This window comes from Coregonus lavaretus (assembly GCF_964263955.1).
Source record: "Coregonus lavaretus genome assembly, chromosome: 8".
Lineage (NCBI taxonomy): Eukaryota > Metazoa > Chordata > Actinopteri > Salmoniformes > Salmonidae > Coregonus > Coregonus lavaretus.
The window spans coordinates 1,850,944-1,993,107 of NC_139995.1; the positions used below are offsets into that span (position 1 = coordinate 1,850,944).

At 44.6% G+C, this 142,164-nt stretch overlaps 2 protein-coding genes across 2 annotated transcripts; both read left to right on the top strand.

The window, feature by feature from the left end:
• Nucleotides 1-54,891: 54,891 nt before the first annotated feature.
• LOC311134191 (matrilin-4-like) lies at nucleotides 54,892-96,941 on the top strand (the record flags this gene model as incomplete). Its single annotated transcript, XM_084167802.1, has 12 exons — nucleotides 54,892-54,961; nucleotides 55,219-55,394; nucleotides 55,723-56,113; nucleotides 56,533-56,655; nucleotides 58,648-58,770; nucleotides 73,261-73,383; nucleotides 90,192-90,314; nucleotides 91,153-91,275; nucleotides 92,490-92,894; nucleotides 93,159-93,311; nucleotides 93,688-93,792; nucleotides 96,883-96,941. 12 exons carry the CDS (start codon nucleotides 54,892-54,894, stop codon nucleotides 96,939-96,941), a joined length of 1,974 nt encoding a protein of 657 aa, XP_084023928.1.
• Nucleotides 96,942-133,379: 36,438 nt separating this feature from the next.
• On the top strand, nucleotides 133,380-134,339 carry or90a1 (odorant receptor, family 90, subfamily A, member 1; the record flags this gene model as incomplete). The annotated part of the gene is made up of 1 exon (XM_084166836.1): nucleotides 133,380-134,339. One exon carries the CDS (start codon nucleotides 133,380-133,382, stop codon nucleotides 134,337-134,339), a length of 960 nt encoding a protein of 319 aa, XP_084022962.1.
• Nucleotides 134,340-142,164: the final 7,825 nt, after the last annotated feature.

Here is a 142,164-nt window from a genome sequence, read left to right on the forward strand (position 1 = left end):
AAATGTGTTTGGCAGATGCCTTTATCTAGCCTCTGATGGCCTAGCCAATGGCTGACTAGCTAGATTTATCTCCCCAGAGACCAGCAAAGACAAATCCTGATTCGAACTTTTTTTCTCTTCAGCGTTAACCCTTTCCTTTCCAACAAAAGCTGAAGAGATTAAATCAGAACATAATTGAAAATAATATTATTATTATAAATCCTTAGCCCTTCTCTGAAGGCGTAGAAGGCCCATTGTTCCCCACTGTGTTTGGGTTAGTAATAAGTGGTTCTATTTTCCCTCAGCATGCATTATTTTACTGTTCTGAATGTCTAAAGAATCCATATGTTGTTCTGAAATATGAACACAGAAATACTAGACATTTTGAACTCTTATTATGGTGGTGATTTGACAAAACTACAATCATGGTCTTGAATTCGACTCACATTTTTCTGGTCTCGGTCTTGACTCATTCTCTGACCCCTTGTCCCCCTCCCGGTCTTGGTCTTGACTCGGTCTCACCCCCCCTCCAGTCTTGGTCTTGACTCGGACTCGATTTGCTCCAGTATTGTTTTTGAATTTGTCTCGCTTTAGGTGGTCTCGACCACACAACACTGTGATCAATATATGTGGATGATTTCATTCCTGTGCTGTTTGTAAATACCCTGGTAGGTTGACTGATAACCTGAACCAGGTTGCAGGTACTGGTTACAGTTTGAAGCTTTTACTTGAGTGGGAAGCTTGATGAAAGCCAGTCAATATTTAGGTCACCCAGAAAATATACCGCTCTGTTGATATCACATGCATTATCAAGCATTTCATACGCATTATCCAGATACTGACGGTTAGCACTTGGTGGTCTACAGCAGCTTCCTACAAGAATGGGCTTTAGGTGAGGCAGATGAATCTGTAGCCATATTACTTCAACAGTATTTGACATGAGATCCTCTCTAAGCTTTACTGGAATGTGGCTCTGAATATTCTGTAGACCGCAACACCACCCCTGATTGCATTTCTGTCTTTTCTGTAGACGTTATAACCAGGGATGAAAGTAAGGCGGTATGGTCCGGTAAGGCGTCCCGGCAAAATAAATAGTGGGGGTACGCCTTACTGGTAAAACGTGAGCCTATCACAATTAATACAACATGCTCAAAAAACAATTGGCTATTACACCATTATTTAACATTACTGCTTACTGCTTGTCAGCCGCATGAAAAATTAGCGAAATGACTGGAAACACTCCAAATTGCGTTGTGGTTTGAGGAGATCACTTACATTTTGCCGAGACACCCGTGGACAAGGCGGAGATGAGTGGCTGAGACCGAGGCACACGTGGACAACAGTGGATGCATTAATTCAGGCTACAAGTGTAGGCATAATGACAATCGCAGAATGTCATTACAATACACGTAGGTGTTTTGTAACAAATGTCTCTTTCCATTCATCAAATTGTGGTTGCACAGTGCACTGTTGGGGTTTGGATGCTGAAATTATTTTGTGAGTGGACGATGGTGCGTGGGTAGCCTACAGGATTACCTTTGTTAAGTGATTGTTTGACAATCAGATGAAAACATCATGACTGGTTGTGTTTATGCCACATTAAAAAGCATAAGGCTTGGGGAAGCTAAGCTTTCACCAAATTAAATTGAATTAAATTGCCAAAATTATATAGCCTACCTAATTAGCTTACGCCTGTTAATACATAAATAAATAACATCATTCAAAATAGGCTAGTACGCCAGAAAGCATGATTTGGCCACAGAGGATCATTAGCTTAAAAAAAAGAAAAGCTGTGGATAGTTTTAAATCGCTTAGCCTACAGTCGGAAGGGCCCGCAATTTGGGCAGTGCAAATACCAAATAGATGATTGTTGAGTTGCGACTGTCAGAGAAAAGCAGAGAGACCCAGCCAGTATAGGATCGACAGAGGCATTCAGGGGAGTTAGAGGGACATAAATTAGGTTACTTACATTATGACTTACAATGCTCCTGGGACAATGTACATTTGCTGCAGCAATACGACAACTCAGTGACACGATGGTAGGGGTTATCTGAGCAGGGCTTGGGTCGATGATAAGTCATTGTCTCAATGCAGCCTTGAGATGTGTGGACAGAGTCCAGGAGCTAAGATGATTTGGATAGACTCCGTCATTTCTGTAGAGCATCTTCTGTAGAGCGTCTTGTGTAGGAGAAAATGGCGCCGACAGAGAGGGCTGCCTTGCTTCTAGCTCTTTCTTATGTTATTAGCCCAGAAAATTGTTTTTGTTATTACATACAACCGGGAAGAACTATTGGATATCAGTGCGGCGGTAACTTACCAGCACTACCAGCATTACGACCAGGATTACGACTTTCCCGAATCGGATCCTTTGTTCGCACCCCCCAGGGCAATTGAACTGATTCCAGAGGCCGACCCAAAACAACGCCGGAGGAGTGGTACTCGGAGCGGTCTTCTAGTCCGACTTAGGAGTCGTGCACACCACCCACTGCTTCCGAGTATATTACTCGCTAATGTTCAGTCTCTGGATAATAAAGTTGATGAGCTCAGGGCGAGGGTTCCTTTCCAGAGAGACATCAGGGATTGTAATATACTCTGTTTCACGGAAACATGGCTCTCTCGGGATATACTGTCCGAGTCGGTCCAGCCAGTTGGGTTCTCAGTTGATCGCGCAGACAGGAATAAATATCTCTCCGGGAAGCAGAAGGGCGGAGGTGTATGTTTTATGAGCTCTGGATAAGAGCGTCTGCTAAATGACTAAAAATAAATAAATAAAATAATGATTAACGACTCATGGTGTAATTGTGATAACATACAGTGACTCAAGTCCTTTTGTTCACCCGACCTAGAATACCTCACAATCAAATGCCGACAGTATTATCTCCTGAGATAATTTTATTCGGTTATAGTCACAGCCTTGTACAGTGAGGGAAAAAAGTATTTGATCCCCTGCTGATTTTGTACGTTTGCCCACTGACAAAGAAATGATCAGTCTATAATTTTAATGGTAGGTTTATGTGAACAGTGAGAGACAGAATAACAACAAAAAAATCCAGAAAAACGCATGTCAAAAATGTTATAAATTCATTTGCATTTTAATGAGGGAAATAAGTATTTGTCCCCCTCTCAATCAGAAAGATTTCTGGCTCCCAGGTGTCTTTTATACAGGTAACGAGCTGAGATTAGGAGCACACTCTTAAAGGGAGTGCTCCTAATCTCAGCTTGTTACCTGTATAAAAGACACTTGTCCACAGAAGCAATCAATCAATCAGATTCCAAACTCTCCACCATGGCCAAGACCAAAGAGCTCTCCAAGGATGTCAGGGACAAGATTGTAGACCTACACAAGGCTGGAATGGGCTACAAGACCATCGCCAAGCAGCTTGGTGAGAAGGTGACAACAGTTGGTGCGGTTATTCGAAAATAGAAGAAACACAAAATAACTGTCAATCTCCCTTGGCCTGGGGCTCCTTGCAAGATCTCACCTCGTGGAGTTGCAATGATCATGAGAATGGTGAGGAATCAGCCCAGAACCACGCGGGAGGATCTTGTCAATGATCTCAAGGCAGCTGGGACCATAGTCACCAAGAAAACAATTGGTAACACACTACGCCGTGAAGGACTGAAATCCTGCAGCGCCCGCAAGGTCCCCCTGCTCAAGAAAGCACATATACAGGCCCATCTGAAGTTTGCCAATGAACATTTTAATGATTCAGAGGAGAACTGGATGAAAGTGTTGTGGTCAGATGAGACCAAAATCGAGCTCTTAGGCATCAACTCAACTCGCCGTGTTTGGAGGAGGAGGAATGCTGCCTATGACCCCAAGAACACCATCCCCACCGTCAAAAATAGAGGTGGAAACATTATGCTTTGGGGGTGTTTTTCTGCTAAGGGGACAGGACAACTTCACCGCATCAAAGGGACGATGGACGGCGCCATGTACCATCAAATCTTGGGTGAGAACCTCCTTCCCTCAGCCAGGGCATTGAAAATGGTTTGTGGATGGGTATTCCAGCATGACAATGACCCAAAACACATGGCCAAGGCAACAAAGGAGTGGCTCAAGAAGAAGCATATTAAGGTCCTGGAGTGGCATAGCCACTCTCCAGACCTTAATCCCATAGAAAATCTGTGGAGGGAGCTGAAGGTTCGAGTTGCCAAACGTCCGGCTCGAAACCTTAATGACTTGGAGAAGATCTGCAAAGAGGAGTGGGACAAAATCCCTTCTGAGATGTGTGCAAACCTGGTGGCCAACTACAAGAAACGTCTGAGCTCTGTGATTGCCAACAAGGGTTTTGCCACCAAGTACTAAGTCATGTTTTGCAGAGGGGTCAAATACTTATTTCCCTCATTAAAATGCAAATAAATTTATAACATTTTTGACATGCGATTTTCTGGATTTTTTTGTTGTTATTCTGTCTCTCACTGTTCAAATAAACCTACCATTAAAATTATAGACTGATCATGTCTTTGTCAGTGGGCAAACGTACAAAATCAGCAGGGGATCAAATACTTTTTTCCCTCACTGTATATCCCCCCTCAAGCCGACACCACGATGGCCCTCAAAGAACCTCACTGAACTTTATGCAAACTGGAGACCACATATCCTGAGGTTGCATTTATTGTAGCTGGGGATTTTAACAAAGCAAATTTGAGGAAAAGGTTGCCGAAGTTCTATCAACACATCGACTGTAGTACTCGCGCTGCTAAAACACTCGACCACTGCTACTCCAACTTCTGGGATGCAAACAAGGCCCTCCCCCGCCCTCCTTTTGGCAAATCTGACCATGACTCAATTTTGCTCCTCCCTTCCTATAGGCAGAAACTCAAACAGGAAGTACCCGTGCTAAGGACTATTCAACGCTGGTCTGACCAATCGGAATCCACGCTTCAAGATTGTTTTGATCACGCTGACTGGGATATGTTCCGGGTAGCTTCAGAGAATAATATTGACGTGTATACTGATACGGTGACTGAGTTTATCAGGAAGTGTATAGGAGATGTTGTACCCACTGTGACTATTAAAACCTACCCTAACCAGAAACCGTGGATAGATGGCAGCATTCGCTCAAAACTGAAAGCGCGAACCACCACATTTAACCATTGCAAGGTGACTGGGAATATGGCAGAATACAAACAGCGTAGTTATTCCCTCTGCAAGGCAATTAAACAGGCAAAACGTCAGTATAGGGACAAAGTGGAGTCACAATTCAACGGCTCAGACACGAGACGTATGTGGCAGGGTCTACAGACAATCACAGACTACAAAAGGAAAACCAGCCACGTCGCGGACACTGACGTCTTGCTTCCGGACTAGCTAAACACCTTCTTCGCCCCCTTTGAGGATAATACAGTTCCACCGGCGCAGCCCGCTACCAAGGACTGTGGGCTTTCCTTCTCCGTGGCTGACTTGAGTAAGACATTTAAGCATGTTATCCCTCGCAAGGCTGCTGGCCCAGAAGGCATCCCTAGCCGCGTCCTCAGAGCATGTGCAGACCAGCTGGCTGGTGTTTTTACGGACATATTCAATCTCTCCCTATCCCAGTCTGCTGTCCCCACATGCTTCAAGATGGCCACCATTGTCCCTGTACCCAAGTAAGCAAAGGTAAGTGAACTAAATGACTATCGCCCCGTAGCACTCACTTCTGTCATCATGAAGTGCTTTGAGAGACTAGTCAACGACCATATCACCTCTACCTTACCTGCCACCCTAGACCCACTACAATTTCCTTACTGCCCCAATAGATCCACAGACGATGCAATCGCCATCACACTGCACATTGCTATATCCCATCTGGACAAGAGGAATACCTTTGTAAGAATGCTGTTCATTGACTATAGCTCAGCATTCAACACCATAGTACCCTCCAAGCTCATCATTAAGCTCGAGGCCCTGGGTCTGAAACCCGCCCTGTGCAACTGGGTCCTGGACTTCCTGACGGGCCGCCCCCAGGTGGTGAAGGTAGGAAACAACACCTCCACTTCGCTGATCCTCAACACTGGGGCCCCACAAGGGTGCGTGCTCAGCCCCCTCCTGTACTCCCTATTCACCCATGACTGCGTGGCCAAGCACGCCTCCAACTCAATCATCAAGTTTGCAGATGACACAACAGTAGTAAGCTGGATTACCAACAATGATGAGACAGCCTACAGGGAGGAGGTGAGGGCTCTGGGTGTGTGGTGCCAGGAAAATAACCTCTCACTCAATGTCAACAAAACAAAGGAGATGATCGTGGACTTCAGGAAACAGCAGAGGGAACACCCCCCTATCCACATCGACGGGAACACAGTGGAGAAGGTGGAAAGCTTCAAGTTTCTCGGCGTACACATCACTGACAAACTGAAATGGTCCACCCACACAGACAGTGTGGTGAAGAAGGCGCAACAGTGCCTCTTCAACCTCAGGAGGCTGAAGAAATTTGTCTTGGCACCTAAAACCTTCACAAACTTTTACAGATGCACAATTGAGTGCATCCTGTCGGGTTGTATCACCGCCTGGTACGGCAACTGCACCGCCCGCAACCGCAGGGTTCTCCAGAGATTGTGGTGTGGCCTGTCCAATGCATCACCGGGGGCAAACTACCAGCCCTCCAGGACACCTACAGCACCCGATGTCACAGAAAGGCCAAAAAAATAATCAAGGACAACAACCACCCGAGCCACTGCCTGTTCACCCCACTATCATCCAGAAGGCGAGGTCAGTACAGGTGCATCAAAGCTGGGACCGAGAGACTGATAAACAGCTTCTATCTCAAGGCCATCAGACTGTTAAATAGCCTTCACTAGCACATTAGAGGCTGCTGCCTATATACAGTGGGGAGAACAAGTATTTGATACACTGCCGATTTTGCAGGTCTGTAATTTTTATCATAGTTACACTTCAACTGTGAGAGACGGAATCTAAAACAAAAATCCAGAAGATCACATTATATGATTTTTAAGTAATTAATTTGCATTTTATTGAATGACATAAGTATTTGATACATCAGAAAAGCAGAACTTAATATTTGGTACAGAAACATTTGTTTGCAATTACAGAGATCATACGTTTCCTGTAGGTCTTGACCAGGTTTGCACACACTGCAGCAGGGATTTTGGCCCACTCCCCCATACAGACCTTCTCCAGATCCTTCAGGTTTCGGGGCTGTCGCTGGGCAATACAGACTTTCAGCTCCCTCCAAAGATTTTCTATTGGGTTCAGGTCTGGAGACTGGCTAGGCCACTCCAGGACCTTGAGATGCTTCTTATGGAGCCACTCCTTAGTTGCCCTGGCTGTGTGTTTTGGGTCATTGTCATGCTGGAAGACCCAACCACGACCCATGTTCAATGCTCTTACTGAGGGAAGGAGATTGTTGGCCAAGATCTCGCGATACATGGCCCCATCCATCCTCCCCTCAATACGGTGCAGTCGTCCTGTCCCCTTTGCAGAAAAGCATCCCCAAAGAATGATGTTTCCACCTCCATGCTTCACGGTTGGGATGGTGTTCTTGGGGTTGTACTCATCCTTCTTCTTCCTCCAAACACGGCGAGTGGAGTTTAGACCAAGAAGCTATATTTTTGTCTCATCAGACCACATGACCTTCTCCCATTCCTCCTCTGGATCATCCAGATGGTCATTGGCAAACTTCAGACGGGCCTGGACATGCGCTGGCTTGAGCAGGGGGACCTTGCGTGCGCTGCAGGATTTTGATCCATGACGGCGTAGTGTGTTACTAATGGTTTTCTTTGAGACTGTGGTCCCAGCTCTCTTCAGGTCATTGACCAGGTCCTGCCGTGTAGTTCTGGGATGATCCCTCACCTTCCTCATGATCATTGATGCCCCACAAGGTGAGATCTTGCATGGAGCCCCAGACCGAGGGTGATTGACCGTCATCTTGAACTTCTTCCATTTTCTAATAATTGCGCCAACAGTTGTTGCCTTCTCACCAAGCTGCTTGCCTATTGTCCTGTAGCCCATCCCAGCCTTGTGTAGGTCTACAATTTTATCCCTGATGTCCTTACACAGCTCTCTGGTCTTGGCCATTGTGGAGAGGTTGGAGTCTGTTTGATTGAGTGTGTGGACAGGTGTCTTTTATACAGGTAACGAGTTCAAACAGGTGCAGTTAATACAGGTAATGAGTGGAGAACAGGAGGGCTTCTCAAAGAAAAACGAACAGGTCTGTGAGAGCCGGAATTCTTACTGGTTGGTAGGTGATCAAATACTTATGTCATGCAATAAAATGCAAATTAATTACTTAAAAATCATACAATGTGATTTTCTGGATTTTTGTTTTAGATTCCGTCTCTCACAGTTGAAGTGTACCTATGATAAAAATTACAGACCTCTACATGCTTTGTAAGTAGGATAACCTGCAAAATCGGCAGTGTATCAAATACTTGTTCTCCCCACTAGATTAGAAATCACTGGCCACTTTAATAAATGGAACACTACTTACTTTAAAAATGTTTACATATCTTGCATTACTAATCTCATATGTATATACTGTATTCTATACTATTCTACTGTATCTTAGTCCATGCCTCTCTGACATTGCTCGTCCATATATTTATTGATATATTCTTAATTCCACTGCTTTACTTAGATTTGTGTGTATTAGGTATATGTTGTGAAATTGTTAGATATTACTTGTTAGATATTACTGCACTGTCGGAGCTAGAAACACAAGCATTTCGCTACACCCGCAATAACATCTGATAAACACGTGATTCCAGCACTGCCTCCTGCCTTAGTTGGGAAGCCGCTGACGCTGGGCCTGCTCTCCTCCCTGGCCCTGGACACGGTATCCCTCATGGCCCACCCCCCCGGCAACTGACTTGTTACAGTGGCCTTACTCCGACAGGCCACCCACATGGACACCTTAAGCCCTCTGTCCGCTTGCTATTTCTGACCTCCAGCTGATGGAGTGGCTGCATGTGGTGGCCACACGGGGTGGCTGGAATCGCCACTACTGACATTCCGGCAGGGATTTTTAAACATTTTACAAATATGCTGCACTTATTTAGGGGTGGCTGTTACACAATTCCCCTGCTGAGGGTGTTACAAGATGCTATATCACTGTGTTGTGTGCACATTGGTTTATTTGCTGTCAGAAGGCGTGCTGTCTGGCCGTCACTCATCCTCACCCTTTCTCCCCCTCACGAGAGATCGATATCTCCTCCAGCTCGTGGCTTCAGCCAATCGGACAAAAACCATGTGACTCACCCCGTGCATGCTCTAATTGGTATAGAATTTCCCAGAACTGTACCATTAGGCCTATGCCTCGAACGAAACAGAGAGTCAATGAGAGTTACCTGTTGCGGGCCAGGACTGAAATCCTATCACTTTTTTTGTGCATTTGCACACAAAAAAAAACATATTGTCATCTTTTTACTTTCTTTGCTTTCAGGCCCATGGGGAAGGGGGTCATATGGGAGGGTTTTCTCTGGTCACAGGGAGGGGTGGTGGGAAGGTGGATGTAAAATAAATAAATAAATAAATTAATCTGTTTTGGATTGAATCCGGGCCTTAATCTCCATGGGTTCTCCAGGAAGCATTGGCAAATATATAATATGCTTTTAAGCACTTCATTGAAAAAATCATGAATCCAGCCTCATTTCCATGGCAGTGGAAGATAATGTTTCTCTCACAAATTGCCCGCAGCCTTCGTACAAAGAGCATATTGTGGATTACAATGTTCTACGAACACTGAGATTGCGGTGGTGAGGATATTTGCAGAACCTTTTGGCCAGACCCTAACATATGATGTATCTGTGTTTTGGGTGAGGATTTAGGGTGGTGATGACGTCAGCACTAACGCTTGGGCTCGGTCACATGACCTAAAACCTCAGGGACACCTGATGCTGCAGTGGAACATTCCGCACACCCCAAGGGGGATGAAGAATTGGCCAGCTGAGCCAAGCAATTCCAATGGCTTTCAAGCAACTTGTGCTCCAGTGTGGACCTTGGGTCCTATCCATAGGATAAATTAAAGAATATGTTTTGTGGAGGATGAAAATGTATCTTCATCTGAAATACTGTACCTCCTTTTTACATGAGAATGTTGGACAGGTGGAAGTTAAAGACTAATGTGTTCACCTGAATACCTGTGAAAGTCACAAAATGGCTAGTTTAAAATGGGGATCAAGCATATGGGACTACATAGCTATCGTATGGCCAAGCCCCATGGGAAAATGTCCTCCAAATGTACATTTCAGAAATGTTTCATTACAAACCAAGCTCTTACAGCCTTCCCATGTACCACCTGGAGTTCATGTGGTAAGATTAATTAGAGCGGAAGTGTTAAATAAGACTGGGGCCTCTCCAAGTACACATTGGCGGGCTTGTAACCCTCAGGAGCAGACTACGTTCACCTGGAGGTGGCCATAAAACGTAGTATATATAAAGTAGGCAATACAAACTAAAGTATTCCAGAGAGCCATTAACCCTGTAACACTGGTAACTACAACACAATTATACAGTTATTAGTAACTTGAAACAACATGTTTGCACTGGGCATTTTTTGTGTCCTCCTTTGTAAGGACACAGCACTGGTCTGGTTGAGGCAATGCATTTACTTGATTATGGATCAAGAACAATTCATTGTACGACATAATTCTGAGGGATGAGAGGGTGTTTCAGACATAATAATGCACTATAGCTGTATTTTAGAATTTTTGCGCCAGGAGAGTTCAACCAATGATGTCATTGGTTGATTGAGCCTGCGTTCTGATCGAAAAATGAATGGAGTCATGTTTTGTAGAAATTATTGTGGCCTTTGTGTTTCGCCGATTGCACAATCACACTAGCAGCGAGTAGTGGTCCTCTGTAGCTCAGCTGGTAGAGCACGGCGCTTGTAATGCCAAGGTAGTGGGTTTGATCCCCGGGACCACCCATCCACAAAAAATTTATGCACGCATGACTGTAAGTCGCTTTGGATAAAAGTGTCTGCTAAATGGCATTATATTATTATAGATATAGTTGTCCTTGTACAATAGAGACATTGGACTTGTCTCAACGATGTTCCTATCTGCCAGGACATTGCAGGTTATCTAGGTTGACACATTTTCCCTGGATGTGTAAAGACCACATTCTGACAGAGCCATACTTCCTTGTTCCCACTCTCGAAGGCAGGCTTTTCAAATCAGGTGCGGTACTAGTTTACAGGTTCACAGGAGCTATGTTACCGTGCATTGTCTATCTGAGATTGCTACATAATTAGCTACAATGGCTGCTTCTGATGATTCCTCTTTCCAAGAAGAGCTGGACGACAAAACATATTTTTATGTTCTTTGACATACAGCCATATTTATTTGAGCTGGAAAACACTGAAGAGGAGTTGAGATGGCGAGAAAAATAATTGCGAGACCAGCAAGCTGCGGCGACAGCCTAGACCAGCTGGACCAGGAATCAGGAGGGTAAATGACAAAAGAGTAAGTTGTTTTGCTGTCGGTAGCTAGCTAGCTCTCTTTTTACATGAGGCAGTGTTGTTCAGTACAGTACAATTTGGTGATCAATTCGGCCTTAATGGGGCTTGCTAGTACCACGACCAGCCTAGCTAGCTGTGTTTGCTATACCTAAAATATACTGGAGTCTAACGTTATAGCTAGCTAGCTAACTGTCCTACCTAGCTAGCTAACTATCCTAGCTAGCCTCAGTGTCTCTCATTAGGAGTAAAACTGTTTTGGTGATGATTGCGGAGAGTAACGGGATGAATTTGGCTTGATGACTCATATAAGTCTTGGAGTAACTATAGCTGTGTGTTGTAGCTAGCTAGCTAGCTAACGTGTGTCTGTGAGATGTCTCATATTCTACACCATGCTGCTACAGTAGAAATACAGACAGTAAACAATGATTGCCCATTAATGTGTAATAGCTTTTTTAGGTTTTCTCTCGCAGACAATACTGCTTGGATACAAAGAAGTTGATGACTCAAGAGGAGATGTGAAATGTCCCATAACAACAATCTCCCCTTGTATCAAAGTGACTCCAAACACCTCACTGCACTACCCAAACACACCATATGCAAGTATTCCCTTTGTAGAATTGTAGTATTTATTATAAGCGTTAGTAGTATATTTTTCTCCTACTGTTTAAAGTATATGTTATACATTGCCATAACTGTTCCTGCATACTGCTGTGTAAACTCACCTCGGTCTCCAGAGCAAATAAACGTACTTGCTATGTTGACAGACTAATCTACTGTTTTATTAAAATATGTTTACTTGCCAACAAATTAAGGTTGAATTGATAAACTAACTCCCTGCATAATTTCTTTTAGCAGTAAGACTGAAGCTAGTTTATCCAAATACATTTAATGAATATCACAATGAAGCTGAAGTCAACACTTTTTGGATTTCTGATGCAGCTGGAATCATTTAGTCACTAAGAAATCTACACTATGTGGACACCTGCTCGTCAAAAACATCTCATTCCAAAATCATGGGCATTAATATGGAGTTGGTCCCCCCTTTGCTGCTATAACAGCCTCCACTCTTCTGGGAAGGCTTTCCAATAGATGTTGGAACAGTGCTGTTGGGACTTGCTTCCATTCAGCAACAAGAGCATTAGTGAAGTTGGGCACTGATGTTGGGCGATTAGGCCTGGCTCGCAGTCAGCGTTCCAATTCATCAAAGCGAGGTTAGGGCTCTGTGCAGGCCAGTCAAGTTCTTCCACACCGATTTCAACAAACCATTTCTGTATGGACCTCACTTTGTGCACGGGGGCATTGTCATGCTGAAACCGGCAAGGGTCATCCCCAAACTGTTACCACAAATTTGGAAGCACAGAATCGTCTAGAATGTCATCGTATGCTGTAGCGTTAAGATTTCCCTTCAATGGAACTAAAGGGCCTAACCTGAACCAATAAAAAAAACAGCCCCAGACCATTATTCCTCCTCCACCAAACTTTACAGTTGGCACTATGCATTTGGGCAGGTAGCTATCTCTTGGCATCCGCAAAAAACCCAGATTCGTCCATCGGACTGCCGATGGTGAGGTATGATTCATCACTCCACAGAACGCGTTTCCACTGCTCCAGAGCCCAATGGCTGCGAGCTTTACACCACTCCAGCCGACGTTTGGCATTGGCGATTTTAGGCTTGTGTGCGGCTGCTCGGCCATGGACCATTTCATGAAGCTCCCGACGAACAGTTATTGTGCTGACGTTGCTTCCAGAGGCAGTTTGGAACTCAGTAGTGAGTGTTGCAACCGAGGACAGACAATTTTTACGCGCTACGCGCTTCAGCCCTCAGTGATCCCATTCTGTGAGCTTGTGTGGCCTACCACTTCTCTGCTGAGCCGTTGTTGCTCCTAGACGTTTCCACTTCACAATAACAGCACATACAGTTGACCGGGGCAGTTCTAGCAGGGCAGAAATTTGACGAATTGACTTGTTTGAAAGGTGGCATCCTATGACGGTGTCACGTTGAAAGTCACTGAGCTCTTCAGTAAGGCCATTCTACTGCCAATGTTTGTCTATGGAGATTGCATGGCTGTGTGCTCGATTTTATTCACCTGTCAGCAACGGGTGTGGCTGAAATAGCCGAATCCACTAATTTGAAGGGGTGTCCACATACCTTTGTATATATAGTGTATGTACTAGTATGATAGGAATCTAATGGAATTCATCATCCAATTTGACACATTGTTGGCTTCCTCTCTTTTTAAAATAAACTGGACCTCTATTGAATCCATGTATTATATGATTGCTTTGTTAATAACAGAACTTAGATGGGCTTAGATGGTGTTATGTATGGAGGAGGCCCCTGAATAAGATTGACTTCCTGTCAGAGAAAGCCAAGGTATCTTCTTCCCATCATAGAGAACTCCTGGCTGGTCCTGAGCTACTATAACTAATGGGACCTGTTCACCCCTCAAAGCTACAGACACTGAGAGCTTCACTGGGGTAGCGGCCTACAGCAAGGCGGTGGGCTCACGCTATTTCATCTCCCTCCAAACCCCTGAGCTGAACCAAACCGTAAGCAAACACAAGACGTGGTGGAGAGCACTCTAGAGTTTAAATAGGAAAATATACAGGCCTCTTGAAAAAAGAAAACGCTCAGCAATTTGCCTCAACTAAAACATGTATAGGTGTACAATCAGTGGAGGCTGCTAAGGGGAGGATGGCTCATAATAATGGCTGGAACGGAGTTAATTGAATGGATTTTATACCATTCTACTCATTCCACTCCAGCCATTACCCCAATTAAGGTGCCACCAACCTCCTGTGTACAATGTAGGTATATGTTACTCTAAACCATCATCAATTTTGGAGTACGTAAAAGGGTATGTAAAAGTGAATTTCCATGAGGGGTTGTCAAAAAATAATCCCATCCTACTATACAGTGCCTTCGGAAAGTATTCAGACCCCTTGACTTTTTCTACATTTTGTTACGTTACACTCTTATTCTAAAATTGATGAAATAGTTTTTTTTCCCCCTCATCAATCTACACACAATACCCCATAATGACAAAGCAAACACAGGTTTTTTTAAATAAAAAAAACGGAAATATACATTTACATAAGTATCCCAACAGCATGTTGCTGCTACCACCAAGTTTCACCGTAGGGATGGTGCCAGGTTTCCTCCAGACGTGACGCTTGGCATTCAGGCCAAAGAGTTCAATCTTGGTTTCATCAGACCAGATAATCTTGTTTCTCATGGTCTGAGAGTCTTTAGGTGCCTTTTGGCAAACTCCAAGTGGGCTGTCATGTGCATTGTACTGAGGAGTGGCTTCCGTCTGGCCACTCTACCATAAAGGCCTGATTGGTAGAGTACTGCAGAGATGGTTGTCCTTCCGGAATTTTTTGGTAACCTTACCCAGATCTGTGCCTAGACACAATTCCTGTCTCAGAGCTCTATGGACAATTCCTTCGACCTCGTGGTTTTTGCTCTGACATGAGCTCAATTTCGAGTCTCAGAGCAAATGGTCTGAATACTTCTGTAAAGAAGGTATTTCTGTTTATTTTTTATTTTTAATACATTTGCAATAATGTCTAAAAACCTGTTTTTGCTTTGTCATTATGGGGTATTGTGTGTAGATTGCTGAGGAAAAAAAAAAAAAATCCATTTCAGAATAAGGCTGTAACGTAACAAAATGTGGAAAAAGTCAAGGGGTCTGAACACTTTCCGAAGGCACTGTATATACATGGATAAAGCAATAATAACAACAGAAATCTGCTGTGCAGCAAACCATATAACATCTACTCAGACTTGTTGCGAGAAGGAAAAACAGTAATACATGATTATTTTTCCCAATTTTGAAATACAGTGTAATTAAGACTAAAACATGAAAAGATTACTGATCTGCAGCTATCAAGGCCTCCAGTGTAATGGTACCACTGCGGTGGTATCTGATTGTTGTGTGTGTGTGTCTGTGTGTGTGTGTGTGTTTACCATGGGGGGCAGGACCACCGAGGAGTCGGTGCAGACCAGCTGAACCACACAGCCATAGCAGATGAAGCCCTCACATACCGTGAACTCCCCCGGATCAGCATGCTGCTCTTCCACACACGCACGCACGCATGCACACACACATACAAATCTTAAGTCAAAACATAATGTCAGTAGTAGCAGTAGGATGAAAACATGAAGAACAGATGAGTCCTCAATGGCGCCTGAGGGGATGGCCGCCATTTTGCTCCTGACCAATTGTGCTATGTTGTGGTTTATTGCTCGGTTTGTTTCTTCTGTAATTATTGTTTCCACCATTGTTTCCTATGACATCAGAACAGCGATTACTCACCTCGAACTGGACGAGGATTTTTTCTGTAATGAGTCGGACGCGAAGGATATACTGCTCTTCCCAGACCAGGCCCAAATCCCCGTCATTCATTTGAAGAGGAGACGCCGTTACAGGGGTCAAAGAGCTGGATGCTTGGCGAGACTGCATTGGTGAGTGGATAATCACGCCTTTACCCTCCATTCTACTGGCGAACGTGCAACCACTGGAGAATAAACTGGATGAGCTCCATTCGAGACTATCCTATCAACGGGATATGTTTCATCGAGTCTTGGCTGAACAAGAACATTGATAAAATACAGTTAGCTGGGTTTTCCATTCATTGGCAAGACAGAACAGCAGCATCCGGTAAGACCTGGGATGTTGGTGTGTCTCTTTCGTCAACAACAGCTGGTGCGTGATCTCTAATATTAAGGAAGTCTCGAGGTTTTGCTTGCCTTAGTTAGAGTACCTCATGATAAGCTGACCACACTATTTACGAATAAAGTTTTCATCTATATTTTTCGTAGCTGTCTATTTACCACCACAAACTGATGCTTGCAATAAGACCGCACTCAACAAGCTGTATAAGGCCATAAGCAAACAAGAAAATGCTCATCCAGAGGTGGCACTCCTAGTGGCCGGGTACTTTAATGCAGGAAAACTGAAATCCGTTTGACCTACTTATTAACAGCATGTCACATGTTCAACTAGAGGAAATAAAACTCCAGATCACCTTTACTCCACACACAGAGACTCATCCAAAGCTCTCCCTCACTCTCCATTTGGCAAATCTGACCATAACTCTATCTTCCTGATTCCTGCTTACAAGCAAAACTCAAACAAGAAGTATCAGTGACCCGCTCAATAGGGAAGTGGTTCGATGAAGCGGATGCTAAACTACAGGACTGTTTCGCTAGCACAGACTGGAACATATTCCGGGATGCATCCGATGGTATTGAGGAGTATACCATATCAGTCACTAGCTTCATTAATAAGAGCATCGACGATGTCGTCCCCACAGTGACCGTACGTGCATATCCCAACCAGATCCATGGATTACAGGCAACATCCGCACTGAGCTAAAGGCTTGCCGCTTTCAAGGAGCGGGACACTAATCCGGTCGCTTGTAAGAAATCCTGCTACGTCCTCCAACGAACCATCAAACAGATGCTCTTGTCCAGAGCGACTTACAGGAGCAATTAGGTTTAAGTGCCTTGCTCAAAGGCACATCGACAGATTTTTCACCTAGTCGGCTCAGGGATTTGAACCAGCAACCCTTTGGTTTCTGACACAACGTGCCGCCCTACTACACCGGCTCTGATTCCCGTCGGATGTGGCAGGGCTTGCAAACTATCACGGTTTACAAAAGGAGCATGCGCTGACCAGCTGGCAAGTGTCTTCACTGACATTTTCAACCTCTACCTGACCCAGTCTGTAATACCTACTGTTTAAAGTAGACCACTATAGTCCCTGTGCCCAAGAATACCAAGATAACCTGCCTAAAAGACTACTGCCCTGTAGCACTCACATCTGTAGCCATGAAATGCCTTGAAAGGTTTGTCATGGCTCACATCAACACCATCATCCTGGAAACCCTAGACCCATTCCAATTTCCATACCGCCCCAACAGAACCACAGATGATGCAATCTCTATTGCACTCCACACTGCCGTTTCCCACCTGGACAAAACAAACACCTACGTGAGAATGCTGTTCATTGACTACAGCTCATCGTTCAACACCATAGTGCCCTCCAAGCTCATCACTAAGCTAAGGACCCTGGGACGGAACACCTCTCTCTGCAACTGCATCCTGGACTTCCTGACGGGCCGCCCCCAGGTGGTGAGGTTAGGCAACAACACATCCGCCACACTGACCCTCAACACGGGGGCCCCTCAGAGGTGCGTACTTATTCCCCTCCTGTACTCCCCGTTCACTGAATTGGCACGCACGACTTCAACACCATCATTAAGTTTGCCGACAACACAACAGTGGTAGGCCTGATCACAGACGTTGCTGAGACAGCATATAGGGAGGAGGTAAGAGACCTGGCAGTGTGGTGACAGGACAACAACCTCTCCCTCAACGTGAGTAGGACAAAGGAGCTGGTCGTGGACTACAGGAAAAGGAGGACCGAGTATGTCCCCATTCACATCAACAGGGCTGCAGTGGAGTGGGTTGAGAGCTGCAAGTTCCTTGGTGTCCACATCAATAATGACCTATCACATTAACACAGTCGTGAAGAGTGCCCATCAGCAGGCTGAAAAGATTTAGCATGGGACCTCAGATCCTCAAAGTTCTACAGCTGCACCATTGAGAGCATCCGGACTGGTCGTATCACCGCTTGGTATTGCAACTGCTCGGCGTCCGACCGCAAGGCGCTACAGATGGTAGTGCGTACGGCCCAGTACATCACTGGGGCTGAGCTTCCTGCCATCCAGGACCTCTATACCAGGCGGTGTCAGAGGAAGGCCCTAAAAATTGTCAAGGACTCCAGCCACCCAAGTCATAGACTGTTCTCGCCAAGTCTGGAACCAAAAGACTCCTTAACAGCTTCTACCCCCAAGCCATAAGACTGCTGAACAGTTAATTAAATGGCTACCCAGACTATTTGCCTTGACCCCCTTATTTTATTATTATTTATTATCATTCCTTGCACTGACTCTCTTGCACAGGCTCAATGTACACTCACTGGACACTAACCACACACACACACACACACACACACACACACGCACACACAAAACACACACACACACACACACACACACATGCATACTGACGGCACACGCACACACACACATATTCAAATTCCTTCACAGTCCTCACATACACTGCGGCTACACTCTGTTTATTATCTATGCATAGACACTTTACCCCTACCTACATGTACATATTACCTCAATTATCTCGACTAACCATACCCCTGCACATTGACTCGGTTCCGGTATCCCTAGTACAGTGAGGGAAAAAAGTATTTGATCCCCTGCTGATTTTGTACGTTTGCCCACTGACAAAGACATGATCAGTCTATAATTTTAATGGTAGGTTTATTTGAACAGTGAGAGACAGAATAACAACAACAAAAAAACAGAAAAACACATGTAAAAAATGTTATAAATTGATTTGCATTTTAATGAGGGAAATACGACCCCTCTGCAAAACATGACTAAGTACTTGGTGGCAAAACCCTTGTTGGCAATCACAGAGGTCAGACGTTTCTTGTAGTTGGCCACCAGGTTTGCACACATCTCAGGAGGGATTTTGTCCCACTCCTCTTTGCAGATCTTCTCCAAGTCATTAAGGTTTCGAGCCTGACGTTTGGCAACTCGACCCTTCAGCTCCCTCCACAGATTTTCTATGGGATAAAGGTCTGGAGACTGGCTAGGCCACTCCAGGACCTTAATGTGCTTCTTCTTGAGCCACTCCTTTGTTGCCTTGGCCGTGTGTTTTGGGTCATTGTCATGCTGGAATACCCATCCATGACCCATTTTCAATGCCCTGGCTGAGGGAAGGAGGTTCTCACCCAAGATTTGACAGTACATGGCCCCGTCCATCGTCCCTTTGATGCGGTGAAGTTGTCCTGTCCCCTTAGCAGAAAAACACCCCCAAAGCATAATGTTTCCACCTCCATGTTTGACGGTGGGGGATGGTGTTCTTGGGGTCATAGGCAGCATTCCTCCTCCTCCAAACACGGCAAGTTGAGTTGATGCCAAAGAGCTCGATTTTGGTCTGATCTGACCACAACACTTTCACCCAGTTCTCCTCTGAATCATTCAGATGTTCTTGGCAAACTTCAGACGGGCATGTATATGTGCTTTCTTGAGCAGGGGGACCTTGCGGGCGCTGCAGGATTTCAGTCCTTCACGGTGTAGTGTGTTACCAATTGTTTTCTTGGTGACTATGGTCCCAGCTGCCTTGAGATCATTGACAAGATCCTCCCGTGTAGTTCTCAACTGATTCCTCACCGTTATCATGATCATTGCAACTCCACGAGGTGAGAACTTGCATGGAGCCCCAGGCCGAGGGAGATTGACAGTTCTTTTGTGTTTCTTCCATTTGCGAATAATCGCACCAACTGTTGTCACCTTCTCACCAAGCTGCTTGGCGATGGTTTTGTAGCCCATTCCAGCCTTGTGTAGGTCTACAATCTTGTCCCTGACATCCTTGGAGAGCTCGTTGGTCTTGGTGGAGAGTTTGGAATCTGATTGATTGATTGATTCTGTGGACAGGTGTCTTTTATACAGGTAACAAGCTGAGATTAGGAGCACTCCCTTTAAGAGTGTGCTCCTAATCTCAGCTCGTTACCTCTATAAAAGACACCTGGGAGCCATAAATCTTTCTGATTGAGAGGGGGTCAAATACTTATTTCCCTCATTAAAATGCAAATCAATTTATAACATTTTTGACATGCGTTTTTCTGGATTTTTGTTTTGTTATTCTGTCTCTCACTGTTCAAATAAACCTACCATTAAGATTATAGACTGATCATTTCTTTGTCAGTGGCAAACTTACAAAATCAGCAAGGGATCAAATACTTTTTTCCCTCACTGTATTTACTTCTTCCTTTCATAAGGGCTCTGCCAAGTTATTCTGCCCACAGCAGTAAAAAGAGAGTGAGTGTGCAGATGGATGGAGGACTGAGAGACAGCAGTTCAGACAATGGTTGAGATAGTGATTCATACCTAGAGTGACTGTAAACACGGCCCACTGTCTGGCACTGGCTACAAAGGCCCTTCCTTCTACGGCCAGGTAACGTGTGCTGACCATTTAGGACTGCAAGCAGTTGAACAGGGCCACCCTCGAAACCACAGAAATACACACTGCAAATGGACACACACTCGCGCAAACATACAGACGCACACACACATAAACACGCAGACAGATGTGGTCCTCTGTAGCTCAGCTGGTAGAGCACGGCGCTTGTAACGCCAAGGTAGTGGGTTCGATCCCTGGGACCACCCATACACAAAAATGTATGCACGCATGACTGTAAGTCGCTTTGGATAAAAGCGTCTGCTAAATGGCATATTATTATTATTATTATTATTATTATTATTATATTATTATAGTACAGATGACCGACGCAGCATGACACATTTGATTTGATTTGTTTTGACGCAGCATAATAAACACTTTTCACTTCACATTGTACCCACCTCAAATACACCACATGTAAGCCCACAAATAAGCATACACCCTTCTTACTAGTGATTGACGCAGCATGAGAAACGCAGGTTTGTTTTACTTTCACACACAGTGCGCCGTGGCGCATTCTCCCACGGCAACATGAGAAATTCAAAGTCACCCCACTTGTGATCTCAGCCTCTCTGGCGCCTCTCCTTTTTATCTTACAAGGAACAGGAGCTTACGTCAACACAACTGGACTCGTAGTGTGTGCTCCTGGATCATAAGGTCAAATATCTGGACTAACTAGGAGTGGCAACCTGTAGCAGGTTACCGTTTTACGTCATGAATCTTGATCTGGAGGCAGCTCTGCAGAGTGGTCATTAATTGGCACAGCCACAAAGTCATAACATCTGATTTTAAACCTAAACCCTAACCTTAACCACACCGCTATCCCTAATTTTAAATTAAGACCAAAAAGCCCCCCCAAAAATAATGATTTTATTTCAATATAGCCAATTTTGACTTTGCAGTTGGGCTATCTAAGGGGAAATTGCTCAGTTCTGCCTCCAGGACAAGACTCGTGACAATAAACGTCAACCTGCCAACTTGGCTTGGAGATCACTTTCATCAGCTTACTGCTCATGCAGAGGAAGACCTTGAGGAACAGGCGAAAGTGCTTCCTTTTGTCTGTGTCGGAGATGTACAGGGACTTGGCACAGGCAAACATCTGTAAAAATATTTATTAAAACGGTCAGGAATGCCTCGGACACTGTGTTTGCTCTGTCAACAGTCTTCTGTAATAAAATGTTTTAAGACCTTGTCTGGGTCAATATAGCGGTCAGTCTTGAGGTCGGTCTGGAAACACAGGAGGCCATGTTTTTGTCATAAAACGGGAGACCCTTTTCACCTTGATCTCTTTTTATTTCGATTCCACCTCTCACCCAGGCATCAGGTTGGTCCTCGAAGGTTGACGGTGTCTGCATGGGCGACACTGGAGCTGTCCAGGCCCACATAACCACAGAGTCTGTAGCAGGAGTCCACTGCACCAGCGGCTGGGTAAGATTACAGAGCTTGTCAGATCATGTAGTATAGGTAAATAAATGCCAAATGTGTGGGGGAACATGCATTCTCAGTCTCACCCTTCAAAAGGACTTGTTTCAGTTTCCATCCTGAGCTACTGATGTAAACACAAGGAGGAGGGCAGAACAACCTATTGTATGTGGATACACAACGTTCCTTCATACTAAAAGCAACTGCAATCTGGCTAAGGCTAGTTTGCTGACAACCTAACCCACTAAACTCCCCGCATGTGTCATGATGACAGGACCGTGTTAAATCCTTTGTCATGCATTGCCATGAGTTGCTATGACTTATTACCCCATTTGTCATGTTCACGACAGTATCAAATCAACGTTTATTGGTCGCATACACAGATTAGCATATTTTATTGCAGGTGCAGCGAAATGCTTGTGTTTCTAGCTCCAACAGTGCAGTAATACCTAGCAATAAAAAAACAAGACACACATAATTCAGAAAAGAAACAACAACAGTTATATAGGATGAGCCATGACTAGAATACAGTATATACAGTACATTCGGAAAGTATTCAGACCCCTTTGACTTTTTCCACATTTTGTTACGTTAAAGCCTTATTCTAAAATGGATTAAATTGGGGGTTTTCCCCACCAATCTACACACAATACACCATAATGACAAAGCAAACACAGGTTTTTTTAATTTAAAAAATATTAATGAAATATCACATTTACATAAGTATTCCGACCCTTTACTCAGTACTTTGTTGAAGCACCATTGGCAGCGATTACAGCCTTGAGTCTTCTTGGGTATGACGCTACAAGCTTGGCACACCTGTATTTGGGGAGTTTCTCCCATTCTTCTCTGCAGATCCTCTCAAGCTCTGTCAGATTGGATGGGGAGCGTCGCTGCACAGCTATTTTCAGGTCTCTCCAGAGATGTTCGATTGGGTTCAAGTCCGGGCTCTGGCTGGGCCACTCAAGGACATTCAGAGACTTGTCCTGAAGCCACTCCTGCGATGTCTTGGCTGTGTGCTTAGGGTCATTGTCCTGTTGGAAGGGGAACCTTCGCCCCCAGTCTGAGGTCCTGAGCACTCTAGAGGATCTCTCTGTACTTTTCTCCGTTCATCTTTCCCTCGATCCTGACTAGTCTCCCAGTCCCTGTCGCTGAAAAACATCCCCACAGCATGATGCTGCCACCACCATGCTTCACCATAGGGATGGTGCCAGAGGAACTCTGGAGCTCTGTCAGAGTGAGCATCAGGTTCTTGGTCACCTCCCTGACCAAGGCCCTTCTCCCCCGATTGCTCAGTTTGGCCGGGCGGCCAGCTCTAGGAAGAGTCTTAGTGGTTCCAAACTTCTTCTATTTAAGAATGATGGAGGCCACTGTGTTCTTGGGGACCTTCAATGCTGCAGCAATTGTTTTTTACCCTTCCCCATATCTGTGCCTCGACAGAATCCTGTCTCGGAGCTCTACGGACAATTCCTTCGACCTCATGGCTTGGTATTTGCTCTGACATGCACTGTCAACTGTGTGACCTTATATAGACAGGTGTGTGCCTTTCCAAATCATGTCCAATCAATTGAATTTACCAAAATGTGGAAAAAGTCAAGGGCTCTGAATACTTTCCAAATGCGCTGTACATATAGTGAGTGAAAAAGTATGTAAACATAATTAGGTGACCAGTGTTCAATGACTCTCTAAGGTACAGAACAGTGACTAAGGTTCAGTATAATGTAGACTATATAGGCTGTATGATGGAGGTTGGGTAAAGTTCTTCAACCAGGCAATAGGTCACAGACAGAGCTAGATGAGAGATGTGAGACATTTGGAGGATGTTTAACCGGTGGGGGCCTTTGCATGGAGTATTTGTACAGACTGTTCAGGGTGAAACTGCAGATACTGTCTCACTGACTACCTGCTGACTCTTGGCAGTGGAGAGAAACCTTGGTACGGTCTGCTGAATGAATGGAACTCAATTCAAAAAGAGACAAACTCTCCATTGTTTATTTTCTGTTAGAAGAGTTATGGAAATGGTTGACACTTCCAATGTAGGCTACTACTCAGAATTCAAGATTCTAATAATTTAAACAGCTTTAAAATTCCATGATTGATTTAGGTGAACTTATTTTTGTCTATTTTTTCATATAAAAATAAAACAACAAATTAGCTCACCATTAGGAAAACTTTTTTTTCTTGATCGCCATTGCATGGAAGTGTGACTTTGGCATGCCTTCACTCTGAGTAATTCTGAACCCACAATGATATAAGCATATTCCCAAAGGATGAGTGATCCATTAATACAGGTACCTGCCAATGCAAGGAGGTTATAATACAGTGGGGAAAAAAGTATTTAGTCAGCCACCAATTGTGCAAGTTCTCCCACTTAAAAAGATGAGAGAGGCCTGTAATTTTCATCATAGGTACACGTCAACTATGACAGACAAAATGAGGAAAAGAAATCCAGAAAATCACATTGTAGGATTTTTAATGAATTTATTTGCAAATTATGGTGGAAAATAAGTATTTGGTCAATAACAAAAGTTTCTCAATACTTTGTTATATGCCCTTTGTTGGCAATGACACAGGTCAAACGTTTTCTGTAAGTCTTCACAAGGTTTTCACACACTGTTGCTGGTATTTTGGCCCATTCCTCCATGCAGATCTCCTCTAGAGCAGTGATGTTTTGGGGCTGTCGCTGGGCAACACAGACTTTCAACTCCCTCCAAATATTTTCTATGGGGTTGAGATCTGGAGACTGGCTAGGCCACTCCAGGACCTTGAAATGCTTCTTACGAAGCCACTCCTTCGTTGCCTGGGCGGTGTGTTTGGGATCATTGTCATGCTGAAAGGCCCAGCCACGTTTCATCTTCAATGCCCTTGCTGATGGAAGGAGGTTTTCACTCAAAATCTCACGATACATGGCCCCATTCATTCTTTCCTTTACACGGATCAGTCGTCCTGGTCCCTTTGCAGAAAAACAGCCCCAAAGCATGATGTTTCCACCCCCATGCTTCACAGTAGGTATGGTGTTCTTTGGATGCAACTCAGCATTCTTTGTCCTCCAAACACGACGAGTTGAGTTTTTACCAAAAAGTTCTATTTTGGTTTCATCTGACCATATGACATTCTCCCAATCCTCTTCTGGATCATCCAAATGCACTCTAGCAAACTTCAGACGGGCCTGGACATGTACTGGCTTAAGCAGGGGGACACGTCTGGCACTGCAGGATTTGAGTCCCTGGCGGCGTAGTGTGTTACTGATGGTAGGCTTTGTTACTTTGGACCCAGCTCTCTGCAGGTCATTCACTAGGTCCCCCCGTGTGGTTCTGGATTTTTGCTCACCGTTCTTGTGATCATTTTCCACCATAATTTGCAAATAAATTCATTAAAAATCCTACAATGTTATTTTCTGGAATTTTTTTTCTCAATTTGTCTGTCATAGTTGACGTGTACCTATGATGAAAATTACAGGCCTCTCTCATCTTTTTAAGTGGGAGAACTTGCACAATTGGTGGCTGACTAAATACTTTTTTCCCCCACTGTACATACAACAAAATGCCTAAGATAGTTTCCACTATGATTTTAGGTGTGCAGACAGGTAGGAGAGAACATTTGTGTTTTAATTCCTGACCAATGCCGTGGCAGGAAACCACTTCTCCACTACACTACGACATTGTTTCCCAACTCCAGTCCTCGAGTACGCCCCGGACAAAAACACCTGATTCAACTTGACAAGGGATTGATGATTAGTTGACAAGTTGAATCAGCTGTGCTTGCCCGGGGCCACAACAAAAATATGTAATGTTGGGGGTAGTCGAGGACCGGAGTTGGGAAACAGTAAAATATCTCTCTTTCTCGTGCACATGCACACACACACACATTTTATCCTCTTCCTAGCAGACATAATTGCATTCCTTTTGCTAAACAGTCCATAGAGTGATGGTGCATTTTATAAACAGAAACCCTCTGTCATTCCTTCCCTTCATTTTCTGAGCAAATTACTGTGTGCTGTCAGAGTTTGGTTGAATTGAATTGCTAATTTGCTATGTGAGGCTTATTTGATTGAATAGAAGTTTCGTAATGTTTAAGTTGTTACGAATGTACTGATATAAGTGGATGCACGTGGCATCCCGGCAACTTTTAGAAACATTTTGTTATATCGAAGTTGTGGCTGTTGTTCACATGGTAGAATGTTTGCGCCTCCTCCCGCCTGCCTTCCACCTTTGCTGACATTTATTTCCATTGTTAGAGTGGTCAGTCGAGTATCTTGTCAGTATATAGATAATCTTTGCCGTAACTAAATGGCACCACTCAGCTTTCTGAACAAAGACAACCACATTAAATGTTGAGAGAGAGAGAGAGAGAGAGAGAGAGAGAGAGAGAGAGAGAGAGAGAGAGAGAGAGAGAGAGAGAGAGAGAGAGAGAGAGAGAGAGAGAGAGAGAGAGAGAGAGAGAGAGGGAGGAAATAAACCAAGCAGATTACTGTTCTGAAGACGGAGGACCCATAATTGGCACTGGCACACTCTTGCTGTGGCTGTTGTGCATAGGGCCTGAGTAAAAGAGTTCCTGTGAAGGGCCTTCTCGTAATTTCTCAGAGGTCAAACTACACACAACCAAAGACAATGTGAGAAAATTCCAAGACGAGTGCTTGGATACCAGATCAGGGCCCGGTTTCCCAAAAGCATCTTGAGGCTAAATTAATCGTTAGAACCTTCATAAGAGCATCGTTAAATCTCCAAAGCTGTCATCAAGGCAAAGGGTGGCAAATTTGAAGAATCTCAAATATAAAATATATTTTTATTTAACACTTTTTTTTGTTACTACATGATTCCATATGTGTTATTTCATAGTTTTGATGTCTTCACTATTATTCTACAATGTAGAAAAACCCTTGAATGAGTAGGTGTGTCCATACTTTTGACTGGTAGTGTAGGTAACTTAATTTATGTCCCTGTAACTGCCCTGAATGCCTCTGCTGATCATACAGCTAGTGTGTGCAGTAATCATGTGCCTAAGAACCAGATTTAGACTGTTCGATTAGAGAGGATCTCATGTTAAATACTGTTGAAGTAATATGGCTACAGGTTCATCTACCTCACCTAAAGCCCATTCTGGTGGGAAGCTGCTATAGACCACCAAGTGCTAACAGTCAGTATCTGGATAACATCTGTGAAATGCTTGATAATGTATGTGATATCAATAGAGAGTTATACTTTCTGGGCGATTTAAATATTGACTGGCTTCAAACTGTAACCAGTGCCTGCAACCTGGTTCAGGTTATCAGTTAACCTACCAGGATAGTTACAAACAGTACATGAATGAAATCATCAACATGTATTGATCATATCTTTACTAACGCTACAGAGATTTGTTTGGAAGCAGTATCCAAATCCATTGAATGTAGTGATCACAATATAGTAGCCATATCTAGGAAAACTAAAGTTCCAAAGGCTGTGTCTAATATTGTGTATAAGATGTCATACAATATGTTTTGTAGTGATTCCTATGTTGTTGATGTAAAGAATATACTGTATGTTGGTCCGTGGTGTGTAATGAGGAGCAAACAGACTCTGCACTTGACACATTTATGAAATTGCTTATTCCAGTTACTAATAAGCATGCACCCATTAAGAAAATGACTATAAAAACTGTTAAATCCCCGTGGTTTGATGAGGAATTTAAAAATTGTGTGGTTGAGAGGGATGAGGCAAAAGGAATGACAAATAAGTCTGGCTGCACAACCATTGGCAAACGTTTTGCTAATTGAGAAATCATGTGACTAAACTGAATAAAAAGAAGAAGAAGAAACTAAACTATGAAACAAAGATAAATTACATAAAGAATGATAGTAAAAAGCTTTGGAGCACCTTACATTTTGGGAAAAAAGGCACACTCAGCTGCATCATCATTTGAATCAGATGGCTCATTCATCACAAAACCAACTGATACTGCCAACTACTTTAATTATTTTTTCATTGGCAAGATTAGCAAATTTAGGCATGACATGCCAGCAACAATTGCTGACACTACACATCCAAGTATATCTGACCAAATTATGAAAGACAAGCATTGTAATTTTGAATTCCGTAAAGTGAGTGTGGAAGAGGTGAAACAATTATTGTCTATAAACAATGACAAGCCACCGGGGTCTGACAACTTGGATGGAAAATTACTGAGGATAAAAGCGAACGATATTGCCACTCCTATTGTCACGGTTTCGGCCGAGACTGCTCCTCCTCCTGGTTCGGGCAGGCTTCGGCGAGCGCTGTCCCCGGAGTACTAGCTGCCACCGCTCTTTGTTTCGTCAGTCGATTGCTTTTGTCTGTCTGTATCACCTGTGGCCATTTGTGTGTTGATTGCGTGCCCTATAAGTTCCTTGTTTTGTGTTAGTATTATTGTGTGTTGTTTTCACTGTCATGTTTTTCGGAGCTACGTGTTTGCACTCTGTTTGTTTTATGTTTAGTGTTTACGCGTGTTTGCGTAATTCTCCCTCGCCTCTTGTTTTGTCGAGGTCGTGTTATTTTTGGTCAGTTGACTTTGGATTATTAAAGTCTGTTGGACTTAACCTCTGTGTCCTGCACCTGACTCCTCCACCACATCCACATCGGTTCCCTTCTGACAGAACAACACACCAACATGGAGTCAGCAGGAACAGCGGCGGCACCCGAATCCCTGGAATACCGGATCAATTACCAGGACACCATGATCCGGCAACTCGGGGCCGCCATGGAGGATGTGTCCAACACTCTGCGCCGGTTGGTGAATAGAGAGGTGCCCACGCACTCTCACAACATCCCATCACCAACGGCCAGTCCTCCTCTCTCAGCACCGGAACCCAGTGGCATTCGGCTCTCGCTCCCGAGGGCATATGACGGTTCTGCAGCCGGGTGTCAGGGATTTCTCCTGCAGGTGGAGCTTTACCTGGCCACCATACACCCGGCGCCCTCGGGATACGAGAGCGTCTCCGCCCTCATCTCCTGTCTATCCGGCAAGGCGTTGGAGTGGGCCAACGCCGAATGGAGGGGAATAGACGCCGCAACCATCACCTACGCGGAGAGCGTCTGTTCCACCTCCGACAGGAGAAGAGGAGCGCACAGGAGTTCGCACTGGAGTTCCGGACACTAGCAGCGGATGCGGGGTGGAATGAGAGGGCCCTCATCGACCACTACCGGTGTAGCCTACGAGAGGACGTTCGTCGTGAACTAGCCTGCAGGGACACCAACCTGTCGTTCGACCAGTTGGTGGACATTTCCATCCGTCTAGACACCCTGCTGGCTACCCGCGGACGTCCCGAGTGGGGGTCGTCCATTCCGCCCTCCAGCACCTCCGAGCCGATTCCCATGGAGCTCGGGGGTGCTGGCGCTAGAGAGAGGAGGAGAGGTAACCCGAGGGGGGCCATCCCCTGCACCACCTGTGGTCGTGGAGGACACACCGCGGCCAGGTGCTGGGGAGGGTCTCCTGGGAGAGGTGACAACAGGCCACGCACTGGGGAGTCATTTCAGGTGAGCAGGCGCCCCACTTACCCAGAGCTTTCTGTTGGTCACATGAGTATTCCTGTGAAATTTCCACAGGTGGCACCTCATTCCCAGCATAAGGCGCTAGTAGATTCAGGCGCAGCTGGGAACTTTATTGATCGGGCATTTTGTTGTAGGTTAGGAATCCCCCTTCGGCCGGTAGAAGCTCAATTTCCTGTCCACGCATTAGACAGCCGGCCGTTGGGGTCGGGTCTGATCAGGGAAGTCACAGCACCACTGACGATGACGACGCAGGGGGGTCATGAGGAGATCATTCAGTTTTATCTGATTGACTCTCCTGCGTACCCCGTGGTGTTGGGCCTTCCCTGGTTAAGCACCCATGATCCTACCATAGCGTGGCAACAGAGAGCTCTTATGGAGTGGTCTGCCCAGTGTGTAGGGAGATGTTTAGGTGTTTCCGTAGGGGCGACCTCGGTAGAGAGTCCGAACCAAGTGCCCGCACTGCGCATTCCCCCTGAGTATGAGGATTTAGCACTTGTGTTTAGCAAATCGAGGGCAACACGGCTACCTCCTCATAGACAGGGGGACTGTGCGATAAATCTCCAAACAGGAGCGGCTCTGCCACGGAGTCATGTGTATCCCCTGTCTCAAGAGGAGACAGCGGCTATGGAGACTTACATAGCCGAGTCCTTGGCACAGGGATACATACGGTCCTCTACTTCCCCGGTCTCCTCGAGTTTCTTCTTTGTGAAGAAGAAGGACGGGGGATTGCGCCCGTGTATTGATTACCGGAGTCTCAATCAGATCACAGTTAAATACAGTTACCCACTTCCACTGATTGTGACGATGACGGAGTCATTACGCGGAGCGCGGTTCTTCACAAAGTTGGATCTCAGGAGCGCTTACAATCTGGTGTGCATTAGGGAGGGGGATGAATGGAAAACAGCATTTAGTACCACCTCGGGTCATTACGAGTATCTCGTCATGCCATACGGGTTAATGAATGCTCCTTCAGTCTTCCAATCCTTTGTTGACGAGATTTTCCGGGACATGCATGGGCAGGGTGTAGTAGTTTACATCGACGACATCCTAGTGTATTCTTCTACACGAGCCGAGCATGTAGCCCAGGTGCGCCGAGTGTTGAGAAGACTGTTGGAGCATGACCTGTATGTCAAGGCAGAGAAATGCCTGTTCTTCCAGGAGTCCGTCTCCTTTTTGGGTTATCGGTTGTCTGCGTCTGGCGTGGAGATAGAGGTAGACCGGGTATCGGCCGTGCGTAATTGGCAAACTCCAACCACTGTAAAAGAGGTGCAGCAGTTCTTGGGTTTTGCTAATTACTACCGGAGGTTTATTCGGGGTTTTGGACAGGTTGCAGCTCCCATTACGTCCCTGCTAAAGGGGGGTCCGGTTCGTTTGCAGTGGTCGGCTGAGGCGGACAGGGCATTTGTCAAACTAAAGAACCTGTTCACCTCGGCCCCGGTGCTGGCGCATCTGGATCCCTCTTTACCCTTCCAAGTAGAGGTAGACGCTTCCGAGACCGGTATTGGGACAGTTCTGTCACAACGGTCCGGCACGCCACCTAAACTCCGCCCCTGTGCGTTCTACTCTAAGAAGCTCAGCTCGGCGGAGCGTAATTATGATGTTGGGGACAGGGAGCTGTTAGCCGTAGTCCAGGCCCTAAAGGTGTGGAGGCATTGGCTTGAGGGGGCTCAACACCCTTTCCTCATTCTGACTGATCACCGTAACCTGGAGTACATCCGGGCAGCTAGGAGATTGAACCCTCGTCAGGCTAGGTGGAACATGTTCCTAACCCGGTTCGTTTTTAAGATCACATACATCCCTGGGTCCCAGAATGGTAAGGCAGACGCCCTGTCCCGGCGGTATGACACAGAGGAGAGGTCCAACGAGCCTACTTCCATATTGCCGGAGTCTTGTTTGGTGGCTCCGGTGGTATGGGAGGTCGATGCGGAAATCGAGTGGGCACTGCGTACCGACCCTACTCCCCCCGAGTGTCCTGTGGGGCGGACGTACGTTCCGCTCGAGATTCGTGATCGACTGATTTATTGGGCTCATACATCACCCTCCTCTGGACATCCAGGTATTGGCCGGACCGTGCACTGTCTTAGCATGAAATACTGGTGGCCAACGTTAGCCAGGGATGTGAGGGTTTATGTCTCCTCCTGCTCGGTGTGTGCCCAGTGTAAGGCGCCTAGACATTTGCCCAGGGGTAAGCTACACCCCCTGCCCGTTCCACAACGACCATGGTCCCACCTATCGGTGGATTTCGTAACCGATCTCCCCCCCTCCCAGGGGAATACCACCATTTTGGTCGTTGTGGATCGGTTTTCTAAGGCCTGTCGTCTCCTTCCCATGCCGGGTCTCCCTACTGCCCTACAAACCGCTGAGGCCCTATTTACCCATGTGTTCCGGCACTATGGGGTCCCCGAGGATATAGTGTCTGACCGAGGTCCCCAGTTCACCTCCAGAGTTTGGGGGGCGTTCATGGAACGGTTGGGGGTCTCGGTAAGCCTTACCTCGGGGTACCACCCAGAGAGCAATGGGCAGGTGGAACGTGTCAACCAGGATGTGGGTAGGTTTTTGAGGTCCTATTGCCGGGACCGGCCGGAGGAGTGGTCTAGGTTCATCCCCTGGGCAGAGATGGCCCAGAACTCTCTCCGCCACTCCTCCACCAATTTAACACCTTTCCAGTGTGTTTTAGGCTATCAGCCGGTCCTGGCACCATGGCACGAGAGCCAGATCGAGGCTCCTGCGGTGGACGAGTGGATTCGGCGCTCGGAGGAGACGTGGGACGCTGCCCATGTCCATCTGCAGCGTGCCATCCGTCAACAAAAGGCGAGCGCCGACCGCCACCGCAGTGAGGGACCGGTGTACGCACCGGGAGATCGAGTCTGGCTCTCGACTCGAAACCTGCCCCTCCGCCTGCCCTGCCGGAAGCTGGGTCGGCGGTTTGTGGGGCCCTTCAAAGTCCTGAGAAGATTGAACGAGGTGTGTTACAGGTTACAACTGCCTATAGAGTATAAAAATATTAACCCCTCGTTCCATGTGTCTCTTCTCAGGCCGGTGGTAGCTGGCCCACTCCAAGAAGATAGGATAGGAGAGACCCCTCCGCCCCCTTTGGACATCGAGGGGTCCCCGGCGTACCGGGTCCGGACCATCTTGGACTCGAGGCGCCGGATGAGTGGTCTCCAGTATCTCGTGGAGTGGGAGGGGTACGGTCCGGAGGAACGGTGCTGGGTACCCAGGAGGGACATCCTCGATCCATCCCTCCTGACTGAGTTTCACCATGGGCATCCCACGCGCCCGGGTCCGCGTCCTCCTGGCCGTCCCCGAGGCCGGGGTCGGCGCACGGCTGGAGCCGCGCGTCAAGGGGGGGGTACTGTCACGGTTTCGGCCGAGACTGCTCCTCCTCCTGGTTCGGGCAGGCTTCGGCGAGCGCCGTCCCCGGAGTACTAGCTGCCACCGCTCTTTGTTTCGTCAGTCGATTGCTTTTGTCTGTCTGTATCACCTGTGGCCATTTGTGTGTTGATTGCGTGCCCTATAAGTTCCTTGTTTTGTGTTAGTATTATTGTGTGTTGTTTTCACTGTCATGTTTTTCGGAGCTACGTGTTTGCACTCTGTTTGTTTTATGTTTAGTGTTTACGCGTGTTTGCGTAATTCTCCCTCGCCTCTTGTTTTGTCGAGGTCGTGTTATTTTTGGTCAGTTGACTTTGGATTATTAAAGTCTGTTGGACTTAACCTCTGTGTCCTGCACCTGACTCCTCCACCACATCCACATCGGTTCCCTTCTGACACCTATTTACCATTTTTTCAATTTAAGCCTACTAGAATGTGTGTGCCCCAGGCTTGGAGGGAAGCAAAAGTCATTCCGCTACCTAAGAATAGTAAAGCCCCCTTTACTGGCTCAAATAGCTGACCAATCAGCCTGTTACCAACCCTTAGCAATCTATTTGTGTTTGACCAGATACAATGTTATTTTACAGAAAACAAATTGACAACAAACTTTCAGCATGCTTATAGAGAAGGACATTCAACAAGCACAGCACTTACACAAATGACTGATGATTGGCTGAGAGAAGTTGATGATAAAAAGATTGTGGGGGCTGTTTTGTTAGACTTCAGTGCGGCTTTTGACATTATCGGTCATAGTCTGCTGCTGGAAAAATGTATGTGTTATAGCTTTACTCCCCCTGCTATATTGTGGATAAAGAGTTGCTGTCTAACAGAACACAAAGGGTGTTCTTTAATGGATGCCTCTCCAACATAATCCAGGTATAATCAGGAATTCCCCAGGGCAGCTGTCTAGGCCCATTACATTTTTCAATCTTTACTAATGACATGACACTGGCTTTGAGTAAAGCCAGAGTGTCTATGTATGCGGATGACTCAACACTATACATGTCAGCTACTACAGCGACTGAAATTACTGCAACACTTAACAAAGAGTTGCAGTTAGTTTCAGAGTGGGTGGCAAGGAATGAGTTAGTCCTAAATATTTCAAAAACTAAAAGCATTGTATTTGGGACTAATACCATAAACATAAATAGTGTGGATATTGAGCAAGTTGATGTGAATAAACTGCTTGGAGTAACCCTGGATCGTAAACTGTCATGGTCAAAATATATTGCTACAACAGTAGCTAAGATGTGGAGAAGTATGTCCACAATAAAGCGCTGCTCTACCTTCTAAACAGCACTATCACCAAGGCAGGTCCTACAGGCCCTAGTTTTGTCACACCTGGACTACTGTTCAGTCATTTGGTCAGGTGCCACAAAAAAGGACTTAGGAAAATTGCAATTGGCTCAGAACAGGGCAGCACGGCTGGCCCTTGGATGTACACAGAGAGCTAATACTAATAATATGCATGTCAATCTCTCCTGGCTCAAAGTGGAGGAGAGATTGACTTCATCACTACTTGTATTTATGAGAGGTATTGACATGTTGAATGCACCGAGCTGTCTGTTTGAACTAATGGCGCACAGCTCAGACACCCATGCCACCAGTGGTCTCTTCACAGTCCCCAAGTGCAGAACAGACTATGGGAGGCGCACAGTACTAGATAGAGCCATGACTACATGGAACTCTATTCCACATCAAGTAACTGAGGCAAGTAGTAAAATTAGATTTAAAAAACAGGTAAAAAAACACCTTATGGAACAGCAGGGACTGTGAAGCAACACAAACATAGGCACAGACACATGCATACACACACGATAACATACGCACTATACACACTTACGTACACATGGATTTTGTACTGTAGATATGTGGTAGTGGTGGCGTAGGGGCCTGAGGGCACACAGTGTGTTGTTAAATCTGTGAATGTATTGAAATGTTTTAAAAATTGTATGAACTGCCTTAATTTTGCTGGACCCCAGGAAGAGTAGCTGCTGCCTTGGCAGCAGTTAATGGGAATCCCTAATAAATACAAACAAAGTACTGAGTAAAGGGTCTGAATACTTATGTAAATGTGATATTTCCGTTTTTTATTTTTAATACATTTGCAAACATTTCTAAAAACCTGTTTTTGCTTTGTCATTATGGGATATTGTGTGTAGATTGATGAGGGGAAAAAACATGTAATCAATTTTAGAATAATGCTGTAACGTAACAACATTTGGAAAAAGTCAAGGGGTCTGTATTATTAAATGATGCTGATGTTCAAGATAACACTACTTTATATTCGTTGATAACTAATATTGAAAGGTGATATGATGCAATCTAAGTAGATTAGAAGGCTACTTCATCCTAATTTAAGATAAATGCATTGGATACAAAACAAATACTGGCATGTGATAAAGGATAACATGTCCAATATAATTATATAAATCCATATCAGACAGGAATATATATATTTAATGAAATGAATACAGCATTGTAATATTATTGATGTCTTTCTCTTTCCTTGTAGGGGATTAGACAGATTAACTACAGTCACCAAATGCCGAGCCTCAAAACTAGAAGCATGTGGAGACATCAACACATGTCATTTTGAACATTTTTATTGGTTTTCCTGTATCTGTGCATCAGTCCTTAAAACAAAATAAGTAATACCCAAGTGAGGGACATCTCAAGGAGATTAACCTCTAACATTCATAAACTTGTTCAGTACCTAAGGGCAAATGTAGTCATGATAGCGACCGTTTTTTATAAATACACAGGACAGGAGTTTACAGGTCTTTATTCCAGCCCTTAACTAGGGCCGGGACGATACCAGTATCGTGATACTTGTTAGTATCGTGGCAAGGAAACAAAACATGAAGCGGATTTAACTTATTTAGGAAAACAGCCCTAATGTTGTCATCCAGTCACATTTGTTTATTTTTCAAGCTAGATCACACAATATTTTACATACAGCAGGTTTTTAAAGGACCAAAGAGTTGGTCTGCTTCCTGATTTCTTTTTTCCCATAGAAAAAATATTGTGATACTGGTATCATCACAGCCCTAACCTTCACTAACACCCCTAATTCAACTAATTGTGGCCTAATTTCAAGACTTGCACACAGTGCAATCCCCTGGGACATGAATCACATCTGTATTTTAGAATGAGCTTCATAAGTTACAATGTCCTGACAAATTTGCATGATAAACAATAACATGGGTGAATCTATTTCTATCTAACATTGTGATGTTGCAAAGACCTGAATAATATCCTGGGATATGGTGATTATCCTGGTGACTGGGAGGTTCATAACAAGTTCTTTACATCTGCAGGGTCAAGTTGTTTACAGTAAGAGTAGAATAACGTAGCCTCTAATTTTAACTACTAACACCAACCCCAATGGTGCAGCACAATAGGGGAAGGGAAAGTGGAAATAGAAAGTTAGATAACGTTAGCTAGGTAAACAGACACTGCATGCAACTAGCTAGAAAACAAGACTCAACAGAATGCACAAATAACTTGGCTGGCTAGCAAGACTAGATTGAACATTACACAGCTGGCTGCATTTCCTTAGTTTTTCATCTGATGTTGTTAAAATGTCTTACTTCCAAATGAGTCGGGCAGGACTGTTTTCTCCTGCCAAGCCAATGCAATGGAGTGAAACACGATCTGGTACCCACTTTAGTCCCTGAAGAAAAATGGGATTTTTTTTTTACTACATGTCTTTAGCTGGCTAGCAAGTTCACCAATTCCTGATTTAAAAACTGTCCGGGTCTTCACAATTGACACATTGCTGAATCTACGGTTAGTTAGTTTAGTTGTTCATCTCTTAACAGCCGATAAGCAGGATGAGATCGCCTACTAGCTAGCTTTCACTTCCGATGTGTTAGCTAGCTAGCTAGCGCAACGGGCTGATATACACCAGTTACTCAACATTTGAATTCATATGAAAGTAATTTGTTGAGCATTTTAACATAATATGTTTAATAAATTAATGTTATACTTACATTTTGCTACGTCTTTCCTTATTCTTATGGGAAACGTTAAACCAAGTGGGGACTGTCCTCCATTAAGTTTAATATTTTTAACATTTTCGCTATGCCACAAGGTGTTATGGGATAGCCTCCCTGGCGATACATGGGATTGGGGCATGCCAATTTTGACGTCCTGCCTAGAAATTCTGCCTCAAAAGGCAGCATCCTTATTATTGCCTGCTGATGTCTCGTTAAACCATCCATACGTGCTAAATTTACACGCACAGCTGATCTCAATTGCAACTATTATTGGTCACCTCATTACCGCTCCCTAAAAGATGCTTGCAACCAAAGTCTTTCAAGATATGTTCGATGTCTGGTTGGTATTGCATCGTAAGAACTTAGTCCTTTTTGAACAAACTAAGCCAAGAGTGATTTATCTATTTGACAAGCATTCCGGACAATATAAATAAAGTACTTCCTTGTTTACCACGCAAATCTACTGTGGCAATTTGCTCGACACTTTGAATGTTGGTGTAGCCTACTGACTTATTATTTTATTTGTTTCCTATTAATGTTATCCAAAAGTGTCTGGTATGGTCATTTCTTATGAAGATCGGGGGTAAAATAACCCTGGACTGTCCATGTTTGAAATGTGTAACTAAATCAATCAAACCCATATCAACACAGTAGGCCTATATGTGCATGCTGAATGTAGTCGCCCGAACCGCTAGCCCACCCCAGGTGACTGTTGAGATACATTTTGAGTTCATTCATAACCTTAAGATACACTAGACACTTGTATGTCATAGCTTAGTGGAGACCAATATCTATCTTGTCTTGATGCATCAGGAAAATTCTCTGTGGCAAAAGAGTGATCAAGTTAAGATCCGACATCTGTATCAGTATCGACACATGCCTCAACAATGCACTTAGCGAACGTTCTCTCTGCATGGTGTTTTGGGAAATGCATGTTACATCTTCGGCCGTTGTAGGAAAGATGCATCGTTAAAACACTCAGAAGCCCAAGTTCCATTGCTAACAGGAAACCGGGCCCAGTATAATAAAAACACACAGGACAACAACTGTCCATCACTGGCAAACCCATAGGCTAAACATATTATAGCAATACAATACAAGCTTATGTACAGTACAGTTTTCCCACTGACTTTACGTTTAAGTTCAGTTTTATTTGCTCATCTCATTGAATCGTCTCACAATAACTTCTTACAACTGTTATTTTCCCCATTATATAGACTTTAACCTCTTAAGGATCGGACCCTTTTTTTTCAATTTTCACCTAAAATGACATACCCTGCCTGTAGCTCAGAACTGCCTGTAGCTCAGGATCTGAAGCAAGGATATGCATATTCTTGATACCATTTGAAAGGAAACACTTTGAAGTTTGTGGAAATGTGAAATTAATGTAGGAGAATATAACACATTAGATCTGGTAAAAGATAATACAAACCATCTTTGAAATGCAAGAGAAAGGCCACAACATAATATTGCAGTTTAGGCGCAATTTAGACTTGTGTGTGCAAAGTCTCAGATTGATCCAGTGAAGCATTGCAATACTGGACTATTTTGTATCAAGTCTGCCCAAATGCGCCGAATTGGTCAATTGATACATTTTCAAGTACATAACTATAGAGAACATACAAAAATTATATGGTAATACAAAATGTACATTTACACACTCTCAGGAATGATGGATCATTAGCTTATACACTAACTTTCACACATCTAGATGGCCGGGCAGGGTGGATGTTGAGCCAGAGACAGCAAGGGTTCAAACTGTAGAACACAGTTCCTACATTTGAATATAAAAATTGATTTTATCAAACAAAACAATGCTACATTTTATCTCTGGGACCCTCAGGATGACAAATCAGAGCAAGATTACTGAATGTAAGTACATTATTTACCTTCAGAGGTGAATGTATCAAACCAGTTGCCGTGATACGTTTTTTTGTTGTTGTCCACTCTCCTCAAACAATAGCATGGTATTTTTTCACTGTAATATCTACTGTAAATTGGACAGTGCAGTTCGATTAACAAGAATTTAAGCTTTCTGCCCATTTAAGACATTTCTATGTCCTGGAAAGTTTGCTGTTACTTACAACAGTCATGCTAATCACATTAGCGCACGTTAGCTCAACCGTCACGTGTACGGGACACTGATCCCGTAGAGGTTAAGAGGTGAGTGGGGCTCTATGTTCAGAGAATGTCTTGTCCAGATCACTGAGCTCTTATTTGACCCTGGGTTCACAGTTGACTTGAGCTGTCTGCCTAAACACCAGGGTGCCAGGAGTTTAAATTAGACTTTCTCCTAGAGGTCACGGTGTCAGGAGCACAGACCTACTGGTTTTTCACACCATGCAGAAGGCATGAAGTAAACAAAATGCACTCCAACAGTTACGAAACTATGCCAAAACTAGGCAAAAATTACTGTTATTGTTGTCATTGGTAAGTTGTTGTTACAGTATTTCCATTGGCCATTAAGAAAAGCACAGTGGGTAAATTAAATTAAATAGTTTTATCAAACTTTATATAGTCATCTCAATAAGTTTGAATTTATTGTATTCTACACAAAAGGTGCAAGAGCATCCCAGTCCTGGCTTGTGTCCCTCCTGTGCCTTCCCAGCTGTTCCTATTTCAAAGGGGGGTTGTCACGATTCAGACAGACGACCAGAGGACCACAATTGCGTCACACCAGAAAGTTTATTAAACTTAAGGGAAAAGGGAAGTAGGGAGTGAATGAAGGCTCCAGGGGTAACAGGGATCCCGTCCAATGTGCTGGGTCTGTGCCCCCCCCAGTGGCAGCGATGCGTCCTATGAAGCCGGTGGTGGGTGGTCCAGAAGTCCTGGGGGGGGGGGAGACACAGACACAACAGGGCGGAATGAAACAAGGCAGCAGTACAGTTCAAGGGAAATCCAAAATACGTAGTAGCAAGGCAGAAGGCTGGTCAGAGTTACCGGGATTGAAGAGTAGTCAGGAGTCGTAATGGCAGAAGCAGGTCTGGATCTCCTGAGGCAGAAGAGTATCCAAAAAAACAGGCAGGTCCGGGGTCACAGAACCAGGGTGAGCCAGAAGCGCGAGCAAACAGGTTCCGGGTGTGAGCTTTGCAGACGATCTGACACCGGAGAGCTGAAAGACAGGGCCTTAAATACTGGGAGAGGTAGTGGGTAATGCAGCGCAGCTGGCAGAGTAATTAGAGCAGAGCAGAGCAGGGACAGGTGGAGCTAGTTAGGCTGAGTAGAGAGAGTGGTGAGCAGAGTGGAAGAAAATTAAGGTGGTAACCCGGTGGAGTGAGAGGCCCATGACAGAACCCCCCCCCCAAGGGACGGCCCCAGAAGTCCCAAGAGCAACACCACGCCGGGCGGGAGGAGGGGAGCCGGAGGAGGGCTAGAACTCCTCCGAACGGTCCGAGTGAACGTCCTCATCCTCGGAGGAAGCCGGAGGGCCGTGGTCGGGAGATGGGACAGGTCCCGAGACAGGATCAGGCACAGGACAGGAAGCCGAGCGGGCAGGACGGTTAGGGACCCCTCTGGGGCGGCCCCTACGGATTGCAGGTTGATCAGGATGCCGTTGGTGGAAAGCGGTGATGAGAGTCCTATCCACAATCCGACTAGCTGGCACCCAGGTCCTTTCCTCAGGTCCATAGCCCTCCCAGTCAATGAGGTACTGGAGACCCCTACCCCTCCGTCTGGACCGAAGCAGGCGGCGGACGGTGTAAACCAGACCACCATCGACGAGCCGTGGAGGAGGAGGACCAGGCGCAGCAGGGACCAGCGGACTCTCATGGATGGGCTTAATCTTAGACACATGGAAAGTGGGGTGCACCCTCAGGGAATTAGGCAGTTGGAGCCGGACAGCAGTTGGGCTAATCACTCTTATGATAGGGAATGGGCCAATGAACCGAGGTGCCAGCTTCTGCGACTCCACCCTGAGTGGCAGGTTCTTCGATGACAACCACACCCTTTGACCAACATGGTAGGTGGGAGCAGGAATTCTCCGACGGTTGGCCCCGGTAGTGTAGCTGGCAACGGATCTGAGGAGTGTGGCTCGGGCTTGTGACCAGGTGCGGCGACATCGACGGGCAAAAGCAAGTGCAGATGGGCAAGTAACCTCCTCTTCCTGGCTGGCAAATAGAGGAGGCTGGTATCCATAAACACATTGGAAAGGGGACATACCGATGGCAGAGCAGGTCAGAGAATTGTGTGCGTACTCCACCCATGTCAATTGCTGCGACCAGGAGTGGGGGTTGCGTGAAGTCATGCATCGCAGTGCCTTCTCGAGCTCCTGATTAGCCCGCTCTGACTGCCCATTGGATTGGGGATGGAATCCGGAAGTCAGACTGACTGTGGCTCCCAGCAGGTGACAGAACTCCTTCCAAAAAGCGGAGGAGAATTGTGGACCACGGTCAGAAACTACATCCTTTGGCAGTCCGTGGATCCGGAAGACGTGTTCCAGGACCACCTGGGCGGTCTCCTTGGCGGTTGGGAGCTTGGGGAGGGGAATGAAGTGTGCCATCTTGCTGAAACGGTCAACGATGGTGAGAATGACGGTCATGCCACTTGAAGGGGGCAGCCCCGTGACAAAGTCAAGGGCGATGTGAGACCAGGGACGTCTGGGCACAGGCAGGGGCTGCAGCAATCCGGCTGGGGGCTGGCAGGACGACTTGTGTTGGTTGCAGATGGGGCAGGCTTGGACGAATTCCCGTACATCCTTCCTCAGAGAGGGCCACCAGAACCTCTGGGCGAGCAGGTTGTAAGTGCGGGTGGAGCCAGGGTGACAAGCTAGGCGGGAGTCATGTCCCCACTGAACGACCTGGGACCTCAGGTCTTCGGGGACAAAAAGGCGGTCAGCTGGGCAAGTGCTGGGACCTGGCTGGTTACGGAGAGCCTCCAGCACCTGTTCCTCAACAGCCCAGGTCAGAGCTGCAACGATGCAGGGACTTGGCAGAATCGACACAGGGTCCTTGGAGGGGGTGTCATCCTTCTGGAATTGACGGGAGAGGGCGTCTGGCTTGGTGTTGCGTGATCCAGGCCGGTATGACAGAGTGAAATTAAACCTGGTGAAGAACAGGGCCCAGCGGGACTGCCTGGAGTTCAACCGTTTGGCCGTGCGGATGTACTCCAAGTTCTTATGATCGGTCCAAACGAGAAATGGAATGGTGGACCCCTCCAGCCAGTGACGCCACTCCTCCAAGGCAAGCTTCACAGCCAGCAGCTCACGGTTCCCTATGTCGTAATTGCACTCAGAGGGGGACAACCGACGTGAGAAAAAGGCACAGGGATGGAGCTTCCTATCCTCCGCAGCCCACTGAGAAATCACAGCACCAACTCCCACATCCGAGGCGTCCACCTCCACAATGAATTGCCGGTCCACATCAGGCATCTGGAGGATGGGAGCGGAGGTGAACCTCACCTTGAGGGTACTGAAGGCTTTGTCGGCTGCTGGGGTCCAGGTGAAGGGTTGCTTGGTGCTGGTTAGAGCAGTGAGAGGGGCAGCAACGGTACTGTAGTTCCGGATAAACTTCCTATAGAAGTTAGCAAACCCCAGAAACTGTTGCAGCTTCTTTCTGTTCTCCGGAACTGGCCATGAAGTGACTGCTGATACTTTGGCAGGATCCATTTGGATACTTCCCTCTGCCACTATGTACCCCAGGAAGGCCACTGTCTTGACGTGAAACTCACATTTCTCTGCCTTGGCGTAGAGGGAATTCTCCAGAAGACGATGAAGGACTTGCTGGACATGGCGGGTGTGTTCAGACAGGTTTCTGGAGTAGATTAAGATGTCATCCAGGTAAACGAAGACAAACTTGTTTAACATGTCCCGCAGTACATCATTCACTAGAGCCTGGAACACAGCAGGAGCATTGGTGAGGCCAAAAGGCATAACCAGATACTCGTAGTGGCCTGTTGGTGTATTGAATGCGGTTTTCCATTCATCTCCCTCCCGGATCCGCACTAGGTGGTAAGCGTTTCTGAGATCCAACTTGGTAAAAACAGTGGCTCCCTGGAGCAACTCAAAAGCAGAGGTGAGCAGAGGCAGAGGGTAACGGTTTTTCACTGTGATGTCGTTGAGTCCCCTGTAGTCGATGCAGGGGCGAAGAGATCCGTCCTTCTTCCCCACAAAGAAGAAGCCAGCACCAGCAGGAGATGAAGATGAACGGATTAATCCTGCGGACAGAGAGCCATTGATGTAGTCCTCCATGGACTTTCTTTCAGGAGCAGACAACGAATAAAGACGACCCTTTGGAGGAGCTGTTCCAGGGAGGAGGTCGATGGCACAGTCGTACGGTCGGTGAGGGGGCAGAGATGTGGCTCTTGCTTTGTTAAACACCTCTCTGAGACCATGGTAGCATTCTGGGACATTGGAGAGGTCAGGAGCGGAGTTAGTAGGTACTGGCCGAGGGGGTAGTGCGGCAGCAAGCAGGCAGGTTCGGTGGCAGTCCTCTCCCCACTCCCTGATCACCCCGGTCACCCAGTCGAGCTGAGGGTTGTGCCGGCGGAGCCATGGGTAACCCAGGATGAGGGGTTGGCCTGGAGAGGGGAGCAGGTGAAACTGGATAGTTTCTTGATGGTTTCCGGACAGACCCATCGAGACCGGGGCCGTGACATGAGTGACCGATCCGAGTAAGTGTCCGTCCAGTGCCCGGGCAGGAATAGGAGGTGTCAAACGGAGGTTCTCCAGTCCCAGTTGGCGTGCCAGCTTGATGTCCATTATGTTGGCTTCGGCGCCAGAATCCACCAGAGCAGCCAGGGTGTGAGTTGAGTCAGAGAGGCGGAGGTGAACTTGCAGCAGGGGTTTGCGGTCGGAGGACTGGATGGTCATTGAACTCAACCGGACTCCCCCTATGCCCGGTGAGCTTCGGCCCTTTAAAGGGCAGGTTACCACACGATGTCCATCACCTCCACAATAGAGGCAGAGGTTTGAGGTGAAGCGGCGCTGGCGCTCTGCAGGAGTGAGAGAGGCTCGCCCAATCTCCATAGGCTCAGACTGATCAAGCTGACCTGGGTGAGTGGCAGTAGATGACAGGAGCCCAGTCGGATCTCTCCGAATGCCGGTAGTAGGTGGACCTTGGCGCCCCCTCTCACGACGACGGGTCTGTATCCTTCTGTCGATCCTGACAGTCAGTGCGATGGCTTCATCAAGAGTGGAAGGCAGTTCATGGGAGACCAACTCGTCCTTGATATAGTCAGCCAAACTATGGAAGAACGCGTCCACCAACGATGGTGTGTTCCAAGAACTTCGTCTAGCCAGGGTTCGGAAGTCGATGGAATGGTCTGCGACTGTACGTCTGCCTTGTCGGATACTGAACAGTTCACGAGACGCCTCTGCGGTGGGTGAATCCAGGTCAAACACCTTCAGCATCTCCTCAGCAAACAGGTCGAAGGTTGCACATGCGGGGGTTTGACGTTCGAACTCTGCTGTTCCCCAGAGTCGAGCTCGGCCCGTCAGGTGAGTGATGGCATACCCAACTTTAGCCCCCTCCGTGGCGAAGGTCCTTGGCTGCAAGGAGAACTGAAGTCGGCAGCTAGTCAGGAATGGCCGGACCTGGGTTGAATCGCCGTTGAACCGCTCGGGGTTTCCAATCTTGGGTTCCGGAGCAGCGGCTGCAATGACCGGGGCAGGTAACTCGGGGGCAGGGCTGGTGGGCAGACTGGCTGGGGTAAGGTTGGTGAGGAGTTGAATGATCATGGCGAGTTGTTGTTGCTGCTGCTGGAACTGCTGCTCATGCTCATCGGTTTCCATGTCGGGGAAAGTGTGCGCTGAGTCCATAATGGTCAGATCGTACTGTCACGATTCAGACAGACGACCAGAGGACCACAATTGCGTCACACCAGAAAGTTTATTAAACTTAAGGGAAAAGGGAAGTAGGGAGTGAATGAAGGCTCCAGGGGTAACAGGGATCCCGTCCAATGTGCTGGGTCTGTGCCCCCCCCAGTGGCAGCGATGCGTCCTATGAAGCCGGTGGTGGGTGGTCCAGAAGTCCTGGGGGGGGGGGAGACACAGACACAACAGGGCGGAATGAAACAAGGCAGCAGTACAGTTCAAGGGAAATCCAAAATACGTAGTAGCAAGGCAGAAGGCTGGTCAGAGTTACCGGGATTGAAGAGTAGTCAGGAGTCGTAATGGCAGAAGCAGGTCTGGATCTCCTGAGGCAGAAGAGTATCCAAAAAAACAGGCAGGTCCGGGGTCACAGAACCAGGGTGAGCCAGAAGCGCGAGCAAACAGGTTCCGGGTGTGAGCTTTGCAGACGATCTGACACCGGAGAGCTGAAAGACAGGGCCTTAAATACTGGGAGAGGTAGTGGGTAATGCAGCGCAGCTGGCAGAGTAATTAGAGCAGAGCAGAGCAGGGACAGGTGGAGCTAGTTAGGCTGAGTAGAGAGAGTGGTGAGCAGAGTGGAAGAAAATTAAGGTGGTAACCCGGTGGAGTGAGAGGCCCATGACAGGGGTGGGGTCTACACTTTCACTGTCATTGCCTGTATTTTAATACCTACATGAGTCTCCGCTCCTTCATTCCATGACAGACTACCAGTTGAGAAGAGGCTAAATCCTCACCGGAACACTCATTCCTCCCAGCTTGGTGATTTTGGAGAATCTTGGATACCATTGCTTTTGCTTGGACATTTTGTGAGTCACAGCAGGCGTTTTGTGTGTGTTAAAGTTGCATTTACAGCAGTAGCCTACCTGTTCCATTCCAACGGCCCGAGGTTCCATCCTACCCAGCGGCGTCCCCAGGTGAGTGAGCGAATCCCCGGGTGGGTACAGGTGAGTGGCATCCATGGAATTCGTTATCTGCAGTGATGCTGAAAATGTAATGGAGAGAGCATGTTTGTTTTATTCATCAGAATTCACTGACTGCATATCTATAGACCAGTGTAAGTGCGTTTTGTTTTACTACTCTATAGGCAAATCAATATTTTGGTCAACCAGGCAACATGACCCAGTAAGGAAATGCCTTTCTGATCCTTCATTAGCTGCGCTATGGGATTTTCGTTTCTGATGTTACCATCATATGGTATAATAAGAGTTGCCAATATGAGGTGTAGTTACATTTCAGTCATTTAGCAGACGCTCTTATCCAGAGCGACTTACAGTTAGAGAGTGCATACACTTTTTCATACTGGCCCCCCGTGGGAATCAAACCCACAACCCTGGCATTGCAAGCACCATGCTCTACCAACTGAGCTACAGAGGAGGTTAATTTATATCCACCTATACTGCTCAGTCATATCATATCAAAACTTGGTATGCACGACTGTGCAGTCACGGTACCCTACACTTTGAGAAAAACATTTTTTAAAGTAAAACTGTGACAATTATTATTACAACTTGTTAGTATTAGTGTTAGACAAGTACATTACTGTAGTAGAAATTGCTGCAGCAGTTGCTGGTAGCCTATCTGTTTGTGCTGGACTAGATAATGATGATGGTTATCTTTTAAAAGTTTCTTGGGATAGGATGGAATTAGTCAAATCTATATTTGCCAACCTGTGTTTATTATGCTCATTGTTTGATGAAATGCTATTATTAAATTGCAGTTTAAAAAGTATAGCTTAAACAAAACTTGGCTTACTCTATCATTTAGTACAATTCATTACTTAGAAACTATCATCAAACAGGATAATATCCAACAAACCCACATCTCCCAGTTAAATTGTATATAATGATAATTGCAGTTAGTTCTAGATTATTTTTCTTCTTCTTTACAACCTGGTTATCAATGCAACGTTGTGTATTGTAGAGTGAGAGGGTGTGGAGGGTGCTAACTGGCTGTATGTGTGGGTGCACAGTGGAGCCACAGCCTGGAGGTGAAGAAGCAGGAGAAACTGCTAACAGTATCAAAGTCCACATCTGCTTCCAATTGAGAAGGAACAAGAAGCTGCTGTGTCTTAATCTGAATATGTGCTCAAGCTGTCACTCAACTCACTTCCAGCCACAGAGCCAGCCACAACTGCTCTCTTCTCTTCACTCACTCTGAATGTGTGTCGCTCACTCTCCCTCTCTCTTCCTTCCTCTCTCTTCCTCTCTCTCTCCCCCTTCCTCTATCTCTCCCCCTTCCTCTCCCACCTCTTTCTCCCCTCTTGTAGAATTTACTTAACTTGGTGGAACTTGATGTGGACCAGATTCATTCATGTAGAAATGAACTGACCAAATTTTGTTTCGTCAAAGAGTTTGTCTTTTTGGATGTAGAGCTCATTAGAACAATACCCAGTATTCTTTGCAACTGCACCTTAAAAACTGTGAAATCTTATGTTTCACCGAGTCATGGCTGAACGACGACATGGATAACATACAGCTGGAGGGCTATACGCTGCATCGGCAAGATAGAATAGCTGCCTCCGGTAAGACAAGGGGTGGCGGTCTGTGTATATTTGTAAACAACAGCTTGTGCACAAAATCTAATATTAAGGAAGCCTCAAGGTTTTGCTCGCCTGAGGTAGAGTATCTCATGATACGCTGTAGACCACACTATTTACCAAGATAGTTTTCATCTATATTTTTCGTAGCTGTCTATTTACCACCACAAACCGATGCTGGCACTAAGACCACACTCAATGAGCTGTATAAGGCCATAAGCAAACAGGAAAACGCTCATCCAGAGGGGGCCCTCCTAGTGGCTGGGGACTTTAATGCAGGGAAACTTAAATCCGTTTTACCTAATTTCTACCAACATGTTAAATGTGCAACCAGAAGAAAAAAAAAAACTCTAGACCAGCTTTACTCCACACACAGAGACGCGTACAAAGCTCTCCCTCGCCCTCCATTTGGCAAATCTGACCATAACTCTATCCTCCTGATTCCTGCTTACAAGAAAACTAAAACAGGAAGCACCAGTGACTCAGTCAATAAAGAAGTGGTCAGATGACGCAGATGCTAAACTACACAACTGTTTTGCTAGCACAGAATGGAATATGTTCAAGGATTCTTCCGATGGCATTGAGGAGTACACCACATCAGTCACTGGTTTCATCAATAAGTGCATCGATGACGTCTTCCCCACAGTGACCGTATGTACATACCCCAACCAGAAGCCATGGATTACAGGCAACATCCACACTGAGCTAAAGTGTAGTGCCGCTTTCAAGGACTCTAACCCGGACGCTTATAAGAAATCCCGTTATGCCCTCCGACGAACTATCAAACAGGCAAAGCGTCAATACAGGACTAAGATAGAATCGTACTACATCGGCTTTGATGCTCGTCGGATGCGGCAGGGCTTGCAAACTATTACAGACAACAATGGAAAGCACAGCTGTGCGCTGCCCAGTGACACGAGCCTACCAGAAGAGTAAATAACTACTAAATTACTTCTATGCTCACTTTGAGACAAGCAACACTGAAGCATGCATGACAGCATCAGCTGTTCCGGATGACTATGTGATCACGCTCTCCATAGCCGATGTGAGTAAGACCTTTAAACAGGTCAACATTCACAAGGCCGCAGAGCCAGACAGACTTTTAAAGATTTTTAAGTTCTTATTTACAATGACGGCCTACAGCAGCCAAACCCGGACGACGCTGGGCCAATTGTGCGCAGCCCTATGGGACTCCCAATCACGGCCGTTTGTGATACAGCCTGGAATCAAACCAGGGGGTCTGTATTGACGCCTCAAGCACTGAGATGCAGTGCCTTAGACCGTTGCGCCACTCGGGAGCCCAGGTCGTGTACTCCGAGCATGCGCTGACCAACTGGCATGTGTCTTCACTGACATTTTCAACCTGTTCCTGACTGAGTCTGTAATACCAACATGTTTCAAGCAGACCACCATAGTCCCTGTGCCCAAGAACACTAAGGTAACCTGCAGCCATGATGTGCTTTGAAAGGCTGGTCATGGCTCACATCAACTCCATTATCCCAGAAACCCTAGACCCACTCCAATTTGCATACCGCCCCAACAGATCCACAGATGATGCAATCTCTATTGCACTCCACACTGCCCTTTCCAACCTGGACAAAAGGAACACCTACGTGAGAATGCTATTCATTGACTACAGCTCAGCGTTCAACACCATAGTGCCCTCAAAGCTCATCACTAAGCTAAGGACCCTGGGACTAAACACCTCCCTCTGCAACTGGATCCTGGACTTCCTGACGGGCCGCCCCCACAGGTGGTAAGGGTAGGTAACAACACATTTGCCACACTGATCCTCAACACGTGGGCCCCTAAGGTGTGTTTGCTTAGTCCCCTACTGTTCACCCATGACTGAATGGCCAGGCACGACTCCAAAACCATCATTAAGTTTGCAGACGGCACAACAGTGGTAGGCCTGATCACCGACAACGATGAGACAGCCTATAAGGAGGAGGTCAGAGACCTGGCCATGTGGTGCCAGGATAACAACCTCTCCCTCAACGTGATCAAGATAAAGGAGATGATTATGGACTACAGGAAAAAGAAGAGGACCGAGCACGCCCCCATTCTCATCGACGGGGCTGTAGTGGAGCAGGTTGAGAGCTTCAAGTTTCTTGGTGTCCACATCACCAACAAACTATCATGGTCCAAACACACCAAGAGAGTCGTGAATAGGGCACGACAAAGCCTAGTCCCCCTCAGGAGACTGAAAAGATTTTGCATGGGTCCTCAGATCCTCAAAAGGTTCTACAGCTGTACCATAGAGAGCATCCTGACTGGTTACATCACTGCCTGGTATGGCAACTGCTTGGCCTCCGACCGCAAAGCATTACAGAGGGTAGTTCGTACGGCCCAGTACATCACTGGGGCCAAGCTTCCTGCCATCCAGGACCTCTATACCAGGCGGTGTCAGAGGAAGGCCCTAAAAATGGTCAAAGACTCCAGCCACCCTAGTCATAGACTGTTCTCTCTGCTACTGTACGGCAAGCAGTACCGGAGCGCCAAGTCTTGGTCCAAAAGGCTTATTAACAGATTCTACCCACAAGCCATAAGACTCCTGAACAGCTAATCAAATAGCTACCCGGACTATTTGCATTGCAACCCCCCCACCCCACCCCACCCCCTCTTTTACGCTGCTGCTACTCTCTGTTTATTATCTATGCATAGTCAATTTAACTCTACCTACATGTGCATATTACCTAAATTCCCTCGACTAACCTGTGCCCCCACACATTGACTCTGTACCGGTACCCTCTGTATATAGCCTCACTACTGTTATTTTACTGCTGCTCTTTAATTATTTGTTATTTTAATTTTTTACAAATCAATTTTTTACTTAACAAATATTTTTCCTTAAAACTGCATTGTTGGTTAAGGGCTTGTAAGTAAGCATTTCACTCTAAGGTCTACACTGATTGTATTCGGCGCATGTGACAAATAAGATTTTATTTGATTTATGGGGGAGGGGAATGGGCAGGGCAAATGCAATTTGTGTAGTATAGTATACTATATAGTACAGTTCTACAGTATACTACAACATTATATAGTAAGCACTACACGATCAAGGGATAATACAGTGTGTAATATAGTTTTCTACAGTATACTACAAAATTCTATAGTACGTACTACACATGATCAAGGGATACTAGAGTGTATAGCATACTACAATTTACTACATAATACTATAGAATGCTATAGGAAGCACTATAGTATTTTTTTTAATAAACAGTAGTATTTTGTTATGTGGGGCAGATGGGAGCATAAAGCTCCCTACTGAAATCTTCACCATACCATCCATTGTTAATTGGAAATAAAACTTTGAATGTAAAGAAGTGCTTCATTTAGTAGCTAGGACTAACAAAACTCAAAGAGCTAGAACTGACACAATTGATTCATTTGGGAGGTACTTGAGTTTAAACATGATTACCTGAATACCTGAATACATTTTGTCAATCTGACATAATAATTTATCATTATTATTTCTCAATTTAATAGTGTTTCAATAACACAATTAAATTAAGATCTGTATTAATAATTTAATGTAAAAATAACCTGTTTCTAATTAACTGTAACTGTTGTCTAAAATTGAATTAAGTAGATCCAAATACTTTTTTTGTGTGTAAATCCTTCTAGAAAGGACCACTATTTTGCATGTCACAAAAAGATTTCATGTGTGCCAATGTCAACACTACATCCTTCCTTCTTCGTTTTCTTTCCCCAAGTGTCCTATTCATTGCATTATTACTGCTCTAGTATTTAACATCAAATATGATTAAATAAATGATATATGCTATTCACAACAAATACCATCACATAATATAGAATTCCACCACCCATATAGGCATAGTATTAGTCCATTCAGTGAGGTGGAATAGTAAAGTGCACTACATTTTTTTCTTAATGCCTAATTATATGTTGTGCTGGAGAGTAGGGGGCCAGGGAGTATGGGTGCTGCTGTGTTGGTGAGGTTGTAGTGGGTGTAGTGTATGTGAGTGGAGTGGAGCGGAGCGTGCCCAATTTGACTGGAGCGCGGAGAGAGATTCCCAAAGACTGGAGCGCCGGCTTTCTCGCCCGCTCCTATTTCGCTCCAGTAGCACTCCAAGTAGGCCTACTTCACGAGCTCAGGGCATGCCATCATGCATGTGTAGTCTACTTGTGTGCTGCTATAGCCCCTTGCTTTAGCTACTGTCATGGAGCTCGTTAAATACAGTGCATTCGGAAAGTATTCAGACCCCTTGAAATGTTCCATGACAGTAGCTAAAGCAAGGGGCTAAAGCAGCACACAAATTGATTAAATCGTTTTTTTCTCATAAATCTACACACAATACCCCATACTGACAAAGCAAAAACAGGTTTTTAGAAATTGTAGCAAATATATATATATATGCAAAAAAATAAAAATGATACCACATTTACATAAGTATTCAGACCCTTTACTCAGTACTTTCTTGAAGGACCTTTGGCAGTGATTACAGCCTTGAGTCTTCTTGGGTATGAAGCTACAAGATTGGCACACCGAGTTTCTCCCATTCTTCTCTACAGATCCTCTCAAGCTCTGTCAGGTTGGATGGGGAGCGTCGCTGCACAGCTTTTACAGGTCTCTCCAGAGATGTTCAGTCGGGTTGAAGTCCGGGCTCTGGCTGGGCCACTCAAGAACATTCAGAGACTTGTCCCGAAGCCACTCCTGTGTTGTCTTGGCTGTGTGCTTAGGGTCGTTGTCCTGTTGGAAGGTGAACCTTCGCCCCAGTCTGAGGTCCTGAGCACTCTGGAGCAGGTTTTCATCAAGGATTTCTCTGTACTTTGCTCCGTTCATCTTTCCCTCAATCCTAACTAGTCTCCCAGACCCTGCTGCTGAAAAACATCCCCACAGCATGATGCTGCCACCACCATGCTTCACCGTAAGGATGGTGCCAGGTTTCCTCCAGACGTGACGCTTGACATTCAGGCCAAAGAGTTCAATCTTGGTTTCATCAGACCAGAGAATCTTGAGTCCTTTGGGTGCCTTTTGGCAAACTCCAAGCGGGCTGTCATGTGCCTTTTAATGAGGAGTGGCTTCCGTCTGGCCACTCTATCATAAAGGCCTGATTGGTAGAGTGCTGCAGAGATGGTTGTCCTTCTGGAAGGTTATCCCATCTCCACAGAGGAACTCTGGAGCAATGTCAGAGTTACCATTGGGTTCTTGGTCACCTCCCTGACCAAGGCCCTTCTTCCCCGATTGCTCAGTTTGGCCGGGCGGCAAGCTCTAGGAAGAGTCTTGGTGGTTCCAAACTTCTTCCATTTAAGAATGATGGAGGCCACTGTGTTCTTGGGGACCTTCAATGCTGCAGACATTTTTTGGTACCCTTCCCCAGATCTGTGCCTCGACACAGTCTTGTCTCGGAGCTCTATGGACAATTCCTTCGACCTCATGGCTTGGTTTTTGCTCTGACATACACTGTCAACTGTGGGACCTTATACAGACAGGTGTGTGCCTTTTCAAATCATGTCCAATCAATTGAATTTACCACAGGTGGACTCCAATCAAGTTGTAGAAACATCTGAAGGATGATCAATGGAAACAGGATGCACCTGAGCTCAATTTCGAGTCTCATAGCAAAGGGTCTGAATACTTATGTAAATAAGTGTATCTGTTTTTTATGTTTAATACAGTTGCAAAACATTTTACAAACCTGTGTTTGCTTTGTAATTATGGGGTATTGTGTGTAGATTGATGAGGATTTCTATTGATTTGATCAATTTTAGAATAAGGCTGTAACGTAACAAAATTTGAAAAAAGGGAAGGGGTCTGAATACTTTCCGAATGAACTGTGTTTTCATGAAGAAGCTGATAAAACACAGATGTGCTTAAGATAAGGACCAAGAGCAAGAGAGGGAGTGCGGTGATGTAGTGTCCACAACTAAAGAATCATTGTGGAATCTGAAAAGTACAACGTGCACATGCTAAAAGAAATGAACAAGGTGGGTAGATAACTAATTGTTTCATTGTAGCAAAGTATTTATGAACTAAAAATCAGATCTCTTAAACATTTAGTTTATTTTTGTTCTATTGTCTATACAATAGGCCATCATTGATTTTGGCACAATAGTCCTGGCATATTCTCACGTTCAAAGAGCTTTCCATTTTGATTGGGTTATTTTGCCTAAAAACCTTTAGGCCTACCTATAATACAATATATTTTAAAAAACTGCATCTCTGCCCAGCCTGACAAGAGTGGCCAATGGGGTGTTTAGCATCCCCAGTGGCTCTGCAAGTGTGGAGAGGATATTCTCCGCTGCTGGCCTGTTCTCCAGGCACCATGAGCCTGAAGCCACAGACTGGCCAAACTTTTAAAAAATGAATTCAAAAGGCACTAATAAGTAATTTTTCGTTTAATTTGTATTGCATTCTAAGTAAGTCACAGCTTATATTTGCAATGTATAGACTATAATGATTTAATACAACTAAATGTTGTTTAAATGCTGAGCCCTTTATGTCCCTACCAGACTATTGTGTCGCACTCGCAAATGCTTCACAATGTATTTCTATGTAGGCTATAGCCTTGAAATAATATAGCCTAAATAATTCATTTTAGTTCCTTCTTAGGGTCCCTGTCTGGCTCCTGACCTATTTAGAGTGTTTATATGCTGTTTAATATGACATGTAGCCTTTTTGAAATGATCATTCCCCTTTTCATGTTTATTCAAATACTTTTCATAAAAATCATATGGTTTGGTTTCAATACTTCAAAACCAAATGGTAGGTCCAGGTAGTCACAAAAATGGGTGTTGGTTAAATTGTGGTTTTAATGAATGGAGAGAATTTGGAGCAGCAGTTTTTTTTCCCTGCGAGTGCCGAGCAGTTTTTAGCGGAGCGGAAAGTACGTGGAGCGCCAGAGCACACACTGCTCCATGAGTGATGAGCGGGATTTCCAACAGCTCCTCCGCTCACATACTCTGGTAGTGGGGCACACTGAGGCTTCTTTGTACTTGCACACACACATGCACAGGGTTACAGCAGGAAGCTTCTGAAACACACGTCTAGAGTTAGTTCTGCACTGGGTCTGAGAGGAGACCAAGTGAGACTGATCAAGACCACAATGCATAAGGGTTTCTCTGAGCTCTTTGCAAGGGCCTGATCTATCTTTCTCATCACACTTAGTTCTGTCTGTATCCCTCTTTTCTTTATTCCATCGCTCTCTTGCTATCTATGAAATTAGTCTGTGGGATTTCACATACGTCTTCATATCAGAAGGCTGATGTCAATTGGCATCAGTTTAATGGTTCACTAAAACAGCTGCCAAGTAGGCATAGCACACTCCACAGTTGTTGTCTTTGATGTGGTATCGGTCTACTCTCTCTGAGGAAGTTGCTTCCATTGGGCATTCACAAATTGACCAAAATGAGGCCAATGAATGACCACAACCACTTTCCAAGGTACGGTTATCTAAGTGATAACGATAAACCTCACCAGGACCCCTCTCTCAGGACCCAAGAAGAGAAGTGCTTTTTGTAATGCCCATTTCGCATAAACATGACCCAGACATTGTTATTTTCCAGCGATTACTCCTGTGCAGCGTTTGAACCCTTGCCTGCGGTGATGTGAAGGATTAGTCCTGTGTGCAGCTGTCTATTAGGATAGGACTGACTCCTGTATACCTCCGCCATCTGTTTGGCGTCAAGGGTTTTTATGGCAGATCTGGGCAGGAATGTGCTGGTGGTAAAGTACCCGTAGATGTCTCTGACATGTTTTGTTCTGTGTTCTCTCGTTGCAGTGCAGTGTGAAGCCTGCCTAAACCCAGCTCTTACCCAGCCCTGAGAGGTCCGGCTCCCAGCCTGAACATGAGACAGCTGTGTGTCTGTGTGTCTGTCCTGCTATCCTTGGCCCTGGCTGTGGCTAGGCCAAAAGCAGGTTAGCCAAATCCAACTGTGAAGTAATAAAATGACCATGAATGCATTACAGTTTGGCACACGTTCAATTGCTTCTTGCCTCATAATTTTTTCTTAGATTCAATCAGAATGAGAACCGGCATTGCGAGGAAGTTAATGAAATGAATACAAAATGACTGTTTACTTGTACGTAGATAATGTCATATTCATGTAGCTTGTGATGAACTTGCAGCTAATTTTCAACTCTGGCTTCATACATTCTCACATCGCCCAATCCAGCACCGGAGCAGAAGTGCAAGTCCGGTCCAGTGGACCTGGTGTTCGTTATTGACAGCTCTCGCAGTGTGCGACCCCACGAGTTCGAGACCATGCGCAAGTTCATGATCGACATCATCCACACACTGGACGTGGGGGCGAACGCCACCCGGGTGGGCGTGGTGCAGTACTCCAGCCAGGTCCACAACCTCGTATCATATTCTTAATTGATCTGTGTTTTTACACCTTAGCGAAGAACTACGCTTGGAAAGGGAAGATAGTTCTTGGCATGTATTTCTTATCTTGTCTTCCATTTTCAATCGCAGTCTTGTAGCTCCACAAACAAAGTCTAGAGAACTATAGCTAAAGGCTAAAAGCTTTTGCGATGCACATGTTTTTTTCCTAGGGTTTAACTAAACAGTTTTTTCCACTGGTAAAGACTCAGTTGTACCTAAATAGAGATAGTTAGACATGCAAACCCTGCACATGAAGAGGTGACTGAATCTTTGCATGCTTCTATGACTCTAGGTCCAGAACGAATTCTCTCTCAAGACCCACGCCAAGCTGCAGGGCATGGTGAAAGGCATCAATGAGATCATCCCCTTGGCGCAGGGCACCATGACGGGCCTGGCCATCAAGTACGTCATGAACCATGCCTTCACGGCACCTGAGGGTGACAGACCCAAGGTGCCCAATGTGGCTGTCATTGTAACGGACGGGCGGCCCCAGGACCGCGTGGCGGAAGTGGCGGCCGAGGCTCGGGACAAGGGCATTGAGATCTACACGGTAGGCGTGGCCCGGGCGGATATGACCTCGCTGCGCGCCATGGCATCGCCGCCCTTCGAGGATCATGTCTTCCTGGTGGAGTCCTTTGACCTGATACACCAGTTTGGCCTGCAGTTCCAGGACAAGCTCTGCGGTGGGTTGGGTTGATATGCAATATTATTGAATTATCATCAAATGTGTGTTCAGCGATATACGCGATTTACGCAATTATCAAGATACCACTCAGTTTCAATAGTATTGAGAAAATCGCACTTTACAGTTGCTGAAGTGTCAAGGTCACCAGTGTTCACAAAGGTATGTATTCGTACCTGAGACTTTTAAAGCTTGTAAAATGTTAATTTATCCTCATAAACTCAACTCATTTTCAGCTCTCGCTATAAGTTACATCCTTGGCAGCACAATATCAAGCATTTGATTATAATTAACATGCATCACTAGCTTTAGGGAACTTGATAATCTTTCAAAACAGTATGAGCAAATCCTTGATATTTCCTAATGCCAATGTTAGAGTGATTAAAGGTAGATTTTTTTGCTCAATTGCTGGGGTTCCAGGGATGGATCTATGCCTGGAGTCTGAGCATGACTGCGAGCACCTCTGTGAGAGCTCCCCTGGTTCTTTCCACTGCCTGTGTCTACCAGGGTACACTCTCAACAAGGATGGCAAGACCTGCACAGGTAGGCTGTCCATTGGGCTAGACATGAGCCAACGTAATAGTTACAAAATAAATAATGAACGATATATAATGTCAGTCAAGTGCATGCATAACTGTAGTGTATACAATTTCATCACAGCACTTGGATTTAACAGTAACTGGGCCTGGTTCTTGCATACAGTACCAGTCAAAAGTTTGGCCACACCTACTCATTCAAGAGTTTCACTTTATTTTCACTATTTTCTACATTGTAGAATAATAGTGAAGACATCAAAACTATGAAATAACACATATGGAATCATGTAGTAACAAAAAAGTGTTAAACTAGATTCTTCAAATCAGCCACCCTATGCCTTGATGACAGCTTTGCACACTTTTGGCATTCTCTCAACCAGCTTCATGAGGAATGCTTTTCCAACAGTTTTGAAGGAGTTCCCACATATGCTGAGCACTTGTTGGCTGCTATTCCTTCACTCTGTGGTCCAACTCATCCCAAACTATCTCAATTGGGTTGAGGTCGGGTGATTGTGGAGGCAAGGTCATCTGATGCAGCACTCCATCACTCTCCTTCTTGGTCAAATAGCCCTTACACAGCTTGGAGGTGTGTTTTGGGTCATTGTTCTGTTGAAAAACAAATGATAGTCCCACTAAGCGCAAACCAGAAGGGATGGCTTATCGCTGCAGAATGCTGTGGTAGCCATGCTGGTTAAGTGTGCCATGATTTCTAAATACATTACCGACAATGTCACCAACAAAGCACCCCCACACTATCACACCTCCTCTTCCATGCTTCACGGTGGGAACCACACATGCAGAGATCATCTGTTCACCTACTCTGCGTCTCACGAAGACAAATTTGGACTCATCAGACCAAAGGACAGATTTCCACCAGTCTATGTCCAATGCTCGTGTTTCTTGGCCCAAGCAAGTCTCTTCTTCTTATTGGTGTCCTTTAGTAGTGGTTTCTTTGCAGCAATTCAAACATGAAGGCCTGATTCACACAGTCTCCTCTGAACAGTTGATGTTGAGATGTGTCTGTTACTTGAACTCTGTGAAGCATTTATTTGGGCTGCAATCTGAGGTGCAGTTAACTCTACTGAACTTTTCCTCTGCAGCAGAGGTAACTCTGGGTCTTCCTTTCCTGTGGTTGTCCTCATGAGAGCCAGCTTCATCATAGCGCTTGAAGGTTTTTGCGACTGCACAAGTTCTTGAACATTTCCGGATTGACTGACCTTTCATGTCTTAAAGGAATGATGGACTGTCATTTCTCTTTGCTTATTTGAGCTGTTCTTGCCATAATATGGACTTGGTCTTTTACCAAATAGGGCTATCTTCTGTATACCACCCCTACCTTGTCACAACACAACTGATTGGCTCAAACGCATTAAGAAGGAAAGAAATTACACAAATTAACTTTTAACAAGGCACACCTGTTAATTTAAGTGCATTCCAGGTGACTACCTCATGAAGCTGGTTGAGAGAATGCCAAGAGTGTGCAAAGCTGTCATCAAGACAAAGGGTGGCTACTTTGAAGATTCTCAAAAATAAAATATATTTTGATTTGTTTAACACTTTTTTGGTTACTACATGATTCCATATGTGTTATTTCATAGATTTAATGTCTTCACTATTATTCTACAATGTAGAAAATAGTAAAAATAAAGAGAAACCCTTGAATGAGTCGGTGTGTCCAAACATTTGACTGGTACTGTATATCAATGGGACACTTGTGAGAAAGTTTTAACTGTGAGCATGTAGCCTAGGGGCTCTATTCAATATGCATTGCGGCATTTCAGCTTTACAGCGTGATTGAAATTTAAAGGCAATGTTCCATCTTAAGCAGAGACTGCATTCACGGTAAACACTGCATATGTCGGCTCAATCGGAAACTATCATTACATTTCTATCACAGATTCTTTAACACTTCAGATTGAATAGAGCCTTATGTCAAATTAGGATCCAGCAGTTACAGACTTAGCAGCAACTGTGATTTTTGTCTCTTTGTATGATACAGCCATAGACCTGTGTGCTGAGGGGAAGCATGACTGTGAGCAGATCTGTATCCCCTCCCCTGGAGCCTTCACCTGCGGCTGCAACACTGGCTACACCCTCGATGACGACAAGAAGACCTGCACAAGTTAGTGAGGCCATCATCAGGCCAAACAATATAATGCAATAAAAGAAACATGGTTAGCATAATCCATCCAAACCCATAGACCAGTGGTCACCAACCTTTTCTGAGTCAAGATCACTTTTTGAGTCAAATTGCAAGCCGAGATCTACCGCTCAGATTTTTTTCAAACATTACTTAAAAAACTTAACCCTATGCAACATTAACCAATTAAAAACAGTTATGTAGCAATGAGGTTTGTGTTGTGCAGTAAGCTATAGGCCCAATACATTATCACTGCATATTGGCTATGCCTGAATTACCCTGCTAATGTTGTTCTTCTCAGACCATTTAGAAATTATATTAAAACATTTTAGGTATATGAATTAGGTATATGATCACACAGGTAATAGATCATTAGTTGTATTACTTCTGAGGCACAGCTGAGTGTGCATAATAATTCATTTGTAGGAACACTTTGCTATACTCATTCATTGGAGTTTTCCAGCATTGAATTTGGCCTTACTGCTATTAGCCCATAGAAACGCATTGAATAACAGCTTCTTACATGGATAAACAGATAGTCCCCATGTATTGAACCACTTATTTTAGGTACTAAAAGAACATATGGAAACTTCTACCTTCTTGAATGCCAACAGGTCACTGCGCAATAGCGAGCAGTAGAATAATAATGAAGACATCAAAACTATGAAATAACACACATGGAATCATGTAGTAACCAAAAAAGTGTTAAACAAATCAAAATATATTTTATATTTGAAATTCTTCAAATAGCCACCCTTTGCCTTGATGACAGCTTTGCACACTCTTGGCATTCTCTCAACCCGCTTCATGAGGTAGTCACATGGAATGAATTTCAATTAACAGGTGTGCCTTGTTAAAAGTTAATTTGTGGAATTTCTTTCTTTCTTAATGCGTTTGAGCCAATCAGTTGTGTTGTGACAAGGTAGGTGTGGTATACAGAAGATAGTCCTATTTGGTAAAAGACCAAGTCCATATTATCGCAAGAACAGCTCAAATAAGCAAAGAGAAACGACAGTCCATCATTACTTTAAGACATGAAAGGTCAGTCAATGCGGAAATTTCAAGAACTTTGAACGTTTCTTCAAGTGCAGTTGCAAAAACCATCAAGCGCTATGATGAAACTGGCTCTCATGAGGACCGCCACAGGAAAGGAAGCCCCAGAGTTACCTCTGCTGCAGAGCATAAGTTCATTAGAGTTACCAGTCTCAGAGATTGCAGCCCAAATAAATGCTTCTCAGAGTTCAAGTAACAGACACATCTCAACATCAACTGTTGTCTTCACTATTATTCTACAATGTAGAAAATAGTAAAAATAAAGAAAAACCCTTGAATGAGTAGGTGTGTCCAAACTTTTGACTGGTACTGTACTTCCATAAAAAACAATTCACTGGTACCCGGCTACCTTCAGACTCGTCTTGTAGGCGTCATAGAGCAAAACAACCGACACGTACGTGTTCGTGAGAGACTCACCTTTCCACCATATTAGTGTGTAGCCCAAACGGTTTAGACGCTACAGACGCTTTCGTTAGAAGACCGATTTTCGGGATGTCTCATGGTCTGACAAACATTGCTCTAGCGCTGACATCTTTCACCGCAGATGCAGAAGGGCTACACTGGCGGATGTGGTGGATTGAGACGCAGCCCATGCAAAATACCAGATACTGTATCTCTAGCTTAAACTGACAGATTTTTATGGGGAGTTTTTTATTATGCTAATTAGATTTCCATGGGGCCATCGACTCTAGGGAGTTTTAAACATGAACTTACTCATAAAACTCATGCAGACACAATGATCTGAGCTATCTGATTGGCCAGCGGTAGGCCTATAGGTGCACTTGATTTGTTCTCTGGGCCTGCCGGGTAGGTGGAGTTCTACCTTCATACACATGAAATGGTTCAAAATGGGAACACATTGCTTTCCCCGTGCAAGGGCTGCTGAATCAAGTGCACCTACCGCCAACAAAGCGAAACAAATACATTTTTGTTTAACGCAAAGGGTTTTACCTAGCACCAAAAAGGTTCCCCTATAGGGACAAACCGATGAACCCTACATGGTTCTACTTAGCACCTTTTTTTCTGAGAGTGTACTTCAACTGTGAAACCCCATCTGATCCAAAAATATAAGCTTGATTTACACTATTGTTTGTAAAGAATGTAATAATAGCCTCAAAACATGGTTAAAACTTGAATTTTGATCTCATGGATGGTCAGTCCTTACATCCATAGCTCTGTCAATTAATTATATTTCTCCATCCTTCAGCTGTTTACCAAAACAAGTAGCAGGGCGACAACTTTGTTTTTGTTTGATCTGCAGATTGCCCATTTAACCCCTCCCCCCCAGTTACTACATAATGTGTTACAAAGTATCTATAACCGTATGTGTGTGACATAATCACCAATGTCAAATGTGACATAACATGTGCTTTATAAAGGGTGACATGTTATGCTGAAGGATGGCACACGCTCTAAAGTGAAGTCGTGTTAGTCACATTACACCTAATCTCATTCCCAGACACTTCCACCCAAATGCGCGGAAGGTCTGGTGGACGAACGCATCAATCTTGGCCTTCATTAGATAGGGTTAGGTTTACAATAAAATGTTAAGAAGAGAAATTGTGGAAATGGGCAGGGTTCAGCCATAATTAATACTTTGTGGCTGTGTTAACTCGTGATGACCAGGGGGAATGTTTTTGCTATCAAAGGACATAGCCTGATGACAAATACTTTACTCAGTAGTCACTCCCATAACATTCTGTGGTCACTCCCACTAAGGCCAACTTTGAATGGTTGATATCCCAGGCTTATGTGTGCTGTGTGCACAATAGCCTGGGGACAGCGTTACACCAAGAAACACTTACCTTGATGAAAGCCTCCAACATAAGGAAATTGAAAGTGGCTTTCTTCTGGAACCAAGTTACATGTTTTTCAGTACACAAATATGCAGCCAACAATATAACGAACCATACCATGCGGTGCTGGGCCGTCAGGTCTTTGACACATTCACCCACTCCCCCGCTCAAAGATCAGCCACAAAATGTTGCCACCATTGTAACAGGTTGTAATCAAGCCCTGGTCTCCTGTAGATCATGAGAACCTTCATAAATCAGCAGAACATTAATAACCTATTAATTGACACTTTATGTAGTGTCCTGTAATACTTTGTTTGAAGTGAGACACCTTCGGTCAATCATAACACATCCATAAAGACTCTATATTGCATGACGCTGAACTTACTTTAAAGTTCGACCACTTTGGTAATTTATAACACATACATAAATGCCTTGTATCATTTAAAGCTGTACTTACTATAAAGTCAGACACCTTTGGTCATTCATAACACATACATAAAGGCTTACTTGATGTAAATACAAATGTATTAACACTTAGGGAATTATCACTAACAGCTAAAACAAATAACATTTAAACCATACATTTCCTTTTATTTTTAAATGTTTTAAACAATACAAAAATACATTACGTTTCAAGAAGTCCAGCAATACATTTACATTGAACATTACACGGGGTTGTGAATAGTGTACATTTTCCCTGAGCTGGATCCAACCCTAAAAGTAACAGCAAAGAAAGTTAGCAGGTCTGTAAGGAAATGCCTTGTCACACCATCTGGATAAGGTCATTTCTGTGCTGCGCCAGAAATATTCTAAATGGGGAGATGAAGAACCTCCATTCGATTCGTATTATTATTTTCATCATTCATTTACAAATTTCATGGCGTGACTATGAGACGTGGCTGTATAAAGTGCATTCGGAAAGTATTCAGACCCCTTGACTTTTTCCAAAAGCCTTATTCTGAAATGGATTAAATAAATGTTTTTCCTCATCAATCTACAAACAATACCCCATAATGACAAAGCGAAAACAGGTTTTGAGAATTTTTGCAAATGTCTTAAAAATAAAAAAACAGAAACACTTTATTTACATAAGTATTCAGACCCTTTGCTATGAGAATCGAAACAGAGCTCAGGTGCATCCTTTTTCCATTTATCATCCTTGAGATGTTTCTACAACTTGATTGGAGTCCACCTGTGTAAATTCAATTGATTGGACATGATTTGGAAAGGCACACACCTGTCTATATAAGGTCCCACAGTTGACAGTGCATGTCAGAGCAAAAACCAAGCCATGATGTCGAAGGAATTGTCCGTAGAGCTCCGAGACAGGACTGTGTTGAGGCACAGATCTGGGGAAGTGTACCAAAAAATGTCTGCAGCATTGAAGGTGCCCAAGAACACAGTGGCTTCCATCATACTTAAATGGAAGAAGTTTGGAGCCACCAAGACTCTTCCTAGAGCTGGCCGCACGCCCAAACTGATCAATCGGGGGAGAAAGGCCTTGGTCAGGGAGGTGACCAAGAACCCAATGGTTACTCTGACAGAGCTCCAGCGTTCCTCTGTGGTGATCAGAAAACCTTCGAGAAGGAAAACCATCTCTGCAGCACTCCACCAATCCGGCCTTTATGATAGAGTGGCCAGAGGAAAGCCACTCCTCATTAAAAGGCACACGACAGCCCGCTTGGAGTTTGCCAAAAGGCACCTAAAGGACTGTCAGACCATGAGAAACAAGATTATCTGGTCTGATGAAACCAACATTGAACTCTTTGGCCTGAATGCCAAGCGTCACGTCTGGAGGAAACCTGGCACAATCCCTACGGTGAAGCATGGTGGTGGCAGCATCATGCTGTGGGGATGTTTTTCAGCGGCAGGGACTGGGAGACTAGTCAGGATCGAGGGAAAGATGAACGGAGCAAAGAACAGAGAGATCCTTGATGAAAACCTGCTCCAGAGCGCTCAGTACCTCAGACTGGGGCGAAGGTTCACCTTCCAACAGGAAAACAGCCCTAAGCACACAGCCAAGACAACGCAGGAGTGGCTTCGGGACAAGTCTCTTGAATGTCCTTAAATGGCCCAGCCAGAGCCCGAACTTGAACCCGATTGAACATCTTTGGAGAGACCTGAAAATAGCTGTGCAGTGACACTCCCCATCCAACCTGACAGAGCTTGAGAGGGGCTGCAGAGAAGAATGGGAGAAACTCCCCAAATACAGTTGTACCAAGCTTGTAGTGTCATACCCAAGAAGATTTGAGGCTACAATCGCTGCCAAAGATGTTTCAACAAAGTACTGAGTAAAGGGTCTGAATACTTATGTAAATGTGATATTTCCGGTGGTTTTTTAATGTATGTTTGCAAAAAATTCAAAAATACGTTTTTTTGCTTGTCATTACGGGGTATGGTGTGTAGATTGATGAGGATACATGTTTTAGAGTAATATAACATAATACACTACATGACCAAAAGTATGTGGACCCGTGCTCGTCGAACATCTCATTACAAAATCATGGGCATATATATGGAGTTGGTCCCCCCTTTGCTGCTATAACAGCCTCCACTTTTCTGGGAAGGCTTTCCACTAGAAGTTGGAACATTGTTGCGGGGACTTGCTTCCATTCAGCCACAAGAGCATTAGTGAGGTTGGGCACTGATGTTGGGCGATTAGCCCTGGCTCGCAGTCGGCGTTCCAATTCATTCCAAAGGTGTTCGATGGGGTTGAGGTCAGGACTCTGTGCAGGCCAGTCAAGTTCTTCCACACCAATCTCGACAAACCATTTCTGTATGGACCTCGCTTTGTGCACTGGGGCATTGTCATGCTGAAACAGGATATGGCTTTCCCCAAACTAATGCCACAAAGTTGAAAGCACAGAATCGTCTAGAATGCTGTAGCGTTAAGATTTCCCTTCATTGGAACTAAGGGGCCTAGCCTGAACCATGAAAAACAGTCCCAGATCATTATTCCTCCTCCATCAAACTTTACAGTTGCCACTACGCCAAATCCAGATTCATTCGTCGGATTACCTGATGGTGAGGTATGATTTATCACTCCAGAGAACGTGTTTTCACTGTTCCAGAGTCCAATGGCGGCGTGCTTTACGCCACTCCAGCCGACGATTGGCATTGAGCATGGTGAACCCATTTCATGAAGCTCCCGACGAACAGTTCTTGTGCTGACCTGGCTTCCAGAGGCAGTTTGGAATTCGGCGACAAACGATTTTTACTCTGTACGCGCTTCAGCTCTCACCGGTTCCGTTCTGTGAGCTTGTGTGACCTATTACTTTGCGGCTGAACAGTTGGTGCTCCAAGACGTTTCCACTTCACAATAACAGCACTTACATTTGATCGGGCAGCTCTAGAAGGGCAGAAAGTTGACGAACTGACTTGTTGGAAAGGTGGCATCCTATGAATGTGCCAGGTTTGTATTTGTATTTATTATGGATCCCCATTAGCTGCTACCAAGGCAGCAGCTACTCTTCCTGGGGTCCAGCAAAATTAAGGCAGTTATACATTTAAAAAACATTACAATACATTCATAACAGATTTCACAACATATTAAGTGTGTGCCCTCAGGCCTCTACTCTACTACCACATATCAAGAACACAAAATCCATGTGTACATGTGTGTATAGTTTGTATGTTATCGTGTGTTTGTATGCATGTGTCTATGTTTGTGTTGCTTCACAGTCCCCGCTGTTCCATAAGGTGTATTTTTATCTGTTTTTTTAAATCTAATTTTACTGCTGGCATGAGTTACTTGATGTGGAATAGAGTTCCATGTAGTCATGGCTCTATGTAGTACTGTGCGCCTCCCATAGTCTGTTCTTTACTTGGGGACTGTGAAGAGACCTCTGGCGGCATGTCTTGTGGGGTATGCATGGGTGTCCGAGCTGTGTGCCCGTAGTGCAAACAGACAGCTCAGTTCATTCAACATGTCAATACAAATATAAGTAGTGATGAAGTCAATCTCTCCTCCACTTTGAGCCAGGAGAGATTGACATGCATATTATTAATGTTGGCTCTCTGTGTACATCCAAGGGCCAGCTGTGCTTCCCTGTTCTGAGCCAATTGCAATTTTCCTAAGTCCCTCTTTGTGGCACCTGATCACATGACTGAACAGTAGTCCAGGTGTGACAAAACTAGGGCCTGTAGGACTTGCCTTGTTGATAGTGCTGTTAAGAATGCAGAGCAGCGCTGTATTATAGACAGACTTCTCCCCATCCTAGCTACTGTTGTATCAATATATTTTAACTATGACAGTTTACAATCCAGGGTTACTCCAAGCAATTTAGTCTCCTCAACTTGCTCAATTTCCACATTGTTCATTACAAGATTTAGTTGAAGTTTAGGGTTTAGTAAATGATTTGTCCCAAAATACAATGCTTTTAGTTTTTGAAATATTTAGGACTAACTTATTCCTTGCAACCCATTCTGAAACTAACTGCAGCTCTTTGTTAAGTGTTGCTGTCATTTCAGTCACTGTGGTAGCTGACGTGTACAATGTTGAGTTGTCCGAATACATAGACACACTGGCTTTACTCAAAGCCAGTGGCATGTCGTTAGTAAAGATTGAAAAAAGTAAGGGGCCTAGACAGCTGCGATGGGGAATTCCTGGATTTAGTTGGAGAGGCTTCCATTAAAGAACACCCTTTGTGTTCTGTTAGACAGGTAACTCTTTATCCACAATATAGCAGGGGGTGTAAAGCTATAACACATACGTTTTTTCAGCAGCAGACTATGATCGATAATGTCAAAAGCTGCATCAATTTCTCTCAGCCAATCATCAGTCATTTGTGCAAGTGCTGTGCTTGTTGAATGTCCTTCCGTATAAGCGTGCTGAAAGTCTGTTGTCAATTTGTTTACTGTAAAATAGCATTGTATCTGGTCAAACACCTTTTTTTAAAGTTTAAAAAGGGTTGGTAACAGGCTGATTGGTCGGCTATTTTAGCCAGTAAAGGTGGCTTTACTATTCTTAGGTAGCGGAATGACTTTTGTTTCCCTCCAGGCCTGAAGGTACACACTTTCTAGTAGGCTTAAATTGAAGATATGGCAAACAGGACTGGCAATATTGTCCGCTATTATCCTTAGTAATTTTCCATCCAAGTTGTCAGACCCCGGTGGCTTGTCATTGTTGATCAACAATAATAATATTTTCACCTCTTCAACACTTACTTTACGGAATTCAAAATTACAATGCTTGTCTTTCATAATTTGGTCAGATATACTTGGATGCGTAGTGTCAGCGTTTTTTGATGGCATGTCATGCCTAAGTTTGCTAATCTTGCCAATGAAAAGAACATTCAAGTAGTTGGCAATATCAATGGGTTTTGTGATGAATGAGCCATCTGATTCAATGAATGATGGAGCGGAGTTTGCCTTTTTGCCCAAAATTTCATTTAAGGTGCTCCAAACCTTTTTACTATCATTCTTTATGTCAGTTATCTTTGTTTCATAGCGTAGTTTCTTCTTCTTTTTATTCAGTTTAGTCACATGATTTCCCAATTTGCAGTACGTTTGCCAATCGGTTGTACAGCCAGACCTATTTGCCATCTCTTTTGCCTCATCCCTCTCAACCATACCATTTTTCAATTCCTCATCAATCCACCGGGATTTAACAGTTTTTACAGTCATTTTCTTAATGGGTGCATGCTTATTAGTAACTGGGATAAGCAATTTCATAAATGTGTCAAGTGCAGCGTCTTGTTGCTCGTCATTACACACCACAGACCAACAAATATTCTTCACATCAACATAGGAATCAAAACAGAACCTCTTGTATGACCTCTTATACACAATATTAGGCCCAGCCTTTGGAACTTTGGTTTCCCTAAAAATGGCTACTATATTGTGATCATTACATTCGATGGATTTGGATACTGCTTTCAAACAAATTTCTGCAGCATTAGCAAAGATATGATCAATACATGTTGGTGATTTCATTCCTGTGCTGTTTGTAACTACCCTGGTAGGTTGATTGATAACCTGAACCAGGTTGCAGGCACTAGTTACAGTTTGAAGCTTTCTCTGGGCAGCCTGATGAAAGCCAGTCAATATTTATATCGCCCAGAAAGTATACCTCTCTATTGATATCACATATATTATCAAGCATTTCACACGTTATTCAGATACTGACTGTTAGCACTTGGTGGTCTATAGCAGCTTCCCACCAGAATGGGCTTTAGGTTAGGCAGGTGAACCTGTAGCCATATTACTTCAACAGTATTTAATATGAGATCCTCTCTAAGCTTTACAGGAATGTGGATCTGAATATAGACCGCAACACCGCCCCCATTGGCATTTCTGTATTTTCTGTAAAATGTTATAACCTTGTGTTGCTACCACTGTATCATCATATGTAATATCTAAGTGAGTTTCAGAGATTGTCAGAATATGGATGTCATCTGTTACTAGCAAATTATTGATTTCATGAACCTTGTTTCTTAAGCTACATATGTTAACGTGGACTATTTTTTACACTTTTCTGGGATGCTTGATTCTTCTTCTTGCTTTACTGGGAAGCTTAGCAGAGCTAGACATACTCGGGTAATTTTTATTAGTGCAGGGTGAGCTGCACACAGTGGACTTCCTACTAGGGCACACCACCTTAGTGCTAACAGTATTACTCTGGTTCATAGGCATATGGGCCCTGTGTAGCTCAGTTGGTAGAGCATAGTGCTTGCAACAGCAGGGTTGTGGGTTTGATTCCCACGGGGGGCCAGTATGAAAAAATAAATAAATATGTATGCACTCACTAACTGTAAGTCGCTCTGGATAAGAATGTCTGCTACATGACTAAAATGTAAAAAATATGATTATTTCATACAATAGCTGTAGGATCAGCAGAGGCATTCCGGGCAGTTAGAGGGACATAAATTAGGTTATTTACATTGTGTCTTCCAACGCCCCTAGGATAATGTACATTTGCTGAATCATTTTGACAACTCAGCGAAGCAATGGTAGGGATTAAATGAGTATACGCAAGTGTTGTCTGCTAAATTAAGAAATTGTCTCAACACAGACTTATAATACTGTGAAAGGATCCAGGAACCCAAATGATTTGGGTAAATCCCATCCTCATAATACAAGCTTTGTTTCCAGAAGGTATCAAAATTGTCAATAAATGTTACACCCACAGAGCTGCAATAGTCTTGTAGCCAGTTATGGAGGGCTAAAGGTCTGCTGAACCGTTCAATGCCACGATTTAGGGAGGGCAGAGGGCCAGATATTATGGGGCGTTTGTTGGTGTCAAGTAGAGACCCAATCAGTTCTTTAAAATCCATCTTCAGCTGTTCTGAGTTGCCCTTCATAATGTAATTTGACCCCACATGAACCATGACAGTATCAGGCCCCGGTGACTGACTCACAGCCTTGGGAAGCAACCTGGCGATATCCTGATCTTTTGCCCCTGGATAACACAATGTCTTTGCCCCAGGTACAGATATATGCCTCACCATCGAACTCTCTATCACAATCAGCGAAATGATCCGGCCTCTGCCGTGTCTCGAAGCAGATTGCAATGCCAGAGCCACAGAACTCACCTGAGAAGTGGGCTGCTGAGACGCCGGCTGCGTGCAGGCCACAACCGCCAAAGGGACAGAGCTCTGATCCAGAGAGCACGGCCCAGCGGAGGGGGGCCACGGTGGTCCAGGCTGTGCCCAGGCAGTTGATTGACTAGGACAGGGAGAGGTAACTGGAGGGTCATCCACAGCCATGGAGGGAACACCCAAGCCCCCGACAGAGGACAGCTGGTACAGGGGTTCAAAGCGATTTGAAGGTCTTAAGTCCGGACGCGGGACACCTGGAGTTGAACAGTGAGCAGCCATTTTCTGGTTCAAGATAGTAGAGGGGTGCAGTTGTGGAAATTGTTCATAGTCCAGGAAGGTCCCATTTTGATCCTCTTGGATGTTTTGATAGGAAGCATTTGAAGATGTCGATATTCTCATATAATCCTTATTCAGTTCAAGGCGCTTGGTCAAATTTTTTATTTCTTCATGAAGAGTAATAATCCTTTCTTTAGCTGCATCAAGTTCAATACATTTTTTCATACACACATTTTTCATACACAAATTTTCATACACAACAACGAACATGTCACATATTATACATTTAATAGCTCGCGAGTCCCCAGCAGATTCAAATGTGTTTTGACTGCAGCACGCCGACAGTCTAAGGGATCAAACTTTTCCCAGCTCCACCGGGGACTTAGATGCTCCCTCCATGGCCGTGGATGCCCCCACCAGCTCCCCGCACAACTGTGTTGTTGTCTGTCCCTCGTTGAATGTGAGAGCGAGAGAGAAGCGCAGGGGGGCGGGTGATGTCTGGCGCGGTTATCAGTGGCAGGTCGCCGGCTGTTCCTTTCTACGCACCAGCCCGGCTGCATGTTTGTGTTCAGTGTAGCCTCTCAGAGCTGTGTCAGGTGTGTTCCCAGTGTCTGTAGTCGTGGGGGATACAAAACATACAATTACAGTATTTACTGGCCAACAATTGGAGTCACACTCATATGCTGGAAATTAGCAATTTCCTTTAGTCGTTTTATAGAGAGCGTTGTATGAGTTGAGCTTTTCGTAGCCTGGCTCAGTTGTTGGTATCCAGGTAATAAAGCTGGGTGAAAAAGTTGAATGAAAAAAGTTGCGCGAGGATAAAACGGAAGTTTGTAAATGTGTTAAATGCAGAGTTTTGATTAAACAGTTATTAAAAGTAAAAAACGATCAGCACGATAACACGGAAGTGCTGAAAGTCACTTAGCTCTTCAGTAAGGCCATTCTACTGCCAATGTTTGTCTATTGAGATTGCATGGCTGTGTGCTCTATTTTAAACACCTGTCATCTACGGATGTGGCTGAACTAGCCTAATTTGAAGGGGTGTCCACATACTTTTGTATATATGGTGTATATACAATTTAGCAGACGCTTTTATCCAAAGTGACTTACAGTCATGCGTGTATAGAATTTTACATATGGGTGGTCCCGGCAATCAAACCCACTATCCTGGCTTTGCAATGCTCTACCAAGATGCATGACAAGGTTATAAAGGCTTTGTGAAGCCTCAATTTGATATGATTTATATAGCCTTTACTAAGCAGTGCTTATGCCACCCTTTATAAAGCACAGGTTTATGTCACATTTGTGATAGGTGATAGTCACACAGTTATGCCACATTTATGAACCGTTTATAGTGCATGACATACAGTTGTAGATGATTTGTCACACATTTATGTAGTGTTAATAAAGGCTTAATGAATGCTTTATAAGCTGCACGTCATTTAAAGCGGGACCCTTAAGTCTATAGGAACAATTGCTTTAAGGTATGAATTATGGGACTTGCTTGGCCAGGATATGAGAAATATGCATGTCTATGATAAACTGCATTGTAAGCTCTATCTTAATGACCCCTTTGAGTTTTCATATTTCTGCATGAGAACAAGGGTGAGGAAATAGTTTTTAAAAAACAGTAAAATCCACTGTAAGTATACTGTACTTCCACTCAAAAACATGATTCATTCATTTCCTCACCCTTGTTTTCATGCAGAAATATGAAAATTCAAAGGGGTCATTAAGATAGAGCTTACAAAGCAGCTTATCATTGATATGCATATTTCTCATATCCTGGCCAAGCAAGTTCCATAATACATACCTTAAAGCAATATTTCCTATAGACTTCAGGGTCCCGCTTTAAATGACATGCAGCTAATAAAGCCTTCATAAAGCCTTCATTAACACTACATAAATGTGTGACAAATACTATCAAGAGCATTATTGAATTACTATTTAATATTATGCATTATAACTTCATATAATTTCTATAAGCATATAATTTGCTTGCATTTTACCTTCTTCAGTGATCAACTACTGTTCATTTGGGAATCACAGCTGTCAGCATGAGTGTGTGGGTGTACTCAATGGCTATTTCTGCCGCTGTGCTGTGGGATACACGCTCCAGGAGGATGGCAAGACCTGCCAGAGTAAGTTTCTACACACTTTAAAGGTCCAATGCAGACGTTTTTATCTCAATATGAAATCATTTCTGGGTAACAATTAAGTACAGTACCTTACTGAGATTGTTTTCAATTAAAATGGTTAAAAATAAACAAAAATAGCTTCTTAGCAAAGAGCAATTTCTCAAGAAAGAATTTAGCTAGGACTGCGTGGGAGTGGTCTGAGTGGGGAGGGGAAAACTGAAAACTAGCTGGTATTGGCAGAGAGGTTTGGAACTCTCTTATTTGTCTATTAGCTAATTTACTGCCAGGTGATGTCACCAGGCAGGCCAAACCTCCATCCAACCAAACAAGGCTGAAATTTCAGGCGGTCTTACACTAAAAGGGCATTATCATCAATTTCACAGTATTATTCCAACCTCATATTGTGGAAATATATATAAAGCACAGGAAAATCACGTTTTTGACTGCACTGGGCCTTTAAGAGGCTTGAATCTTCATAAAGCCAAAGGTCCGCTTCAGCGGAAACGGACAAATAGAAACAACTATTTAAGCCAAATACTGAAGTCTATGTAAGATTAATTGACCAAAAACTTTTTTTTACACGAGTCTACACATAGCCATTTGGGTGTACAGCTATTTTACATGGGGAAAATAATTACTCTAATTTGGATGTAAAAAGTGGTGACCATTATCTGTGTGTACTGTTACAGGTAGTCCATACATCTTAATGTGCCGTATGTTCTGAACCAACACTAGATTAATAAACACTAGCTTAATAAGTGGTATGACCTACAGTAGTTACTCCTCTCTACTTAAAAACAAACAAATGAAAAAGCTCTCCAGCTAAACCTTTGTTATCCAATTCACTTTCATTGAGTTTTCTAACTTAATAAATTCCACTGGACTCAACTGGATATGGTCACTTACCTAAGAATACTCAAGAAGGTCTCAAGATCAAACTACTCTTTGACAGATAGGTCCCATGAAGTGAAACCTTATATTTTCCCCAGGCCACATCCATGGATGACTATACCGCCAAACGTAATATCAAAGCCTTTATTCATTTATTACATCATCATACATCTGCCAAAAAAAGTGTATTGGTTATTCCTCCAATTGGTCCATCACATGCACGCATGCATACGCACAGAAATGTATGCAAGTATCTCCAACACTTTTGTACTGTTCTGGACGTTATTTATTTGTGCCAGACGTGTCTACAATTATGTGCTATACACATCTACACATCATTGGTAATACAATAACTCACATGGAAAACAGTCAGAAAGTACATTAGACAGACTGACGGAATATTTTTCTCAGCTGATCCTCAAATCTGCATAACGTTCAAGATGGTTGGGATGATCTGCCATTAGTAGTAAGCTGGACTGCCAGTATAAAGTAAATGGGTCACTTCACCTAAGGTGCACATGCATAATACATGATTACTAGTTATAAGTATGTATGAGCTCATACTGTTTTACTGTCAACGCAATTTGGCAATTTTTCACCACGACTCAAAATATTTTACCTCAGGATCATTATGGAATGATAAGACATTTTAAGACTGTCATAACTGCTTACAATAACTGCATGATAATGCATAATATGTGTGTGCCTTAGTGAAGTGTAATCTGTACATGAAACCACAGCAATGCAGTAATCAGTGTCTCTGTTTTCTATGATACACAGTGATGGACCTGTGTGCTGAGGGGAAGCATGACTGTGAGCAGATCTGTATTGCCTCGCCAGGCGTCTTCACCTGCAACTGCAATGCTGGCTACACTCTCAACAACGACAAGAAGACATGCACAAGTTAGTGAGGCCAAATAGTTGAATGGATTTAGCTAGGAGCAGATTTATCCAACAGCTTATTTAAGCCGGCTGCTTGGTAAGGTTTGCGGTGATCATTGCGAGCACAACAAATCTACATACTGTTCCATATTGATCAAGCCCGAAACCCGCCTTTAAAATATGAATAGTGAAAATCTGTGCTAAAATGTCAATCAATCAATCAAAATTATTGGTAACGATTAACTTTGACTATACAGTGAGGGAAAAAAGTATTTGATCCCCTGCTGATTTTGTACGTTTGCCCACTGACAAAGACATGATCAGTCTATCATTTTAATGGTAGGTTTATTTGAACAGTGAGAGACAGAATAACAACAAAAAATCCAGAAAAACGCATGTCAAAAATGTGGGAAAATAAGTATTTGACCCCCTCTCAATCAGAAAGATTTCTGGCTCCCAGGTGTCTTTTATACAGGCAACGAGCTGAGATTAGGAGCACACTCTTAAAGGGAGTGCTCCTAATCTCAGCTTGTTACCTGTATAAAAGACACCTGTCCACAGAAGCAATTAATCAATCAGATTCCAAACTCTCCACCATGGCCAAGACCAAAGAGCTCTCCAAGGATGTCAGGGACAAGATTGTAGACCTACACAAGGCTGGAATGTGCTACAAGACCATCGCCAAGCAGCTTGGTGAGAAGGTGACAACAGTTGGTGCGATTATTCGCAAATGGAAGAAACACAAAAGACTGTCAATCTCCCTCGGCCTGGGGCTCCATGCAAGATCTCTCCTCGTGGAGTTGCAATGATCATGAAAACGGTGAGGAATCAGCCCAGAACTACACAGGAGGATCTTGTCAATGATCTCAAGGCAGCTGGGACCATAGTCACCAAGAAAACAATTGGTAACACACTACGCCGTGAAGGACTGAAATCCTGAAGCCCGCAAGGTCCCCCTGCTCAAGAAAGCACATATACAGGGCCGTCTGAAGTTTGCCAATGAACATCTGAATGATTCAGAGGAGAACTGGGTGAAAGTGTTGTGGTCAGATGAGACCAAAATCGAGCTCTTTGGCATCAACTCAACTCGCCGTGTTTGGAGGAGGAGGAATGCTGCCTATGACCCCAAGAACATCATCCCCACCGTCAAACATGGAGGTGGAAACATTATGCTTTGGGGGTGTTTTCTGCTAAGGGGACAGGACAACTTCACCGTATCAAAAGGACGATGGACGGGGCCATGTACCGTTAAATCTTGGGTGAGAACCTCCTTCCCTCAGCCAGGGCATTGAAAATGGGTCGTGGGTGGGTATTCCAGCATGACCCAAAACACACGGCCAAGGCAACAAAGGAGTGGCTCAAGAAGAAGCACATTAAGGTCCTGGAGTGGCCTAGCCAGTCTCCAGACCTTAATCCCATAGAAAATCTGTGGAGGGAGCTGAAGGTTCGAGTTGCCAAACGTCAGGCTCGAAACCTTAATGACTTGGAGAAGATCTGCAAAGAGGAGTGGGACAAAATCCCTCCTGAGATGTGTGCAAACCTGGTGGCCAACTTCAAGAAACGTCTGACCTCTGTGATGGCCAACAAGGGTTTTTCCACCAAGTACTAAGTCATGTTTTGCAGAGGGGTCAAATACTTATTTCCCTCATTTAAATGCAAATCAATTTATAACATCCTAATCTCAGCTCGTTACCTGTATAAAAGACACCTGGAAGCCAGAAATCTTTCTGATTGAGAGGGGGTCAAATACTTATTTCCCTCATTAAAAAGCAAATCAATTTATAACATTTTTAACATGCGTTTTTCTGAAATGTTTTGTTGTTATTCTGTCTCTCACTGTTCAAATAAACCTACCATTAAAATTATAGACTGATCATGTCTTTGTCAGTGGGCAAACGTACAAAATCAGCAGGGGGTTAAATACTTTTTTCCCTCACTGTACCCAATACACACAAATCTAAGTAAAGTAATGGAATTAAGAATATATTAATACAAATATGGACGAGCAATGTCAGAGAGGCATAGACTAAGATACAGTAGAATAGTATAGAATACAGTATATACATCTGAGATGAGTAATGCAAGATATGTAAACATTATGTCATGACGTGACTTGCATTAATGTGATGACTGTTATTTATCGAATCAACTAACTATGTTTAATTGTCACTCGATTAAATGAATCATGTAACAATTAACTCATTTGGAATTTGGGGCACCACGGAAGAAGTTGTTTAATGAGTTACCATCTCCCGAATTAAACTCTTAGAAGATATATACAGTGGGGAAAAAAAGTATTTAGTCAGCCACCAATTGTGCAAGTTCTCCCACTTAAAAAGATGAGAGAGGCCTGTAATTTTCATCATAGGTACACGTCAACTATGACAGACAAAATGAGAAAAATTGAACTCGGCGTGTCTTCGATTGGAGTGTTCGTTAGATAGATACTTCAGATGTACCAACGGTTGTCTGAGAGGGATTGTCCTTCCCAACTCGTGTCTTTAGTGAAAGTTCTAGACAACTTTGCATGTACAGCTGCAGACTGATGTGATAAGGTCTAGTGTGTGTTCTTCTTCTCATGTAGAGATCGAGAGTTTCAAAGTTTCTAAATTTCAAATGTATGGAATACCGTCTCACGTTTTCTGGTCTGTTGAGTGTCAACCATTTGTAAAATCCAGCTCCCGCTGCACATCGACTGGTCTTTCTCATTCAAAGTTCTAACCATTCTAAACGTGCAGTCGCCACGCTGACATTTTCTGGTCTTTCTGGTCTAACCATTTTAAGCCGTGTAGCCACAGCTCCACGCTTCCTGGTCTAATGTTAATGTTCTAACCATTCTATACGTGCAGTCGCCACTCTCCCGTTTTCTGGTCTAAAGGTTTATTTATTTTTCAAGGCTTTTTATGCCCTCTGGGTAAAAGGGACATTCCATTATGATCACACAATCTCTGATGTCACTCGGGGCGTGGCTAGTCACTGTGCATAGTTGATATGAAAAACTATTATCTAATTAGAAGACTAAATTCACATTCCTATCTTCACCAAAATACTCTCATACTTAATCATATATTTTATACAACATTTAGATGTAAAGTTGATAGATAGAATATGTACACTTTCCGAATTACAATTATTTATTGATACCATCCTTAATGACATCACAAAATAATAAACAATATGACATGATTATTCTTTAGAGCCCCACTGACCATTACAAACATTTGGTGGTTAGGAATAATGTTCCAATGTCCAATATTTTGACGTTGGAGTTTTTAGGCGGCAAGAGTCTCTCTGTAACAAAGAGATTTCTTTCTTTCCATACTAGATACCAAAAGGTGTCCTTTTCTGCAAACTATTTATGACCGGCTGTTAAGTCATAAAACCGGCCCAACCCCCTTCTCCTCTCCTGTGGGAGAGAGGGGAGGTCTGGCTATCTTTGATCCTCACCAAGGAGAGAGTCATGACAGTTATTAAAGTGACTAGTGTTCCATTTATTAATGTGGCCAGTGATTTCTAATCTATGTATATAGGCATCAGCCTCTAATGTACTAGTGAAGGCTATTTAACAGTCTGATGGCCTTGAGATGGAAGCTGTTTTTCAGTCTCTCGGTCCCAGCTTTGATGCACCTGTACTGACCTTGCCTTCTGGATGATAGCGGGGTGAACAGGCAGTGGCTCGGTTGGTTGTTGTCCTTGATGATCTTTTTGGCCTTCCTGTGACATTGGGTGCTGTAGGTGTCCTGGAGGGCTAGTAGTTTGCCCCCGGTGATGCGTTGGGCAGACCGCAACACACTCTGGAGAGCCCTGTGGTTGCGGGCGGTGCAGTTGCCGTACCAGGCAGTGATACAGCCCGACAGGATGCTCTCAATTGTGCGTCTGTAAAAGTTTGTAAGGGTTTTAGGTGCCAAGACAAATTTCTTCACCACACTGTTTGTGTGGGTGGACCATTTCAGTTTGTCAGTGATGTGTACGCCGAGGAACTTGAAGCTTTCCACCTTCTCCACTGCGGTCCCGTCGATGTGGATAGGGGTGTGCTCCCTCTGCTGTTTCCTGAAGTCCACGATCATCTCCTTTGTTTTGTTGACGTTGAGTGAGAGGGTATTTTCCTGGCACCACACTCTCAGAGCCCTCACCTCCTCCCTGTAGGCTGTCTCATCATTGTTGGTAATCAAGCCTACTACTGTTGTGTTGGCTGCAAACTTGATGATTGAGTTGGAGACGTGCTTGGCCACGCAGTCATGGGTGAACAGGGAGTACAGGATGGGGTTGAGCACGCACTCTTGTGGGGCCCCAGTGTTGAGAATCCGCGAAGTGGAGGAGTGGTTTCCTACCTACCACCTGGGGGCAGTGGTTCACAGGGCGAGGTTCAGACCCAGGGCCTCGAGCTTAATGATGAGCTTGGAGGGTACTATGGTGTTGAATGCTGAGCTAAGCATTCTTACATAGGTATTCCACTAGTACAGATGGGATAGGGCGGTGTGGTGGCGATTGCATCGTCTGTGGATCTATTGGGGTGGTAAGAAAATTGAAGTGGTTCTAGGGTGGCAGGTAAGGTAGAGGTGATATGATCCTTGACTAGTCTCTCAAAGCACTTCATGATGACAGAAGTGAGTGCTACGGGCAATAGTCATTTAGTTCAGTTATTTTTCAAAATGTACTAAAACATTTCATCCCTTTTGGCATAATCACTAACTGGCAGAAGCACCATAATGATGACACTATGCTGTCATTGTAATGTTGCATCTATTAAGATAACTAAATATGAGCTCTTGCATAGCATTTGATGAATGTATTCAACCTAGGGTCCGTGGCCCCGTAGGGGTCTGCCGAGGTACTGCATGTGGTCCACGAAAATATATATAATTATTTGTTTCACTTAAAAAACATATATATTTTCGTGGACCACCTGCAGTACCTCGGCAGAACCCTAAGGGGCCACGGAAAAAAAAAAACCCCGGAAATATCACATATACCTAAGTATTCAGACCGTTTACTCAGTACTTTGTTGAAGCACCTTTGGCAGCGATTACAGCCTTGAGTCTTCTGGGGTATGACGCTACAAACTTGGCACACCTGTATTTGGGGAGTTTCTCCCATTCTCTGCAGATCCTCTCAAGCTCTGTCAGGTTGGATGGGGAGCGTCGCTGCACAGCTATTTTCAGGTCTCTCCAGAGATGTTAGATCGGGTTCTAGTCCGGGCTCTGGCTGGGCCACTCAAGGACATTCAGAGACTTGTCCCGAAGCCACTTCTGCGTTGTCTTGGCTGTGGGCTTAGGGTCGTTGTGCTGTTGGAAGGTGTACCTTCGCCCCAGTCTGAGGTCCTGAGCGCTCTGGAGCAGGTTTTCATCAAGGATCTCTCTGTACTGTGCTCCGTTCATCTTTCTCTCGCTCCTGACTAGTCTCCTCGTTCCTGCCGCTGAAAAACATCCCCACAGCATGTTGCTGCCACCACCATGCTTCACCGTAGGGATGGTATTGGCCAGGTGATGAGCGGTGCCTGGTTTCCTCCAGACATGACGCTTGGCATTCAGTTTAATCTTGGTTTCATCAGACCAGAGAATCTTGTTTCTCATGGTCTGAGAGTCCTTTAGGTGCCTTTTGGCAAACTCCAAGCGGGCTGTCATGTGCCTTTTACTAAGGAGTGGCTTCCGTCTGGCCACTCTACCATAAAGGCCTGATGGGTGGAGTGCTGCAGAGATGGTTGTCCTTCTGGAAGTTTCTCCCATTCCCACATAGGAACTCTGGAACTCTGTCAGAGGCTCTTCTCCCCCGATTGCTCAGTTTGGCCGAGCGGCCAGCTCTAGGAAGAGTCTTGGTGGTACTAAACTTCTTCCATTTAAGATTGACGGAGGCCACTGTGTTCTCGGGGATCTTCAATGCAACAGAAATGTTGGGGTACCCTTTCCCAGATCTGTGCCTCAACATAATCCTGTCTCAGAGTTCTACGGACAATTCCTTCAACCTCATGGCTTGGTTACTTATGTAAATAAGGTATTTCTGTTTTTGTTTTTAATAAATTTGCAAAAATGTCAAAAAAACTGTTTTCGCTTTGTCATTATGGGGTATTGTGTGTAGATTGATGAGGGAAAAAATGAATTTAATCCATTTTAGAATAAGGCTGTAACGTAACAAAATGTGGAAAAAGTGAAGGGGTCTGAATACTTTCCAAATGCCCTAATCACAGTCAACACACATCTATTTTGTAACAACAAGATCATGGAATGAAATAGAATAAATGTGAAAATTATATTTCCCCCCCAAATTTTTTTAGAAGTGCATATAGGCCAACCTGATGATATGTGGCTGCTGTGTTAAACAATGAATGGCTTTTTCTCGAATTCATTGATGATCAGATACTTCAGTTGTAACTGGTTCTGTTGCGATACATTTTTACAGTTGATAGACAACTTTAGCACTGTTCCAAACTTAGACTATCCTCCTTTTTAACAATAGCCTGTATAGAAATCAATCAATTTCCGGTTCTGCAGCATGCCCGCATTCGTTGTCATGCTCTGTTGTGGTATTACAAAATATTATACTTGTCTCCAGTCATGTAAAATGACGTAGAATTGCATTAAATGCATTTATAAAATAAATGTTTTTCTTGGACCGCAAATAAGATGATAGATTCATACAGTGCTTTTATTATAATTGATATATTTTCACCATAGGAAATGTAATCCCCATTTGCAAGGGTGGAATTGTCAATGTGTATTTTTCGCCTGGTGTTGTCTTGACGGTAGATGGCTGGTGGAGGATATGTGTCTTTTTATGTTTAGGCCCTGATGTAGGAGCTTGTATACGGTGGAGACTTTGCTATTTACCTCAATCTATTGAGGTTAAAGAGTCTGCTGTTGTGTACATCATTTGGACTCCCTGATGCAAATGTTGGCCTGTGAAGTTGATGGCTAGCCTGGCTTACACCAGACCACATGGTACTGTGTACCGACTGTCAACTGTTGATATGTTAACAATAGTTTTAGTGATACGTTTTGAGTGATTGCACTGATTGGTTATCACCAACTTTTTTTCTTTGGGTGTTGAAACCTCTCAGTGTTTGTATTTGAAAAACAAGGCCCCCCTTGCTTGTGTTGGTGTAAGTATTTTCCTGGTGGTGTACAGAAAGGAGAGGGCTCTGTATTTCCCACAAATATGTCTTTTAAAAGATGGTAATGAGAGTGTCCCTGAGTGTGGAGATGTTCTTCTTGTGCCAGATCTTCAACAGCAGAGCATATACACTACATGACCAAAAGTATGTGGACACCTGCTAGTTGAACATCTCATTCCAAAATCATGGGCTCCACTCTTCTGGGAAGGCTTTCCACTAGATGTTGGAACATTGATGCAGGGACTTATTTCCATTCAGCCACAGGAGCATTAGTGAGGTTGGGCGCTGATGTTGGGCGATTATGCCTGGCTCGCAGTCGGCGTTCCAATTCAACCCAAAGGTGTTCGATGGGTTTGAGGTCAGGGCTCTGTGCAGGCCAGTCAAGTTCTTCCACACCGATCTCGACAAGCCATTTCTGTATGGACCTCGCTTTGTGCACGGGGGCATTATCATGCTGAAACAGGAAAAGGCCTTCCCCAAACTGTTGCCACAAAGTTGGAAGCACAGAATCGTCTAGAATGTCATTATATGCTGTAGCGTTAATATTTCCCTTCTGGGAACTAAGGGGCCTATCCCGAACCATGAAAAACAACCCCAGACCATTATTCCTCCTCCACCAAACTTTGCAGTTGGCACTATGCATTCGGGCAGGTAGCGTTCTCCTGGCATCCGCCAAAACGAGATTCGTCCATCGGACTTCCAGATGGTGAAGCGTGATTCACGACTCCAGCCAACACTTGGCATTGCGCATGGTGATCTTAGGCTTGTGTGCGGCTTCTTGGCCATGGAAACCTATTTCATGAAACAGTTCTGACGTTGCTTCCAAGGCAGTTTGGAACTCGGTAGTGAGTGTTGCAACCGAGGACAGACGATTTTGCTTTTATTGACAATTACATTCAGTTTATGCAAAGAGTCAATATTTGCAGTGTTGACCCTTCTTTTTCAAGACCTCTGCAATCTGCCCTGGCATGCTGTCAATTAACTTCTGGGCCACATCCTGACTGATGGCAGCCCATTTTTTGCATAATCAAGGCTTGGAGTTTGTCCGAATTTGTATTTGTTTGTCCACCCGCCTCTTGAGGATCAACCACAAGTTCTCAATGGGATTAAGGTCTGGGGAGTTTCCTGGCCATGGACCCAAAATGTCGATGTTTTGTTCCCCAAGCCACTTAGTTATCACTTTTGCCTTATGGCAAGGTGCTCCATCATGCTGGAAAAGGCATTGGTCGTCACCAAACTGTTCTTGGATGGTTGGGAGAAGTTGCTCTCTGAGGATGTGTTGGTACCATTCTTTATTCATGGCTGTGTTCTTAGGCAAAATTGTGAGTGAGCCCACTCCCTTGGCTGAGAAGCAACCCCACACATGAATGGTCTCAGGATGCTTTACTGTTGGCATGACACAGGACTGATTTTAGTGCTCACCTTGTCTTCTCCGGACAAGGTGTTTTCCGGATGCCCCAAACAATCGGAAAGGGGAGAAATCAGAGAAAATGACTTTACCCCAGTCCTCAGCAGTCCAATCCCTGTACCTTTTGCAGACTATCAGTCTGTCCCTGATGTTTTTCCTGGAGAGAAGTGGCTTCTTTGTTGCCCTTCTTGACACCAGGCTATCCTCCAAAAGTCTTCGCCTCACTGTGCGTGCAGATGCACTCACACCTGCCTGCTGCCATTCCTGAGCAAGCTCTGCACTGGTGGTGCCCCGATCCCGCAGCTGAATCAACTTTAGGAGACGGTCCTGGCGCTTGCTGGACTTTCTTGGGCACCCTGACGCCTTCTTCACAACAATTGAACCTCTCTCCTTGAAGTTCTTGATGATCCGATAAATAGTTGATTTAGGTGCAATCTTACTAGCAGCAATATCCTTGCCTGTGAAGCCCTTTTTGTGCAAAGCAATGATGACGGCACGTGTTTCCTTGCAGGTAACTATGGTTAACAGAGGAAGAACAATGATTTCAAGCACTACCCTCCTTTTAAAGCTTCCAGTCTGTTATTCTAACTCAATCTGTTAAGCTATGGTTAAACCCAGCACTCAGAGAAACAAAACACGACTAAGGGAGTGGAAGAAACAAAAATTATTTTAATAAAAGTTCAATTTGTCTTAGTCCAAAAACAACTGAAGAAAAGGAACAGAGTGGGCTAGTCGGCTCCGGAGGAAGGAGAGGCTGAGGCAGGCAGGCAGGCAGGAAGGCAGGCATGTCTGAACTGAAGACAAAACAAACGACAGGTTAAGGAGAGTAAAGAGCCAGGCTGAAGACAAAGACAATTTAACTCTACTGGTGAGCCAAGTTACCGCTCAAGTAAGAACAACGATCTGGCGCCGGTGGAGAGCCATGCCCAGGAATTAGTAGTGCAGGTTGATGAGAGAATAGGATGCAGCTGCGTAGGCAGGAATCACTGGAAACAAACCGCAGCTGCACAGGAGAGGCAGATCCTGAGCACGCCCCCCGATCCACTCCAGACACACACCGGCAGACGCACCAACATAATGGGGACAAACACACATACAGATACAACAGACAAAGAGGGGACAAAACAAGGAGGAAGGGAAACAGAAAAGGGAGAGACAAGCTGCCCACATAACAGTACCCCCCCCCTCAATGGTCGCCACCTGGCGACCCACCAGGCCTGTCAGGGTTGTCGTGATGGAAGTCCGTGATCAGCTGAGGATCCAACACAAAACGCTTAGGGACCCAAGACCTCTCCTCAGGTCCATAACCTTCCCAATCGACTAGGTATTGGAGACCCCTACCCCGCCTCCGAGAGTCCAGGAGCCTACTGACGGTGTAGGCCGGATGGTCGTCAATGAGGCGAACAGGTGGAGGTGGATCTGCCGGCGGACACAAAAGGCTGGAGGACACAGGTTTCAGTTGGGAGACGTGGAAAGTAGGGTGTATCTTCATGGCTGAAGGCAACTTCAAACGAACCGCAGCGGGGTTAACGATGGACTCCACCACAAACGGACCCAGGTACCGAGCAGACAGCTTGCGTGATTTGGTACGAAGAGGTACGTTCTTTGATGACAGCCAAACTTCTTGACCAGGATGAAACACAGGTGCGGGAGTCCTGCTCCTATCCGCTGTCGTCTTGTTCCTGTCGGTGGTCCGAAGCAACGCTTCCCGAGCGTCGCTCCACACTCTGGCAGCGGCGGAGGTTCTCCTGAACCGAAGGAACAGCCAATTCCTTCTCCTGAGCAGGAAACAGAGGGGGTTGATAACCCATGGTTACTTCGAAGGGTGAAAGGCCGGTGGCAGAGGTGGTGAGGGAGTTGTGGGCGTACTCTATCCAAGGCAGATGTTTGGCCCAGGATGATGGATGTTGAGCAGCCACACAACGAAGGGTTGCTTCGAGGTCTTGATTGGCTCTTTCTGTTTGACCGTTGGTCTGGGGATGAAACCCTGAGGACAGACTAACGGAAGCACCCAAAGCAGAACAGAAAACCTTCCAAACACGGGAAGTAAACTGTGGGCCTCTATCAGATACGATGTCCACAGGTATTCCATGGGGACGGAATACATGTTGGACTAGGAGGTCCGCTGTCTCACTGGCAGACGGTAATTTTGGTAATGCTATATAGTGAACAGATTTAGAGAATCTGTCCACAATGGTAAGTATAGTATCATTACCTTCAGACTTGGGTAGGCCGGTGACAAAATCCATGGCTATGTGGGACCAGGGACGGCTGGGAACTGGGAGGGGTAGCAGCAGCCCCGAAGGGGACTGATGGGAGGCTTTGCCCCAAGCACAGGTTGAACAGGCTGCCACAAAAGCCCGAACGTCAGTTTCCATTGAAGGCCACCAAAAATATCTCTTAAGCAGCGTCAACGTGCGTCTCATCCCAGGGTGACCAGCAAAACGGGAGGTGTGAATCCACTGCAACACCTGAGACCGGACCGTCTCGGGAACAAAGAGTAGGTTGGGAGGTCCATCACCCGGTCCCGGGTCCGTGGCAAGTGCAGTCTTCACAAGAGACTCGATCTCCCACTGTACTGCCGCCACGACGCATGAGGAAGGTAGGACTGCCTCAGGCTCGCTGGTCTCCGAAGGGTCAGCAAACTGGCGGGACAAAGCATCTGGTTTAACATTTCTTGACCCCGGTCTGTATGTTAGAATAAAGTTAAACCTACTAAAAAACAGGGCCCATCTGGCTTGGCGTGAGTTGAGTCTCTTAGTGGCTTGGATGTAAGCCAAGTTTTTGTGGTCTGTCCAGACCACAAACAGCAGTTCAGCTCCATCCAGCCAGTGCCGCCATTCTTCCAGTGCTAGCTTGACCGCCAGCAGTTCCCGGTTTCCAACGTCGTAATTCCGTTCTGTGGGTGACAATTTCTTGGAAAAAAAAGCACAGGGGTGAAGCTTTTGGTCAGTGGGGGAGCGCTGGGAGAGGACTGCTCCCACACCTGAATCAGACGCGTCCACCTCCACAATAAACTGCAGAGAGGTATTGGGGTGTATCAACACGGGGGAGGTGGAAAACAGTTCCTTCAAAACCCCTACCGCCTGCTCCGCCTCAGGGGACCACAGAAAAGGGACTTTTGGGGATGTGAGTCTAGTAAGGGGTGCCACCACTTTACTAAAACCCTTAATGAATCTACGGTAGAAGTTAGCAAAGCCCAAAAATCATTGAAGTTGCTTACGGGTGGTGGGTGTGGGCCATTCCGTCACTGCCCGGATCTTCTCGGGGTCCGCCTTCACCTGCCCGCTCTCAATGATGAAACCAAGGAACGATGTAGACTGTTTGTGGAACTCACACTTTTCTGCTTTGATGTACAGCTTATTCTCCAAGAGCCGTTGAAGGACTTGACGGACGTGTGACTCATGCTCCTCGGGTGACTTGGAAAAAACAAGAATATCATCCAGGTATACAAAGACAAAACGGTTCAAAAAATCCCTAAGAACATCGTTCACCATGGCTTGGAATACAGCAGGGGCGTTTGAGAGCTCAAAGAGCATGACCAAATACTCAAAATGCCCCAGTGGAGTGTTGAAAGCGGTTTTCCACTCATCTCCCTTTCGGATTCTGACAAGGTGATAAGCGTTCCTGAGGTCGAGCTTGGAGAAAACTGTGGCGCCATGCAGAGGTTCAAAAGCTGAGTTGATGAGTGGAAGGGGATACTTGTTTTTAACAGTTATGTTGTTTAAACCCCTGAAATCGATACAGGGGCGTAATGACTTGTCTTTCTTTTCAACTAAAAAGAAACCTGCACCCAAAGGAGACGACGAGGGACGGATTATGCCCGAGAATCACCAATATACTGCTCCATTGCCTCTCTTTCCGGTCGGGACAGATTGTATAAGCGACTAGAGGGCAAGGGAGCACCAGGAAGCAGTTCAATAGGGCAATCATAAGGCCTATGTGGTGGTAGAGACAGAGCCTTGTCCTTACTGAAAACCTCAGCTAAGTCATGGTATTCTTTGGGGACAGATGACAGATCGGGAGGAGCTGAGGGATGAGTTGGGTTACACTTAGTGGGGGGAACCGCTGACCTAAGGCACTCTGAATGGCAGTTAGTGCTCCAACTGAGAATGGTGTGACGTGTCCAATCAATTTGTGGGTTGTGAAGAGCCAACCAGGAGAAGCCAAGGATTAGGGGGGTAGCTGAGCCAGACATAACTCTTAACTGAATGCTTTCACAATGATTGCCAGAAATCACTAGGGAAACGGGGGTGGTTTGATGAGTTATCTCCGCGAGGAGGCGCCCATCAAGGGCTGTGACTCGAATGGGGGTAGGTAGTGGCTCCACGGGGATACGAGCTTGTGTAACGAACTGGTGGCTAATAAAGTTGTCTTCTGCACCTGAGTCTATGAGAGCTGAGAGTGGCAGGGAATGACTCTGGAAACGTAAGGTTACAGGTACTTGTAATCGGGGAATGATGGGTTCAGGATCTAACTCTGGGCTCGCAAGTAGACCCACCGTTACGAGCGAGCCTTGTCTTTTGGTCGCTTAGGGCATGTAGCCAGAATGTGTGTGGCGTCTCCACAGTACAGGCATTCACCCGCCTGGAGGCGCCGTTGCCGCTCTGCTGGAGGTAGTCGAGCTCGACCCACTTGCATTGGTTCCTCCTCTGTGCTCGGGATGGGATCAGGAACAAGAAGCTGCCGGCTCCGGGGAGTCGAGACTCGAGTGGTTGAAGGCTGGGGAACTCGTCCTCCTAGATGTGGCCGACCGCCTCTCTCCCGATGCCTCTCCCGCAACCGGTTGTCTAGCTTAATGGACAGGGAAACGAGAGAATGTAAATCATGTGGCTCGTCACGAGCAGCCAGTTCATCCTTAATGGCTTCATTCAAACCGTTTAGAAATGCTCCTTGAAGTGCCACATTGTTCCACTTGGAGTCCGCTGCCAAAGTCCAGAACTCAATAGAGTACTCAGCCACACTGTTAGAACCCTGCCTCAAATTAAAAAGTATCTTGGAGGAATTACCCACATGGACAGGATGGTCAAAAACAGTCTTCAATTTAGCAGAAAAATCAGCAAAATTCAATCCAGTCAAAGTTTGATTTGAGCACACAGCCTCAGGCCAAACCAGAGCTCTCCCTCTTAACAGCCCCAGAACATAATGTACCTTAGAGGAATCAGTAGAAAACGACAGTGGTCTCTGCCGAAAAATCAAGTCACACTGAAGCAAAAATCCCCGGCACTTGTCCAATTCTCCATTGAACGGTTCAGGCGACGTGACAGGGGGTTCCCGATGGAACGAAGCCTGCATAATGTCAGAGGAAACAACTTGGGGTGCAGCAAACTGGGGGTCAGAGAGAGATGGAGAACTGATAACAGACAATTTAGAGACTTGTGTTGTTAACTGAGTCACCTGGTTCAGTAGTTGATGATTATTTTCCAAAAGAGTCCGAATCAATTGGTCATGCTGTCCTAGCAACGTTCCTTGAGCCTGGATAGCTTGTTGGAAGCTGTCTTTGTTTGCCCCGTGCTGTTTCTCTGTTGGGTCCAGGGCCAGATCGTTCTGTTAAGCTTTGGTTAAACCCAGCACTCAGAGAAACAAACCACGACTAAGGGAGTGGAAGAAACAAAAATTATTTTAATAAAAGTTCAATTTGTCTTAGTCCAAAAACAACTGAAGAAAAGGAACAGAGTGGGCTAGTCGGCTCCGGAGGAAGGAGAGGCTGAGGCAGGCAGGCAGGCAGGCAGGCAGGCAGGCAGGTTGGGAGGTATGTCTGAACTGAAGACAAAACAAACGACAGGTTAAGGAGAGTAAAGAGCCAGGCTGAAGACAAAGACAATTTAACTCTACTGGTGAGCCAAGTTACCGCTCAAGTAAGAACAACGATCTGGCGCCGGTGGAGAGCCATGCCCAGGAATTAGTAGTGCAGGTTGATGAGAGAATAGGATGCAGCTGCGTAGGCAGGAATCACTGGAAACAACCCGCAGCTGCACAGGAGAGGCAGATCCTGAGCACGCCCCCCGATCCACTCCAGACACACACCGGCAGACGCACCAACATAATGGGGACAAACACACATACAGATACAACAGACAAAGAGGGGACAAAACAAGGAGGAAGGGAAACAGAAAAGGGAGAGACAAGCTGCCCACATAACACAATCAGCATGAGTGATCTCCAGCCTTGTCCTCGTCAACACTCTCATCTGTGTTAATGAGAGAATCACTGACATGATGGCAGATGGTCTTTTTGTGGCAGGGCTGAAATGCAGTGGAAATGTTTTTTGGGGATTAAGTTCATTTTCATGGCAAAGAGGGACTTTGCTATTAATTGCAATTCATCTGATCACTCTTCATAACATTCTGGAGTATATGCAAATTGCCATCATCAAAACTGAGGCAGCAGACTTTGTGAAAATTTGTATTTGTGTCATTCTCAAAACTTTTGACCACGACCTGTCAGCAACGGGTGTGGCTGAAATAGCCGAATCCACTAATTTGAAGGGGTGTCCACATACTTTTGTATATATAGTGTAGCTACCTCAATCATTATTTTAAATCATTTTGGTGACTTCACAGCAATTGATAGCTGGCTAGCTAGCAGGCTCAGCAAAATAAAAATGCCCCTATATACAGCCACGTCTCATAGTCATGAGATTTGTAAATGAAAGAGGAATATAATAATACCAATCGAATAGAGTTTCTCCATCTCCCCATTCAGAGTATTTGTGGCGCAGCACAGAAATGCCCTTATCCAGATTGTGTGACAAAGGCATTTCCTAACAGACCTGCTACCTCAAGCAGACAGAGACGCAAGAACAATTCGTCTGCCAGCTCAGGGACAATTTCATAAACGGGAGACATTAGAGATGCGAAAAAACATGGTTGTGTTTTGTTCTACCTCGGGTAGAGGTATCTAGACTAAGAGTCAAAAGTTTATATTAAGTCTAAAATGACCACATGGTTGCTTTTGCGCCCATCATTTCCCTTGCTGTTGTTGTGCTTTGAAAATCATGTCTGTTTTCCCTCTGGATGGGAGAAAACCACACTGCGATTATGGGATTTCTTCTGACAGGAGTAGGAGTCGGTTGGCCAGCATGCAGGTAAGTAATTTCCTGGTGGTATTTAGGAGGGAAATGCCTTTGTATTTCCCACAAATCTGCCTCCTACCCCATTTTAAAGATCAGGGTGTCCCTGAATGGTTTGATTCATTCTGAAAGTTGCGATATTCAGTTCTACAACCCATGGTAATGTTGGAAGATCAGTGTACATAGAATTATAATATGGAGAATAGTGTACAGTATAGGCTATACAGTACCATCGTCTATTGTCTCCATCGGGTTCAAACTGTTACGGCTTGGTCTGCGCTCTGCTCCATAACGATTGAATAAGCCTACATGTCATTTTTTAAATAATATCAACTGTTACTAATGATCCTTTGCAACAACCACATGGCCATGAGAGCGTTTACAGAGGAAGCAAATAAAGGTAAACAAAACAATGTAATTAGTTCTCTCCACCGGGATTAGATTGATTCATCATCCTTCAGCAGCTTTTTCAGGATATTTTGTATTAGTTTTTCTGACAGAAGAGTGTATTGCATTTGGTTAGGAGAAGAACTACATTTTAGTTGGTATTGCCGGTACCTTGCTTTTCAATTGTGCCTCTTCAATGGTTGTGGTCCCAGCCAAACCCTATGAATTCCTGGTTAATCAGCTGGTTTACCTTTTCAGAAGAAGGTGTAGCTGCCTTTGTCTTCCTTCAGTTGCCCTTCATCTGCCAGTTGGGTTTTGGCGAGGGCAGCACTGTGAATCCAATATCTTCTCAGTTCTCTTGGAATGATCGCAGTTCATCTCTCAGGTTGATCACTGTTCACATTGTTCATCAGAGTTTGAACGTTCCACGCTCCAAAATGAAAATGTTTGGTTTCTGAAGAAGAGGTGATCCTACTGGCAACTCCAATGGCATGGAGCCCGTGACGATTGAGGACCTCTCGCTACTGCAGTCTTCCTCCACCTTTACAACCATTGTGACCATTCTCTTCTGCCTGCTCTGCAGTTAAGGTCTTTGTTGGATCACACTTTGCCTGTAACCTCTGACCTTACCGCCACGGGTGAGCCCCTACCAGGAGCTTAAGCTCCAGACAGCATCTCAGCAACTCGACCACGGCAAGGTGGTGATCCCTGGTGACCCTGGGTCATTATGGGATGATACTAAGACATTATAAGAATGTGATACATGATTATAATGACTGCAGGATAATGCATTATACGTCTTAGTGAAGTGTAACCTGGACATGAGTGTCTCTGTTTTTTTTTCTGTCACACAGTGACAGACCTGTGTGCTGAGGGGAAGCATGACTGTGAGCAGATCTGCATCGCTTCCCCAGGCGCCTTCACCTGTGACTGCAACATTGGATTCACCCTCAACGCTGGCAAAAAGACCTGCACACGTTAGTGAGGCCATCATCAGACCAAACAGTAGAATGCATAGGGGTAGATGTATACAACAGCGTATTTGAGGTGGCTGCTGGGTGAGATTTGTGGTGAACATTGCGAGCTCAACAAATCTACATACTATTCTGTATTTATCAAGCTTGAGATCCGCCATTAAAATACATATTTTCTGTCCTTATTACTTGCACACAACAGGATTTTGTTGAAATTTCTGATCAGACCTGAGTTCAAATAGTATGTGTTTTCTTTCTTAGATTTTTAGCGTTTGATTGAGCCTGCCAGGAGTGCCAGTTTGCACCTTTGGGACTATGTCATTGGTTGAAGTGCTCCAAGTAAGCTCAATCAAAAGCAGCCAAAGTATTCAAAACAATACAAATACTATTTGAACCCAGGTCTGTTTCTTATATAAACATATGTGCTGTTGGTCACAATCAAAAAACATTAAGTTGCCTTTAAGCCATGTAGTTCATCTTTAACTACATTGGTAACAGAATGCAATTACTGGCTAGCTTGTGCTACCAGCTTATCCGAACAAAAGTTAGCATTTAGCAAATATTTTTCTACACCCGAAAATGACAACTTCTAAATGTTATGCAGCGGAAACAGCCAAACCTATCAAAATCGGATTTTAGTTGCCGCATTGTAAGCCTCTTCGAAATTTGATAAATGTGCACTTTGTTAGTATGAGCTTTTTTGAATGGTTGCCAATGACAGTGTCCTTGTGCTATCCCCCACGGCGTTCCATTGATCCCGGACATAACCTACGACACTACACACTTCTCATCCACTGCCCCTCAGTTTGTCAGTCTCTCCATGTGTGTTTGTTGTCCACAGATCTTGACCTGTGTAACACAGTGGAGCATGGCTGTGAGCACCAGTGTGTCAGTACCCCAGGATCCTACTACTGCATCTGCCCTGAGGCACAGCTACTGGCGGAGGATGGAAAAGGCTGTGGAAGTAAGCATACTTCACACACCCACTGAGTACAATAATGAATACCCTCTACAACTCCTGTGGTTCACCAGGATGCAATGGCTCTATACAACTACTACTATTCAGTTGTCCCTCTGTAGTATCTAGAATATCATATCTAATGTGCTCTAGGACTAGAACTGGAATTACATAACCTACAAATAAAACCTCTTCCTAAATAAAATATTTAGCCAGGTAAGTCATTGAGAATTATACTTTTTTTACAATAAGTACCTGGTAACATGCATAATAACTGCACATCCCACAGTGTATTATTTAAAAACAAATACCAAATGTGTTTTGTTTTTTTGTTCGGTAGGTTATAGGTACATTATCCATTACCTGCAGGCTACCACTCAAAAGAAGAAGAAAAACTAAGAAATATATACAGAGTTTAATTAATAATATATTCAGTATAAACAGGAAAATAAAATCAAAAAGAAGTGGGCCTCCACCCCCAACCTCCCATCTCATTCTCCCAACCCCGCCCAGCCAACATGTCACCATCCCAGATAATGTATTTATAAATCCCATCATTGGGTGGTTCGGTAGTTGGGTTTCCCAAGGGACTCCATAGGCCAGCATAGCTGACCTATTTTGTAAATATATAAACGATTATTTGACTGATAATGTGTATGTATCTTTCAAATCTTGGAATGTTCTCAAACCATTACTGTCCATGATATTGGCAAGGGTACTGATTCCACATTTGGACTATTGGGGGGATGCAAAAGACTGCCCTCCAGATCACAAGGCATTATTGTGAAATAGGGAGCATGGGCATACCGTTTTGCGCCAATAGAAATTGTGTGAGCAATAATAGGACCGAAGCGATGTTTACATTGTTTAAGGGATATATCAGTGAAGACCACCTCTTCCAGGGCAATAGGAGACAACATATTTCTCTCTATACTCAGCCAGGGGGTGGAAGAATCATGTCTAAACTAATTTAGGATTGGGCGAAATGCTAGCGCCTAGAAATACAATTTATAGTTTGGTACGAATAGTCCTCCTACGTCTTTCCTTATATACATTTTCAAAAGCTTTTTCTTCATCGAGAGATAATACAGCCCAAGGAGCTGTTGTTTCTGATGAATCCCACAGTGTTTTATGAAATACCTACAATCCTTGCATGGTAAATGCAACAAGGGCATGTTACTGTATGAAAAGTGCCCTGATTCCCCCCATGTCCCACCCAGCCTGCAGATCAGCCAACATCGACCTGGTCCTCCTCATCGACGGCTCCAAGAGTGTGCGTCCCCAGAACTTTGAGCTGGTCAAGCAGTTTGTCAACCAGGTGGTGGACTCCCTGGACGTGTCGGCGCATGGGACACGAGTGGGCCTAGTGCAATACTCCAGTCGCGTGCGCACCGAGTTCGCCCTCAACATGTACCAGACGGCGGATGACATCAAGAAGGCGGTGATGAACGTGGAGTACATGGAGAAGGGCACCATGACGGGCCTGGCTCTCAAGCACATGGTGGAGAACAGCTTCTCAGAGGCCGAGGGCGCCCGCAAGAACGTCCCTCGCGTGGGCCTGGTCTTCACTGATGGCCGCTCTCAGGACGACATCACCGAGTGGGCCAAGAAAGCCAAAGAAGCAGGTAGGTGACACAGGGGCTGTAATATTTATTTGCCTGATTTATTATAAAGCTCCTGCAGTAATGTTTACATAGGACCAAGAGTGTTAAGATGAGATTATCGTTCTATAATGAGAAGTCATATAAGATGGTTTTGAAATGTAAAAGCCTACTACTTACTACTTTGGTGTGTGGCTAGCTCTTTCAACAAAACAATGCTTGCAATCAAATACAATTCAGGACTTCATCCACCACTTTAGTGAGATACTGCATTGTCCTGTGTGCCAGGTATCACGATGTATGCTGTTGGCGTTGGGAAGGCCGTGGAGGATGAGCTGCGCGAGATTGCCTCGGAACCACTAGACAAGCACTTCTTTTATACCACTGACTTCACTTTCATCAACCAGATAGCAGAGAACCTCAAGCTCAACATCTGTGCAGGTACTCTATTCTATGATCAAAGCAAATCACAACCAGTCAGAATTTGTTATTTTAGAGCACCATCTAGAGTCAGGCAAAGATAATAGAGAGGATAAGGTTAAATACTTTTTACACAATAGACACCTCCTTACATTTCTTAATTTGGAGAGCTTATGAAAGTGATAGAATTAAATAGAAATGTTTTTTTTTCACTGTGTGTGTGTGGTTTCGTGTGGCTCAGTTGGTAGAGCATGGCGCTTGCAACGCCAGGGTTGTGGGTTCAATTCCCATGTGGGACCAGTATGGAAAAAGTATGAAAATGTATGCACTCACTACTGTAAGTCGCTCTGGATAAGAGTGTCTGCTAAATGACTTAAATGTGAATGTGTGTTTTCAGAGGAGAGCCAGGGAGAGATTGAGGTAAAAAACCCATGTGCCTGTGAGAGTCTGGTTGAGTTCCAGCAAGCCACAATGACCAATCTGGAGCAGCTGACAACGAAACATATCCTTTTATACACAGTTCCTGTTCATTTAATGTGAACTTTGTAGCTTGTCCTTTACCTGTTGTAGCATGATGAATTATGTACACACTCGCAGCTGAGGCAAAACTAACACACACCCAAATATTGTTCATTTACACTAGTCAGGGTGCCTGTTCCTCTAGTCTATTTCTTTGATTTTGCACTTGCCAAAATCTTCCCCCCACAAAGCCAGAAAATTGCCCTGAACATAAAATCAACCAGTGTTTGTTATCTCTGGTAAAATGATTGTTTAGCTCTCTGGACAATATTAAACATGATTGGACATCAAAGGGCATAAAGAATACTCAAAACAATCATCAATCTATACGTTAATGTCCAGTTTCCTGGACACAGATTAAGCTTAGTCCTGGATGAAAATGTTATTTCAATGGAGATTCTTCATTCAGCTATTTAGTCCAGGACTAGGCTTAAACTGTGTCCGGGAATTGGCCCAAAATGAAAAGAAAGATTTGGTTAAATTCATCTGTATACAGTACATTTGTGTTGGATTCTGATCACTTTCATTAACGGTAAAAGGTAACATTCATGACCATGTCTGTTCTGTTCTTCATGGGAAACTATCACTTTTAACTCAAGCATAACATACCAAATCTTTCACTAGCCCCCAATTCATCACTGTGGAAAATGGATCAATGTCTACTCAAGGGCTCTAGAAACAGATTTGTCCAAAGAGGGAACACTATCTGAAAGGACAACGTCTGAGAGCGTTTTTTTGTTTCTAAGACCAATTGTTTATTTGTCTTGTAAATGCTTAGCGGTTAGAGGTGATGAGGACCTACAACGGCACTTCTGTTGCAGTGGAATTCGACGTCAGTCCCCATCATGCTATTGCACTGGGTAGCACATAACGATCTTTTGATTGATTATGCACATGGCTACTTTTCATTGGGAGGACATCTTTTTTGTGCAGAGCCTATTATGACATTTGTGCAGAAGGTATCACTAGTGTTATTAGAGAGTATAAAGTGTAGCCTATTGATTAACAAGTATGAGTAGATTTACTGATGGCCATTGATCCAGATTTTTCAGATACTACCTTGTTATTTTGTCCTAACACTTTACTGTTTTGTGATATCAATTACTATAACGAAATGCTTTATGAAGTCTATATACAGTATATATATAAAAAAAAATGTTTTTATAACCATACAGTAGTTACAATGCTTTCGGAAAGTATTCAGACCCCTTGACTTTTTCCACATTTTGTTAAATTACAGCCTTATTCTAAAATGGAAAAAACATCCTTAGCAATCTACACACAATACCCCATAATGACAAAGCACAAACTGTTTTTTAGAAATTTGTGCAAATCTATTAAAAATAAAAAACAGAAATACCTTATTCACATAAGTATTCAGACACTTTGCTATGAGACTCAAAATTGAGCTCAGGTGCATCCTGTTTCCACTGATCATCCTTGAGATGTTTCTACAACTTGAATGGAGTCCACCTGTGGTAAATTCGATTGATTGGACATGATTTGGAAAGGCACACACCTGTCTATATAAGGTCCCACAGTTGACATTGCATGTCAGAGCAAAAACCAAGCCATGAGGTCAAAGGAATTGTCCTTAGAGCTCTGAGACAAGATTTTGTCGAGGCACAGATCTGGCGAAGGGTACCAAAAATTGTCTGCAGCATTGAAGGTCCCCAAGAACACAGTGGCCTCCATCATTCTTAAATAAAGAAGTTTGGAACAACCAAGACTCTTCCTAGAGCTGGCCGCCCGGCCAAACTGAGCAATCAGGGGAGAAGGGTCTAGGTCAGGGAGGTGACCAAGAACCCGATGGTCACTCTGACAGAGCTCTAGAGTTCCTCTGTGGAGATTAGAAGAACCTTCCAGAAAGACAACCATCTCTGCAGCACTCCACCAATCAAGTCTTTATTGTAGAGTGACCAGACAGAGGCCACTCCTAGTAAAAGGCACATGCCAGCCCGCTTGGAGTTTGCCAAAAGGTACCTAAAGTCTCTCAGACCATAAGAAACAAGATTCTTTGGTCTGATGAAACCAAGATTGAACCCTTTGGCCTGAATGCCAAGAGTCACGTCTGGAAGAAACCTGGCACCATCCCTACGGTGAAGCATGGTGGTGGCAGCATGACGCAGCGGCAGGGACTGGGAGACTAGAAAGGATCGAGGCAAAGATGAATGGAGCAAAGTATAGAGAGATCCTTGATGAAAACCTGCACCAGAGCACGAAGGACCTCAGACTGGGGTGAAGGTTCAACTTCCAACAGGACAACGACCCTAAGCACACAGCCAAGACAACGCAGGAGTGGCTTCGGGACAAGTCTCTGAATATCCTTGAGTGGCCCAGCCAGAGCCCGGACTAGAACATCTCTGGAGAGACCTGAAAATAGCTGTGCAGCAACGCTCCCCATCCAACCTGACAGAGCTGAGAGGATCTGCAGAGAAGAATGGGAGAAACTCCCCAAATACAGGTGTGCCAAGCTTGTAGCGTCATACCCAAAAAGAGTCGAGGCTGTAATCGCTGCCAAAGGTGCTTCAACAAAGTACTGAGTACAGTGTCTGAATACTTATGTAAATGTGATATTTCAGTTTTTTGTTTTTGTATAAATTAGCAAACATTTCTAAAAAACTGTTTTGGCTTTGTCATTATGGGGTATTGTGTGTAGATTGATGAGGGGAAAAAACTATTTAATACATTTTAGAATAAGGCTGTAACCTAACAGAATGTGGAAAAAGTCAAGGGGTCTGAATACTTTCCGAAGGCAATGTACCTTAGGTTCTTAATATATATGCATTTAAGTGATATACTGTTGGCCCATTACGTCAGTGTGTGTAACTCAAGTTTTTGCACAGATCTTCCCGTCAACATCAATGCATGATTTATGCCAAAGTCCAAGTTTAGTGCACACATTTCAAGTTAGGATTCGGACCAAAATGAATCCCATTATAATACCATCCGATTATTCTACTACTGACCACAATATCATTCAATTCAACATTTAACTCAGCCCAACTTAATTCGTACAGCCCATTTGACCATAAAATTGAATTATGTGTATATTTCCTTAACCCTTTTCTACTGGCAGGGATGACTGCTCGATTGGAGCACTTGGAGAACCAGCTGCTGTCACGAAAATGAGGGGTGTCATCCATGTAACCCAACAAGGATGTGGAGATGCATTGAGTATAGAGCACTCTTCCTGTCAAGAATGTAACGGGGAAAAACAAGTCCTATTGAATTTCCATGATGTAAATTACCCAAAACAATATTTCATGTACAGTATCTCGTATCAGAGCATGAATGTGCACATTCACTGGACTTAAGTAATGTCAAGCACATCAATAGGAACAGTTGGCACACTACTTACTCTAGATGTAAGCACAGGCAACTAGAAAGTACAGCCATTGCTTATAACTTAAACACAGTATTTTTCCATTCACACACCAGATACCAGTTTTTCTCTGTGCCCTATTTATACTTGATCTGTTTATTATGGTTTGTTAAATGTGATGTATTTATGGCTATTTTTATACCAGCAGTAGGTATCTGAGAAAAGAGAAATTAAGAAGCGTTATTATTACCACTCCATATGATCTAGCCAAGGTCAATTTCAAAGCACCAATCAGTGATTCATAGAAAGTAATATAATGCAATATTTGTAGAGGAATGAATGATAGCACAGTCAAAAAGAGTACAACGAATGGTTCCTGGATTCACAAAAGTGAAATCAAGCGTCACAATTACCCAGATCAAACCAAAACATTACTGTCAAGAGGATGAGATCAAGTACTGTATTAATTTGATCACATTAATTGTCTTACTGGGTAACTATGTATGAAATTGAATGAGGTCATTAATTTATTGGTATATTATGTGAAATCAAATTACCACCCAAAACAAAGGGAAGTTTATGCCCCACCTTTGCTATGGTTTATTTTAAATGGAGTGAGCTTTTTACAGTTTAATTGATTTGCCCTCTCTTTTATGCATTTTACTGCATTTCTGAGGGATAGAGAGAATGTCACTGAGCTATGTAAATGAACAAGATGGCCTTTTTAGTTTCTTGTTGTTCTTTGTTTAGTCTTGTATTAAACGACCACGTGATGGAAAGATTTCTACCCCTATATTTGGTAACCTGTCCTTCTTATGTATTTACCTATTTTGTAATGTTCATAGACTCTCTGTATTCTGGCACAGAATAAAGACTGAAATGTTCGCTGTGTTGTTTCTTCATAACTCTGAACAGACTCGTAGGATCATTGCAACCTGAGAGCAGTCACCCTGTAATTGGGCAGAGATGAGTTATGGTGTACCCTCGAGGGCTAAATTGATGAGTGATGTGTAATGGGATTTTGCTTCATTATTGTTTTCAAACAGAGACATACTTTATGGTGATGAACTTCAGTTCCTATCTCCATAGACGGTCTAATAAGTCCCTGGGATGCCATGTGTTATTTTCACAACAAGTGTCCCACCATGGATGACCTTTGTCAGTACCTTCTAATTAAGGCTAATGGGAGGGAGCTCCTCTTTCCATTGCCGTGTTTCCTGACTTCCAGCCAAGACTCTGTGGAGAATGTGAAATGCCAGATGGTCCCCCAAGCCTTGGTGAAGACATGTTAATTGTCCCAAAAGGTAGCCTGGCCTTCGACTCTCACAAGGAGCTGTGGAAAAACATAAGCAAATGCTTTTCAACAACAAATTGCTTCTAAAGTTTTCAGACTGATGTAACATTACCAAGTGAGCGCAGGAAACAGAGGAGCTCAGACAAGGATGTTTTGGCACATAGCATGGTAGCAACCTACCGGGTACACATTGGTTGAATCAACTTTGTTTCAGCAAAATTTGTCAACGTATTGTGTCATGGAATCAATGTGGAAAATACATTAGACTTGAAAAAAGTAATCAACCAGTACTGTTTTCATCTCATTTCAACCAGCAGTGTAGATATTGAAATTAGGATAAAACTTCTGCTTAAATACATTGACTTAACCTAACTGTTACATCAATGTAATTCCAACATATTCATCAGATCTATGTATACGTTGAGATTGGGTTGAAAATTCCACATAGAAACGTAGCAAATATTTTTAATCCTTTTTCAATATATACAATGGGGAGAACAAGTATTTGATACACTGCCGATTGTGCAGGTTTTCCTACTTACAAAGCATGTAGAGGTCTGTAATTTTTATCATAGGTACACTTCAACTGTGAGAGACGGAATCTAAAACAAAAATCCAGAAAATCACATTGTATGATTTTTAAGTAATTCATTTGCATTTTATTGCATGATATAAGTATTTGATCACCTACCAAACAGCGCCAGAGAAGATGGCTGCCGTTTTACAGCCCTCTAACCAATTGTACTATTATGTGTGTTTTTCCGCGTTATTTGTAATTTATTTTGTACATAATGTTTCTGCCATCGTCTCTTATAACCAAAAAGAGCTTCTGGATATCAGGACAGTGATTACTCACCTCGTATTGGACGAAGATTTTTTCTTCAACGAGGCGGCCGCGAAGGATATCATACAGACACCCGACAAGGCCCAAATCCCCGTCATTCGTGTGAGGAAGAGACAGAGATATCGTGGACGTAGATCGGGGTGCCTTGTAGGGATCCGACGGCGAGCGAGTAAACTGCCTCTTCCATCAATCCTATTAGCCAACGTTCAATAATTTGAAAATAAATTGGATGACCTAAGATTACGGTTATCCTACCAACGGGACATTAAAAACTGTAATATCTTATGTTTCACCGAGTCGTGGCTGAACGACGACAATAATAACATTCAGCTAGCAGGCTATACGCTACATCGGCAGGATAGAACGGCTGACTCCGGTAAGACAAGCGGTGGCGGTCTGTGTATATTTGTAAACAACAGCTTGTGCACAAAATCAAATACTAAGGAAGTCTCGAGGTTTTGCTCGCCTGAGGTAGATTATCTTATGATAAGCTGTAGACCACACTATTTACCTGTCACGGTTTCGGCCGAGGCTGCCTCTCTCCCTTGTTCGGGCAGGCTTCGGCGTTCGTCGTCTCCGGAATTCTAGCTGCCACCGCTATATGTTTCATGTTCGTTTGCTTTTGTCTGTTTGTTTCCACACCTGTTTCTGTTTTGGCGTAATTAGTGTCCTATAAGTTTCTCGTTGTGTTTGTCTAGTGTTGTGTGTGATTATTTCCGTCAGTATTGTGTTTTGCTCGGTTGAGCTTATTTCTCCACTGTGCTGGAGCATTGTCGCACCTGTGTGTGCACCGTTACATTTTGTCGCACCTGTTTGTGCGCAATTACCTTTCGCCTTCGTGCGTGTTTTTCGCTTTCGGGCTTAGTTGTCCTGTTGCCTTTGTTTGGCCAGTAATACAGCCTTTGGAACATTCAGTCTGCGTCCTGCGTTTGATTCCTACATTACACCTACAACACGCCCTGACAGAATCACACACCTTCAATGGAATCAGCAGGAGCCGAAGCAGCCCAGACGAGACTGGAAGCCCAGGTTCGGGACCAACAAAAGCAGCTCCTGCAGATGGGGACCGCCCTGCAGGAGGTGATTTCCACCCTCCGAGGCTGGGGTTCGCCTCCACCGCCGCCCGCCCTGCCAGCACCATCGGCCAGCCCGCCCATTCCAGCGCCGGAACCTCGAGGAGTCCGACTATCTCTCCCGAGGGCCTACGACGGGACCGCGGCTGGGTGTCAGGGATTCCTGCTCCAGGTAGAGCTATACCTGGCCACAGTGCACCCGGCACCTTCAGGGCATGAGAGCGTGTCCGCCCTGATCTCCTGCCTGGCCGGAAAAGCGTTGGAGTGGGCCAACGCGGAGTGGAGGAAGATCGACGCCACGACGATTACGTACACCGAGTTCTCCCGCCGCTTCAGGGCGGTGTTTGACCATCCCCCGGAGGGGAAAGCGGCGGGGGAGCGTCTGGTCTTCCTCCGGCAGGGGAGGAGAAGTGCCCAGGAATTCGCGCTCGAATTCCGTACTCTAGCGGCAGATGCAGGGTGGAATGATCGGGCCCTCATCGATCTATACCGATGTAGCCTACGAGAGGACGTCCGTCGGGAGCTGGCTTGTAGGGACACCAGCCTCACTTTCGACCAGCTGGTTGATATGTCCATCAGGCTGGATACCCTGCTGGCTACCCGCGGACGTCCTGCGGAGGGTCCGTCCATTCCACCCTCCAGCGCCTCCGAGCCGTGTCCTATGGAGCTCGGGGGCGCTGGCGCTAGAGAGAGGAGGAGTCGGCAGGCTAGGGGGTCCATCCACTGCACCAACTGTGGTCGGGGAGGACACACCGCGGCTAGGTGCTGGGGATGGCCTCCTAGGGGAGATGACGACAGGTCCCGCACTGGGGATTCCCTCCAGGTGAGTAGGCGCCCCACTCACCCAGAGCTCACTGTTGCCCATTTTTGTATGCCTGTACGTTTTCCACAGGTAGCACCTCATTCCCAGCATAAGGCGCTGGTAGATTCAGGCGCGGCTGGGAACTTTATTGATAAAAAGTTTTGTTTAGTGTTAGGGATTCCCCTCATTCCTGTTGATGTTCCTTTTCCCGTTCACGCCCTAGATAGTCGTCCGTTGGGTACGGGCTTAATCAGGGATGTCACGGCGCCACTTAGGATGTGTGCGCAGGGGGATCATCAGGAGATGATTCAGCTGTTCCTGATTGACTCTCCTGCGTATCCGGTGGTGCTGGGCATGCCCTGGTTGAGTACCCATAACCCAGCGATTTCGTGGCAGGAGAGGGCTCTGATGGAGTGGTCTGCTCAGTGTGTGGGTAGATGTTTGGGCGTTTCCGTAGGGGCTACCTCGGTGGAGAGTCCAAACCAGGTGCCCGCATTGCACGTTCCACCTGAGTATGGGGATTTGGCTATTGCGTTTAGTAAGGCGAGGGCGACGCGGTTGCCACCCCATAGGCAGGGGGATTGTGCGATAAACCTCCAGGCAGGAGCTGCGCTCCCACGGAGCCATGTGTATCCTCTGTCTCAGGAGGAGAAGAAAGCTATGGAGATTTACATAGACGAATCGCTGAGACAAGGATACATACGGCCTTCCACTTCCCCCGCGTCCTGGAGTTTCTTTTTCGTGAAGAAAAAGGATGGTGGTTTGCGTCCGTGCATCGATTACCGTGGTCTCAATCAGATTACGGTGAAGTATAGTTATCCACTCCCGCTGATTGCGACCATGACTGAGTCGTTGCATGGGGCGCGTTTCTTCACGAAATTAGATCTCAGGAGCGCGTACAACTTGGTGCGCATCAGGGAGGGTGATGAATGGAAAACAGCCTTTAGTACCACCTCGGGCCATTACGAGTATCTGGTCATGCCATACGGGTTGATGAACGCTCCGTCAGTTTTCCAATCATTTGTGGATGAGATCTTCAGGGACATGCAGGGGCAGGGGGTGGTGGTGTACATTGATGACATTCTCGTGTACTCACCTACCCGTGTCGAGCATGTGGCCCTGGTGCGCAGGGTGTTGCGGAGGCTGGTGGAGCACGACCTGTATGTGAAGGCAGAGAAGTGTCTGTTTTTCCAGGAGTTGGTCTCCTTTTTGGGTTATCAGTTGTCTGCGTCAGGGGTGAAGATGGAGGTAGACCGGGTGTCGGCCGTGCGTAATTGGCAAACACCAACCACTGTGAAGGAGGTGCAGCAGTTTTTGGGGTTTGCAAATTACTACAGGAGGTTTATCCGGGGTTTTGGACAGGTGGCAGCTCCCATCACGTCTCTGTTGAAGGGGGGTCCGGTGCGTCTGCAGTGGTCGGCCGAGGCGGACAGGGCGTTTGGGAGGCTGAAGGACCTGTTTACCTCGGCCCCGGTGCTGGCGCATCCGGATCCCTCTTTGCCGTTCCAAGTAGAGGTGGACGCGTCGGAGGCCGGTTTAGGAGCCGTGCTTTCACAACGGTCTGGCGCGCCACCTAAACTCCGCCCCTGTGCTTTTTATTCTAAGAAGCTCAGTCCGGCGGAGCGGAACTATGACGTAGGGGACAGGGAGCTGTTAGCCGTGGTACAGGCTCTAAAGGTGTGGAGGCACTGGCTTGAGGGGGCTCAACACCCTTTCCTCATTTTGACGGACCACCGTAACCTGGAGTACATCCGGGCGGCGAGGAGGCTGAACCCTCTCCAGGCAAGATGGAGTATGTTCTTGACCAGGTTTACTTTTAAGATCACGTACATCCCTGGGTCACAGAATGGCAAGGCAGATGCGCTGTCTCGGCGGTATGACACGGAGGAGAGGTCTGTGGAGCCCACTCCCATACTGCCTGAGTCGTGTCTGGTGGCACCGGTAGTGTGGGAGGTCGATGCTGAACTCGAGCGGGCGTTACGCACCGACCCTAGTCCACCACAGTGCCCGGAGGGTCGGAAGTACGTTCCGCTCGAGGTTCGGGATCGATTGATCTATTGGGCTCACACGTCACCCTCCTCTGGACATCCGGGTATCGGCCGGACAGTGCACTGTCTTAGTGCCAAGTACTGGTGGCCCACGTTGGCAAGGGATGTGAGGGTTTATGTTTCCTCCTGCTCGGTGTGCGCCCAGTGTAAGGCGCCTAGACATCTACCTAGGGGTAAGTTGCTACCCCTGCCCGTTCCACAACGGCCATGGTCCCACCTCTCAGTGGACTTTATAACAGACCTTCCCCTCTCCCAAGGGAATACTACCATCCTGGTCGTTGTGGACCGGTTCTCTAAGGCCTGTCATTTGCTCCCCATGCCGGGTCTTCCTACGGCCCTGCAAACTGCCGAGGCACTGTTTACCCATGTGTTCCGGCACTACGGGGTACCCGAGGACATTGTGGCTGATCGGGGTCCCCAATTTACCTCCAGAGTCTGGAGAGCGTTTATGGAGCGGTTGGGGGTCTCGGTGAGCCTCACCTCGGGTTACCACCCGGAGAGCAATGGGCAGGTGGAACGCGTAAACCAGGATGTGGGTAGGTTTCTCAGAACATACTGCCAGGACCGGCCGGAGGAGTGGTCAAGGTACGTTCCCTGGGCCGAGATGGCCCAGAATTCCCTACGCCATTCCTCCACTAACCTAACTCCATTTCAATGTGTGTTAGGTTACCAGCCGGTTCTGGCACCCTGGCAGCAGAGCCAGATCGAGGCTCCTGCGGTGGATGAGTGGGCGCGGCGCTCGGAGGAGACTTGGAACGCTGCACACGTCCACCTGCAGCGGGCCCTCCGACGTCAGAAGGCGAGCACTGATCTCCACCGCAGTGAGGCACCGGTGTACGCACCTGGTGATCGAGTCTGGCTCTCTACCAGAAACCTGCCCCTCCGCCTGCCCTGTCGGAAACTGGGTCGGCGGTTTGTAGGGCCATTTAAAGTCCTGAGAAGGTTGAACGAGGTATGTTATAGATTACAGCTACCTGTGGAGTATAAGTGTATTAACCCCTCGTTCCATGTGTCCCTTCTCAGGCCGGTGGTAGCGGGCCCACTCCAAGAAGATGAGATCTTGGAGACTCCTCCGCCCCCGTTGGACATCGAGGGGGCACCGGCGTACTCCGTGAGATCCATCTTGGATTCGAGACGTCGGATGGGGGGTCTCCAGTATCTAGTGGAGTGGGAGGGGTACGGTCCGGAGGAGCGGTGCTGGGTGCCGAGGAGAGACGTGTTGGACCCGTCGCTCCTGACGGAGTTCCATCGGAGGCATCAGACGCGCCCTGCTCCGCGTCCTCCTGGTCGTCCCCGAGGCCGGAGTCGGCGCACGTCTGGAGCCGCGCGTCAAGGGGGGGGTACTGTCACGGTTTCAGCCGAGGCTGCCTCTCTCCCTTGTTCGGGCAGGCTTCGGCGTTCGTCGTCTCCGGAATTCTAGCTGCCACCGCTATATGTTTCATGTTCGTTTGCTTTTGTCTGTTTGTTTCCACACCTGTTTCTGTTTTGGCGTAATTAGTGTCCTATAAGTTTCTCGTTGTGTTTGTCTAGTGTTGTGTGTGATTATTTCCGTCAGTATTGTGTTTTGCTCGGTTGAGCTTATTTCTCCACTGTGCTGGAGCATTGTCGCACCTGTGTGTGCACCGTTACATTTTGTCGCACCTGTTTGTGCGCAATTACCTTTCGCCTTCGTGCGTGTTTTTCGCTTTCGGGCTTAGTTGTCCTGTTGCCTTTGTTTGGCCAGTAATACAGCCTTTGGAACATTCAGTCTGCGTCCTGCGTTTGATTCCTACATTACACCTACAACACGCCCTGACATTACCAAGAGAGTTTTCATCTATATTTTTCATAGCTGTCTATTTACCACCACAAACCAATGCTGGCATTAAGATTGCACTGAATGAGTTGTACAAGGCCTTAAATCAACAGGAAAACGCTCATCCAGATGCAGCGCTCCTAGTGGCCGTGGACTTTAATGCAGGGAAACTTAAATCCGTTCTACCTAATTTCTACCAGCATGTTAAATGTGCAACCAGAAGAAAAAAGAACTCTAGACCATCTTTACTCCACACACAGAGACGCATACAAAGCTATCCCTCGCCCTCCATTTGGCAAATCTGACCATAACTCTATCCTCCTGATTCCTGCTTATAAGCAAAAACTAAAGCAGGAAGCACCAGTGACTCGGTTAATAAAAAAGTGGTCAGATGACGCAGATGCTAAGCTACAGGACTGTTTTGCTAGCACAGACTGGAACATGTTCCGGGATTCTTCAGATAGCATTGAGGAGCACACCACATCAGTCACTGGCTTCATCAATAAGTGCATCGATGATGTCGTCCCCACAGTGACCGTACGTACATACCCCAACCAGAAGCCATGGATTACAGGAAACATCCGCAGTGAGCTAAAGGTAGAGCTGCCGCTTTCAAGGAACGGGACTCTAACCCGGAAGCTTATAAGAAATCCCACTATGACCTCCGACGAACCATCAAACAGGCAAGGAGTCAATACAGGACTAAGATTGAATCGTACTACACTGGCTCTGACGCTCGTCGGATGTGGCAGGGCTTGAAAACTATTACAGACTACAAAGGGAAGCACAGCCGCGAGCTGCCCAGTGACACAAGCCTACCAGACGAGCTAAACCACTTCTATGCTCGCTTCGAGGCAAGCAACACTGAAGCATGCATGAGAGCACCAGCTGTTCCGGATGACTATGTGATCACGCTCTCCGTAGCCGATGTGAGAAAGACTTTTAAGCAGGTCAACATTCACAAGGCCGCAGGGCCAGACGGATTACCAGGATGTGTACTCCGAGCATGTGCTGACCAACTGGCAAGTGTCTTCACTGACATTTTCAACATGTCCCTGACTGAGTCTGTAATACCAACATGTTTCAAGCAGACCACCATAGTCCCCGTGCCCAAGGACTCTAAGATAACCTGCCTAAATGACTACCGACCCGTAGCACTGACGTCTGTAGCCATGAAGTGCTTTGAAAGGCTGGTCATGGCTCACATAAATAGCATTATCCCAGAAACCCTAGACCCACTCCAATTTGCATACCGCCCCAACAGATCCACAGATGATGCAATCTCTATTGCACTCCACACTGCCCTTTCCCACCAGGACAAGAGGAACACCTATGTGAGAATGCTATTAATTGACTACAGCTCAGCATTCAACACCATAGTGCCCTCTAACCTCATCACTAAGCTAAGGATCCTGGGACTAAACACCTCCCTCTGCAACTGGATCCTGGACTTCCTGACGGGCCGCCCCCAGGTGGTAAGGGTAGGTAACAACACATCTGCCACACTGATCCTCAACACGGGGGCCCCTCAGGGGTGCGTGCTCAGTCCCCTCCTGTACTCTCAGTTCACCCATGACTGCATGGCCAGGCACGACTCCAACACCATCATTAAGTTTGCCGACGACACAACAGTGGTAGGCCTGATCACCGACAACGATGAGACAGCCTATAGGGAGGAGGTCAGAGACCTGACCGTGTGGTTCCAGGACAACAACCTCTCCCTCAACGTGACCAAGACAAAGGAGATGATTGTGGACTACAGGAAAAAAAAGAGGACTGAGCACGCCCCCATTCTCATCGACGGGGCTGTAGTAGAACAGGTTGAGAGCTTCAAGTTCCTTGGTGTCCACATCACCAACCAACTAGCATGGTCCAAACACACCAAGACAGTCGTGAATAGGGCACGACAAAGCCTATTCCCCCTCAGGAGACTGAAAAGATTTGGCATGGGTCCTCAGATCCTCAAAAAATTCTACAGCTGCACCATCGAGAGCATCCTGACTGGTTGCATCACCGCCTGGTATGGCAACTGCTTGGCCTCCGACCGCAAGGCACTACAGAGGGTAGTGCGTACGGCCCAGTACATCACTGGGGCCAAGCTTCCTGTCATCCAGGACCTCTATACCAGGCGTTGTCAGAGGAAGGCCCTCAAAATTGTCAAAGACTCCAGCCACCGTAGTCATAGACTGTTCTCCCTGCTTCCGCACGGCAAGCGGTACCGGAGTGCCAAGTCTAGGTCCAAAAGACTTCTCAACAGCTTCTACCCCCAAGCCATAAGACTCCTGAACAGCTAATCATGGCTACCCAGACTATTTGCACTGCCCCCCCACCCCATCCTTTTTACGCTGCTGCTACTCTGTTAATTATTTATGCATAGTCACTTTAACTCTACCCACATGTACATATTACCTCAACTACCTCAACTAGCCGGTGCCCCCGCACATTGACTCTGCAACGGTACGCCCCTGTATATATAGCCTCCCTACTGTTACTTTATTTTACTTCTGCTCTTTTTTTCTCAACACTTTTTTTGTTGTTGTTTTATTTTTACTTTTTTTTTGTTAAAAATAAATGCACTGTTGGTTAAGGGCTGTAAGTAAGCATTTCACTGTAATGTCTGCACCTGTTGTATTCGGCGCATGTGACCAATAACATTTGATTTGATTTGATTTGAAAGAATTCCGACTCTCACAGACCTGTTCGTTTTTCTTTAAGAAGCCATCCTGTTCTCCACTCATTACGTGTATTAACTGCACCTGTTTGAACTCGTTACCTGTATAAAAGACACCTGTCCACACACTCAATCAAACAGACTCCAACCTCTCCACAATGGCCAAGACCAGAGAGCTGTGACAGAACATCAGATATAAAATTGTAGACCTGCACAAGGCTGGGATGGGCTACAGGACAATAGGCAAGCAGCTTGGTGAGAAGGCAACAACTTATGGTGCAATTATTAGAAAATTGAAGAAGTTCAAGATGACGGTCAATCACCCTCGGTCTGGGGCTCCATGCAAGATATCACCTCGTGGAGCATCAATGATCATGAAGAAGGTGAGGGATCAGCCCAGAACTACACGGCAGGACCTGGTCAATGACCTGAAGAGAGCTGGGACCACAGTCTCAAAGAAAACCATTAGTAACACACTACCGAGTCATGGATTAAAATCCTGCAGCGCACGCAAGGTCCCCCTGCTCAAGCCAGCGCATGTCCAGGCCCGTCTGAAGTTTGCCAATGACCATCTGGATGATCCAGAGGAGGAATGGGAGAAGGTCATGTGGTCTGAGGAGACAAAAATAGAGCTTTTTGGTCTAAACTCCACTCGCTGTGTTTGGAGGAAGAAGAAGGATGAGTACAACCCCAAGAACACCATCCCAACCGTGAAGCATGGAGGTGGAAACATCATTCTTTGGGGATGCTTTTCTGCAAAGGGGGCAGGACGACTGCACCGTATTGAGGGGAGGATGGATGGGGCCATGTATCGTGAGATCTTGGCCAACAACCTCCTTCCCTCATTAAGAGCATTGAAGATGGGTTGTGGCTGGGTCTTCCAGCATGACAACGACCCGAAACACACAGCCAGGGCAACTAAGGAGTGGCTCCTTAAGAAGCATCTCAAGGTCCTGGAGTGGCCTAGCCAGTCTCCAGACCTGAACCCAATAGAAAATGTTTGGAGGGAGCTGAAAGTCCGTATTGCCCAGCGACAGCCCCAAAACCTGAAGGATCTGGAGAAGGTCTGTATGGAGGAGTGGGCCAAAATCGCTGCTGCAGTGTGTGCAAACCTGGTCAAGACCTACAGGAAACGTATGATCTCTGTAATTTCAAACAAAGGTTTCTGTACCAAATATTAAGTTCTGCTTTTCTGATGTATCAAATACTTATGTCATGCAATAAAATGCAAATGAATCTGGTCTTGGCCATTGTGGAGAGGTTGGAGTCTGTTTGATTGAGTGTGTGGACAGGTGTCTTTTATACAGGTAACGAGTTCAAACAGGTGCAGTTAATACAGGTAATGAGTGGAGAATAGGAGGGCTTAAAGAAAAACTAACAGGTCTGTGAGAGCCGGAATTCTTACTGGTTGGTAGGTGATCAAATACTTATGTCATGCAATAAAATGCAAAAATTAATTAATTAAAAATCATTCAATGTGATTTTCTGGATTTTTGTTTTAGATTCCGTCTCTCACAGTTGAAGTGTACCTATGATAAAAGTTACAGACCTCTACATTCTTTGTAAGTAGGAAAACCTGCAAAATCGGCAGTGTATCAAATACTTGTTCTCTCCACTGTATTTGGTGGTTGAAATGATGTTGAATTTCATGTTTGATTAGACATATTTTATTTCACCTTGTTTAAATGTTGATAGTAAAATGGTATGTTTGAATCAACTTCATTGTTTCAATGTCATGCTATCAATCTAAATACAGAGGTATATTGAAATCAAATATGAAGCCACAGTCCAACGATTCCTGCCTGAACATTGACTCCTACTGGTTTATGAGGGGCAATGCACTTCAGTGAGAACAAGTCTACCATCCAAGGGCCTCATTTATAACCGTTGCGTACATTTTACACTAAATATCTGCTGCGCTGTTTCTGAAAAGACTGCACAAGCACAACAATATTGAGATTTATAAACTTGGCGCATGCCATACATACGCATGTTTCCCTAGTAAACTGAACAATTTGGCAGTATGTCCAACCTGCCTCACAAATGCAGACCACATGTAACCACGCCAGACCAGGACCTCCACATCTGGCTTCTTCACGTGGGATCGTCTGAGACCAGCCACCCGGACAGCTGATGAAACTGTGAATTTCTGCACAACCGAAGAATTTCTGCACAAACTGCCAGAAACCGTCTCAGGGAAGCTCATCTGCGTGCTCGTCGTCCTCACCAGGGTCTTGACATGACTGCAGTTCGGCGTCGTAACCAACTTCAGTGGGCAAATGTTCACCTTCGATGGCCACTGGCATGCAGGAGAACTGTGTTCTTCACAGATTAATCCCGGTTTCAACTGTACCGGGCAGATGGCAAATAGCATTAAGGTATCTGTGACCAACAGATGCATATCTGTATTCCCAGTCATGTGAAATCCATATATTAGAGCCTAATTCATTTATTTCAATTGACTGATTTCCTTATACGAACTGTGACTCAGTAAAATCTTAGAAATTGTTGCATGTTGCGTTTATATTTTAAACGCTTAGTGGGCCTATAATTTGTTTTTCAACAGGACAATGACCCAAAACACACCTCCAGTCTGTGTAAGGGCTATTTGATCAAGGAGAGTGATGGAGTGCTGCATTAGATGATCTGGCCTCCACAATCACCCGACCTCAACCCAATTGAGATGGTTTGGGATGAGTTGGACCGCAGTATGAAGGAAAAGCTGCCAACAAGTGCTCTGTATATGTGGCAACTCCTTCAAGAAAGTTGGAAAAGCATTCCTCATGAAGCTGGTTGAGAGAATGCCAAGAGTGTGCAAAGCTGGTTACTACATGATTCCATATGTGTTCTTTCATAGTTTTGATGTCTTCACTATTATTCTACAATGTAGAAAATAGTAAAAAAAAAAAAAAAAAACTTGAATGAGTAGGTGTGTCCAAACTTTTGACTGGTACTGTACATTCCACCTCAAGACAAGAAAAATAAAAAGTTGGCACATAACAAACTGTATAAGGCTAGAAACAAGCAGGAAAACGTACATCCAGAGGCTGCTTTTCTGGTTGCCGGCGATTTTTATTCTGCTTCATTAAGACACATGATGCCCTACTTCCATCAGCACGTCTCCCTCGCCACTAGGGGTGATAAAGTCCTAAACCACTGTTATTGTATCCAGATGCAAACATACAAGGCCCTCCCTCATCCGCCATTCGGCAAATCAGATCATGACTCCGTACTCCTGCTTCCTTTTTACAAGATTATGCAACAGGACTGCTTTGCTAGCAACTATGTTTCGGGACTCCGCAGATAACATCAATGAGCTAACCACCTCCGTCACCGGCTTCATAAGGAAATGCATCGGTGACGTTGTCCCACAGTTAAAGTTTGCTGCTTTCCCAATCAAAAGCCCTGGATTAACACTGATGTTGGCGCTAAACTAAAGGACAGGGCTACCACACACAGGTCTATCGCAGACAACCTTGAGGCTACAGCTGAGGACAGGAACAAGTACAAAAAGTTCCGCTATGACCTCTGCAGAGTCATCAAACATGCAAAAGGACAATATAGGAATAAGGTGGAATCATATGTCGCGGGTCACTACTTCACAGGGGAGTCATTTGAACGTAAACTTTGCTTTTAAATCAAAATGCGTTTTCTGGTAGAAATGCCTTCTGGAACATGTAAACTTGCATGTGCCTTAATAACAAAGTTGAATGCTATCTGTAAATATGAATAAAATTGTTAAATTACTAGCCTATTTGGTTTAGCCACAGAAAAAGACAGCAACCTTCCCGCTAGCCATGATTGGCTGAGATAATGAGCGGGCTGGACATGCCGAGAGATGACTTCGGATTGTTCTGCCATACAGCACGCTTCTGTCTGTTGGGCTGGTCAGTATGTGTACGTAATCCTGTCTAAAGCGGCTTTACATTTTTTTTTATAGCGTAGTAAAACTGTAAAAGTGTTGCTCTCCACATTCTGGAGGACCGAGTTTTGAAATCAGTGGAATTATAGTATGATAGCTAAGGAGATGGAGAAAACACCTGTCTCTGGATTACATCTTCAAACTAAGGACAACCATGGCATCCGTGACAGGGAGACGCGTCCAGCCATGATGTATATGGGTAAGATAGTCTAGCTAGCTACATTTTCAGATGTTACACATTTCAAATTTGGACAGAAAGTGGTTTCATTTCAAGTTAAAGTGTACTGTTAACTAGCTAACGTTAGCTGGCTGGCTCGCTAGCTAATGTTACGTGTATAATCTTATTATTCGTATCTCAGAGCCATTTGCTTTAATAGTTATAGCCTAACATTGAACCTGGTTGGTTAGCTACCTGCAGATTCATGCAGGGTAGTAACGTCATGAGTTGGAATTATGGTTCATTGTTTACCTAGCTAGCTAACAAAAGTATCCACTATGCAAGCATCCATTTCAATAGAATGTTACTGCGATAACTTTTGATAGACATAGCTGGTAAATTTGCTCTGGCTATCTACTCCGATTTCAGAGCACGGGTAAGATAGTCTAGCTAGCTATATGTCTTTAAAAAAGATTAAGTAACCATTTCGGGTGCTTTTGTAAATTCAGTCTACTCCGATTTCAGAGCACGTCTGAGTGAGCCAGAGCGCAGAATAAGTGATGAATTTACGAATGCTCAACACCCGTTGAATATAGCCGGTGTCAGTAAAACGTTAGCAAAAAAGTGTTGCCAGCAGCACAGTTACAGTCACCAACGCGCTGGATGACATGAAAACAGCCTAACCAGATCTGCAAGGGCGAGTAAAATGGTCAGAGTGGTGTTCTCTCATTTGTGTCTGGAAGTAGCTAGCCAATGTTAGCCAGTTAGCTTGGGTGCTTGACTGCCGTTGTGAGGTCAGAACGCTCAGATCAACCCTACTCCTCAGCCGGAGCGTCCAGTGTGCACTCTGAACGCTCCGAGATCAAAACGCTCTGAATTTATGAAAGGACAATCTGACAACGCTCTGAATTTACGAACGCCCAGAGCGCACTCTGGCATTCCAGATTGATTTCACGAACACACCCTTCAATAGTATGTCACTTAGACAACTGTTGATAGACATCGCTGGTAAATTCGCTCTGGCTATCTAATCCGATTTCAGAGCACTGTCATCTGAGTGTGCCAGAGCGCAGAATAACTGACGAATTTACGAACGATGAACACCCGTTGAATATGCGTAAATTGTTGTCAGCAGCACAGTTGCAGTCACCAACGCTCTGGATAACATAAAAACAGCCTAATCAGCTCTGCTTGGGCGAGTAATGGTCAGTGAGTTGTTCTCTCATTTGTGTCTGGAAGTACAGTGCCTTGCAAAAGTATTCATCCCCCTTGGCGTTTTTCCTAATTTGTTGCATTACAACCTGTAATTGAAATTGATTTTTATTTGGATTTCATGTAATGGACATACACAAAATAGTCCAAATTGGTGAAAATAACTTCTTTCAAAAATTTAAAAAAAAAATTTAATGGAAAAGTGGTGCGTGCATATGTATTCACCCCCTTTGCTATGAAGCCCCTAAATAAGATCTGGTGCAACCAATTACAGTGGGGGAAAAAGTATTTAGTCAGCCACCAATTGTGCAAGTTCTCCCACTTAAAAAGATGAGAGAGGCCTGTAATTTTCATCATATGTACACGTCAACTATGACAGACAAAATGAAGAAAAAAAATCCAGAAAATCACATTGTAGGATTTTTTATGAATTTATTTGCAAATTATGGTGGAAAATAAGTATTTGGTCAATAACAAAAGTTTCTCAATACTTTGTTATATACCCTTTGTTGGCAATGACACAGGTCAAAAGTTTTCTGTAAGTCTTCACAAGGTTTTCACACACTGTTGCTGGTATTTTGGCCCATTCCTCCATGCAGATCTCCTCTAGAGCAGTGATGTTTTGGGGCTGTCGCTGGGCAACACGGACTTTCAACTCCCTCCAAAGACTTTCTATGGGGTTGAGATCTGGAGACTGGCTAGGCCACTCCAGGACCTTAAAATGCTTCTTACGAAGCCACTCCTTCGTTGCCCGGGCGGTGTGTTTGGGATCATTGTCATGCTGAAAGACCCAGTCACGTTTCATCTTCAATGCCCTTGCTGATGGAAGGAGGTTTTCACTCAAAATCTCACAATACATGGCCCCATTCATTATTTCCTTTACACAGATCAGTCGTCCTGGTCCCTTTGCAGAAAAACAGCCCCAAAGCATGATGTTTCCACCCCCATGCTTCACAGTAGGTATGGTGTTCTTTGGATGCAACTCAGCATTCTTTGTCCTCCAAACAAGACGAGATGAGTTTTTACCAAAAAGTAATATTTTGGTTCCATCTGACCATATGACATTCTCCCAATCCTCTTCTGGATCATCCAAATGCACTCTAGCAAACTTCAGACGGGCCTGGACATGTACTGGTTTAAGCAGGGGGACACGTCTGGCACTGCAGGATTTGAGTCCCTGGTGGCGTAGTGTGTTACTGATGGTAGGCTTTGTTACTTTGGTCCCAGCTCTCTGCAGGTCATTCACTAGGTCCCCCCGTGTGGTTCTGGGATTTTTGCTCACCGTTCTTGTGATCATTTTGACCCCACGGGGTGAGATCTTGCGTGGAGCCCCAGATCGAGGGAGATTATCAGTGGTCTTGTATGTCTTCCATTTCCTAATAATTGCTCCCACAGTTGATTTATTCAAACCAAGCTGCTTACCTATTGCAGATTCAATCTTCCCACCCTGGTGCAGGTCTACAATTTTGTTTCTGGTGTCCTTTGACAGCTCTTTGGTCTTGGCCATAGTGGAGTTTGGAGTGTGACTGTTTGAGGTTGTGGACAGGTGTCTTTTATACTGATAACAAGTTCAAACAGGTGCCATTAATACAGGTAACGAGTGGAGGACAGAGGAGCCTCTTGAAGAAGAAGTTACAGGTCTGTGAGAGCCAGAAATCTTGCTTGTTTGTAGGTGACCAATTACTTATTTTCCACCATAATTTGCAAATAATTCATAAAAAATCCTACAATGTGATTTTCTGGAATTTATTTCTTCTCAATTTGTCTGTCATAGTTGACGTGTACCTATGATGAAAATTACAGGCCTCTCTCATCTTTTTAAGTGGGAGAACTTGCACAATTGGTGGCTGACTAAAGACAGAATCAAGGCGGTCGTCACATGTTACACAGGCGCCGATGCCCGCTGAATGTGACAGGGGCTACAGTCCATTACAGATTACATTTACATTTTTGTCATTTAGCAGACGCTCTTATCCAGAGCGACTTACAGTTAGTGAGTGCACACATTTTCATACTGGCCCCCCGTGGGAAACGAACCCACAACCCTGGCGTTGCAAGCACCATGCTCTACCAACTGAGCTACAGGGGATTACAAAGGAAGACCCAGCCGTGATCTGCCCAACGATGCCTCTCCACCAAACTCAAATAATTTTATGCACGTTTTGACAATAACAACATTGTGCAGTGTGTGAGGGCGGCCACCGACCCAGAAGATTGGGTGAACTCTCTCTCCGAGGCCGACGTGAGTAAAGTCTTTAATCAGGTCAATACCCGCAAGGCCGCGGGGCCCTATGGTATTCCAGGGCACATTCTCAGAGCATGCGCAGAACAGCTGGCAGGTATATTCACGCTAATACTAAACCTCTGCTTGTCCCAGTCTGTAATCCACACATTTTTAAGATGACCACAATCATACCTGTTCCCAAGAACTTTAAGGCTTCATGACACAATGACTACCGCCCTGTAGCACTCACATCTGTAATCATGAAGTGCTTTGAGAGGCTGATTATGGCACACATCAACTCCATCATCCCAGACACCCTGGACACACTTCAATTTGCATACCGCCCCAACAGATCCATAGACGACGCAATCGCACTCCCCACTGCCCTCACCCACCTAGATAAGAGGAATACCTACAGTGCATTCGGAAAGTATTCAGACCCCTTTACTTTTTCCACAATTTGTTACGTTAAAGCCTTATTCTAAAATTGATTAAATCGTTTTTTATCCTCATCAATCTACACACAATACCACATAATGACAAAGCAAAAACAGGTTTTTAGAAATGTTTGCAAGCTTAGTAAAAATAAAAAACGGAAATATCACATTTACATAAGTATTCAGACCCTTTACTCAGTAAAGTCGTCTTGGGTATGACGCTACAAGCTTGGCACACCTGTATTTGGGGAGTTTCTCCCATTCTTCTCTGCAGATCCTCTCAAGCTATGTCAGGTTGGATGGGGAGCGTTGCTGCACAGCTATTTTCAGGTCTCTCCAGACATGTTCAGATCAGGTATAAATTTGCAAAAATGTCTAAAAACCTGTTTTCACTTTGTCACTATGGGCTTTTGTGTGTAGATTGACGAGGAACATTTTTTACACCATCATCAAGTTTGCTGACGACACAACGGTGGTAGGCCTGATCACCGGCGACGATGAGACAGCCTTCAGGGAGGAGGTCAGTGACCTGGCAGTGTGGTGAGGAACAATAACCTCTCCTTGTACTTCAGTAGTATGGCAATAGCACTGCCATCAATTGCATGGCGCTATAGTGTGGAGAGCCCCGACCGAGCTCCCTGCCATCCAGGACTTGTATATCAGGTGGTGTGATATAAAGGCCCGGAAAGTCGTTAAAGACTCCAATCACACAAGCCATAGACTGTTCTCTCTGCTCCGCACTGCAAGCAGTACCGGTGCATCAAGTCTGACACCAACAGGCTCCTGAAAAACTTCTAGGATGTTTCTCAATATGCATACTACCGTGCTCCACACTCTCATGCTCCAAGTGCATTCTCCGACGACATTCTCTTGAGTATGTTCTTGTGAAGACGAGAGTGTAGAAAATTCATAAAACATTACATTTGAGACCTAAAGCTAATATTATGCAAGGTAGATATAAATTTTTTCGTGGCTAGCTATCTATCCCGTTAGCCCTGGACTTACCCATTAATTGAACCGTCTTCCAGCCAGGATAATGGCAATAGATACGAAACAACATATACACAAAGCAACCGTTTGACTTCATAACTATCAGCTAGCTATATGTGAATCTTAATAATGTAGCTAACCAGATAGTTTAAGAGGCAAAATGACCTAAAACAAATATTTTGCAAGATAGATGTTGATTATTTGTGGGTAGCTAGCTAACAGTTAGCCGTATTGACTTATTATGGCTTTGCAATCTACAGTACATAGGCAGGTAAACATGCCAGAATTAACACAGCATGTATTTATTAACGTATCAAGATAAAATATTGGACTCAGGCAACATATGAGATGTGAACAGCCAACATTTAATTCCGAATTCGCGGAGTGTATTTTCTGTCACTTCAGCTCAAATAATGTCCGCCATCGATTTCAATACATTTTGCGTCCTTTTTTACGTGGTTGCGTACTTGCATACTTTCCGTTGAAGCTTGCATCGATGCATGCTTCAAAATATGTACAAACGGAGTACGCATTTGAGAAGTGCCCTTCGTGCTACTTTGATTTAGACTCATAATCCAACCCTCCCGTGCTCCAATTTACGTGCTCGGAGCACGGTAGTATGCACTTTGAGAAACACCCCTATTTCCATGCCAGAAGACTGCTAAATAGCTAATGAAATGGCTACACGGACTATCTGAGTTGACCTTTGTATTTTATTATTCTCTATGCACACTCACAGGGACCTACAATCTATGCACACTCACTCCATCATTTGCTCACACGTACATTTATACTGACTATACACATACCCACTGAAATACAATCATCATATACGCTGCTGCTACTCTGTTATCATATATCCTGATGTCTAGTCACCTTTATTTATTTATTTATTTATTTAATTTCACCTTTATTTAACCAGGTAAGCCAGTTGAGAACAAGTTCTCATTTACAACTGCGACCTGGCCAAGATAAAGCAAAGCAGTGCGATAAAAACAACAACACAGAGTTACATATGGGGTAAAACAAAACATAAAGTCAAAAATACAACAGAAAATATATATACAGTGTGTGCAAATGTAGCAAATTATGGAGGTAAGGCAATAAATAGGCCATAGTGCAAAATAATTACAATTAGTATTAACACTGGAATGATAGATGCACAAGAGATGATGTGTAAATAGAGATACTGTGGTGCAAATGAGCAAAATAAATAACAATATGGGGATGAGGTAGTTGGGTGGGCTAATTTCAGATGGGCTGTGTACAGGTGCAGTGATCGGTAAGGTGCTCTGACAACTGATGCTTAAAGTTAGTGAGGGAGATAAGAGTCTCCAGCTTCAGAGATTTTTGCAGTTCGTTCCAGTCATTGGCAGCAGAAAACTGGAAGGAATGGCGGCCAAAGGAGGTGTTGGCTTTGGGGATGACCAGTGAGATATACCTGCTGGAGCGCATACTATGGGTGCGTGTTGCTATGGTGACCAATGAGCTAAGATAAGGCAGGGATTTGCCTAGCAGTGATTTATAGATGGCCTAGTGAGGACCAGCCAACAAGAGCGTACAGGTCACAGTGGTTGGTAGTATATGGGGCTTTGGTGACAAAACGGATGGCACTGTGATATACTACATCTAATTTGCTGAGTAGAGTGTTGGAGGCTATTTTGTAAATGACATCACCGAAGTCAAGAATCGGTAGGATAGTCAGTTTTACGAGGGCATGTTCGGCAGCATGAGTGAAGGAGGCTTTGTTGCGAAATAGGAAGCCGATTCTAGATTTAACTTTGGATTGGAGATGCTTAAGGAGAGTTTACAGTCTAACCAGACACCTAGGTATTTGTAGTTGTCCACATACTGTAGGTCAGACCCGTCGAGGGTAGTGATTCTAGTCGGGTGGGCGGGTGCCGGCAGCGTTCGATTGAAGAGCATGCATTTAATTTTACTTGTGTTTAAGAGCAGTTGGAGGCTACTGAAGGAGTGTTGTATGGCATGGAAGCTCGTTTGGAGGTTTGTTAACACGGTGTCCAATGAAGGGCCAGATGTATACAAAATGGTGTCGTCTGCGTAGAGGTGGATCTGAGAATCACCAGCAGCAAGAGCGACATCATTGATATACACAGAGAAAGAGTCGGCCCAAGAATTTAACCCTGTGGCACCCCCATAGAGACTACCATAGGTCCAGACAACAGGCCCTCTGATTTGACACATTGAACTCTATCTGAGAAGTAGTTGGTGAACCAGGCGAGGCAATCATTTGAGAAACCAAGGCTATTTAGTCTGCCAATAAGAATGCGATGGTTGACCGAGTCGAAAGCCTTGGCCAGGTCGATGAAGATGGCTGCACAGTACTGTCTATTATCGATCGCGGTTATAATATCGTTTAGGACCTTGAGCGTGGCTGAGGTGCACTCATGACCAGCTCGGAAACCGGATTGCATAGTGGAGAAGGTACGGTGTGATTCGAAATGGTCGGTGATCTGTTTGTTAACTTGGCTACCAAAAAGTTTCGAAAGGCAGGATGGATATAGGTCTGTAACAGTTTGGATCTAGAGTGTCAAATCAAATCAAATCAAATTTTATTGGCCACATGCGCCGAATACAACAGGTGCAGACATTACAGTGAAATGCTTACTTACAGCCCTTAACCAACAGTGCATTTATTTTTTTATAAAAAAGTAAAATAAAACAACAACAAAAAAAGTGTTGAGAAAAAAAGAGCAGAAGTAAAATAAAATAACAGTAGGGAGGCTATATGTACAGGGGGGTACCGGTGCAGAGTCAATGTGCGGGGGCACCAGCTAGTTGAGGTAGTTGAAGTAATATGTACATGTGGGTAGAGTTAAAGTGACTATGCATAAATAATTAACAGAGTAGCAGCAGCGGTAAAAGATGGGGTTGGGGGGGCAGTGCAAATAGTCCGGGTAGCCATGATTAGCTGTTCAGGAGTCTTATGGCTTGGGGGTAGAAGCTGTTGAGAAGTCTTTTGGACCTAGACTTGGCACTCCGGTACCGCTTGCCGTGCGGTAGCAGAGAGAACAGTCTATGACTAGGGTGGCTGGAGTCTTTGACAATTTTGAGGGCCTTCCTCTGACACCGCCTGGTATAGAGGTCCTGGATGGCAGGAAGCTTGGCCCCAGTGATGTACTGGACCGTACGCACTACCCTCTGTAGTGCCTTGCGGTCGGAGGCCAAGCAGTTGCCATACCAGGCGGTGAAGCAACCAGTCAGGATGCTCTCTATGGTGCAACTATAGAATATTTTGAGGATCTGAGGACCCATGCCGAATCTTTTTAGTCTCCTGAGGGGGAATAGGCTTTGTCGTGCCCTATTCACGACTGTCTTGGTGTGTTTGGACCATGATAGTTCGTTGGTGATGTGGACACCAAGGAACTTGAAGCTTTCAACCTGTTCCACTACAGCCCCGTCGATGAGAATGGGGGCGTGTTCAGTCCTCTTTTTTTTCCTGAAGTCCACAATCATCTCCTTTGTCTTGGTCACATTGAGGGAGAGGTTGTTATCCTGGCACCACACGGCCAGGTCTCTGACCTCCTCCCTATAGGCTGTCTCATCGTTGTCGGTGATTAGGCCTACCACTGTTGTGTCGTCGGCAAACTTAATGATGGTGTTGGAGTCGTGCCTGGCCATGCAGTCATGGGTGAACAGGGAGTACAGGAGGGGACTGAGCACGCACCCCTGAGGAGCCCCCTTGTTGAGGATCAGTGTGGCAGATGTGTTGTTACCTACCCTTACCACCTGGGGGCGGCCCGTCAGGAAGTCCAGGATCCAGTTGCAGAGAGAGGTGCTCCGTCCCAGGGTCCTTAGCTTAGTGATAAGCTTGTTCTTCTTGTCCAGGTGGGCAAGGGCAGTGTGAAGTGCAATAGAGATTGCATCTTCTGTGGATCTGTTGGGGTGGTATGCAAATTGGAGTGGGTCTAGGGTTTCTGGGATAATGGTGTTGATGTGAGCCATGACCAGCCTTTCAAAGCACTTCATGGCTACAGACGTCAGTGCTACGGGTCGGTTGTCATTTAGGCAGGTTATCTTAGTGTCCTTGGGCACGGGGACTATGGTGGTCTGCTTGAAACATGTTGGTATTACGGACTCAGTCAGGGACATGTTGAAAATGTCAGTGAAGACACTTGCCAGTTGGTCAGCACATGCTCGGAGTACACGTCCTGGTAATCCGTCTGGCCCTGCGGCCTTGTGAATGTTGACCTGCTTAAAAGTCTTACTCACATCGGCTACGGAGAGCTTGATCACATAGTCATCCGGAACAGCTGGTGCTCTCATGCATGCTTCAGTGTTGCTTGCCTCGAAGCGAGCATAGAAGTGGTTTAGCTCGTCTGGTAGGCTTGTGTCACTGGGAAGCTCGCGGCTGTGCTTCCCTTTGTAGTCTGTAATAGTTTTCAAGCCCTGCCACATCCGACGAGCGTCAGAGCCGGTGTAGTACGATTCAATCTTAGTCCTGTATTGACTCTTTGCCTGTTTGATGGTTCGTCGGAGGGCATAGCGGGATTTCTTAAAGCGTCCGGGTTAGAGTCCCGCTCCTTGAAAGCGGCAGCTCTACCCTTTAGCTCAGTGCGGATGTTTCCTGTAATCCATGGCTTCTGGTTGGGGTATGTATGTACGGTCACCTCGGGGACGAAATCATTGATGCACTTATTGATGAAGCCAGTGACTGATGTGGTGTACTCCTCAATGCTATCTGAAGAATCCCGGAACAGGTTCCAGTCTGTGCTAGCAAAACAGTCCTGTAGCTTAGCATCTGCGTCATCTGACCACTTTTTTATTAACCGAGTCACTGGTGCCTCCTGCTTTAGTTTTTGCTTATAAGCAGGAATCAGGAGGATAGAGTTACGGTCAGATTTGCCAAATGGAGGGCGAGGGAGAGCTTTGTACGCGTCTCTGTGTGTGGAGTAAAGGTGGTCTAGAGTTTTTATTCCTCTGGTTGCACATTTAACATGCTGGTAGAAATTATGTAGAACGGATGTAAATTTCCCTGCATTAAAGTCCCCGGCCACTAGGAGCGCTGCCTCTGGATGAGCGTTTTCCTGTTGACTTATGGCCTTATACAGCTCATTCAGTGCAATCTTAATGCCAGCATTGGTTTGTGGTGGTAAATAGACAGCTATGAAAAATATAGATGAAAACTCTCTTGGCAAATAGTGTGGTCTACAGCTTATCATAAGATACTCTACCTCAGGCGAGCAAAACCTTGAGACTTCCTTAGTATTTGATTTTGTGCACCAGCTGTTGTTTACAAATATACACAGACCGCTACCCCTTGTCTTACCGGAGTCAGCCGTTCTATCCTGCTGAGGTAGCGTATAGCCCGCTAGCTGTATGTTATCCATGTCGTCGTTCAGCCACGATTCAGTGAAACATAAGATATTACCGTTTTTAATGTCCCGTTAGTAGGATAACCGTAATCTTAGGTCATCCAATTTATTTTCCAATGATTGAAGATTGGCTAATAGGATTGATGGGAGCGGCAGTTTACTCGCTCGCCGTCGGATCCTTACAAGGCACCCCGACCTACGTCCACGATATCTCTGTCTCTTCCTCATACGAATGACGGGGATTTGGGCCTTGTCGGGTGTCTGTAGGATATCCTTCACGGCCGCCTCGTTGAAGAAAAATTATTCGTCCAATATGAGGTGAGTAATCGCTGTCCTGATATCCAGAAGCTCTTTTTGGTTATAAGAGACGATGGCAGAAACATTATGTACAAAATAAATTACAAATAACGCGGAAAAACACACATAATAGTACAATTGGTTAGAGGGCTGTAAAACGGCAGCCATCTTCTCCGGCGCCATTCTACACCCTTTTAAGAGGGGGATGACCGCGGCAGCTTTCCAATCTCTGGGGATCTCAGACGTTACGAAAGAGAGGTTGAACAGGATAGTAATAGGGGTTGCCACAATTTTGGCGGCTAATTTTAGAAAGAAAGGGTCCAGATTGGCTAGCCTAGATGATTTGTAGGGGGGCGGCATGGGCAAGTTGCAGCGGAGGGTGCAGAGCTGGTGACCGGGGTAGTGGTAGCCAGGTGGAAAGCATGACCAGCCGCCGTAGCAAAATGCTTGTTGAAATTCTTGATTATTGTAGATTCATCTGTGGTGATAGTGTTTCCTAGCCTCAGTGCAGTGGGCAGCTGGGAGGAGGTGCTCTTATTCTCCAGTGTCCCAAAACTTTTTGGAGTTAGTGCTACAGGATGCAAATTTCTGTTTGAAAAAGCTAACCTTTGCTTTCCTAACTGCTTGTGTATATTGGTTCCTAACTTCCCTGAAAAGTTGCATATCACAGGGGCTATTCGATGCTAATGCAGTACGCCACAGGATGTTTTTGTGCTGGTTCAGAATTTTTTGAATGGGGCATGCTTATTTAACCCTCCCGTTGTCCTAGGGTCAAAATGACCCGCCACTGTGTTGAACCAACTTTATTTAATTTTTATATTCTTGGGATCATTTGTGAGAAGGAGGCAGTGAGACTTTAAAGAAAGTATCACTGCCTCCTTCTCACAAATGATCCCAAAAATATAAAAATTAAATAAAGTTGGTTCAACACAGTGGCGGGTCATTTTGACCCTAGGACAACGGGAGGGTTAAGATTGAAAGGAAAGCACTTTTAAAGAACGACTAGGCATCCTCTACTGATGGAATGAGATCGATATCCATCCAGGATACCTGGGCCAGGTCAATTAGGAAGGCCTGCTCGCTAAAGTGTTTTAGGGAGCGTTTGACAGTGATGAGGGGTGGTCGTTTGACCGCGGACCCGTTACGGACGCAGGCAATAAGGCAGTGTTCGCTGAGATCCTGGTTGAAGACAGCGGAGGTGTATTTAGAGGGTAAATTAGTCAGGATGATATCTATACGGATGCCCATGTTTACGGATTTAGGGTTGTACCTGGTATGTTCCTTGATCATTTGTGTGAGATTGAGGGCATCTAGTTTGGATTGTAGGATGGCCGGGGTGTTAAGCATATCCCAGTTTAGGTCACCAAGCAGTACGAACTCTGAGGATAGATGGGGGGCAATCAATTCACATATACACCATATGTGAATTGATTGCCCCCCATCTATCCTCAGGGCACAGCTGGGGGCTGAGGGGGGTCTGTAGCAAGCGGCAACAGTGAGAGACTTATTTCTGGAAAGGTGGATTTTTAGAAGTAGCTCAAACTGTTTGGGCACAGACCTGGATAGTATGATAGAGGTCTGCTTGCTATCTCTACAGTAGATTGCAACTCCACCCCCTTTGGCAGTTCTATCTAGACGGAAAATGTTGTAGTTGGGGATGGACCTTTCTGATTTTTGGTGGCCTTCCTAAGCCAGGATTCAGACACTGCTAGAACATCAGGGTTGGTGGAGTGTGCTAACGCAGTGAATAACTCAAACTTAGGGAGGAGGCTTCTGATGTTAACATGCAAAAAAAACAATGCTTTTACGGTTACAGAAGTCAACAAATGATAGCTGCTGGGGAGTAGGATCGATACTGGGGGCTGCAGGGCCTGGGTTAACTTCTACATCACCAGAGGAACAGAGGAGGACTAGAATAAGGATATGGCTAAAGGCTTTAAGATCTGGTCTTCTAGTGCGTTGGGTACTGAAAATAAAGGGGGCAGATTTCAGGGCGTTGTAGAATAGATTCAGGGCATTATGTACAGACAAGGATATGGAAGGATATGAGTACAGTGGAGGTAAACCTAAGCGTTGGGTAACAATGAAAGAGATAGCATCACTGTAGGCACCGATTGAGCCGGTCTCCGCATGTGTGGGGGGTGGAACAAAGGAGCTATTTGGGCAGTTTGAGAGGGACTTGGGGGTCTACAGTGAAATTGTATAATAAGAACTAACTGGAACAGCAATAGGCAATGCATATTGACATGCGAGAGAGGCATAAAGCAATCACAGGTGTTATTCGGGAGAGCTAAGACAACAACTGGTAATGGCGATGAAAGTTTGGGCTGAGGCTAAACAGTTCAACAGGACAGGGTACCGTGTAAAGGAACAGTCCAGCAGGCATCAGCTGTGCAGCTGAGTGATCATAAGGTCCAGTGAACAGCAATATGTGAGTCCGAGAGCAGTTCGAATTGGTGCTACAGCACAGGCTAGCAGGAAGCACGGCTGTTGTTTGCATGTGTTAGCGGGCCAGGCTAGCAGATGGATCTTCGTGGTCGTCGCAACGGGAAGCCCGTTGAAACCACAGACGATTACGTCGGCAGACCAGTCATGATGGATCGGCGGGGCTCCGTGTCGACTCTAGGAGGTCCTGTCCGGTTGACAGAGAGGTAGATGGCCGGTAGATGGGCCTGACTCGAGGCTAGCTCAAGGCTGATTAGCCAATAACAACATCCATTGGTTGCAGCTAGCTAGTTGCGATGATCCGGTGTTAAAGGTCCAGTGATTCAGTGGTTCCGGCAGAAAAACCGATATGCTCTGGGTCGATAACGCGCTGTGCAGACAGTGCAGACTGCCCGATAATATTCCAGGCTAGAGCTGGCTGGTAGGTAGTGCAGGCCACCGACAATGGTGAAAAACCGCTAACGGTGGCTAATAGCAAGTAGCTAGTTAGCTGGCTACTCCCATCCAGTAGACAGAGAGGTAGATAGCCGGGATATGGGCCTGGCTCGAGGCTAGCTTAAGGCTAACTGGTGCTTGCTTCGGGGCAGTGGTGATTAGCCAACAGCAAAATCCATTCGGTTGCGGCTAGCTAGTTGCGATCCGGTGTTAAGGTCCAGTGATTCAGTTATTCCGGCAGAAAATCTGATGTTCTGGGTGAAAACCGCTAACAGTGGCTAATAGCAAGTAGCTAGTTAGCTGGCTATACATACACTATATATGTAAAAGTATGTGGACACCCCTTCAAATGAGTGGATTCGGTTATTTCAGCCAAACCTGTTGCTGACAGGTGTATAAAATCGAGGACACAGCCATGCAATCTCCATAGACAAACATTGGCATTAGAATGACTTTACTGAAGAGCTCAGTGACTTTCAACGTGGCACCATCATAGGATGCCACCTTTCCAACAAGTCAGTTCTTCAAATTTCTGCCCTGCTAGAGCTGCCCCGGTCAACTGTAAGTGCTGTTATTGTGAAGTGGAAACGTCTAGGAGCAACAACGGCTCAGCCGCGAAGTGGTAGGTCACACAAGCTCACAGAACGGGACTTCCGAGTGCTGAAGCGCGCAGCGCTTAAAAATAGTCTGTCCTCGGTTGCAACACTCACTACTGAGCTCCAAACTGCTTCTGGAAGCAACTTCAGCACAAGAACTGTTCATCGGGAGCTTCATGATTACCATGCGCAATGCCAAGCTTTTGCGGAGTGGCGTAAAGCTCGCCACCATTGGACTCTGGAGCAGTGGAAACGCGTTCTCCGACGGACAAATCTAGGTTTGGCGTAAGCCAGGAAAACGCTCCCTGCCCAATGCATAGTGCCAACTGTAAAGTTTGGTGGATGAGGAATAATGGTCTGTGGCTGTTTTTCATGGTTCGGGCTCCTTAGTTCCAGGGAAGGGAAATCTTAATGCTACAGCATACAATTACATTCTAGACGATTATGTGCATCCAGCTTTGTGGCAACAGTTTGGGGAAGGCCCTGTGCACAAAGCGAGGTCCATACAGAAATGGTTTGTCGAGAACAGTGTGGAAGAACTTGACTGCCCTCCACAGAGCCCTGACCTCAACCCCATCAAACACCTTTGGGATGAATTGTAACTGACTGCGAGCCAGGCCTAATCGCCCAACATCAGTGCCCAACCTCACTAATGCTCTTGTGCCGAGACGCCGGAACCTGTCGAGACAGCCGAGGTGCGGGAACCTGTCGAGCCAGCCGAGGCGCGGGAACCTGTCGAGCCAGCCGAGGCGCGGGAACCTGTCGAGCCAGCCGAGGCGCGGGAACCTGTCGAGCCAGCCGAGGCGCGGGAACCTGTCGAGCCAGCCGAGGCGCGGGAACCTGTCGAGCCAGCCGAGGCACGGGAACCTGTCAAGCCAGCTGAGGAGCCTCAGAACGACGCCGACCCGAGGGACGGTCCCGAGGTCCAGGGGCGGAACAGTCGCTTCTGGGAGTCGGTAAGCAAGTACAGGGAGTGAATTTAATAATAAATGAAACATGGAACAAAACAAGAAACACGAGTAGCGTACAGACATGAAACACAGGAACAGAATCAATAACGCCTCGGGATGGAACCAAAGGGAGTGACATATATAGGGGAGGTAATCAGGAAGGTGATGGAGTCCAGGTGAGTCTCATAATACCTTGCAGGTGCGCATAACGATGGTGGCAGGTGTGCGTAATGAACAGTCAACTAGCGACCTCAAGTGCTGGAGAGGGGGAGCGGGAGTAGACGTGACACACAGTTAACGTAGTACATAGTACCACTGAACAAAAATATAAATGGACAATACAAAAATGTCAACGATTTTACTGAGTTTCAGTTCATATAAGGAAATCAGTCAATTGAAAGGAATTCATTAGGCCCTAATCTATGGATTTCACATGACTGGGCAGGGGCGCAGCCATGGGTGGGCCTGGCTCCAAAGTGAGTGGGCGTATGCCCTCCCAGGCCCACCCATGGCTGCGCCCCTGCCCAGCTCCACCGACAGGGGAGCCAAGCCCAGCCAATCAGAATGAGTTAATTTTTTCCACAAAAGAGCTTTATTACAGACATAAATACTTCTCATTTTCTTCAACTGTCCGCGTGGCTGGTCTCAGACGATCCCGCAGGTAAAGAAGCCGGATGTGGAGGGCTGGCGTGGTTACACGTGGTCTGAGGTTGTGAGGCTATTTGGACGTACTGCCAAATTCTCTAGGAGGCAGCTTATGGTAGAGAAATTAACATTTAATTATCTGGCAATAGCTCTGGAGGACAATCCTGCAGTCAGCATGCCATTTGCACACTCCCTCAAAACATGAGACATCTGCAGCATTGTGTTGTGTGACAAAACGGAATACTTTAGAGTGGCCTTTTATTGTAAAGGTTTTTCCCATTGAAAATGAGGTGATGCAGGATAAAAAAATGGTTTTACAAAATGTTTTCGTTCATACATTGAAGATGTTATTGCTATGTTTAGAAAGAAACCTATATCTTTTTAAAATATTATATCAATGCACTCGAAGATTTAGATTTCTGATTTTCGGTGCATCCTTTTTGCACTAAAGTTTTTTGACTCAACACACGCTACCGCAACTGTTTATTATCTATTATGTTCCCTACGCACTTTATTCCTAGTTATATATATAGTGCATTCAGAAAGTATTCAGACCCCTTCCCCTTTTCCACATTTTGTTACATTACAGCCTTATTCTAAAATGGATTAAATAACACATTGTCCTCATCAATCTACAAACAATACCCCATAATGACAAAGCGAAAACAGGTTTTTAGAAATGTTTGCAAATGTTTTAAAAATAAAAAAACAGAAATACCTTATTGACATAAGTATTCAGATCCTTTGCTATGAGATTCGAAATTGAGCTCCGGTGCATCCTGTTTCCATTTATCATCCTTGAGATGTTTCTACAACTTGATTGGAGTCCACCTGTGGTAAATTCAATTTATTGGACATGATTTGGAAAGGGACACACCTGTCTATATCAGGTCCCACAGTTGACAGTCCATGTCAGAGCAAAAACCAAGCCATGAAGTCGAATTGTCCGTAGAGCTCCGAGACAGGATTGTGTCGAGGCACAGATCTGGGGAAGGGTACCAAAATAATTCTGCACCATTGAAGGTCCCTATGAACACAGTTGCCTCCATCATTCTTAAATGGAAGAAGTTTGGAACCACCAAGACTCTTCCTAGAGCTGGCCGTCCAGCCAAACTGAGCAATCAGGGGAGAAGGGCCTTGGTCAGGGAGGTGACCAAGAACCCAATGGTCACTCTGACAGAGCTCCAGAGTTCCCCTGTGGAGATGGGAGAACCTTCCAGAAGGACAGCCATCTCTGCATCACTCCACCAATCAGGCCTTTATGGTAGAGTGGCCAGACGGAAGCCACTCCTCAGTAAAAGGCACATTACAGCCCGCTTTGAGTTTGTCAAAAGGCACCCAATGGACTCTCAGACCATGAGAAACAAGATTCTCTGGTCTGATAAAACCAAGATTGAACTCTTTGGCCTCAATGCCATGCGTCATGTCTGGAGGAAACCTGGCACCATCCCTACGGTGAAGCATGGTGGTGGCAGCATCATGCTGTGTGGATGTTTTTCAGGGACAGGAACTGGGAGACTAGTCAGGACAAAGTACAGAGAGACCCTTGATGAAAACCTGCTCCAGAGCGCGAAGGACCTCAGACTGGGGCGAAGGTTCCCCTTCCAAAAGGACAACGACCCTAAGCACACAGCCAAGACAACGCAGGAGTGGCTTCGGGACAAGTCTCTGAATGTTCTTGAGTGAACCAGCCAAAGCCCGGACTTGAACCCGATCTAACATCTCTGGAGAGACCTGAAAATAGCTGTGCAGCGACAATCCCCTTCCAACCTGACAGAGCTTGAGAGGATCTGGAAAGAAGAATGGGAAAAACTCCCCAAATACAGGTGTGCCAAGCTTGTAGCATCATACCCAAGAAGACTCGAGGCTGTGATGGCTGCCAAAGGTGCTTCAACAAAGTACTGAGTAAAGGTTCTGAATACTTATGTAAATATATTTCCATTTTAGTTTTTTTATTTTTGCAAACATTTCTAAAAACCTGTTTTTGATTTGTCATAATGGGATATTGTGTGTAGATTGATGAGGATAAAAATCAATTTGATCAATTTTAGAATGAGGCTGTAACGTAACAAAATGTGGAAAAAGTCAAGGGGTTTGAATAGTTTCCGAATGCACTGAATTTAAAATTGATTAAATTGAGATATTTTTTGTCACTGGCCTACACACAATACCCCATAATTTGAAAGTGGAATTATTCGTTTAGACATTTTTACAAAGTAATAAAAAATGAAAAGCTGAAATGTTTTGAGTCATTAAATATTCAACCCCTTTGTTCATCTAAGCCTAAATAAGTTCAGGAGTAAAAATATGCTCAACAAGTCACATAATAAGTTGCATGGACATTTTTTTTAGATGACTACCTCATCTCTGTATCCCACACATACAATTATCTGTAAGGCCCCTCAGTCGAGCAGTGAATTTCAAACACAGATTCAACCACAAAGACCAGCGAGGTTTTCCAATGCCTCGGAAAGAAAGGCACCCATTGGTAGATGGATAAGAAAAAAAGCCAACATTGAATATCCCTATGAGCATGGTGAAGTTAATCATTACACTATGGATGGTGTATCAGTACACCCAGTCACTACAAACATACAGGCGTCCTTCCTAACTCAGTTGCCGGAGAGGAAGGAAATCGCTCAGGGATTTCACCATGAGGCCAATGGTGATTTTAAAACAGTTACAGAGTTACTCCACAATATTAGCATAACTTACCAAGTGAAAAGAAGGAAGCCTGTACAGAATAAAAATATTCCAAAACATGCACTATGGCACTAAAATAAAACTGCAAAAAAATTGGCAAAGAAATTAACTTTATGTCCTGAATACAAAGCATTATGTTTGGGGCAAATCAAACACAACACATCACTGAATACCTCTCTTCATATTTCCAAGCATGGTGGTGGCTGCATCATGATATGGGTATGCTTGTCATCGGCAAGGGAGTTTTTTAAATAAAAAGGCCGATTCTAGCCGATTCTAGTCAAAACTGTAACTGCAGAGGCTAAATCCTAGAGGAAAACCTGTTTCAGTCTGCTTTCCAACAGACACTGGAAGACAAATTCACCTTTCAGTAGGACAATAACCTGAAATAAAAGGCCAAATATACACTGGAATTGCTTACAAAGATGACATTGAATGTTTCTGAGTGGCCTATTTACAGTTTTGACTTAAATCGGCTTGAAAATCTATGGCAAGACTTTAAAATGGCTGTCTAGCAATGATAAACAACCAACTTGACAGAGTTTGAAGAATTTAAAAAAGAATAATGTTCCGATATTGTACAATCCAAGTCCGCAAGGCAGACTTACCCAGAAAGACTCACAGCTGTAATCGCTGCCATCGGTGATTCTAACATGTATTCACTCAAGGGGTTGAATACATATCTAATCAAGATATATTAGTGTTTTATTTTTCATACATTTTCTACATATAGATCGTTGACAAAAAATGACATTTAAATCCATTTTAATCCCACTTTGTAACACAACAAATGTGCAGAAAGTAAAGTGGTGTGAATACTTTCTGAAGGCAATATCTACAACATGTCTACCTCAATTACCTCGTACCGCTGCACATCGACTCGGTACTGGTACCTGTTTATATAGCCAAGTTATCGTTACTCATTGTTTATTCATTACGTGTTATTACTTTTCTATGATTACTCTATTTTCTTTCTCTCTACATTGTTGAGAAGGGGCCCATAAGTAAGTATTTCACTGTTAGTCTACACCTGTTGTTCATATTATATTATTTATGAAGCATGTGACGCATAACATTTGTTTTTGATTTGATTTTGATTTGAATGGTCTCTGTTTGGTTCTCTTTGTGGCTCTTTTTGAGGGGTGTGAGTTTGATTGGAGCGTTCACATTGCACAGAGTTAGGATAATTTGGCTGAAAAGCTCCACGATCTGGCTGCAGTACTTCAGCTACAAAGGCTCTTAAGTTTACAAATATTAATTTATTGCTTAAAACAATGTGGTGGGTGCTGGGAATGTGCTTCATGTATCCAATCATGGGTCAAGGCCTTCATCGTACATAATAATTTGTTCCTAACTGACTCGCCTGGTTAATTAAAAGTTGAATAAAATGAAATGAACATTATTTTCTCATTAGTATATTGTATAATTTAATATAATATGCCATTTAGCAGACGCTTTTATCCAAAGCGACTTACAGTCATGCGCGCATACATTTTTACGTATGGGTGGCCCCGGGGATGGAACCCACTACCCTGGCGTTACAAGCGCCATGCTCTACCAATTGAGCTACAGAGGACCACTGCTTGCCTCCTCACATATTCCATGTCAAGTGTTATTCCAAACACAGTTCAAACAACTATCTATATTTAGCCTACTTAATTGTTTTGCACACCTAGTTTGTTGTGCAACATTTCAAAGGTTATGCTTATCAGAGCCAATCCCTGAACCTGCATTACATTTTGGATAGTTTTTTCTCTACTAACTACTCTATGATGACATCAGAATCAAGTGTTTATAAGACAGCTCCTACTTGTTTGGTACCAAAACTAAAGTGGGATGAGGTAAGTGGACATTTCTTGGAATGAAAGACTATACACATTTTCCTTCCACAGATACTAAGGTGAGGTGAAAGGGTATTATTTGTGCTGTGTGTATATACTTGCTATATCGTTTGTGATTCAGTGAGAAAGCCATTTCCTTAAAGAAGCACATTTAATATAAATCTAAGCATTTATGGTCTATTCATATGTACATTCAGGTCTATACCAAATCTGCTAAATTATTCTGAATAACAAACCTTTGCCTTTATTGCACAACATTCATTTTATTGACCAAAAAGAATGTGATTTTCAGCATATACTTTATATACACCTGCAATGAGGTACTTTAGATTTTTTGGCAGCTAAATATGTAACTTAGGCTGCGTTTACACAGGCAGCCCAGTTTTGATATTTTCTCCACTAATTGGTCTTTTGACCAATTACATCAAAATATCAGAATTTGGCTGCCTGTGTAAACACAGCCATAGATTCCAAACGTAACTATGTGACTTAAAGCACAAAAAAGCATTCAGTGATATTCTAAACGGGTTCAACCCATTATATAAACAGTGGCACAGAAGGACTTATTAAAATGTATGATATGCATAGATACAATTTCATGTGAGACCTTAAAGGCTGTACTTTTTCCTCAATTATATGACTGTTATGGGGGCAATCTGCAGTTCAAACAACAAGAAAGCAGTCAGCCCACCACTGTTTCAGTAAACAGCTGAGGGACGGGGCTGGAGAAATGTAACCACTCTGAAATTCATTTACATAGCTATGGCTACAAGGACTGACCATCTATGATATTTACATGATCGTTTTAACCATGTTTTGAGGTTACAATTACACTGTTACAAACAATGGAGTAATACAACAAGCTTTTATTTTGGCCTTTATAAGTTCTATTCTTCAAGAAAGAATAGGTAATCATCATGAATTTAAAAGTCCAAAAATGGATGTAGCAATCACTAGCAGACTTGGACATACAGTTCTGGGCATTAAAACGGTAACCTGTACTGCAATGCAGTAAAAAACATTTGCTTTAAAGTGCACTGCGTTACTTGGATTATTGGTATGACTGCTAATGAACTTGGTGCAGTAACTTTGAAATGCGAAGAACTATATTCCTTGAAGCAAGTATTCAAAGCTGTTGTATTCTTAGTCCAGAACTTCTGTGTGTTTTACGACACGCGTGTGTATTGTCAACATGTATGCTCTGTATTTGGCTGTTTAAAAAAATTATAGACTGAAATTCTGACCATTCAAAGTAAAGGGTTTCCACTTCAATTTTCAATGTTTATTTAGCCTATGTTAGGCATAGTGATTAAAAACATCACAGAATGTGTAGTTTTGTATATAGACATGACATTTCAAACTGTTTGGACTGACCAATGAGGTGACATTATGTGGTTATTTTACTTCCAAAGGTAATAAAATGTATTGAATACATTTTTTAAAGAATTTTCCATCCCTCTCTCTCTTTCTTTCTCTCTGTGTTCCCAGCCTAGGTACTATGAACTCATCGGCCCGTCCACTAGGAAATATGAGCTATGACCCGCAGATATTAGTGAGAGACACGTTCAACACTGCCTTCGTGAAGAACCTGATCGTGGTGCTGGTATGGTTCAGCCTCAGCTACATCAACAGCAGCGTGGTGGCCACCTTCTTCAGGAACCGTGTGTTCTACGAGAACCCGCGCTACATCCTCTTCATCCACATGGTCATCAACGACGCCATGCAGCTCACTGTCACCATCACCCTGTTTGTGCTGAGCTACATATTCTACACCATTAACGTTTCCTTCTGCTGCTTCTTCATCCTTGTGGCTGTCTTTACCACCAGGACCTCCCCGGTCAACCTGGCTAGCATGGCCATTGAGCGCTACATCGCCATCTGCAACCCCCTCCGCCACGCTCAGATCTGCACGCCACGCCGCACCTACGCTCTCATCGGCTTCATCTGGTTTATCTGCGTGGTGCCCGACATCACTGACCTCTTTGTGACCATGGCCACCGAGTCTTTGAGCTTCTTCAACACACGCGTGTTCTGTTTGAGGCAGAACGTCTTCAAGGACCCCATTCTAACCTACAAGAGGCAAGCCTTTGACGCCATCTACTTCTCCTGTGTCTTCCTCACCCTGGTCTACACCTACCTGCGGATCCTGTTCACTGCCAGGGCTCTGTCCTCAGAGAAGCAGTCTGCCCAGCGGGCCAGGAACACCATCCTGCTCCACGGGGGGCAGCTCCTCATGTGCATGCTCTCCTATATCTCCCCCAGCATGGACATAGTCTTTCGTCTCATCTTACCCGGACACATCCTGGAGATTCGCTTCGCCAATTACCTCATCGTCTACATCCTCCCCAGGTTCCTCAGCCCCATCATCTATGGCGTCCGGGACAAGGAGTTCCGGAAGTATCTGAAAAGGTATTTTGTGAGTGACCGGTGTAAGGGGATGTCTCATCGAGTCAATCATAGTGAAGAGGGAGAAAATAAAGCAGGTTAAAATAAAAAGTAGTTAGTGATACAATTTACAGTATATGGTAATTGTGTAAAAATACAGGTAAAAGGAATTGCACTGTATTGTAAATACATACTTTGTATGACTTATGTAACCTATTTTTGTATAGGAATATAATTAGGAATATTATTGTTTTCCTTTCTTTTCTAATAAATTGTTGTTTCAACTAAATATATTCATCAGAGGTACTATATCAATGAATATACAGTACACATGATATAAACACTAGAAGAATGATTATTTGAAGTGTGAAATACTGATTCAGTACTTTTTACCATTGCCCAATGCGGAATTTAACATCACTCAAGGTCTCTCTGATAGAAAAAACTTTCTATTTGATCAAGCAGATTTTTTTTCAATAATGTAAGAAAACACATTATCCAAAATTCACATGCAATGAACAAGAAAAATGACAATCTTGAGATAAAAGTTTGTTGAAATCGAAAATGTGCTTAGTAAATTTTTTGGGGATATTCACTGCTATTGATCCCACAACATAACATCTTTGGATTGTATCTAGTGAAAAGTTACGCTCATTTAAAATAGTTTTCCCTTAACAACATATCAGTACTGTCGTTTCGTAGCTTGAGAGACAATGCATATGAATGCATACACAATTGTAAGCCTTCAGAGTGGCGCAGTGGTCTAAGGCACTGCATCACAGCGCTAGCTGTGCCACTAGATATCATGGTTCGAATCCAGGCTCTGTCGTAGCTGGCTGCGACCGGGAGACCCATGGGGTGGTGCACAATTGGCCCAGGGTAGGGGAGGGAATGGCTGGCAGGGATGTAGCTCAGTTGGTAGAGCATGGTGTTTGCAATGCCAGGGTTGTGGGTTTGATTCCCATGGGGGGAATGTATGCACTCACTAACTGTAACTTGCTCTGGAGAAGAGTGTCTGCTAAATGACTTAAGTGTATGGATAACTAGCTACACCAGCAGCATACCTTAGCTGAAGCTAAGCATGGTTGGTCCTGGATGGGATACCAGATGTTGTTGGAGGGCCAGTAGGAGATACTCTTTACTCTGGTCTAAAAAAAAATATCCCAATGCCCCAGGGCAGTGATTGGGGACATTGCCCTGTGTATGGTGCTGTCTTTTGGTCAGAGTAGGGGTCCTACTTAACCCTGGTGTCCTGGCTAAATTCCCAATCTGGCCCTGATACCATCATGGCCACTTAATCCTCCCCTGCAACTATTCCCCAGGTCGTTGCTGTAAATGAGAATGTGTTCTCAGTACCTGGTAAAATAATGGTGTACAGTGCCTTCAGAAAGTATTCACACCCCTTTAATTTTTCCGAATTTTGTGGAGTGAAGTTTTTATAAATTTTTGTCAACCCCTTTGTTATGACAAAGCCTAAATAACTTCAGGAGTAAACATTTGCTTAACAAATCACATAAGTGGCATGGACTCACTGTGTGCAATAATAGGGTTTAACATGATTGTTGAATGACTACCTCATCTCTGTACCCCACACACATGTGTGTAATGTTAGGGGAGCACGAGGGAGCATGGACAATTCATTTCTGATCAATTCTAAATAAATTATATTTCATTACCACAAGAATTCCATGAAAAACGATAGAATAACAAACCAAATAAATATACAGGCTACAGCAGCCTACAGGTAGGTAAACAATGGTTTCTTCCCTGTCTTCTCTCTGGCGGTAGCAAGAATGATGAACAACTGTAGGCTACATCAGCAGTGTGCACTGCACTGTGGAGGCGCATTGGAGGCTTGACAACTTTGGCCAATCAGAACTTTGAAAAAATTCACCTTGTCTGCCTTGATGTTCGTAAAACTCCATGACCCCCTTTTGCACAGTGGAACCCAGAATGATATGTGACCACTTAGTTACGGCGACACCGTTCTGCCGAGGACACCGAAACCAGAGTGGCCATCGCAAAGCCTAAGAGCTTGACTCTCTCTGGAAGTTGCTGTAGCCCTGCTTGGGACATTTAGCCTATATTGGCTATTTGTTGAGACGCAGGGCCCATTCTAGCTTGGTGTGTCAGGGAGAGAAATTGGAAATCTGATTTGGGCCAAGTTGGAGGTAATAATGCATTGCCTGTTCACCCGCTATCATCCAGAAGGCGAGGTCAGTACAGGTGCATCAAAGCTGGGACCGAGAGAATGAAAAACAGCTTATATCTCAAGGCCATCAGACTGTTAAATAGCCATCACTAGCACATTAGAGGCTGCTGCTGCCTATTGAAATCACTGGCCACTTTAAGAAATGGTACACTGGTCACTTTAATAATGTTTACATATCTTGCACTACTCATCTCATATGTATACACTGTATTCTATAATATTCTACTGTATCTTAGTCCAAGCCGCCCTGTCATTGCTTGTCCATATATGTATATACTCTTAAATTCCATTCTTTACTAGTTTTGTGTGTATTGGGTATATATACATTTTACATTACATTTTAGTCATTTAGCAGACGCTCTTATCCAGAGCGACTTACAGTTAGTGAATACATATTTTTTTAATACTGGCCCCCCGTGGGAATCGAACCCACAACCCTGGCGTTGCAAACGCCATGCTCTATCAACTGAGCTACATCCCTGCCGGCCATTCCCTCCCCTACCCTGGACGACGCTGGGCCAATTGTGCGCCGTCCATGAGTCTCCCGGTCGCGGCCGGCTGCGACAGAGCCTGGATTCGAACCAGGATCTCTAGTGGCACAGTTAGCACTGCAAGGCAGTGCCTTAGACCACTGCGCCACTCAGGAGGTTATCTTGTGAAATTGTTAAATATTACTTGTTAGATATTACTGCACTGTCGGCGCTAGAAGCACAAGCATTTCGCTACACCCGCAATAACATCTGCTAAACACGTTTATGTGACAAATAACATTTGATTTGATTTGATTTGATTTACAGTAGGTTATAGTTTATTCAGATGCATGAGTACACCACACCAAAAGCTTGATTTTATGGCTGTTTAAAAATGGATTTCCTGCTATTCTACATAGTAATGATTTATGTTCAATACATGGTCAATTGATTTTTGATGATTTAATATATGCAAATCAAATCTATGAATTGATAGTTCACCTCTCTGTTTTCTTTTATTCTGTAATAGGGTATATTGTAAACATGTGTTCAAGATAATCAAATCAAAGTTTATTTAGCGCTGTCCTTTTAGAACCAAGAAGGGCGCGCCAATCATTTAAATACCGCTCATCAAGATCTGTTGCCTATGCCTAATAGTCCTACTCATCACTTAATATTATTGTTATTATTACAAATAGAAGATTACCACTTCTCACAATGGTGATCATTTAGTAAAGTTAGATCAAAGCTGAATCAATGTCTTGCAAGATCACATAATGATTCATTAGTATTTTACATAACAGAACCAAATATAATAGCATAGCCTTACTGTTACACCAAAAACACCTCATTTCTTATGAGATTTTAGGATGGTTAGCTGAAGCTTAAAAGTCACACAAAAGAATCTCATGCACCAGAACTCAACAGAGACACCTTTGATTGTTAACACCATCTGCTCTAATCCGCTCACGAAACAGTCATTTAAGAAGATCGAAATGCATAGGCTATTCCCATGAAACTGATTGAGATCAATCAAATGGCATGCAAGTGCAGTTTCACCGGTAACACGTGAATAATTATCATTCACGATTGACAGTGATGATGGCCTATTTTGAAATGAGGTATGCCTAATTTGGTGTTTGAGGGTATTAAATAGAACATTTTATTGAGACAATTTGTGTGGGCAAAGGCAGACGTTGCAATTGGAGGATGCATTTTATGTATATTCTATAACAGGACTCTCCAACCCTGTTCCTGGAGAGCTACCATCCTGTAGGTTTTCATTCCAACCCTAATTTGTAGTGCACCTGATTCTAATAATTAGCTGGTTTATAAAATGATCAGGTTACTAACAACTGGGGTTGGAGTGAAACCCTACAGGACAGTAGCGCTCCAGGAACAGGCTTTGAGAGCCATGATAGGCTATTCAAAACTTGGACTGAGGAAATTATGACGTCATTTACATATTTTTTGCGCTCCCTCACACTGCCCACACATACAATTATTTGTAAGGTCCATCAGTCGATGGTGATTTTAAACCAGTTACAGAGTTAAATGCCTATGATAGGAGAAAACTGAGGATGGATCAACAATATTGTAGTTACTACACAATAAATGACAGAGTGAAAAGAAGGAAGCCTATACGGAATAAAAATATTCCAAAACATGCATCCTGTTTGCAATAACGCTATAAAGTCATACTGCAAAAAATGTGGCAAAGAAATTAACGTTTTGTCCTGAATACAAAGTCTTATGTTTGGGGCAAATCCAACACAACACATCACTGAGTACCACTCTTCATATTTTCAAGCATGGTGGTGGCTGCATCATGTTATGGGTATGCTTGTCATCAGCAAGGACTACAGAGTTTTTTAGGATAAAAATAAAAGGAATAGAGCTAAGCACTGGAAAAGTCCTAGAGGAAAACCTGGTTCAGTCTGCTTTCCAACAGACACTGGGAAACAAATCCACCTTTCAGCAGGACCTAAAACGCAATGCCAAACATACACTGGATTTGCTTACGACAACGACATTGAATGTTCCTGAGTGGCCTAGTCACAGTTTTGACTTAAATCGGCTTGAAAATCCATGGCAAGACAACAACCAATTTGACAGAGCTTGAAGAATTTAAAAAATAATAATGGGCAATCCAGGTTTGCAAATCTCTTAAGAGGCTTACCCAGAAAAACTCACAGCTGTAATCGCTGCCAGAGGTGATTCTAACATGTATTGACTCAGGGGGTTGAATACTTATCTAATCAAAATATATTCGTGTTTTTTTTCCATTAATACAAATATAATTTCCAATGTTTCTACCACTTTGAAATTACAGAGTATTTTGGGTAGATCGTTGTCAAAAAATGACTATTAAATCAATTTTAATCCCACTTTGTAACACAATAAAATGTGGAAAAGGTCAAGGGGTGTGAATACTTTCTGAAGGCAGGTAGGCTACACTGTAACAGAATACTGTAATTTATATGGGAAATGGTGTATTATCAACAGTAAAATACTGTGAAATGTTTAACTGCAGCATACAGTAAATTATTGTACATTGTGGGGAAATGTTGTGGGTGGGTAAAGAATTGCTGTATTTCGAATGGTACTGTGATTCCACCCCACAGATTACAGCACCGCACCATATTTTTGGAGCGCCAAAACACTTTTGACCAATAGTGAGTGCATTGTATTGTTGTTTCTGTCTCAATAAAATATTTTCAGGCGTGTCTTGTAAGAGGATATATTTGTTGCATCCATTAGTGAGAGTGCTGTAACAATTTAACTCATACTGTATGTGGTAACAGTGCCCCATACAATTTAAAATGTATAGGGAACAGATTGGAGTGGCAGGAAGTCTTAAACCTTTAATGGTTGAGCATTTTGCCAGGGCAAAACAGACCAGTCGCTGCCAGTTTAGGAGCCTTTGTTAAAGCTGAAATCCACAGTTGGTGAAACTGTAGCCTCGTTGCTAACCAGGCTTCCCTAAAATGGGAAGCATAGGGAAGTTCCATGGCAGAAATCAGCTAAAGAGGGGTCTGATCCCGGTGTAAATCAGTGACCCCTCGCAACATGTCAAACTAATCAAATGCCTTGCTTGAGCGGATCTCCAAAGGTGCTCAGCAGATTAGTGCTGTAGGAGCAACAGTGCGTGAGGACAAAAAATGTCAACAAAACATTTTTTTGGGGGGGTAGATCAGCTTTAATACTACAGATAGATTGTAGCTTCCATCAATGTAATTGTCTGCATCATTTCCAATCCCACATATATATTTTTGTCAATATGTAAATATATATAATTTTACACAAAGCATTTTAGAACGTTTGCAGCACGCTGGTTTTCACAGCATTTCTCTGTTATTTCAAGATGAGCTAAAGCTTCAGCAAGAGTGGAGAAATGGTCTACAATGCTGACCATATTAATATTTTAAATGTTGATGTTTCTGAAGTGATATTTGGCTGTAAAGGCTAGCATGATGGACAAGAAGTAGCTAGCCACAATGAGGTTCATTTTGAGAAAAGTCAGCTAACCTTGTACACTACCTAGGAATAACTAATTAGCTAGCTAGTTACATTTCTCTCACGATTATAAAGCCAACAAAATGTTAATAAAAACAGTCTATTATAAACCTAAAAGGTTAGCTGTGTTAGCCCAGTCGCTAGCTTATCCAGGGTCAGTGATACATAGAGCAACCATGTACTGCCTATCTAATGGAACAACTGCAATCATTTTGCAAGCAACATTGCTAAAATGAATAAAATAAAATGAACCTCATAAAATGTTACCTGTAATGCTCATCTCCTGTAGCCTAATTGTCATCTCCTTATTTTCATCAATAAGCAAAAACTCAAACAGGAAGTACCAGTGACACGCTCAATACAGAAGTGGTCCGATGAAGCAGATGTTAAGCTACAGGACTGTTTTGCAAGCACAGACTTGAATATGTTCTGGGATTCATGTACCTAAATTACAACGGTTGGATTTGCACTAAACACTTTTATATGTCAGCACTTAAAAGGCATGTACAAAATCTGGTATATGGTTTGCCTCATATACATTGTCTACTGGTATAATTTTAAATTGAGAACATACACTGAGTGTACAAAACATTAAGAACACCTTCCTAATATTGAGTTCCCCCCTTTTGTCCTTAGAACAGACTCAATTCATCGGGGCATGGACTCTACAAGGTGTCATAAGCATTCTACAGGGATGCTGGACCATGTTGACTCCAACGCTTCCAACAGTTGTGTCAAGTTGGCTGGATGTCCTTTGGGTGGTGGACCATTCTTGATACACAGGGGAAACTGTTGAGCATGAAACACCCAGCAGCGTTGCAGTTCTTGACACAAACTGGTGCTCCTGGCACCTACCCCCATACCCCGTTCAAAGGCACTTAAATATTTTGTCACATTCACTTTTGTCATAGCACAGACTTGAATATGTTCTGGGATTCATCCGATGGCATTGAGGAGTATATCACATCAGTCGCCAGCTTCATTAATAAGTACATCAACAACGTCATCCCCACAGTTGACCATACATACAGTAGTGAGAACAAGTATTTGATACACTGCTGATTTTGCAGGTTTTCCTACTTACAAAGCATGTAGAGGTCTGTAATTTTTTATCATATGTACACTTCAACTGTGAGAGACGGAATCTAAAACAAAAATCCAGAAAATCACATTGTATGATTTTTAAGTAATTAATTTGCATTTTATTGCATGACATAAGTATTTGATACATCAGAAAAGCAGAACTTAATATTTGGTACAGAAACCTTTGTTTGCAATTACAGAGATCATACGTTTCCTGTAGGTCTTGACCAGGTTTGCACACACTGCAGCAGGGATTTTGGCCCACTCCTCCATACAGACCTTCTCCAGATCCTTCAGGTTTCGGGGCTGTCGCTGGGCAATACGGACTTTCAGTTCCCTCCAAAGATTTTCTATTGGGTTCAGGTCTGGAGACTGGCTAGGCCACTCCAGGACCTTGAGATGCTTCTTACGGAGCCACTCCTTAGTTGCCCTGGCTGTGTGTTTCGGATCGTTGTCATGCTGGAAGACCCAGCCACGACCCATCTTCAATGCTCTTACTGAGGGTGCAGTCGTCCCTTACAAGATATCGCGATACATGGCCCCATCCATCCTCCCCTCAATACGGTGCAGTCGTCCTGTCCCCTTTGCAGAAAAGCATCCCCAAAGAATGATGTTTCCACCTCCATGCTTCACGGTTGGGATGGTGT